The sequence below is a fragment of the Budorcas taxicolor genome, chromosome 18 (assembly GCF_023091745.1).
Source record: "Budorcas taxicolor isolate Tak-1 chromosome 18, Takin1.1, whole genome shotgun sequence".
NCBI lineage: Eukaryota > Metazoa > Chordata > Mammalia > Artiodactyla > Bovidae > Budorcas > Budorcas taxicolor.
This window is the reverse complement of record NC_068927.1, coordinates 35,882,135-35,989,679: the sequence shown is the minus strand read 5'-3', so window position 1 is coordinate 35,989,679 and position 107,545 is coordinate 35,882,135. Positions and strand designations below refer to the sequence as shown.

The window sequence follows — 107,545 nt, the reverse complement described above, 5'->3', positions numbered from 1 at the left end:
GCCACCTTTTACTCATCATTTGTAGCATCCACTGATGATCGTTTCCTAAATCAGTTACCACACTAGAAGTTCTTAAATGGTGATTTTCTTATCCCATCACTCCCTGCCTATATCAGCTGGCATTCATCTATAAAAAAGTTTTCTTCCCTCTACCCTTCTTGTTTTCACTATGAATTTACAGGTTTTTTTTTTTTAAATTCAAATTGTTGTAATCTAATAGCTCGTTCTTTTTGATGCTCAGATTGCTCCAGATTTGATGAGTGGGAGCTTCTTCAACCAGCTGTGTCCTTTTTTCCCTTTTATTGAGATACAATTCATCATTTTAGAATATTCAGGGGTTTTTAGTATGTGTATTCATTATATTGTGCACCTATTGCTATCATCAAACTCCAGAACATATACAATACCCCAAAATGGGACTCCATACCTGTTAGTCCCATTTCCTTCTCCCCATTCCTAGCAACCACAGATCTGACTACAGATTTGCCTATCCTGGATATTTTGCATAGGTGGGCTTATTCAACATGTGGCCTTTTTATATCTGGTTTCTTTCATTCTAGCATGTTTTCTAAATTCATCCATGTTGTAACATTGTATCATTCCTTTTTATAACTGAATGGTGTCCCATTGCATGGAAGACCATATTTTATCCATTCATAAGCTCATGCATATTCGGGTTATTTCAAGTTGTCAGTTATTATGAATAAGGCTACTTGAAGATTCATATATGAGTTTTTATGTAAGCATATGTTCTTTAGGCAGATACTTACAAGTGGAAGGGCTAAATTGGTAATTCTGTTTTAGCAGAGAATCACCAAACTTTTCCATAGCAACTGAACCACTTTATATTCCTGCTATCAATGTATAACATTCTTTCTCCATATCTTGGCCAAGACTTGTTTTCTGGGAGTTTTTTTGTTTGCTTTGACTGTAGCTCTCCTAGTGAGTGAAATGGTATCTCAGTGACTAATGATCTTGAGCATCTTTTCATGGCTTGTTGGCCATTTACATAGCCTCTTAGAAGAGGTGTCTGTTCAAATCCTTTGCCCACTTTAAAACTATTTGTCTTACTGTTGAATGGTAAGAGTTCTTTATATATTCTAGATAGTAGACTCTCAAACATAGAGCTGTGTCCTTTTGACCCCATCATTGTTCTTTGAGCATTTCTCTACTTTCTGCCACAAAAAGGTATTCCAAGCTCACCTTGTATTTCCCCTGACCTGGAATCAGCCATTTTCCCAAGGAGTCCTGGTTCCTTTAGGGAGGGTTGGTATTTAGAAACCAAGATCTAGACTGTAGGCCATGCTTCACGTTATGGCTGCTGTTGCCTCTAGGCCCTTTCAGTGGAGTACTTTTTCACCTAAAAGTTGCCTAAAAGTTGTTTATATATATATATATATCAGTTCAGTTTATGATTGTTGTTTATGGCTACACAGTACTTGCCTATGCAGATGTACCGTAGTTTATTGAACCAGTCTCTTGTAGATAGGCCTTTGGGACATTGCCAGTCTTTTTGTTTTTAGATAATGCTACAGTTAGTAACCTTGTGCATGTGTTGCTTTTATTTGTGGAGATGCATCTTCAGGTTAAGAGGTAAATGTAGTTTGTTTTGTTTTTAAATTTCATGTGACTTCCTTTACTGCATTACTTGTTTTTCTTTTTTTTTTTTCTTGTTTCTTTTTGTTTTGGCCAATCGCGCTGTGCAGCTTGTGGGATCCTAGTTCCCCGGCCAGGGATCGAACCCAGGCCCTTGCCGGTGAGAGCTCAGAGTCTTAACCGCTGGGCTGCCAGGAAATCCCCAAGTAAATGTAGTTTTTGTTAAATGTTTCAGCGTCCCTTTCATAAAGATCACATCATTCTGTACACCTGTCAGCGGTTGTGGAAATTATTAACTTGTTATATTTTGGCCTAAAATTTAGTTTAGGAAATTTTGTGAGTAAATAGAGTTTACTTTATTTGATGATACCAGTGATTCCTCTAGGTGTTTTATATAAATTGATTTAATCTTCACAAAAATCCTCTAGAGGCAAACTAAACATGGATAGGTGAGGCAGCTACCAGGGTCAGAGCCAGAATTTGAACCCAGTCAGCAAAGCTATGCTTGAATTCAGTGTGCTCATTTTGAAAGCAAATGGGGAAAATAAAAATGATTGAAAGTGTTTTCATCCGTCATCGTAAGCATGCATGGCGCTCCTCTACACCCCTTCCCCTTTTCTGTTGGGGATGAAGGAGTCCTTGTTAGGCGGGGAAAAACATGGCAGAGAATGCACCCAAAGGAAGATCACAGTGCGCCCATGCAAAAGGGGGCGGGACTTCAGTCAGTCACTTTGCTGAGAAAGGCAAGTTGGAATGCCTGCCGTTCCCCTTGGAAGGATCTCTGCCTCTTAGGTAAGAGTGATTTGGTGGGTCATGGGTGGTAAGGGCTCCTGGCAGGCCCTGAGATGTAGACCTTCATTGGTACAGATACTCTGGAGCATATGTGAGAGGCCAGCCTGCCCGTCTGCCTGCCTGGTGGCCTTCACATACACTGCGCGCCACCACCACCCCCCTTCCCTCTCCGGCCACCTGTGGACTGGGGACAGCACGTGCAGTGAGGCAGCTAGAATGTTGGGGAGTAGGTTCCAATCCTGGTGTTTGCTCTGACTTTATGGAAGTCTCATTACTTTTGAATCAGGTAAGTAACAGTTTAGGCAGATCAAGAAGTAGAACAAGAAAACAGTGAGGCTTGGGCAACTTCATCCCTCTTAGGCCTCCTTTTGTAGTAAAGTGGGGATAAAATTTCTTCCCAGTTGTTGTGAACATTAGAGGAGGCACACAAGTGCCCGGTATGTGGTAGGTCCTCAGTGTGATGGTTGGCCCTGAAAATACCTCTAGGAAACTCTCCAGTGAATGTTGTTCCAGCAACCCCTTTGTATGCCTGTAGAATCTACCCTATCCATTTGTGGGATTTCACGGTTAGTCTAAAGATCGTCTCATCTCTGAAGACAGTAGATGTCGGAGGGATGGATATCCTGTGACCGCTTGTCTGGTTCTGTTCCCAAGGGATCCCACAGCAGAGCCTTGGGTTCTGAAGGCAAGGACACTACTTGGTACTTGGTGCTGTGTGCCTTCCCCTGTGAAGGCCTGCAGTTAAGCACCAGGATGCGGAGTGCTGTCCCGATGCTCTTTCTGACTTGCTGGGGGAGGCACAGATGGTGAGTTCTGACTAGGAGGAGACGGAGATGACAGGCCTGTGGCAGGGTTGTTGGGAGCAGGAGGAAGAAGCCAAAAGTCCCACTGTGGGTGGACATTGCTTCCTGCTGGTACAGAGAGCCAGACTCCGGTTGAGGCACAGCCCAGAAGTCTCTCCCTGGGCTCTGACTGAGGGACTCACAGCTTGATGGGAGAGGAGACACCGCTGAGGCAGCAGGGGTTGAGAGGCCAGGAATTGGGGCAGGGGCGGCCACCAGATAACTGGGAACCAGGGTGCTGTGTGGGAGGGTTGAGAAGTCACGAGGTCGTTTCCCCAACCTTGGCCAGCATTTCAGACAAGAAGAACCTAACCTTTAAAGTGTTTCTAATCTTGTGAAGAAATATCTATGTGGGTAAAGTTAAAATTAACTTTTGTGTTCCATCTTGATTGTTCTCATCAAGCAACTCAAGATAAATCACAGGACCAATACGAGATGTTTTCATTTATGTTTTTCATTTATGATTTATTCATTTATGTCAAAGATGTTTTCCTGGAACATTTAATTGAACTTACTTTTTGGGTGTAGGACTGAGTTAACATTCCTAATTGATTGTCAGCCTTCACCATCTTCCTCAGCCTGCCTCCCCACAAACCCACCTCACCCAATCAGCTTCTCTGTGGAACTGTTTTAAAGTCCTTGAAAGGCAAACATGATGTGAACCTCAGATTTTAAGCATCTTAAGTTTCATGTGGGGAAGAATTTAACAATTTAAACTATGTCCCTGTTGAAGGCAGTAATTTATTTTAAAGCGGGGGGGGGGGGGGGGTGGTGCTTTGGCACATCTGTCAGCAGCCTGTGGCATGTTACATCTGTCCTTGATACTTAAAATATTTGGCAGCATTTTACTGTGAATCCATTTCTGACCTACTCAGAATCATCTAACAAATGCTGGCCTGGAATGAATCCTTGGAGTCCATGGGAAACGAAACAGTGTCACTGTTTAAACTATGTATACAGACGATAGGTGCGTGGTGAGGAGGTATTTCCAAGGTTCCAATTAGCACCAGGTGGCTTTGCGCCCTGCAGGCCCATCTGAGCAGATCAATTCTCTGTTCCAGCAGAGCTGCAGGAGGCCAGCAGGCGGCAAGGCTTTGCTCTATAGTAAAGCGACTGCTGGTACGGCCCCGAGTTGTGGTACAGGCCCTGCCCCTCTCGGGCAGCCTTGCTGTTGACATTGCTCTTTGCATCTGTGAAGGCCTAAAACTAGGTTTCCCAGAGTGTCCTCTGGCCATGTCATAGTATAGGTGGTCAAGAAGGATGGGAAGACTCAAAGTTTAACTCAGTGGAAACAGGTTTTCAGTCTTGATTTGTTTTATAGGGGACTGGGTAGGTGTGACTCTTCAGAAAGGCTCAAGTGTGGGCGTTCCCAGCTGACCATGACTGTGGACAACCTCCAGGTTCCACAGAACGCCCTTTGACAACATCCACACGCGGGGTTTGTAAGGCTGGGTCAAGGTTCATGTTTTCATGACTTGTGGAATTTGGATGCTGGTGATCTTTGCATGTGGCTCCTTGGTATCCTCTTTGCTGCCCCACCTTCTCTTCCCTCTCACTGCCCCCGGGAGGATCAGCTTCTGTGGACTGGTGAGTTTGTCATAACTAGGACAACTCCTGGGAGGTTTTCCCCCTGGGAGCAGGTTTCTCCAGGGGCTCTCACAGCCATCATGGTCCTAGGCACAAAAGGAGTACAGCAGACACAGCTGGCTGTGGGTCCTTAAGGGGGAGCATCACCAGCACAGCCTCAGACCAGCCACTTGGCCCACACTTGGAGCCAGTGGCGTTGAGCTGAACTGGAGCTGCTCTGACATAAAAGGAAAACCATGGCCCACAGTTCCAGTCTGGACGCCTGGGCGGTGAACCCTGAGATAGGAGGACTTGGGTGACAAGTCACTTAACCCCTCTGCGTCTTAGCGTCTTCATCTGGAAAGCGGTGAGCAGATTCTCACCTGCCTCACAGGGAGGCTGGATGCATTGAAATGGACATGCAGCACAGCGCCTGGTGTGCAGACCGTCTTGAAACAGCCAACCTTGTACCAGCTGTGTGAGAGACACACCTTAGTTTTTGAAAGGGTCTTAGAAATCACCACTTTCAAGGTGGGGAAATAAGGCCAGGGAGGGAAATGACTTGTCCAGGTCACACAGAAGAGAGCTGAGTTGTGACTGAGAATCCAAGAGGCATTGCTGCCCCATCCCTGCCTTCCTCTACACAATTGTGGGCCTCTTCCCAACCCAGCCGAGCTAAACACCAGGTCTTAAATCCAAAGAAAGAAATTGCTAGTTTAGACTGTGAGCAAGAGAGCTATTTTAGGGCAGGCACACTTTCAGCACACCATAAATTCCATCACCTGGGCAACTGCCTGATTTCTTGGGCAAGGCAGCGCTCCACCATCTGCATGCGTGGGCACCTGAATACGTGGTGAGGTATGGGACTCCTGGGGCCTCCTCCCTGCTGCTCCTCAGCTACCACTGCCTTCTCCCAGGGAACCGTGGGCAAGAGAGGGTGACTCAAGATGCTGGTGATGGAGGGGAACAAGGTGAGCCTTCCCCACAGGGCTTATAGTCTACCACCACAGTCAGCTCTCTGCTCCAAGTAAACAGGTCTTTGTGGTCTTCCTGTTCCCCACCGACTTGCCCCTACAGCCTTTAGGTGGGCAGAACTTGGTAGGTCAGGGTCGGGTGGGGTGGTGACCCCAGGCTGGGTTTGGAACATGAGAGTGTCCCTGTGGGTGAGGATGAGAGAATGGCCTGGCATGGAGCATTAACCTGAGCAGGCTGAGGAGGGCAGCTACCTGCCCAGGGCAGGCCTTGGGTGAGACACCGGGGTCACAGCCCAAGTCAGGTGAGGAGAGCAAGCCCGCCAGAGGGAGGGTGGCGCGGAGTTGACTTGGCTCAGGCTGTCCACACACGTGGGGTGAGGAAAGCATCCACAGGAGGCGTCAGAAACTGAGGCAGGGGAAGGGAGCCTCCACAGGAGGAGGGGCCCTGGCGTGGGGCTGTGTGGCAGGAGTGCATCTGGGTAGGGAGGGAGTGATGTGGGGATGGATGAACACAGAGGCATGGATCAAGCAAATTACCAGATGAAAGAGTAGCCAGGGTACTCACCACCGGAGAAGGGAATTACAAAGAACGAAAAGAGAAAACTAGAATGTTGAGTTGGAGTTAGACATAGCGCTATGAACTCATTTTCATGCCTAGAGAGAACGAATATATAGATCTAAGTATGTGCATGTATGTGTGTGTGTGTGTACATACACATTCCCTAGCTGGTTGCACTGATAGCTCAGGCCTGGGAGCAGCAACAGCCCACTGAACATACCTCAGGTCCAGACTCATTTTCGAGGTACCCTTTACCAAAAAAGTCGGGGCTGGGATAGGGAAAGTATAAGTGAGCTTGGACATCTATGCCAGACAGAAAGGGCTCAGAGCAATGGAGACGTGTCCCAAAACAAAAAAAAAAACAGCAGTCCAGTGGCCAGGATTGAGGGACAATTTGAGCATTAAAAAACAAAATTTGTAATGGATTACAACCCATTAAAAAAAAAGGAAGTTGTGAGCCTATATTTATATAAATTAATTCAAAGTTTAATAAGAAACAGCATTCCCTGCCTTCTCAAAATTTCAATGGATATGATTTCTTTGGTGGGTTATAATTCATTACAGTCAGTACTTAATTTGATTGCTCACAGATTTATTTGTTCGTTACAAGAGAGGGGTGGGGAAGAGTAACGGTGGAGGACAAGCCTGGGAGACCCAAGCCTAATCCCTAGAAGTAAACGCCATCAGTAATATAAGTGTCAGTACCAGTTCAGTCACTCAGTCATGTCCGACTCTGCGACCCCATGGACTGCAGCATGCCAGGCTTCTCTGTCCATCACCATCTCCTGGAACCTGCTCAAACTCATGTCCATTGAGTCAGTGATGCCATTGAGCCATCTCATCCTCTGTCATCCCCCTCTCCTCCTGCCTTCAGTCTTTCCCAGCATCAGGGTTTTTTCTAATGAGTCAGTTTTTCACATCAGGTGGCCAAAATATTGGAGCTTCAGCTTCAACATCCGTCCTTCCAGTGAATATTCAGGACTGATATCCTTTGGGATTGACTGGTTTGATCTTCCAGTCCAAGGGACTCGCAAGAGTCTTCTCCAGCGCCACAGTTCAAAGTCATCAATTCTTTGGCCTCAGCCTATTTTATTGTCTGGCTCTCATGTCCCTACATGACTACTGGGAAAACCATAGCCTTGATTATACAGACCTTTGTAGGCAAAGGAATGTCATTGACAGTTGGATGGTAGTAATATATCTTGAGTAACTTTCAGGTTTTGATGGTTGTATTCTGGTAAAGCAGGAAAATATCTGTTTGTAGTATTTGAGGTGATGTGGTTTTAGGTTGACAACTTACTCTCAAATAGTTTTGGGTGGGGGGAAGTTCTTTGTTCTGTACTTACAACTTTTCTGGAGACTGTTTTCAAATACATTTAATTCAAACAAACCACCTTTGAGTCTGCCCACATATGTGGACTGAAGAGTCAGGTGGTGTGACATTCAGGCCATTCATGCTGCTGCTGCTGCTAAGTCGCTTCAGTCATGTCCGACCCTGTGCGACCCCATAGACGGCAGCCCACCAGGCTCCCCCGTCCCTGGGATTCTCCAGGCAAGAACACTGGAGTGGGTTGCCATTTCCTTCTCCAATGCATGAAAGTGAAAAGTGAAAGTGAAGTCACTCAGTCATCTCCGACCTTCAGCGACCCCATGGACTGCAGCCTACCAGGCTACTCTGTTCCATGGGATTTTCCAGGCAAGAGTACTGGAGTGGGGTGCCATTGCCTTCTTTTCAGGCCATTCATAGTAACTCCTAAAACTGTTCCACTTCTTTGTGTTTTTCTCAGCTCACATTTCATTCTCCACCCCCCTCCAAGTCTCCTGGCTTGCCACACTTTGCCCTTGGCATGTCCTACGATCATGCTTTCTGTCCACTCTGATCGTTTACCTAAGTCCCGTCTGCTTTCCATGCCCATTCTAAGAACCAGGTCAAAGAATTCCTGGAGCATTTCTGGCTGCCCCCTGGCTTTCCCTGAGTAGATCTGGGGACCCCCTAGGCATCCAGAGAAGTATTCATAGGGGCCTCTGAGAACTTTCTTCTTTCAAAGAGCTCTGTACATTTTTCAGGATAACAGCTCTAGTACCCATTTGATACAGCAGAGATAGGACTTTGAATTATTCATTGGTACTTCATTTTCACCCACATCCAGTCATGTCAGCTCCCTGCTTAGAGAGCACAGCGCGCCTCCGATGGCTCCCCTGACTGCAGGGGCCTGCAGTATCTGCCCTTGCCCCTGCCCTTCACATACCTTTTGACCCCTCTCTGTCTGAACAAGAACCCAGACTGCTCCCCTCTTTCTGAACCTCTACAGCCTTTCCATCAGGGCCTTTTTTCAGGCTGGGTCCTCTTTCCAGAAAGCCTTGCTTGTTCAGAATGGTGACAGCAACAATCATGAGTAAACATTTGCTGAGTGCCTCCTTTGTCTCAGACATGATGCTAGAGCCTTTACAAGGTACAGATGAGGAGACTGAGGCTCACAGATGTTCACGACTTGTCTGAGGTCATGCAGCCAGTGAATACAATCCTGTGTTCCACAAATGCTTCTTTGCACGTCCACCCCACGTCTGGCCCTGAGCCAGGCCAGAGGATACAACAGAGAGGCCTTTGCCCTCTCAGAGCTCATGGTCAGAGACCGATGGGTAAACAGTGAGTCATAACACAGTATTATAAACACTTTGATGCAAGGAGCCGTGGAAGCCAGGGCCGGAGCACCTGACCCAGCCTGGGAATGCAGGAAGGTGTTCCTGATATGGGGAACATAGCCCTCTGCTGTTTTGAGGTTTAACTGCTTTAATATGTGAGAACACGTAAAGCAGTGTCTGGCATGTAGAAAGCATGGTAAGAGTGCCACTTCCTTCTTCCCCTCCTCTTCTTCCTCTTCCTCTTGGCCTTATAAAGGAATGGATGTTTTTAGTGTGGAAGGGGGCACAGAAGGTGAGATTATGAGGTACATTCTGGCCTAATGGAATTCAGGACACCCAAGGGTGACTTCTAGTGAGAGAAAGGTCATAGGAAAGAGGATGAAGCTAGTACCCTGAGGGACACCGAACGCTAGGAGCTAAGCCCATAAGATGACTGACGAGAGCCACCAGAGAGATGGGAGGAAAATCAGGAGAGCCCGGGGCCATCTGTGCCACGCAGGGAGATTGTCCCAAGAAGGCAGAAGCATTTGGCAGGATCACATGCTGCTTGGTGAACTCCTCCTCAGCTTTTGAGACGCAGTGTAACTCCACGAAGCTTTCTCTTCCTCTCTCACCCTGGGCGACTGTACTGGCCTTGTAGTCCTGTATATATGGTAGCAGCAGATTCCTGTTCCCCACCTTGGGGCCTAAGCATCAGACTCTTGGGGGAGGCCCTGAAAATCTTCCCCTTGAGTGAATCCTGTGCACATTAAAGTCTGCAGCCGCCTGCTTTCTGGAGACAAAAATCCCAGGGTAGGAGTCTCATTGGCTCAACCTAGGTCCCAGGTCCACCCTGAGCCCGTCTAGGGTGGAAGGGAACCCTGATTGGTCATTCTTGGGTCAGGTGCCGACTCTTCCCAGGTGGGGATCACCTGGAAGGTGGGAGGTGGATGCTGGGGTAGAAGAGGAACGGCCTCGGAATACAAAAGCTGCTGTTACTAGGAGCAGGGATCGTGCTGGACAGACAGAAGTCCTCTACGCTTCCACAGTTCTTTTCAGAGAGCCTCCAAGCTCCAGCATGTGGTTTGGGCACCCGGTGTGGGTGGGTGGGGGGTGGGCCATCAGCAAAGATTTACTTTATGTGTCTCGACTCCTGGCTAACCTGGGCAGCTCCTGGAGGCTCACAGGCTAGTTTAGCAAACCCAGGCTGGTGGGGGCCACAGTATCGGAGGTAAGTATAGGCAGTGTCCCCGTTCCCTTGTAGCCACACTTTCCTCTTTCTTCCCCAGAAAACCTTTCCCCTGCGCCTGCCCTGGGAAGAGAAGAGGAGGGGGGAAGGCAGCCAGGGAGAAGCCAGGCAGCTGCTGAGTGGGCCAATCTTCCCCTGAATCAGGTGCTAGCAGGGTGTGGAGGTGGCAGGAACCACAAACTGGGGTCCCACGGAGGGTGGGATTCCACTGGAGGCCCCCATGAGGGGTGCAGATGGTTTGGCCCGGATTGTCCTTGGTCATAGGAACTGAAGGAATGTCAAACTGGAAAATCCCAGCGAGCACTATTTTTAGAGGAGACTTGGAGAGCATTTTTCCGGCTGAAGGGACAAGTTCTTTCAGAAGCAGCAGTTAACTCTAACCCCTGAACCGCTCCCGCCTGGAATCGGCCCAGGCCCTCCAGGCTCATGGGAACACTCGAGGTCGGGGTGGGGGTGGGGTGTTTAATGGGGGAGGGGGTTATCGACTCCTTTCAGACATGGAAAGAGGTGGTTTATTTTGACATCTTTGAGTCGAATCCTTCAGACATTAGGAGTTTATACCGGAACCTTTCTTTAAGAGTAGAGAATCATTTCAGGCCAAGCTCATAGTCTAGAAACATTAAACATGATTTTCTTGGGTGTTCGCATCATGCTTAATATTAATATTGTTCACGATCAACTTAGTCTTCCCACTACCTGCTTTATGCTTGCAGTGTTCTACTTAACTACCACTGTCAATGTTTTTCTGTTTGAGGTAGAAGTCTCTAGGGATGCTGCTAATTACTGAGCTTATTAAAAGTGGTAGATTAGATCTACTGCTTAATTGAAGTCACAGGAAAAGCTACCCCAGCCCCCAAAACTCAGGGGGTTGCCCTGGGGAGGGGCCTCAGTAAGAAACAAAGTGAAATTGGAAGCCCTTCTCTCCTCACCTCATCAGGCAATGCCTTCAGGGACAGGGACCCCAGTTGGGGAAGGTGTTTTGCTCCCAGCCTTTCATGGAATTTAGAATCTAAAGCCCTTGTAGTACCAAGGCTTATGAGGTTAGTACTCTCCAAGGAATCCATATGCCTGGGCAGGAGAGCTAGAGTAAGGAGTCCCCCAGACTTGGAGGTGGTTGCCTTTGGGCTGAATGAGAAGCTAAGAGATTTGGCAAGAGGTCAGGCCTGATGCAGGTAAAGCAATGGATACTGGGGCATAGCGTGCACCTTCAGTTAAAGAGTTTATTCCAGTACCTTTTCTTTGGAAAAGCCCCTGATGCTGGGAAAGATTGAGGGCAGGGGGAGAAGGGGACATCAGAGGACGAGAGGGTTAGATGGCATCAACGACTCAATGGGTATGAGTTCAGTCAAACTCTTAAGAGATAGTGAAGGACAGGGAAGCCTGACGTGCTGCAGTCCATGGGGTCGGAAAGAGTCAGACACAACCGAGCAACTGAACAACAAAGGATGCTGTGCTTTGAGCAGCTCTTTCACAATGAGTTTATGGACTGAGCTAAGAATCAGCATTATATTTGCTGGCAAGGCTATCCACTGGCAGCAATGAGTGAAGTTGCGTCTGGTTCCTTCATCAATCTCTTCTGAGTCTGGTTTCCTTGAGTAAGCCCTGGATAGGTGGACCAGATGCTGGAACCCAGGGACCTGAGGGCTGCCCACCTCTCTGTCATTTCTTCTCTTCATTTTGTCTTCAGCATTTGCAGACACCTGGAGGCACAGCTCTAGCCACAAGCTCATGCTCGATTACAGTTGACCACTTGAGGAAGGCAACGGTGCCAAGTTTTAGCTACTACGTGGGATTCCCAATAACGCCCATTGAAAGTCTGTGAACTTTTGCTAAAAACCAGAAGGAAAAATTTCGAATCTGTCCCTGGAACTAAAAATAAATGTAGGCTAGTGTCCAGGAACAGGGAACAGTTAATGAGGACTGGAGAGGAGCCTCCAGTCTTGCTTCCGCTCAATCTATCTCCTTTGATGAAGGCCAAGAGAACATTCTAGAGGGAGGTGCCACTCTTCTGTTTAACACTGCTTAATCTATCCTCTCACATGGCCCCTGAGGCCCTGCAGGGAATGCCCAAAGCCACCTTTCACCCTCTTCATTGTGCTTTGCTTTCTCACTTATCTCTGGGTCTTTGTGCATGTTGTTCCCTCTTGCTGAAACACTTTTCCACCAATCCTTATCTCTTTGCCTTGCTAGCTGCTCTTTGTATTTCAGACTTCAGCTGAAATTCTGACCCACAGACTCAGTGAAATCCTTCCGGGAAATTCCCTTACCCCCATGAACAATACACAGCACATTTTACTGGTTTCAGTGCTTGCTCCCCACGTCTGTGCTGGCAGGCATGATATCAAACACTCAACATTTCTTTTTAAAAAATCATTTAAAATCTGCTGCTGCTGCTAAGTTGCTTCAGTCGTGTCTGACTCTGTGCGACCCCATAGACGGCAGCCCACCAGGTTCCCCCGTCCCTGGGATTCTCCAGGCAAGAACACTGGAGTGGGTTGCCGTTTCCTTCTCCAATGCGTGAATGTGAAGTCACTCAGTCATGTCCGACCCTCAGAGACCGCATGGACTGCAGCCTACTAGGCTTCTCCATCCATGGGATTTTCCAGGCAAGAGTACTGGAGTGGGTTGCCATTAAAATTATATGAACACATAAAAATTACATGAACATATCACTGAGAGAATCAAATAGTTCTACAAGGCCTATAACCCCCATTACATTTCCAGCTTCCCAGAACTGACATTTTAAAACTTTTAACCAATCGTATTCATCATTATATGGGAAGTCCCTTTACCATTATCTTTTTAATTGACATGCATATACTGCTACCTCTTGAGTTTTAAGCATGTCTGATAAGTATTTAGGTCTCTTGCCCACCTTCCCCTTCTCCCTATCACACACAGACACATTGTATCTCTCCTAATATCTCCTTTCTTCCTAATATGACCAGGTACTGTGGTGAGATCAGCACTAATTGTTTACATTGTTATAATTATGCAGGTATTATTCACCTGTGATTTACCATACTTCTTTTCTATGTATCATTTTATTTCCCCACAGTTCATCTATGAATATTTCCTTAATTTTCTGTGCAGTTATCCCTATATGTGCGTGCTTGCTCAGTTACTCAGTCGTGCCTGACTCTTTGTGACCCCATGGACTAGAGCACATCAAGCTCCTCTGTCCATAGGATTTTCCCAACAAGGATACTGGAATGGGTTGCTATTTTCTCCTCCAGGGGGTCTTCCCAACCCAGGGATCAAACCCACGTCTCCTGTGTCTCCTGCATTGGCAGGCAGGTTCTTTACCATTGAACCACCTGGAAAGCCCACATTTATCATTAATTTATCTGAAAACTTCACTGAAACTATGAATCTTTCTTTTCTGTATATTCAGACACATTCTTACTGCATTAGCCAAAAAGTTCTTTGGGTAAGACAGTGAAAAACCTGAATGAACTTTTTGGTGAATCGAATAATTTCATCTTGACGATGTCTCCTGAACCCTCTAGCTGCTCTAATCTGGTCTGGTCAACCCCCAGCCCTGCTGCACAGAGGCCTATGTCTCCCTCACCATAAGGACCCTTATCACCTCTCTCTACGCTGCATCCACCCTTTCCTGGATCCCATGTCCTCTGCTTCTTTGGTTTAAATCCTTGTACTGATGGTATTCTTCTCCAGCAGCCTCCTGAGAAGAGACAGGAGTCTTTCATGTCCAAAAGAGTCTTTCATAAGTCATCACACCCAGCTGATACTCCAGCTGGAATCAGACTTCTAAGTGGGCATCATTTTTCCTCAGGATATGGAATGATTTACTCCATTCCCTTGAACCTCCCCCTAAGTTGCTTTTGAAAGGTCTGATGCCTTTCTTTCTTTCTTTCTTGATGCCTTTCTGATTCCTGATCTTTATAATGAAACCTGCTCAGTTCTCTGGAATCTTGAGGCTCTTCTCTTTGCCCCAGTGATCTGATGTATCTGATGCTGGTCCATGTTGATTCATTGTGCTGGGCACTGATGGGTCCTTTAAATCCAAAACTCATATCCTTTGGTTCTGTAAACATGTTCCTGAATTATTATTTTTTGTTTTCTTCCCTCCATATTCTCTGTTCTAACTTTATGAGAGTCTTATTATTCTATTAGTCTCTTGGACTATTCCTCTAATTTTCTTTTCTCTCATTTTCCACCTCTTTGTCTTTTGATTCTTTTTCCTGTGAGATTTTAACTCATAATGAATTAAAATTTGTTTTGCTTTCATATTATTTAATATCCAAGGACACAAATACATATAATTTTTAATATGGTACCCCCTACCCTCAACTGTGCCTAGTGTTCCCTAGCTAAGGGACTCTGTCTTAACGTCTCTAGAGAAAAAAGTTCTAGTTGTGGGTGATGGGCAAGGGAGGGGATCCAGGAATCCATTTGCTTCTTAAAAGACTTTCACTTGGGTTTTTTTTAGTTTGTTTTTTAGATTTCTGCTTTCACTCCCACTTCTAGATGTGTTTGGTAATGTCATGATTCCCAAGCCTTTTTTCCTGTGATATGACCTAGGATGCATTTCAGCCTTCCCCTGTACCAGCTTAGGGTTTAGCTTTTTTGGATCTGCTAAGTCAGTTAGCATTTGCCCCTTTGCTCTTCTGCTTCCAACATTTTGTTGCCATTGTCTCCTCTTTCATTCTTTGTCCCTGTGGTTTTATGCCTTTAAAACATAAATCCGTGTAACTGTCATTTCACTGGGATTTGGGAAGAAAGCAGAGGCCAGAGCCTGCATCCAGTCATTCAACTTGTCTTTCACTGACAATCTCCAGGTCTTAACATATCCTTTAGCATAGAAGTGCCCAGTAAATATCTGTTGGTTGAATAGAGTGTTCTTGTCTTTCCCATCTTTGGTAACCAAAAGGTGAGTGCTGTTTAAATTGAGATCACCTTAGTTATGGCATTTAATGCTTCTCACTTCACAACCTCATCTGAAATATATACTAGGCAATGGACATGAATTTGGGTAGGCTCTGGGGGTTGGTGATGGACAGGGAGGCCTGGTGGGCTGCGGTTCATGGGGTCGCAAAGAGTCAGACACGACTGAGCAACTGAACTGAACTGAACAACGTGTAGTGAAAAAAAAATTGGATGTGAGCTGGCTCTGTCCACCAACCGTGTTGCCTGGGACTACCAGTCTGAAACCTTAGTCGAGTCTTCTGTAAAATGGGAATAACACTTTCAAGGGTCTTCCTCAGTGCCCCGAGCATGATAAGCTCTAGCTATTTGAGGTGTGGAAGGGTTCAATACCAAAGTGACAATTCTTAGAAAGTCAGTGTTTTACTTAAGCTTAAAATTAGCCTTCACACTTGAATTGCAAATTGGCCCCTAATTAATGCCCTTCAGTGTAAAAAATCTGTGTTTTACTTGCCTTGATGATTAGACAGAGATGGCAAAAACCTTTGCATCTAAGAGAGGAAACTAATGTTCATCACCAAGGGTCTCCTATGGGCAAGCGGCCACTCCTCCGTCAGGCAGGTGGACCCAGAACGTACACTGGGAGTTATTCACAAATCCTAACTGTGTGTCTGTCTTGCAGACCCGGTACTAAACGACCCCACTCACTCACTCACCCTGATTTCTCCTCACTTGTGTCCCTGACCTCAGAACCGGTTTGTTGCCCGGTGAGGGAGCCCAGACACTTCGCCCCCTCTTGTCAGTCAAACAGCCCAAGTCAGGTCCACCCCGGGCTTACTGTTCTCAGCACCGAGGTCGCGCATCTTGGCCTTCACCAGAAAGTCCTCCGGCCTACTTCCTCCAGGGGAGAAACTGAGGCAGCGCCCTGGGAAGGCAACACCGTGCCCGCCCAGGTCCACCTCAACCCTCCGTCAGCCCCCACTCTCGGGTCCCCACAATCCTCGGTCTCCTGGACCCCTGCCCTCCCACGCCGTGACGGCCTGACGCGCAGCCGCGGCCGGGCCCCCCGCACGGGCAGGTGAGGGCGGGGCCGGAGTTCCCGGCGCCCCGCCCCCAGCCCCGCCTGGCTAGAGGCCCCGCCTCTCCGAGGCCCCGCGGCGCGGGCCGCCGCCTCCCCTCGCGGGAGCAGCCGAGCAGAGCGCCGCCGAGCGGCCAGCGGGCGGGCGTTCGCTCCGCCCCCTCCCGGCCCGCCGCGCCGGCTCCCGCCTCCTTCTCTCTCCACTCGCTCCCGCCTCCCTCCCTTTCCGCTGCTGAGGAGGCGGGAGCCGAGCCCGAGCGGACCGAACCGCGGCCGCAGCGGGGCGGCGGGTGCAGAGGCGGCGGCGCTGGTGCGGGAAGTCAGTCTGTCGTCGTCTCCGTCGGCGGCGGCGGCGGCGGCAATGCGGCGGCCCTGCTGAGCCCGCCAGCTCCGGGCGCCGGGAGCCAGCCGCGCGAGGCGGCTCGGGCCGGGCGGCAGCATGCGGAGCGGCGAGGAGCTGGACGGCTTCGAGGGCGAGGCCTCGAGCACCTCCATGATCTCGGGCGCCAGCAGCCCGTACCAGCCCACCACCGAGCCGGTGAGCCAGCGCCGCGGGCTGGCCGGCCTGCGCTGCGACCCCGACTACCTGCGCGGCGCGCTCGGCTGCCTCAAGGTCGCCCAAGTGGTAGGTGCCGGGCGGGGCCCCAGGTGCGGGCGGGCGGCCTAGCCGCGCGCCTTCCCTCGCTGCTCCCGCTTCAGGGGGCGCAGGCCCTGCCGGCCTCCACCGCGCCCCGGGCTTCCCATCGCCCAGCTCCTTGCGCCCCCTCTTCTAGCCGGATCCCCGGGCTTCCCTCCCGCCTCCCTTGGGGACCCCGCCTTCCCCAGCCTTGCTGCCTCAGTTGTGCGCCTTCTACCTGAACACCTGCCCCCGGGCCTACCTGTCCACGCCAGCCTTCGCTATCGCGAGCCGCTTTCACTGTTGGACCTGGTGGTCCGCGGAACCCGGCGGGGGTCACGCCTTCCCCTGGGTGCTGCTGGTCATAGCAACAACTTGTGTTAGGTTTTCGGGGGCCGCACATCCTCCACTGCTCAGGACCGTCCTCGTTTGTCTCTGGTTCCACTACTGGGAAAGGTTTCTTCCCCCGGTGCCCAGCAGAGTGCTGAGCATATGGTAGACGCTCAAATAAACGTTGGTTGAATGGAGGCATGTAGTCTAGATGCATTGAGGGAGCCCAACTCTGCCCGCAGAGTCTCCAGTTTACACTGCAGAGGTTTTGATTCCTTCTAATTAGCCCAGAAGATAGAACCGGCATCTCTGAATCTTCCGCCCCAGCACGGTGGCTGGCATTGCCCAGTTGGTACCCAGAGTTAAATCACTGCAGGAGGGCAGCCAGTTTTGGAGGTAATAGAAACAGAGAACTTTCTGTTGGGCTTGTCTATGGTAGAGCTCGTTCCTCAGGATACTTATTTTTAGCTTCCAGGGTGTTCAGGACAGTGTCCCCTCTGCCCCTCTTTTGTGGGTTTCTAACGAGCCTATTTGGTTAGTTGCTTAGCTCTGTTTGTGGATAGAGCATGCTCTTGTTGGGACAAAACTGTGTCTCGGTATTCCCTGACACAGGTAGGCCTTCCGCTGAGGCCCCTTACAAAATTTCATTGACTTCTCAGCCAGAGAAGCCATTTGCACGGACCTGCACGGTATATGCATTTTGTTTCTTCCAAGCATTGGTCTCCTTGTGCTTACTTGAGTACGTTGGTAAAGGTTCCTTGGGAATCATTTAACGTGAATATCCTTTCAATAAAGGTCTCAGTGTTTGTAAATTGCAGAATCATAGCCTGTTTTATCTTTCTTTTGGGTGAAAGGCTTGTTCTGCTGATTGTGGGGTGGTAGTTTTTGAAGGGCTCTCAGGAAAGACAAACGGAGCAGGTTATTCCTCTCTAGAATTTTAAACTGACCTTATCTGTTAAACTGGAATGTTCTCAGAGATATATTGGTTCTGGACTTAGGCATTGCTGTTAGTAAAGAGAATGGAGAAGGTGTGGGAGGTGCCATTTACAAGAAGCAGCTAGCTGATGTTTGAGTACAGCACAGATAATCACAAGTGAATAAAAGAGCTGGGAGAAAGGGAATTTGGACCCAGGTGGAATTTAGGGATCTTGTTAAGTACCTTGCTTTGTTCACTCGGACTTTTAAAGGTAAACAGACCTGCCACTTAAGGGATTTGGTAAAAGAATGAAATCCAGTAGTTTGTATAACATGTTAGCTATCACCTCATTGCTGGAATTTTGTCACCTAAGGCCATAAATGGAAACCAATGATAAATGGTATTTATCATTGCCTTTTTGTAAGTTGCTATTTTTGGTAGAACTTTACTTTTCATCTGGAAGAACTTTGGTGTCCAGCTCCTAAAATCTCCCCTAACTCTTGCCTCTAGAATTTAAACAGTGAGAGGTTGTCTTATATGTGGGTGAATGAAGGACAGGGATCTGCTTGAAGGGTATGGCAACATGAAATAGTCTCCCATGCATTTAGCTTTTCAGCCTTGATTAAAAACTCAGGGTTTTTAGGGGGAAAACCCCTCCACAAAACTCCAAGAAATTGGACTCTTGACTTAAACTGGAAAAGAAAACAAGAGTCGTTATGAAGATTTTTTTTTTTTTTTTTGGCTGCCCCACATAGCATGTGGGATCTTAGTTCCCTGACCAGGAATCGAACCCATCTCTTCTGCCTTGGAAGCACTGGCAGCTTGGAGTCCTATTCACTGGACCACCAGAGAAATCCCTGAAGATATTTCTAAGATGTTGCAACATCCCATCAAGAAATATGTTTCATATAAGTTTTAATTCTGTGGCTTTTGTGAAAAGTTTGGTTTTTTAAAATTTTGTTTTAGTCTTTAGAGACATTTTTTTGTAGTCTGTGGCCTATTGCCACCTGTAGGTCCTTGCTCCAAGTGTGGTCGGCAGTAGTCCTAGCATCTACGAGCTTGTTAGAATTGCAGAATCATAGGCTTCACCTCAGACCTTATGAATCATAATCTACAGTTTAGCAAGATTTGCCAGAAGTTCTCCTGCACATTAGACTTTGAGACTTACCTTTCTGTAATCATTTTTAGTGTTAAAACTTTATACCTGTGTATGCATGCTCAGTTGTGTCCGACTCTTCATGACCCCGTGGACTGTAGCCCGCCAGGCTCCTCTGTCTGTGGAATTTTCCAGGCAAAAGTACTGGAGCGAGTTGCCATTTCCTTCTCTAGGGTATCTTCCTGACCCGGGGATCAGACGTTTCTTGTATCTCCTACATTGGCAGGTGGGTTCTTTATCAGCTGAGCCACCAGGGAAGCTCTGTATCATTTTAATGTTAAAACTTTATATACAGGTACTGGCTATCAGTTCTCTGTCAGAACCGTAAATAGTCAGCATCAAGGCTGGGGTTCTTCTGTAAAATGAGCCTATACCTCCCTCAGGATTAAGAGGATGAGGTAATAGGTGGAAATTAGCACCTAGCTTATTAGGTGCTTAGTTAGTGTGTAATAAAATGTTAGCTGTCACTGTTGCTAATTAATTAAAGAAACGTGATGAAAATGCCACCCCAAAATTATAACTAAATTTTTAAAAATAAACTTTCACCACCTCTCTGGTCCCTCTTTTTAAAAAAGTTTTAGTTATTTGTTTTTGGTTGCGCTGGGTCTTCGTTGCTATGCAAGATCTTTCTCTGGTTGCCAGAGAGAGGGCTACTCTTCACTGGTTGGGGAACATGGGCTCTAGAGCACACAGGCTTAGTTGCTCCGTAGCACGTGAAACTTCACAGACCAGAGATCCAGCTTGTGATCCCCAAATTGGCAGGCAGATTCTCATCCACTGCGCTGCCGGGGAAGTCCTAAAATTACATATTTGAACTAAAGATAGCTTACTTCCTAGTGATTTAAAAGTTAAATTGATCTTTTAAGTGGAACCTTATTTGATCATAAAACTAATCTGAAATAGCATGGAGATTAATCAGTGCATTTTCATAGTTTATATCATTGGGGAGAATATCTCAAACAATGTGAATGTACTTTTTGTAGGAAAACAGTTGGTTTAAGCTGTAGATTTAAATACCTTCTTCTTCCTTTTGAATGTGGATTCTGTGAGTGCTTATTGGTTTTTAGCTCCCAGACATCATTTAATGAAATAGTTAATGTTTATTTATTGTTCATTGTTCTGTTTTGATTTTGTTTTTTTCTCAAGCACACTTGGTTGAAAGCAGAATTTTGCTCTTATGATGGGGAGGGGCACACTATCAATTATACCTTGATGTTAGGACAGTGTCAGAAAAGCACAGGCCCTCGGTGGGACAACTTTCTGAGTAATAATAACAGCGGACATCATTAATGAATGCTTACTCTCGTCACTTTTATGGATGAGAAAATTAGAGGCACAGAGGTTGTGACTCCTTTAAGGCCTCGTGGTTGGTGGAACTGGGATTTGAACCCAGGCAGTATGCTCTTTAGGCTTTCCAGGTGGTGCTAGAGGTAAAGAACCTGCCTGCCAATGCAGGAGATATAAGAGATGTGGGTTCAATCCCTGGGTTGGGACGATCCCCTGGAGGAGGGCATGGCAACCCAGTCCAGTATTCTTGCCTGGAGAATCCCGTGGACAGAGGAGTCTGGCAGGCTATAGTCCATAGTGTTGCACAGAGTCAAACACGACTGAAGTGACTTAGCACGCACGCACACGTACCCTTTACTGCCTCCTGAACACATCACTTTGAGTTGTTCCACTGAGCAGGACAGACCTTGAGTCCAGGAACATTTCTCTGGTCTTTGGTCCACCCTTTTGGGTGATCTTTTGGCTGACTCTTACATGCTGAAATGATACGCTCTACAAGCATTTTGATTTCTCTGTGGCCATTGTGCTGTCCCTAGGAGAGCAGTTCCTGTGTAGTGTCCTGTTCCTCAGCCATTAGTCTTGCTCACTTTCTGCAGTGAGGGGATGGGCCTTGTCAAAAGAGCCAAGACCAGAATCAGCATTTAAGTTCCTAAAACACCCCTCAGTGAGCTCTTTTGCATCAGATTCCTTTCTTTCTTTCCTTTCCTTTCCTTCTTTCCTTCTCTCTCTCTTTTCTCTCTTCCTTCCTTCCTTTCATCACTTGTATTAATGTTTTTGGGCTGTGCTGCCCAGCTTGAGGGATATTACTTCCCCAACCAGGGTTGGAACCCATGCCATCTGCAGTGGAAGTCTTAACCACTGGACCATCTGGGAAGTCCCTGAATCCCTTTCTGAAGTTCCTCCCATGCCTGGTTGACCTTCTGACCTTGCATTGCATTTGTCTAGGACTATTTTTTAAAACAAAGTTGGGTAGTAGGTGATGTTTAAATTCAGACTTTAGCTCTGCTGATCGCCTTGAAATCTCTTAATCCCATTGTGATTTGGCTTCTCCCATAGTAAAATGTCGGAGAAGGCAATGGCACCCCACTCTAGTACTCTTGCCTGGGAAATCCCATGGGTGGAGGAGCCTGGTAGGCTGCAATCCATGGGGTCGTGAGGAGTCGGACATGACTTCACTTTCACTTTTCACTTTCATGCATTGGAGAAGGAAATGGCAACCCACTCCAGTGTTCTTGCCTGGAGAATCCCAGGGACGGGGGAGCCTGGTGGGCTGCCGTCTATGGGGTTATACAGAGTCGGACACTACTGAAGTGACTTAGCAGCAGCTTAGCAGCATAGTAAAATGTGAGTGGTAATGACTGAACGTTTGTGAACGTTTGGGGAATTATAAGAACTAAAGGGGTTAATGTTTGGCAGGTGCTTTCTTAGGTAACTCAGTGACCACTGTGAGTATTTGCATTTCAGGGTTGGGTAATAATGTATCTTTTATTTGATAGAAACTGTGTCAGTTTTTCATCCCAGGCTGGGGAGCACAGTTCCTGCTTCGCTGACTATACTGAAGCAGGGTGAGGACCTGCAGAGAATGACAGGTGAAATAGTTCCATTGCATGAGATTCTCACATGTACCTTAAGGTGAGAATAGTTAGAATAGTTTTATTTTCCCTTGGGAATTTTGTTATCTTTGAAAGTTGTGTTCCTGCTCAAAAACTTGGAGTCAAGGAAATTCTAGCAGAAAATCGAAGATTAAAACCATTCATAAGTTTTTATGATGCTTAAAATAGTAAAATTATCATTCAAGGCCTCAGAAAAATGTCTAGTACACGTCTGTTTAAAACCAGACAAAGACAGTTCAAGAAAAGAACACTCCAGACCATGTTCATCCTCATGAACACAGGCACAAAAATCCTCAACAAATATGAGGAAATCGAATCCAGCAATGTTATGTAGAAAGAATAGTACATCACGATCATTGTGGTTTGTCCCAGGAACAAAAGGCTGGTTCAGTTTTCCAAAATCAGGAGATAGAATCCACCATGCTAACAGTTTAAAGGGCAAAAAACACTTGATTATGTCAGTGCAGAAAAAAAAAACTTTTGAGAAAATTCAGCATTCATTCATGATAAATGTTGCCAGGCAAACCTGGAAAAGGGCATCTGCCAGAAATCTACAGCTAACATACTTGGTGGTGAGAGAATACTTTCCCCTTAAGATGGGGAGCAAGGCAGTGAAGTCTGTTCTCACCACTGCTATTCTGCATCCTACTGGAAGTGCTAGCCAGTGCAGGAAAAGTAAATAGAAGGCATTCAGATTGGAAAGAAAGAACAGCTGTCCTATTTGCAGATGGCATGATTGTCTATGTAGACAGTCCCATGGGAATCAATGAAAAGCTCCAAGGACTAATGTGTGAGTTAGCAAAGTCAACACACAAAAATCAATCATATTTTTATATCCTAATAATAAATCACTGGAAGCTGAAATTGGGGGCGGGGGAGCAACCCTTGTCAGTTACGATAGCTCTGAAACGAATGAAATAGGTCTAAATCTAATAAAACGTGTACGGGATCTGAAAGCTATGAAACACTAAAGGAGGAAATCAAAGACTACTGATATAAGTGGGCAGACATATTCATGAATTGGAGGACTCAATATAGTTATTAAAATATCTTTTCTCCGCAAATTGACCTCTAGGTTTAACATAATCCCAAAATCCCAGCAAGGTTTTTTTTTTTTTTTTTAAGAGACAAGATGATTCTAAAATTGATACGCAAAGTCAAGTTAATCAGATAGAGGAGTGGTGAAGGATTGGTTTCCAGGGCAGAGGAAACAGCAACGTGAAGAGAGAATGCAGAGTTCAGGGGTGTGTGTAGGGGGAAGGAGGTTGAGGAGGGGTTCTGAGAGTACTGGCTTTATGTCTCTTATCACTGCAAGACTTTGAGCCATTGCTTGTTCACTTCAGGCCACAAGCAGGTCTCCTTGTTTGTAAATCGAAGCTGATCACAGCACTACTGGCACGGCACCTGTGAGCCTTCTGTACAAAGTCCTTAGCAGAGTGTCTCTCACACAGAAGTCACGTGAACCTGTTGGCACTGTCACATATCTCTGAAATGTCCTAGTTGGGAAACTGGGTGACCAAGGGTCAGGGTGGAAGGGAGACTTATTTTTCACTGTATGACTCTTCATCCTTTTGTATATCACATGCAAATATCTTCTATTCAAATATTCCCAGGGTGTCAGCTGTCACTAGCTCTACCTCAGGATAGATTAGCCTTAAAGCTGTTATACCAATCATAATGTTTAGTTAACCTCTTATTACTTTCCTTACTTTGTAATTTGGAGGCCCTTGGGGAGAATGATTTCAATAATACAGACATCTTGAAGAAACTTGAAGCTTAGGAAGTTTTTCAGTCTATCTTCCTTTAAAAAAAAAAAGCCTTCTGTGTAGTAGCAGGTGCTTAATACATTTGTTGATGCTAATGGGAAAACTTCTTGTATCTGAAAGGAATTTACCCTATAGCATGGTGACTATAGTTAATAATACTGTATTGCAATTGTATTGCAATTGAAAGTTGCTAAGATAATAGATCTGATAGGCTCTCACAGGAAAAAATTTTTAACTATGTATAATGATGCATGTTAAATAAGACCTACTGTGCTGATCATGTGGTGATAATGTCTACATCATTATTGATACAGTTATTTGTATATAGAGATATTGGATCATTCTGTTGTACACCCTGTTATAATGTTATATGCCAGGTAAATCTCAATGGAAAAAGAAAACATTGTAACTTAGAAGGAAATTAGGGAAAAAAGTCTTAGGCAATGAAAAGAATTTTGGAATTTTTCCCTTCCAAAGACTGCATTAGATCCCCTGATAATGATTTCCAATTTTTTGCTGAAAGGAAGGATCCTTCAGTAAATGTCCTGCATTCTTCTTTTGAATTGTTACTATTTTGGTGGTGGTGTTGTTAAATTTCAAGTAGTACTTCTACTAGATCAAAGGGCAATATCATTACATTTCTGAACATTTTTTAAAAAAATTATGAACTTGGTCCTACAACATACCTAAAGTTCTCAGTTTATTCCAAGTTACCAATGTCCATACCCACAAGAACCTCCAGTGGGAAATGGTGAGCTCGGTAAGACCTTCAGGACTCCTCTTGGGTCCCAGGACCAAATTAATTCTCAGTTGACAGCTCTGGAAGACCTTTGTTCTTTCTTTCTTTCTTTTTTTTAAAATTTCCTTTCCATTTTATTGCCATATGTGTGTGAGTGCTCTGTCACTCAGTCGTGTCCCGACTCTTTGTGACCCTATGGACTGTAGTCTGCCAGTCTCCTCTGTCCATATGACCTTTCAGGCGAGAAAATACCAGAGTGGCTTGGTTTATTGAGATATACTTAACATAAGCACTGTAAGTTTAAGGTATACAGCATGATGATTTAATTCACATACATCATGAAATGGTTGCCACAGTTAACTTTAATGAACAGCCCTCTCCTATAGATAAAAATTAAAGAAATAGAGGACTTGCCTGGCCGTCCAGTAGTTAAGACTCGGTGCTTTCACTGCAGTGGGCGTAGGTTCAATCCCTGATCTGAGAACGAAGACCCCACATGCCATGTGGCACAGCCAAAAAAAAAAGAAATAGAAAAAATCTTTTGCCTTGTGACTAGAAAAACTCTCAGAATTTACTCTCTTGACAACTTTCATATATAACAATAGCAATGTTAATTATACTTACTCTGTTGTACATAACATGCCTAGTACTTATTTATCTTGTAACTAGAAGTTTGTACCTTTTGATTGCCTTCATTCCTTCCCTTCTTCCATCTCTGGTAGCCACAATTCTGATCTCTTTTTCTATGAGTTTAATTTTGAAGTATAATTGACCTACAACACTGTGCTGGGGCGTCCCAGGTGGCGCTGCTGGTAAAGAATCAGCCTGCCAGTGCGGGAGACATAAGAGACGCGGGTTTAATCCCTGGGTTGGGAAGACCCCCCTGGAGGAGGGCATGGCAACCCACTCTAGTATTCTTGTCTGAAGAACCCCATGGACAGAGGAGTCTGGCGGGCTACTGTCCGTGGGATCGCAAAAAGCTGGACACGACTGAAGTGACTTAGCATGTACACACTGTTAGTTCCTGTTATGTACAAGGTAGAGGTTGATATTTTTATACATTTCTAAATTATCACGATGATGAATTTTTTTCTTAATTAGAAAGTTCTAAGAGCCTTTCCCAGGTCATGGCACCTCAGAGGATGCTTAGAGGGGTCAAGGGGTCAGGCGTACACGCCCTGTCAGATCCGTGAGGCTTCTCCTGGTAGAATGAATGGGTGCTTTCCTGCATGCTGGGGAGAGGCATATTCCAGCCTCTGGAATTAGTGCTGCGTTTACCTGAGCTCCAGCACAGGTAATGGGGTGTGTGATTCACCCCATTAAGGGCTGAGGTCTGTGTGGCGGCCAGAGCGGTTTATTTTCCATGATTTAGCTTCCTGAGCTGTTGAAATGACTGAAAATACCAGCATTCTGGCCTTCAACCCACAGCTATCACTCGCTGACTCTTTATCCTTACTCCTAGAAGTAGCTCCAAATCTTTTTGTAGAATGATGTCATGTGTCTTTAGAAAATAAAGTTGTTTATTAGAGAATAGAGCAACAGTCAAAGGCCTGATCACAGATTCTACATTTTCCCAGACAGCCCTGATTTCCTGTGCTGTCTCAGACTCTATGTAAGTACATCCTAAGTTAAAAAAAAAATTATTGTACTTTAAATTATGAAATAGTCCAGTCATTGAAATCAGAGCCGCAAGGGCTCATATATTGACAGTGTGTTCTGAGGTTTTTCTTTGGAAAGTAAGAATATTCCTGGGGGACAGGCTGTATTTGCAGAAGAGATAAAAGCAGGTGAGACAAGTTGGGATTTGGATTCGTTAGCAGAGTCTAAGGAGGAGAATAGACCGGGAAAGGCAGAGAATGAGAGAGCAAGACACCTCTGGCTGAGGGCATGGCCTCAGCATCTCATGTGGTGGCCAGGAGCCAGTTTACACTTTCAGAGGCTCAGTTTAAAGTGGTCCAGAGCTGGGAGCAGGCCTGTAGCTGACTGAAGAGGGGGCAGATGAGTAGTACAGAAGTCAGAAAGTGACACCTCTTTTGGGAGAAGAGCTTGCCTTTTTAGCATTTGGAAACCATCTTATTGTGAAACAGTTTAATTTCTTTTTTTTTTAATGCTATTTTTAAAGCTATAATGGAGGTAACAAAATATCCTTTACTATTGAAAATATTTTTAGCATAGTCTTGTTTAGTTGCTAACTCATGTACAACTCTTTTGTGACCCCAAGGACAGTAGCCCACCAGGCTCCTCTGTCCATGGGATTTCCCAGGCAAGAATACTGAAGTGGGTTGCCATTTCCTTCTCCGTGAATGGCTCTTTCTTAAGAGCACCTCGAGGCTGGGAGAGAGATGTAAACAGACAGTTGCAGTATAGCGCGGGGTGATGTATGTACAGATTGCTGTGGGCACGTTAGACCAGGAACATTACAGCGTGGAGGTTACAAGCGATCACACTAAAGTGGGATAGCCAAGATTCAACTTCAGGCCCTGCCAGTCACACACTGGGTTCACCTCAGAACTAGAACTTGAGCCCATACACGGGGACCGGAACCTGGGCAAACCCCACAGTCTTCCAACTGAGATCACACACCTGGTTTCAGAACTTAATGAAGCTCATCGCAGGAAGAATTCAGTGAGAGAGAAAGTGATAGGTAAGAAGTGGATTATTTAGAGAGAGAAACACACGTCACAGACAGAGTGTCGTCTATCTCAAAATGTAAGAACGGCGCAGTTTAACTTCTTGGGGGGCAGGATTTTTGTGTGAAAAATTCTCACGTAAAAGGAGGCCCAGCCCTCATCTCAGCTCCTCCCGTGTGTGGCCTTGTTTGCTCACATTAGATGGTCGAGTCTGTCACTCGTTTTCAGAGTGGGGGTGTCCCCTGGGAGCCCTAAGGTTGTTAATATAGAAGTGCGAGATCGAGAGTCAGACTGAGGGACTGTGTACCAATTGTATTTCAGAAAACCTCATATAAAGCCCAGCATCAATTTCTTTTTTTTTTTATTTCTTCTTATTTTAAATTGGAGGATAATTCTGCTGTTCAACAGTGTGAATCAGCCATAAGTATGTATGTGTGTATATATATATATATTCTCCCTCATGAGCCTCCTTCCCTCTCCCCCCACAATTTCTTTTTTGACTAGGGTTTTAAGGTCCTGATTATTTCACTTGACCAGAAACTCTGATTAACATATTCCTGTCTCAGAGTCTTTGCATTTGAAGTTCAGTCTTCCATAGACCGCCCCCCCCACCCCGCCCCCGTCCCCTCTCCGCCATCCATCCCTTCCCCAAAATGCCCACTTGGCTCTGTTCTTCAGAACTGCTGTTCTCCTGTTCTGTCCAGGAGACCTTCCCTGACCACCCTGTCAAAAGTAGGACGTTCCCCCAGTCCCGCTTTTTATCCCCTTCACCCTGCTTTACTTTGCTTTGCAGCGTTTACTACCCAACTAGAATTTCAACTCCACCAGAGCTGAAGCTTTGTGTTTTGAGTTCCCTGCTATATCCCCAGTGTCTAAAACAGTGCCTGCCCATAGAGAGACCCTGAATAAACAGGTGAATATACATATTTGTTTCATAGAAGAAAGAAAAAAAAGTCACAGTTTATGTAGTATTTAACATAGTTCCTAAAAGGTCCAATTGTTTGAAAACATGGAATCTATCAGAGAACAATAACATGTATTTCTAAGCAGACAAACTGGACTCTGTTGTAAACGGAAAATATTGGGGAGAAAGTATAGAAACAAAATGCCTTTGTAATTCTTTTTTCTTTTTTAAACTGTGAGTTTTAAAAGTGTGTAGAGTGCTACTAGGAAACAGAAGCTTTTGCTTAGGAGACAGATTTTTGTAAAAGAAGAGGAAACCATAAGAGGCTTTGCCAAACTTTCTGCTTAGGAAAGTATAAAATGAAAACCAGGGGTTCTGTAATTATTATTAAAGTTGTCTGCTTTCTGATTGACTTGCTGGGTGAGAGGGTCACTCAGGATCTGCCAAGTCAGTGTTTTGAAAATCCTTGGAGCAGACACTTAACACGTGCAAAGAAGAAGTCACAACTGAGAGTCCTTGTGCTTGTTTTTATGGCATTCTCTGGTGAAACCAGAAGAATAGCAGTTCTGTGAGGCCGGAGAAGGGGAGGCCTTGATCTTCACTGAAGACTGCAGAGGCCCGTAGGAAATGCTGGCATCCAGAATGATGTCTCTGAGCATTTCAAACAGTTGGTTCAATTTGGGAATTCAGTGGGTTAATAAACACTTAAAATGTTGGGTTTAATCAAACGTGGATCATTTTGGATGCTTTCTTTCTTGCCACTACGATTTGATGACTGGTGCAGGGGAAGCCTTCATTTTTGTGGTTTCCCGTTTATTCCAGCACAGCTATGAAAAACAGTTTAAGGCTAAAAGTTTTTTGTGCCAGTGGAAAAAAAACAAACCTCAGGAACAATGGCTCTTCCAGCAGTAGTTGCTTCTTTATAGCTGGTCTACTTTCAACCATTTTTGGTCCAAGCTCTACACAATGTGTATAATTTCATATTAAGAGCTGGCTAAATAACTTTAGAGTTAGATCAAGGTCAGTAACTAGATTTTGGTAAAAATTCTAACATATTCTTTCCATTTGAAAAAAGAACTCTGTGCTTTATATATGTGTTGAACACCTAGGCTGGGCCAGGTGCTTATGTACCTCCATCAATAGGACACAAAGCCCTGCCTCTGAGGGGCTTGGAGGGTTTGATGTGAGGCAGAAATGGTACACCATCCGTCCTGACCACTGGAGCCAAGTGCTCTACTAGTGGCCCAGGACAGTGGGCTTCCTAGGAAGCCCTTGTGGGAAATGGACATATTTGCACGTTGAATGGCTAGAGCCTGGAATCAGGTATGGTGTGTCCTGTGGAGAAGGAGTATACCAGCTCCTGGGAGTCACGCGTGAGGGTGAAATGGGTGAGAAGGAGGTGCAGGTATGGTTCACCGGGCAAAGGTATGGAAGGGCAGGGATGGGGGAGGGTGGGGGGCACCGAAATGGGGCCCAGCTTGTTAGGCTAATGAACTTGAATCTTCTGAAAGAGATGAGCGGGCAGAGCGGTGGCTGTTGAGCACTTGCAGTGTGGCCAGTATGAACTTGAGGTGCTGTTGCTCCCTCAAGTCTCCCAGTGGGGTCTACTCTTTGCGACCCCATGGACTGCAGCAGGCGGCCTCTCTGTCCCTCATAGTTTTCCAAAGTTTGCCTAAGCTCATGTCCATTGAATCGGTGATGCCATCCAGCTGTCTCCTCTGATGCCCTTTTCTCCTTCTGCCCTCAATCTTTCCCAGCATCACGGACTTTTCCAATGAGTTGGCTGTTCGCGTCAGATGACCAAAATACTGGAGTTTCAGCTTCAGCATCAGGCCTTCCTACAAGTATTCAGGGTTGATTTCGCTCAAGATTTGACTGGTTTGATCTCCTTGCTGTCCGAGGGACTCTCAGGAGTCTTCTCCAGCACTGCAGTTTGAAGGCATCAGTTCTTCAGCACTTGGCCTTCTGTAATTACGGTTCGACTCTCACAACCATACGTGACCCCTGGGAGAACCATAGCCTTGACTATATGGACCTTTGTCAGCAAAGTAATGTCTCTGCTTTTCAACACACTGTCTAGGTTTGTCATAGCTTTCCTGCCAAGAAGCAATAGTCTTCTGATTTCATGGCTGCAGTCACTGTCTGCAGTGGGTTTGGAATCCAAGAAGAGGATTTCTGTCACTACTTCCACATTTTCCCCTTCTATTTGCCATGCAGCAATGGGGCCAGATGCCATGATCTTAGTTTTTTAATATTTCGTTTTAAGCCAGTTCTTTCACTCTACTCCTTCACCCTCATCATGAGGCTCTTTAGTTCCTCTTCGACTTCTGCCATTAGAGTGGTATCATCCACATATCTGAGATTGTTGGTGTTTCTCCTGCCTGTCTTGATTCCAGCTTGTAACTCATCCAGCCTGGCATTTCTCATGATGTGCTCAGCATATAGGTTAAACTAACAGGGTTGCAGCAGATGGTCCTGTCGTATTCCTTTTTCAATCCTGAACCAATCAGTTGTTCCATACAGGGTTCTAACTGTTGCTTCTTGACCTGCATACAGGTTTCTTGGGAGACAGGTAAGATGGTCTGGTATTCCCATCTCTTTAAGAGCTTTCCACAGTTCATTATGATCCACAGAGTCAAATATTCATTGAAAGGACTGATGCTGAAGCTCCAATACTTTGGCCACCTGATGCGAAGAACTGGCTCATTGGAAAAGACCCTGGTGCTCGGAAAGATTGAAGGCAGGAGGAGAAGGGGATGACAGAATGAGATGGTTGGATGGCATCACCGACTCCATGGACATGAGTTTGAGCAAGCTCCGGGAGTTGGTGATGGACAAGGAAGTCTAGCATGCTGCAGTGCATGGGGTTGCAAAGAGTTGGACACGACTGAGCACCTGAACTGAACTGAACACAGTCAAAGGCTTTGGTGTAATTGATGAAACGGAGGTAGATATTTTTCTGAAATTCCCTTGGTTTCTCTATGATCCAGCAAATGTTGGCAATTTGATCTCTAGTTTCTCTTCCTTTTCTAAAACCAGCTTGGACATCTGGAAGTTCTTGGTTTGCATAATGCTGAAGCCTGGCATGCAAGATTTTAAGCATGACGTTAGTAGCATAGGAGACGAGTGCAATTGTCTGATGGCTAGCACATTCTTTAGTACTACCCTTCGTGGGAATTGGGATGAGGATTGACCTTTTCCAGTCCTGTGGCCGCTGCTGAGTCTTCCAGATTTGCTGACATATTGAATTTGAGGTGTGCATAAGTGTAAAATGCATGCTAGAGTTTAAAGATGTAATAGGAAAAAACCAGAATGTAAAATTATGTGTCAAAATGGTGATATTTTGGCTACATTGGGATAAATTAAATTTACTATTAAAATTTGCTCCATCTGTTTCTTTTTTTAAAATGTGAAACCATGAATCAAGGAAAGGTCTCCATTTTGGAGTCTTATTTTTAAAATTATTTATTTTTTTGTGGTGGTGGGTCTTCACTGCTCTGCGAGGGCTTTCTCTAGTTGTGGATAAGGGGCTGCTCTGTTGCGGCATGCTGGCTTCTCAGTGCTGTGGCTTCTCTTGCTGCAGAGTGCAGGCTTTAGGCGCAGGGCTCAGCAGTTGCAGCTTGTGGGCTGTAAAGCACAGGCTCAGTGGCTGTGGCACTCGGGATTGGTTGCTCTGCAGCGTGTGAAATCTTCCCAGACAAGGGATCGAACCCATGTCCCCTGCATTGGCAGGTGGATTCCTATCCACTGTACCACTGTGGAAGTCCACTCCACCTATTTCTTTTTACTTTCTAAAGTATGACTGTTGGAAGACTTGAAATTACTCACGTGGCTCGTGTGTTTCTGTTGGCCCTCGCTGGGTTAGAGAGTGTGAGGAATGGCTTTGAGAAGGATGAGATGATCCAAGGCCTGCTAAGAGACTTTGAGCAACTCAGGTGAGGATCAGAGGCGGAAAGCATGTGACAAGTGGGAGAGAAGAGGCGGTAATCATGTTTTATTATATCCCGTGTTGTTACTTTTCATTGTTTGTTTCTCAAACAAAGAAATATTGAAGCTAACATTTATTGCACTTCTACCACGTCCAGACTGCTAGTGTTCTGCATGTGTTAGCTCATTTAATGCTCATAGCAGTCCTACGAGGCAGATACTTTACTGCTGAGGAAACAGGCTTACTGAGTTCAATCACTCACTCAGAGTCCCCGCAGCTAGGGAGTGGGGAGCTCACTAGTCTGCCTTTGGAGACCACACCTGGACCCCCTACATGTGTGTGATTCGGTAATACAACCATTAGACAGATTATGAGATTTGTTCCAACATCACTCGTCTTTCCTGTTGTACAGGGACTTAGCCCATTTCTGTTTTCCCTCTTCTGCCGGTATTGCTCCTGGTGGGCCAGGCAGCTTTAAGAGACCTTCTGGCTCTCAGTTCTTGCACAATCCATGAATCACATCTGTCATAGTTGGGAGGGGTGGGTGGTATTACAGAGTGAGGCCCCTTAGTCCTTCTCTTCTAACTCCTTGGATTATCAGTGAAATTTAAGAATTGCTGGTAGAGGAAGGGTAGAGGGATAAAGATTGAAGCTTAATTGTCCTGTTTGCTTGTGCCAGTGGCCTTCAAAGTATGTGGGGTTGGAAGGATTATTGATTTCTGGAACCTTTCTTTCCCCTTCTTAGAGCAGCTAATACACCCTTGGGCACCTTTTTGGACTTGGTTTGTTTATGGGTGCATGCATGCTAAGTCGCTTCAGTTATGTCCAATTCTGCCGCCCACTGGACTGTAGCCTGCCAGGCTCCTCTCTCCATGGGATTCTTCAGGCAAGAAAACTGGAGTGGGTTGCCATGCCCTCCTCCAGGGATCTTCCTGACCCAGGGATTGAACCCACGTCTCTTTATATTTCCTGAATTGGCAGGCCAGTTCTTTACCACTAGCGCCACCTGGGAAACCATGTTTATGGGTATTAGAGGATAATTTTTAAAAGATAAAATCATGACTCACATACAAAAATGAAAGAGTAAATAGTGAAGGAGCCAGTAAGATGTCATAGCCTGTTCAAAGGAAAATTCAGAGTAGGCACACATACATATACCATGAAATGAATTTCAGTAGATGCAACTTTGACTTTGAAGCGGGGAGTGTGTTGTCTCTCTGCCAAACAATCCATGTACCTGTCTTCAGGCAAGAATTATTTGCACTGCTATCACTTATGTATAACTTCAGAGTTGCAAAATAACTCAAAAGACTGTGAAAAGTATAAAAACCATAGGATAAGATAACTTGCAAAGTTATGTCCTAATAAGGCCTATTCATCCATTGAATATGTCTTTTTGGTCTATTTTCAAAATCGTCCACAGTTTATCCTGAGAAGGGAAATAAATGGGGAGGGGTCTGGGTGGGCAGGCTTTTTATTTTTTATTTTTTTCCTTTTGAAAAATATTTATTGAGTATAAATAAATGTCCTATACATTAAATATCAAGAAATATTCATTATTGATTACTAGTCAGCTGTAATACTGAATGAACCACAGAATCAAAATATCCACCCATGGTACAGTAGTGATAATTCCATTCCAATACTGGACACAGTAATGATATACTCACAAGACAGAACAAAACTCACCCAAAAAGGCCATCACTATAACCAACCTATAACACCACAAGAGAAAATGGTTTTGAATCATAATATGGACAGTCCCACCATTCTTATCTTGGCCATCAATATATCAGGTCAGTTTGAGATTGTGGAGATAGGCTGTCATAGAACTTAAAAGATTTCCATTTCCTTGGTTTTATTTCAGAATTATTATTATTAAGGAATTAAGATGGACATATCCAATGATAATTTTAAGTTAGTCTTTCATAAGAGAAAAGGAATAAAAATTTAGTATCAAGAAAGCCTCCTCCAAGCAATGAGTCTCTTACAGGGAAAAAAAAAAGCAAAATAATTAACTTTTCCTCCAAGGAAAGGAAAGAAACCTAAATCTGTTATGGCAAACTTGGAAAGATAAATATTCCCCAGTCCCAGAATACGCATTTATTTTACACGATATACTTGAATGATGAAAGTCTACGAAGCAGGGATCTGTGGCAATCCAAATTCATCCACCAGGACTCCATCCTTGTTCTTTGTGTCAGTGGGAACACCTTCTGGAATTGCGGGCGCAGCTGCTGCTTCATCCAAATAAGAACTGTCTTCATCAGCCAGAAGCTCATTGCCCAGTGCATCCAACTCTGCTTTGAGGTCATCTTCATCTAATTCTGGGGTGCCGTAACTACGACACAGTGCTTCTTGGGTTTCATTTGCATCTTCCATCATATCCTCTAGCTGGTCTTGTAGATCCTCAGTCTGGTCAATTTTCACTTGTTTGTATGCTTTCTTCATTTCCTTTACTCCCAATTTCATAGCATCAACCGTGGTCTTGGTGTCCTTCAATGACTGGATGGTGTAGTTGGCTTGCTCCATATTAAATGACTGTTGGGCGAGATTGTCCCGCTGTTGCTCGTACATCTGCTTTTGCTTTAAAACCCGCAAGGCTTTCTGCTTGACCATATTCTTTGCAGGTCCCTCCCTCATCTTCTTGATCTGATCATTATACTTCACTAGTTCAGCATCCAGCTGAGAAATCTTCTTGTCAGTGGATTCTGCTCTGCTGTCCACCATGCCAATGCAGTCAGTCAAGCTGGGCAGCGGAGCCTTGGGTTTCGCTTTCCCAAGGAATTGGTTCATCTTGGGCGGCCCTGGGCAGGCTTTTTAATCCAGCCTGTATATGTTAGAACCTCCTGATTTTATTCATTCCTTACTCTCTTTCCTGTGTTCCTCCATCCTGACGGTTGATTTCCACATTGTCAGGTGGCTGGAGGAACATTCTCTATGGCCTCCTGCACCTTACTGTAGAGTTCTTTTTTGTTTTTCTTATTTCTCCCTGGTTACTGTTCTTCACAAAAATAGATCTTGATCACCCATCCGTAGAACTATACATTTTAGGCCTCATCCTGGCCCTTCCGGGATTTCCCAGATGACACTAGTGATAGAGGACCTGCCCGTCAATGCAGGAGACATAAGAGATGCAGGTTCGATCCCTGGGTCAGGAAGATCCCCTGGAGGAGGGCACGGGAACTCACTCCAGTATTATTGCCTAGAGAATCCCATGGACAGAGGAGCCTGGCAAGCTACAGTCCATGGGATCGCAAAGAGTCAGACACTACTGAAGTGACTTAGCACACACGCACAGCTAAGATTACCTGCCACTGTAGAGTTGATGTGAAGTTGAACTGAAAGTGCCAAGCATAGAGCCTGGCTGTGAGAAGTGTGAATTTAGGGGCTAGGGGGATACAGTTCAGTCCATAGCAAGGTGAGAGCATGGTGTAAATCAGTAATAGAGGTTTCAGATGGCTCAAAACATCTTTAAACTTCAACTTAGAATATAATTTTGTACACATGCTCAGGTGTGTCTGATTCTTTGCGACCCTGTGGACTGTAGCCTGCCAGGTTCCTCTGTTCATGTGATTCTCCAGGTGAGAATACTGGAGTGGGTTGCTGTTTCCTACTCCAACTTATAATTTTAGACCAGAAGGAATCTAGAAGCCATCCACGTGTGCCCCTCCTTTGTTTCCTAGGTGAGGAATCTGACCCTAGAGAAGCTGTAACTTAACCTGTGGCTACCCAGTTTGTTGATGGTGCTGGAACCTGGGTCTCAGACGGGTGTGCTTGCCCCTGTAACTAGCTGCTGCTTTTGGTGACAGTTTGATTCCTTTCTGTGAAGCCAGATGTGGGATAGCTCTGAATTCTAATCATCTTTCTTATCCTTTATGGGATTATGGGGAAGACAGATGAATGGTTAATAGCCTCAGGCACATTCTAGGATATTAGTTTTAGGAACAGCTGTATATGACAAATCAAGTCTTTGCCTGTGATATTCAGTTTAAAGTGCAGGCATTTACCCAGCCCAGGCACATGGCTCAAGTGAATGTACTAGGGTGGGCAGTGGACTTGGGAACCCCCAAGCTTGGATTGTAGTAAAGCCCTGATGTTGGTAGATAGAATTTGCCTTTTAGTTCCTTAATTTGTTAATAAATTGACATCAAGGGGAATTTGCTGGCTGTCCAGTGGTTAAGACTTGGTGCTTTCATTCCAGGGACCTGGGTTTGATCCCTGGTCAGGGAATTAAGATCCTGCAAGCTGCACAGAGAGGTCAAAAAATAATGTGTTAAAAATTGAGATCAGGGGGCTTCTCTGGTGGCTCAGTGGTAAGGACTTCTCCTGCCAATGCAGGAGACATGGATTCAACCCCTGGTCCAAGAAGATCCCATATGCCGTGGAGGATCTAAGCCCGTGAGCCACAACTGCTGAGCCCAAGTGCCCCGGAGTCTGTGCTCTGAAACAAGAGAAGCCACCACAATGAGAAACCTGCGCACCAAGGCATAGAGTAGAGCCCGCTGAGACTGGAGAAAACCCCATGCAGCAACGGAGACCCACCACAGCCAAAAGTAATAAATAGTTATTCCACAGCCAAAAATGATAAATGCAGTTATTTAAAAAGTTGAGATCCAGATAATTTTTTCTGCTGAAAAATTGATGGATGTTCCTTAAGAGTTTGGTTTTAGAGCTGAAACTAGGGAGACAGACCCCCACTTGTCACAGGTGGGCTCATCCACACGGCTCTGTGCATGGTCCCAAAATGTGCGATGGTGTGGAGCTGGTGATGAGGGTGTTACTGGTGCTGTGGGTGCTCAGAGGTGGTTTTGGTGAGGTAGCTGGGGAAATGCTGCATGTGTCTCACTTTCACTATATGCTTTGGAAAAATTTTAGCTCTTAGTTTGGGATTTTTTGGACCTGGGACTGCCAAGCTTATTAGATAAGGGAAGCCCACAGAGAATGATAAATTACTAGGTTGAGGGAAACCTGGGGGAACTCACTGGGGGCAATAGTTTATGAGGTCTCTCCTCTGTGTTTAGCTCCATGGAGTTCTGTAGGAGACCTGCCATTCTTATTTTTATTTAATCATTTAATTAATTTATTTGTTTTTGGCTATGCTGAGTTTTTGTTGCTGCTTGGGCATTTTTCTAGCAATGAATAGGGGTGTCCTGGTGCACGAGCTCGTCATCGCAATGGCTTCTCTTGTTGCAGAGCCCTGGCTCTAGGGCACGTGGGCTTCAGCAGTTTCAGCTCCCAGGCTCTAGAGCACAGCCTCAGTAGTTGTGGCACATGGGGTCAGTTGCATGCACGGGCTCTGAAGAGTGGGGGATCTTCCCAGATCTGGACTCGAACCTGTGTCTCCTGCATTGACAGGCAGTTTCTTTACCATTGAGCCACCAGGAAAGCCCCTTTGTTTTGTCTATTTTTTTTAATGGACAGTGACCTCTATCGTTGAGTCTCAGACCAGATCCATATAAATGAAAACAAAACAATATTTTAAAATTCTACCTATTAGTAAGCTTCTTAATACTTAACAAACAGATCATCAAGACCTGCAAATACAGGATTTAGCAAGATTAGTGAAGTGAAGTCGCTCAGTCGTGTCCGACTCTTCGCGACCCCATGGACTGTAGCCTACCAGGCTCCTCCTTCCATGGGATTTTCCAGGCAAGAGTACTGGAGTGGGGTGCTGGTTCAGTATTATTATTATTGTCATAGAGGAACAAAGAAAGTCCCTGCGATCCTGCTCTGAATCTGTATTGTCCGTGGCTACTTTGTACAGTTGGGCAGGTTGTGTACTGCACGGTGGGTCTAGCCAAGAGGGTGAAGGAGGCTGAGATCCAGCCTGCATGCTCTGTTGCCAAGGCACATGCCCTGGTACTGGGCAGCATCCCAATTCATCAGCCCAGAGCAGGTGCCGTTTTTAATTTGCTATCCTTTGGCCAAGCCAAGTTGCCACCCAGACTGGAATATATCTGACTGGCACAGAGGTGCTATGTGAAGCAGCTTATGTCTTGATTGTTTAACTGGGAAACTTATTTAGAGGTATGGCTTAGCTGTGATATTAAGTTAGATACGAGAGTGCATTTTTATTTAAAAATTTTTAAATTTATTTTTGTTTTTGGCCGCGCTGGTCTGTGTTGCTGTGCAGGGGCCACTCTCTAGTTGCAGTGCCTGGGCTCCTCGCTGTGGTTTCTCTTGTTGTGGAGTGCAGGCTTTAAGGTGCATGGGTTTCAGTAGTTGGTGGTGCATGGGCTTAGGTGCCCCGCGGCATGTGGAGTCTCCCTGGACCTTGTCCCCTGCACTGGCAGGTGGATTCTTAACTGGACCACCAGGGAAGTCGTGCGAGTGCATTTTTAAATAAGACGGACTGGATAAAACCAAAGTGTGAACTTGAAGTTTAATTTTCCAGATTCAGTAAATAAATTTATTTAGATTAGGAAGCATATGCAGGGCCTTCTAGCCTTTTGTGTGGTCCTCTGTGAGGTATGTAGATGATGATGTATTCAGTGCTGAATAGGTGAATACAGATAAAAAGGTAACCTTCTGACTCATTTCAACGAGAGCTCCCATGTTGTTGTAATTAAACTTTCAATCCCGTTCTGAACCTAAATTATTGTTGGAACATCTGTCCAACAATTGATGGGTCATCAAGGCTGTACCAATCCCCTGACACGCCTTCTGCCCCAGGAGCTCTGGGTGTGGGCACTGAGGGGCCTCCAGGACTGACCGGGTGGGCTGCCCTCATGGCTGAGCCCATCCATGCAGTGTGGGTCCGCTCTGAGTTGCCCGGAACAGAGGGACACACGGGCTCCTTTGGGTGGACTGCAAGACCAGATAAACCTTGGAGGGAGCCCTGGCAGGGCCAAACAATGGGCCCTCATGAATCTTGGGGGTTTTACTCGAGTCACTGCCTCATTCAGCAGGACTGTTTCTCTTTCTAGCTGCCGGGTTGAGGGCAGCCTGTGGCTCCTGGGCCACAAAGGACCCATGTCCTCTTCCCGTGTCCACAGGGCCCATGTCCTAGCCCGTGACCTCATCACATCTGAAACGGACTGGGCTCTGCCCAGCTCCGAGCTGGCCTCATTCTAGCCTGAGGCCAGCCAAGCGCCTCCTGCTCTGACAGCTGGGCTTGCTTAGGGGTGGGCATCTGTCCGCTGGGCTGGTCTGGCAGCAGGGGCTTCTGAGCACTGACTGCCTCGGTCTGAGAAGTTGGGGGCACGAACTGGCTGGTGGGGCTCCAGGGTCCTGCCCCACTGTGGAGTGCAGCCTGTGGTCGGGGGTCTGTCTCAGGTCACCAAGGGCTGGATGCTGTCAACCCGAAAGAATCCTAGCAGTGAGTCTGTTCAGGGATCCAAGTGGAGGCTGAAAACTATGCACAGGGAGTTTTCTTAATAAAACGTGAACCCTCCGCTTGCTTGCTTCCGAGAAGAGAAAACTGGCTGAGGGAAAGACTGCAAGGAGGAGCAGGTTAAAAACATGGCTGCCTGACTTGTTACCTGCGGGGAACACCATCTCCTGCCGTTAGGAATCGCCTAATGGAACAAACATGTCTCACTGTTGAGTAGCAGCACCAACGTGCAGGATAGCCTTCAGGCTCTGCAGTGCGTGCCCTTGGGTATTTTCTGTAAATGATGGCATAACACAAAAAGCAATTCAGAGGAATTGTAAAAGAACAGTTAGGTAAAGTTGCGGGTGTTATGGTTTCTGATGTACATATTATAAACAGATTCTGATAGATTATTTAAAATGCCCCTCCCGGGTCTGTCTGCCCTTTCCGATGCTCACTTGCTCACTGCAGTTGAATTCCAGAAAGCGTCGGATAGGCCTGCTTACCGCTGCCTCTGTTTGTGTGGAGCCTTCCCAGCCAGGCCAGATGAGACAGCCTTGCCGGCCTGTGGGTTGGCTGTCCTAGGGTCAAGGGCCTGTGCCTCTTGTGCACTGGGGTCCTGAGCATGACACCCCTGTGCAAGGAACAGCCTGAGGTCCCTTCTCTTAAGGGTGGGGAGGCAGGGGAGGAAAGAGGGGTGGACTAGTTAGCTCTCTGATCTTTAGTGGGTCTCTTCCTTCTCACCTGTTCTAGATTTCCTGGTCCCCTACCTTGGTCTGCTCCCCTGCCTTTCTTCCATGTCAGGATCTATTCTGCCTCTTTGCTATCACTTTCGGGCCTTCCCCCATCTGAATACTTTTGCCACTTGCCTGATTTCTTCCCCTCTGTTTATTCAGAGGCGCTAGAGAAGTTACCACTTCTTATGACAAACTTTCCATATTTCTGTTCTCCCTGCATGCATCTGGTTAAGTGTCTTTTGGGAATCTGGTATTGTATGAGGCTTACAAGGCTCCATTATGTCAAGGAGTCCACAGCCTAAGTCATACATAGATGGAACCATAGTATAAATATCACATTTTCAACTTGAATGCTGTTTTCCAAAATGGGGGAAAAAAAAGCGCCCACATTTTTTCTGATTATAAAAGTATTTGTGTCTGTGGTTATTTAAAAAAAAAAACACTATAGAACAATGAAGAAAAGAGTAAAAATCAGTAGTATTCTCATTAGCTGGAGAGAACTTCCATTGTTGTTTAGTTCCTCAGTTGTGTCCAACTCTGCAACAGTACCAACTGTGGCCCGCCAGGCTCCTCTGTCCATGAGATTTTTCAGGGAAAAGTGCTGGAGTGGGTTGTCATTTACTTCTCCAGGGGATCTTTCCAACCCAGGGATTGAACCCATTTCTCCTGCATTGGAAGGCAGATTCTTTACCACTGAGCCACCTGGGAAGCCCACTTCCATGATCGGGTACCTATTGTTATTCCTTTGTGTGCATATTTGTAAAAATGGGATATCATCCAGTAACTTGCTTTCAGGTATGGCAGAGAGTGGTGTTTTCTTTCTTTCTTTCTTTCTTTTTCTTTGAGCTACAACTATAGATTTATGTTATTGCTTTTAAGGACTTTTTATGGAATTGTATATATTCAGAAAACCGCACAAATCTTTTTGTTTTTTAGATTATTCTTGACTGTGCTGGGTCTTCCTTGCTGTGTAGGCTCTTCTCTGGTTGCGCGAGCAGGGCCTCCTCTTTGCTACGGTGCTTGGGCTTCTCAGGGCGGTGGCTTCTTGTTACGGAGCAGACTCTGGGGCGTGTGGGCTCCATAATTGTGGCACATGGGCTCCGTAGTTGTAGCTCCCAGACTCTAGAGCAACGGCTCAGTAATTTTGGCAGACAGGCTTAGTTGCGCCATGGCATGTGGGGTCTTCCCAGACCAGGAATCAAACCTGTGTCTCCTGCACTGACAGGCGCATTCTTTACCACTGAACCACAGGGGAAGCCCCAAAAGTGCACAGATCTTACTAATGTCTGAACGTTATGCTTCATTATACTTTAGACTTTAGCTGGTCAGCCCCATCCAGTCGACTCAGTCTTGCTTTGTTTTGGTTACCATTTTGGAAATGGATCTGTTTCTTTAGATTATTTTTGTTTCATGACTGAGTGGCAAAATTGAAGGCTTTTATTCTGTGTCTTGAATTCTGGAAAAACAGCATTTAAAAGCTAATTTGAAATTTGTCACATCATGGTTTTGAGAAATAAACCAACAAGAAAAAAATTTAATAAGGGAATTCACACTATTTTCTTGCTGAGAGTGTAAGAAAACTGATGGAAGTTTGAGCTCTAGAGGTTTGGAAACATGCTAAGGATGTTGGTGGTCTCCACATGTTCCTTTTTTAAAATTCAAACACAATAAAATTGACTTATTTTTGATGTTCAGGTCTGTGAGTTATAACAAAGATATATATACATTCATGTAACCACTACCACAATCAAGATACAGAACAGTTACATCAACCCACAAACTTCCTCATTCTTTTCCTTTGTGGTCACACCCTCCCACTTGACAACCACTCATCTCTTCCCCATCATTATAGCTGTGTCTTTTCCAGAGCATCATAGAGTATACAGCCTTTCGATTTTGTATTTCAGTGTGCTGCATTTGCGATTCATTTATGTTGTGTTTTATCAGTAGTTTATTCCTTTTTATTGCTAAGTAGTTTCACACTGTAGGTATGTACTGTAGTTTGTTTATAATCATTTACTGTTGGAGGACATTTGAGTTCCAGTTTTTAGTGATTATGAATAGAGCTGCTATAAATATTCATATACAGTTTTTGTGTGAACATAGGTTTTATTTCACTGGGGTTAATATCTAGAAGTGAAATCACTGGATCATGTGGTATGTGTATGTTTACACGTGTAGTAAAAGTGTTAGTCGCTCAGTTGTGTCTGACTCTGTGACCCCATAGACTGTAGCCCACCAGGCTCCTCTTGTCCCTGGAATTCTTCAGGCAAGAAATACTGGAGTGAGTAGCCGTTCCTTTCTCCAGGGGAATCTTCCTAACCCAAGGATTGAACCCAGGTCTCCTACACTGCAGACAGAATCTTTACCATCTGAGCCACAAGGGAAGCCTTACATGTGTAAGAAACTGCTGAATAGTTTTCCAGAGTGTCTGTGCCACGCTGCATTTTATCATCAGTATCTGAGAGTTCCAGTTGTCCTGCATCCTGGCTAACGGTTGGTGTTACCATCTTTTTTCAATGTAATAGGTAGTATCTCACAGCAGTTTTAATTTGCATTTCCCTAAATAGCTAAAAAACTAAGATCATGTATTGTATTTCCCTTAACAGCTAAAAAACTAAGATCATGGCATCTGGTCCCATCACTTCATGGGAAATAGATGGGGAAACAGTGGAAACGGTGTCAGACTTTATTTTTTGGGGCTCCAAAATCACTGCAGATGGTGACTGCAGCCATGAAATTAAAAGATGCTTACTCCTTGAAAGGAAAGTTATGACCAACCTAGATAGCATATTCAAAAGCAGAGACATTACTTTGCCAACAAAGGTCCGTCTAGTCAAGGCTATGGTTTTTCCAGTGGTCATGTATGGATGTGAGAGTTGGACTGTGAAGAAAGCTGAGTGCCAAAGAATTGATGCTTTTAAACTGTGGTGTTGGAGAAGAGTCTTGAGAGTTCCTTGGACTGCAAGGAGATCCAACCAGTCCATTCTAAAGGAGATCAGTCCTGGGTGTTCTTTGGAAGGACTGATGCTAAATCTGAAACTCCAATACTTTGGCCACTTCACGTGAAGAGTTGACTCATTGGCAAAGACTCTGATGCTGGGAGGGATTGAGGGCAGGAGAAGAAGGGGACAACAGAGGATGAAATGGCTGGATGGCATCACCGACTCGATGGACATCAGTTTGAGTGAACTCTGGGAGTTGGTGATGGACAGGGAGGCCTGGCGTGCTGCGATTCATGGGGTCGCAAAGAGTCGGACACGACTGAGCGACTGAACTGAACTGAACTGAACTAGCTAATGATTTAAGCATCTTGCAATTATTTGCTATCTGTATATTCCCTTTGGAGAAGAATTTGAGTCTTTGACTGTTTTTATTAATTTGCTTTTAAATTTTTTTATTTTGGCTGCGCTGGGTCTTCCTTGTGGCACATGGGCTTGTCACTGCAGTGCCTGGGCTTTATCCAGTTACAGTGCTTGGGCTTAGTTGCCCCATGGCATGTGGGATCTTAGTTCCCCCATCAGGGATTGAATCTGTGTCCCCTGCATTGCAAGGTGGATTTTTAACCACTGGACCACCAGGAAAAGCCCAGCAATTTTAAGAATTCTTTGTAGGGCTTCCCTGGTGGTCCAGTGGTTGGAAAAGCCACCTGTCAATGCAGGAGACGTGGATTCGACCCCTGGTCCGGGAAGATTCCACATGCTGGGGAACAACTAAGCTTGTGGACCGCAACTATGGAGCTTGTGCACTCGGCAATGAAGAGTAGCCCCTGCTTGCTACAAGTAGAGAAAGCCCACGCACAGCATGAAGACCCAGTAAATTAATTAATTTAATTAAATGTTAAAAAAAGAATTCTTTATACACTTTGGATATAAGAACTTTGTCAAATACATGACTTGAAAATATTTTAAACTCATTCTGTATCTTTTCTTTGCATTCTCTTAACCCTGTCTTGCAGAATGAGTTTTTAGTTTTGATGAAAATCAGTTTATCAGATTTTTTTTTCTCATGGATTCTGCTGTTTATGTCATATCTAAGAACTAATCTCAGGTCACAAAAAGTTTTCCCATGTTTTCTTCTAAGAATTATAGTTTCATGTTTTACATTTATGTAGATCTAGATTTGGTAAGTTTTTATACAAGGTGAAAAATTTAGCTTGAGGTTCATATACTTGCTGTTGTCTAGTTCCAACACTGTCGAAAAAGTGATCCTTTCTTTATTGTTGCCTTTCCGCCTTTGTCAAAAATCGACTGGCCACACTGTGTATGTCTGTTTCTGGACTCTCTGTTCCATTGATCTATGTGTACATCCCTTTATTACTATTATACTGTCTTGATTACTGTAGCTTTATAGTAATTCTTAAATCAGGTAGTGTGAATCCTTCAACTGAGTTCTTTTTCAAAATTATTTTGACCATTCCTTTGATTTTCCATATAAATTTTATAATCACCTTGTTTCTGTCTACAAACAAATCTTGCTAGGATTTTGGGATTGTGTTAAACCTGTAGATCAGTTTGTGGAGAACTGATACTACAGCCATATTGAGCTTTCCAATTCAGGAACACTGCATGTCTATCTACCTATTTAGGTTGTTTTAATTTCTTCTTTCAATGTTTCATAGTTTTCATTGTGCAGATCCTGTACATGTTTTGTTAGATTTATATGAAAGTGTTTTATTCTTTTCAGATCTGTTGTAATTAATATATATTTGTAAGATTTCAGTTTTTGATGATTTACTGCTAGGATATAGAAATACAATAGATTTATGTGTGTAAACCTGATATCTTGTAACCTTGCTAACTCACACATTAGTCGTGGAGTTTTTTAACATAGATCCCCATGGAATTGTCTGTGTAGACAATCATGCTGTCAGTGAGTAGGGGCAGTTCTTTCTTTCCAGCCTGTATGCCTTCTACGTGTTTGCCTTGCACTGGATAGCACTTCCAGTAGGATGTCGAATAGCAGTGGTGAGAACAGACTGCATTGCCTTACTCCCCATCTTCAGGGAAAAACATTCATTTTCTTGACAAAGTATGATGTTGGCTGTAGATTTTTGGTAGATGCCTCTTGGGTTGAGGAAGTTCGCTTATCTTCCTAGTTTGCTGGCAACATTTATTGTGAATGAATGTTGAATTTTGTCAAATGTGAGTTTTTGGGGTTTTTTTGGCTCCATCCATTGAAATAATCAACAAGTGTTCTATGCTGGATTACCTCTGTTGATTTGGAAAACTGAACCAATTTTTTAAGTTCCTGGAATAAATCACAATGATTGGGGGTACTACTCTTTTTACCTAATATTGTTGGATTTGATTTCCTCGTATTTTGCTGAAGATTTTTGTGTCTGTGTTCATGAGGAGTATAGTCATCTTTTACTTCTTGGGTGGGTTTTAGTGGTTCATGGCTTTCAAGAAATTGGTCCCAGTCCTTATTTATTTATGTGTGTAGAGTTGTTTGTAGTATTTCTGTATTATCCTTTTAATGTTTGGGGATTTGTTGGTATGTGTTTTCTTAACTTCTGATAACCAGTAAACTTTTTTTTTCTATGAACATTTTTTGTTGCACTGACATTTGTCTCTTTTGTTCCACTTTATTGATTTTAGCTCTTTATTATTTCCTTTCTCCTACTTATTTTAAGATTACTTTCTAGTTTCTTAAGGTAGAAAGTTAGATTGTTGATTTGAGATCTTTGCTCTTTTCTAATGTGAGCATTCAGTGTGATAAATTTCCCTCAGCACTAGTTTAACTATATCACAAGCTTTTCATAAGTTGTATAATGTTTTCAGTTTCATTCAGTTCAAAATATTTTCTAATTTCTCTTGAAACTTCCTGTTTCATACATCAATTATTTAAGAATATGTTGTTTAATTGCCACGTGATTGGTGATTTTTCCAATTTTCTATTATTCTAGCTTAGTTTCATTATGGTCAGATATGTGATTTTGAGTCTTTAAAATTTATTCAAGTATGTTTTCTAATAAAAGAAACTGTCTATTTTGGTGATGTTCCATATGTATTTATGAAGATTGTGTTCTCTTCTCTAGATAGGTGTTTTATAAACATGAGATTCACGTGGTAGATGATATTGTTCAATATGTTTATATTTTTGAAATTGTGATAAACTGTGCAAAATATGAAAAACATTTTCTCTCTGCATATTTTATTTATTTTTATCCATTTGAAGTTGATTTACAATATTAGTTTTGGGTGTACAACAAAGTGATTCACTTATATTAATACATATATTCTTTTTCAGATTATTTTCCATTACAGTTTATTATAAGATATTGAATATCTTGTAATGAATATAGTTCCCCATACTATACAGTAAATCCTTGTTGTTTATCTATTTGATGTCCTCAACCATCATATATATTTTAAAAAACTCAAAAGGAGAAATAGTGTCTATTTATTTACCCAGATTTTTACCATTTCTGTTGTTCCTTTCAGATGTCCCAAGTTTCTTTCTGGTATCATTTTCATTCTGTCTGAATATATGAAATTTCATTCAGAGCCTCTCTGCTGGCTATGAATTCTTTCAATTTTGTCTAAGACTATCTTTATTTCACCTTTATTATTTAAAAATTTTTTTAATTTTTAAAAAATTTTTTGGCCACAAGGCATGTGGGATCTTAGCTCCCCAACCAGGGGTCGAACCCATGGCCCCTGCATTGGAAATGCACAGTCTTAACCACTGGACCATCAAGGAAGTCTCTTCACCATTATTTCTGTAGGACAGTTTTGCTGGCTGTAGAATTCTGGGTTGTCAGTTTGTTTCTTAGCACTTAAAAAATGTTATTCCACTTATTTCTGGCCTCTGTGGTTTCTGATGATAAATCTGCATCATTTGAGTCATTGTTTTGCTGTGTATAGTACACCATTTTTCTCTGGCTATTTTTAGGACTTTGTCTTTCTCAGTTTTAGACAGTTTAATTATGATGCATCTGGGCATACATTTCTTTGAGGTTTTGCTTTTTTTTTTTTTTTTTCCTATTTAGAGTTTGCTGAACTTCTTGAATCTTTAAATTTATGTGTGCTTTTTTTTTTGCCAAATATGGGAAGTTGTCTGCCATTATTTCCTCAAATACTTTTTTTCCGTTCCACATTCTCTTCTACTTTGGGGACTTCAGTGACACCAATCGTAGATATTTTGATATTATCTCAAGGCTCTGTTGAGCTTTGTTCATTTTTTTCTCTCTTTGTTGTTTAGATCTGGTGATTTATATAGATTTATCTTCAGGTTCACTGATTATTTTCCTTTATCACCTCTGTTTTTTTTGCCTCTACATTGAGTTTATTTTGGATATTGTGATTTTATAGTTTTGAAATTTTCACTTTGTTCTCCATATCTCAGTTTGTTTGCTGAGACTTTCTATCTTTCCATTCTTTTGAAGAGTGTCCATCCTTTTCTCTTGGATTATTCTTATTGTAGCTGCTTTATAATCTGATAATTCCAACAACTCTGTCATCTGACCATTGGCATCTGTCGGTTGTTTTTTTTCTGTGAGGTGGGATTTTCCTAGTTTCTGTATTTCAAGTAATTTTGGATTATATCATGAACATTTGATTATTGCGTTTTGAAATTCTGGTCTTATTTAAATCCTATGAAGAATGCTGAGTTTTGTTTTATTTTATTAGGCAGTCAATCTGATTGGGTTCAGGTGGCAAGTTGTGGCCAGTCTTCTGTGGATTAAGGATTCCGTGGCAATTGTTTCAAAGCCTTTGCAGTGCTCTTTGGATCTCTCCTTTGTGTGTACCACCCAGTGGCCAGTCTTTTACCTGTGTGGTGACCTGTCCCATAGATTTTAGTCTTTCCTGGGCTGTTTCAAGTAGGATATGCACGTACAGCTTGGAGTGAGCTCTGCATGTATAAGCAGCAGCAGTTTTATGGATTTGTTTCCCTTTCTGCGGTCTCTGTCTGTTTCTCTGTAACTCCCCTTTCAGGTCTGTGCCCAGAAAGCTGGCCCTTTAGTTACTAGTGTAACTGCCTTCACAGCTGTTTGCCTGGGGCCAAACTGTTTGTCTGGGAGGACAGGGATAGGAAAAAGCAGTGGGGTTCACCCACTCTCTTGGAATTCTCATTCTTCTGATCATGCAGGAAGAGTGCCCTCCCTCAGAGGTTCGGGCATCTGCAGGCTCCTGCTGCTGCAGCTGCTTCTGCCACTTCAGGGCTGCCTAGAATCTGGAATAGGAGAGAATGAAGGGGAAAAAAATTAAAGCAAACCCCAAATATTTTATATTAACACATGCATATGGAATCTAGAAAGATGGTACTGATGAACCTATTTGCAGGGCGGCAGTGGAGACGCAGACGTAGAGAACAGACCGTGGACACAGTGGGGGAAGGAGAGGCTGGGACGCATTGAGAGAGTGGCATGGAGACATGTACATTACCATGTGGAAATAGATACCAGGCGGGGATTTGCTGTGTGACACAGGGAGCTCAGCTCAGTGTTTTGTGAAACCCGAGAGGGCTGAGATGGGGAGGGAGATAATGAGGGGGTCAGGAAGGAGAGGACATATGTATACCTGTGGCTGACTCATGGTGACATACAGCAGAAACCAACGCAATATTGTAAAGCAATTATCCTTCAATAAAAAAACAAAATAAAACAAAACCAGGATTTCTCCCAGTGTTTATAGTATTAAGAATCCCCTTGGCCATGTCCCCAACCAGAATAGGAGGGAATGTCCTGGAGCTCTCTTCGTCCACACCTGGTTCCCCTTCCTGAATTTGAGGCTACTTAGAGTCTTAGCTGGGGAATCTTGGAGGAAAAATAGGAAACTGCCTGCTCGCTCAGTGGAACTTTTGCGTTCTGGTCTTCCTCCTCCCATTTACCTGCTACTGTTTATTTTTCAGAGTCCTGAAATAGCTGCTCCATGCATTGTGTGCAGACATGATAGCAGCATTTAGGGGAGAGTGTACTTGCTCCATTAACTGGAACTGAAATTCTGAAGTTGTGACATTTGGAAGCTTTCTGTTATGTTTTTATTCCGCAGAGAGATTATTGGCTTGCAGGCTGCTGGGACCTTGGTCTGCTTAGGCTAGGGAGAAGTTAGAATGCTGTCATATTCTGGTTTATTTCTATTGTTATTTGTTTTTGAAGTAAAGAAATATTTAAAATGTCACTCTGAATATTCCTGATGTGAATGGAATCATTAACACGACCATTTTAATAAGATTTGGACTTAATTCCTTTTCAAACTAATACACAGACTTCAGGCTGTGGATGTGAAAGTGGAGGGTCCTAGATGAGAAAGATTTATGATCACTCAGCTCAACCCTGCCACCAAAATTTTGTCTTGTAACTTCATCCTTTACCGACAGACATTTGGCTTCAGCATGACTCACGTCACCTCAGATCACCAGGTCTGTTTTTACCTGGCTGCTTCTATCAAGTTTGCTCTCTGCTGTTCTGTTTTATCAAGACTTGTTTTATCAGGTCTCTCTCAGCTGGCTCTTTGAACTTCCAGTGTATTCCAGGTAGCATTCACTAGCACCTGTTGCAATGATTTTGAAACTTAAATTAAGTATTAACAAGCCCAAGTCTTATCCACAAATATGGTAAGTGATAAGCCAGCTTTGTATGTTCTCGCCCAAATAATTTCTAGAAACTGAAGTGGGCATGGGTCATTTCAGAGGCCCTTCACCTGAGCCCATATTGTGAGTTGGCATGAAACATTAATTATAACCCTTTGGATAGTATCCAGTTACCAGTAGATGTTCTTTACTGGTCATTTATTAGATGCCTATGCACTCCCAGTTGCTTGGTGAGTCACTTTAGCAAGTGCCTGTTGGGGGCCTCTTGTGGAATAAAGCAGGGAAACTAGATACACATGAGTCCTGAGGCAGGTGCCCTCTGGGGTAAACTGGGGTGAACACAGGAGTAAGGCGGGTGAGGAGGCACTTCCTCACTTAGCTCAGCAGAGGAGACTAAGGCTCCTCATTCTCAGAGAGATGGAGGCTGCAGGGCAGCCTGCGGTCAAGTGCTTGGAGGAGGTGCAGGGGAAGCCTGAAAGGTGAAAGGTTAATTTGTGGAGGGATCTGGGGATAGCTTCCCAGAGGAGCTTGCATTTTTCTTTTTATCTGCTGATTTTAAAATTACTTTTAAAAGAAAGCATACAAATAGTACTAATTTATTTTAGGGGAAAAAATCAGGAAATAGCAGTAAGTTAAAAGAAAAAAGCAAGTTTCTTGGAATTTTGCTAATCAGAGATGAGCACTATTTATGTTGCACGTGTGATACTTTTGCTTGTATATTTACTAACATGTAAATATGGGTGTGTACATACGCATGCATAAACACACCCACACTAACTATAAATGGCTTTATAACACTACTGTTTTATATATGCCTCTGTTTACCAACAGCCTTAACAGCATTTTCTTTTTTGTTTTTCTTTTAGTTTACATACAATGAACTCACTTTTCATAGTGTACAGTTCTGAGTTAGACAAACATATGGTCATGTGTCCATCACCGCATAGTGCAGAATGTTTTTATCACCCCTCAAATTGTTACATGCTGCAATTTTGTTGTCAGCCCCTCCCTTCTTTGATCCAGCCCTTGGCAACCAGTGATCATGTTTCCATCCATGAGAGTTTTGCCTTTTCCAGGGTGTAGCTTTTTGAGCCTGGCTTTTTTCACTTAGCACCATGTATTTGAGATATTCTTCCATGTTGCTACGTGTATCTATGGTTTGATGCTTTTTATTGCTGAGTAGTATTCCATTTTATGGACATACCACTGTTTGCTTATCCATTTGCCCATTGGAGGACATTTTGGATTGTATCCAGTTTGTGGGTAATTATAAATGGAGGTGCTGTCCCTGGTGGCTCAGACAGTAAAGAATCTGCCTGCAATGCAGGAGCCCTGGGTTTGAGCCCTGGGTTGGGAAGATGCCCTAGAGGGTAGCATGGCAACCTACTCCAGTATTCTTGCCTGGAGAATTCCCATGGACGGAGGAGCCTGGCAGGCCACAGTCCATGGGGTGACAACGAATTGGGCCCAACTGAGCAACTAAGCACATAAACATTTACATTGAGGTATAGGATTATAATTTCCATTTCTCTAGGGCAAATACCTAGGAGTGGGATTACCGGGCCATATGACAAGTGTATGTTTAACTTTATAAAAAACTGCCAAGCTGTTTTCAGAGTGGCCGTACCATTTTGCATTCTCACCAGTACTGTATGAGAGTTCCAGTTGCTTTGCATCCTTGCCATCGCTCTTTTTAGTGTCTTAAAACTTTTAAAAATTATAGCTATGGTAGTGAGTGTGAAGTGGCATATCATTGTGATTTTAATTTGTATTTCCTTAATGGCTGATGAAGTTAAGGATCTTTTCTTGTGCTTATTTGCCATAATGTTACCTTCTTTCATGAAGTGTCTGTTCACATCTTCTTCCTACTTTTTAATTGGGTTTATTTTTTTTCTTCCTTTCTTCCTTCCATTTTAATTTTATTTATTTTTTGGCCATGCTGTGAGATCTCAGTTCCTCAACCAGGAATTGAACCCAGGCCATGAAATGGAAGCACCAAATGCTAACCACTAGACCATGAGGGAACTCTCATGGATTGTTTTATTATAAAGATTTGAGAGTCATCTGTATATTCTGGATATAGTCCTTCAATATTCTTTTTAAATTTAGCTTTTTATTATGGAAACCTTCAAATGTTTACTAATTGTGTTAATCAGAGTTCTCCAGAGAACCAGAACAATAGGATATGAAAGATTTATTATTGAGGAGTTGGTTCATGAGATTATGGAGGCTGAGAAAGTCTCTTAATCATCTGAAGCTTAAGACCCAGGAAAGTCAGTGGTGTAATTTACTCTGGAGCTGAAGGCCTGAGAACCTGGGGAGCTGATAACTAATTCAAGGACAGGAAAAGGTGTGATGAGACATGCCAGCTCAACAGAGAGCCTGGAAAGAGAGACAGATCTCCCCTTTGCCTTTTATTCTATATAGACCCTCAGGAGATTGGGCAAAGCTCAGCCACTCGAGGGGAAGCAGTCTGCTTTACTGAGTTTACAGTTCAAATGCTAATCTCACCTGGAATCATCCTCACAGACATGCCTAGGAACAGTGTTTAATCTGGGCACCTGTGACTTACTCAAGTTGAACATAAAATTAACCATTAGCTAGTATACCTTTCAGGGCTTCCCTGGTGGCTCAGTGGTAAAGAATTCGCCTGCCAGTGCAGGAGACTTGGGTTTTATCCTTGGGTTGTGAAGATTCCCTAGAGGAGGAAATAGCAACACATTCCAGTATTCTTGCAGGGAGAAAATCTCATGGACAGAGGAGCTGGTGGGCTACAGTCTGTGGGGTGACAGAGAGTCAGACACGACTGAGCACAGCACATTAGCATTATTTCAAAACAAGTCTCAGGTGCCATAGCATTTCTACTGTAAATGCTTAGTAGTATTCAACCCTAACAGTTAGAGACCAAACCAGTCAATCCTAAAGGAAGTCAACCCTGAATACTCATTGGAAGGACTGATGCTGAAGCTTGAATACTTTGGCCACCTGATGTAAAGAGCCAACTCATTGGAAAACACCCTGATGCTGGAAAAAATCAAAGGCAAAAGAAGAGGGCAAATAGAGGATGAGATGGTTGGATGGCATAACCAATTCAATGAACAGGAGTTTGAGCAAACTCCAGGAGATGATGAAGGACAGGGAAGCCTGGTGTGCTGCAGTCCTTGGAGTCACAAAGAGTCAGACATTGCTTAGCGACTGAACAACAGCAATTAAAGACATTTTCCCCCAAATGATATATTCACAGTGATCACATCTAAATAATTAATAATTCCTCAATTACAATGTAATATCCAGTATGTGTTCATTTTTCTCCAGTGATCTCAAAAATGCCTTTTTGGTTTGAATGAATTAGGATCTAAACAAGATCCACACATTGCTTCGGTTTGCTGTGGTTTTTAAGTCTCTGTTCTTCTGTACCAGCTCCCCTATCCTTTTATGCCATGTATTTGTTGATGTGATATGCTAATTTGTTGTGTAGAATTTCCCACATTTTAGAGTTGGCTGATGGCCGCCTTGTAGTGTAATTTTAACAGGTTCCTCTAACTCTTCTGTTTCCTGGAAGCTGGTTTAATTTACAGATTTTGGGGAGAGGGGTCCTGAAAGAAGCTTTATAGATGCTGCTGTTGCATCTGATTGCATCCACATCAGAAGGCAGTAGTAGTCTCATTGCCTTACTTTGTAGAGACAAGACATGGATTGGTGAGTGTGTTACGGAACTGCTGCCAAAATCTTGGCTCTCCGTGCACCAATGCTGAACAGAAATATGGAGACAGAGCTATGGAGAAGGAAGGAGTGGCTTTATTTCTTTGCCAGGCAAGGAGGAAACACAGTAGGCTAGTGCCTCAGGAACTATGTCCCCTCCCTGGAGAACAGCCAGAGGTTATATAGTCAGGCAGGTATGTGCCAAGGGTCAAGGCAGTTAATACTCTTGCATTCTTCTTTCTGCTGCAGAGCTTCACAAGGGTGGGGGTGCTGGCAAGATTAGCGTGTGTGCAGGGTCTCAGGTGGTCAAGTCCCCTAATCTTGATGAGCTTCTCTGGTCTCTTTAATCTTGCTTCAGGTGGTTTCTTGGCTGTTCCTCCCTTGATTAGCAGCTGCCCTTTGGGGAAAGGTCATGGAGGCTGGAGTAGAAATGGGGGACAGTAAGGCCTCCATGCCCAGGAGCCTCACAGGATCCTGCTTGGCATCTGAACCAACACCAAGGGACTTCCCTGGCGGTCCAGTGGCTAAGACTCCACCCTTCCAATTTAGGGGGCTCAATCCCTGGTCAGGGAGCTAAGATCCCACATGGTTCACAGCCAAAACCAACACCAAGCAAAGCCAGTCTACTGACACTAGGTTGTGGTGAAGGAACACACAGAGTTTGTTGTAGGATGCCAAGCAAGGAGAACAGGCAGCTTGTGCTCAAAAGATATGAACTCCCCAGTGGCTTTCAGGGAAGCGTTTTAAAAGGCAACATTAGTGTTACCTGGAAACTTGGGTTCACCTCTTGCTGGGTGTCAAGCCAAAAGACACAACCAAGCCAAAGATTGGAGGAAGGAAGGGTTTATTGTTATATGCAGCAAATAAGGAGAACACTGGGCATCCTCTCCAAAACAGTGTTTCTCTTGAATAGCATAACTGGGGAAGTTTTAGGCTAACAGTTCATGCAGATTCATGAAGGGGCTTGGATGGTGGGCAGAGTCCAAGCATTAGTTGATTGAAATCTCAAGTGTCAGAAATGGTCAACACCATCTTCCCCTTCAGTTCAGTCCAGTTGCTCAGTCATGTCCAACTCTGCGACACCATGGACTGCAGCACGCCAGGCTTCCCTGTCTATCACCAACTCCTGGAGCTTACTCAAACTCATGTCCATCAGTCAGTGATGCCATCCAACCACCTCATCCTCTGTCATCCCCTTCTTCTCCTGCCTTCAATCTTTCCCAGCATTAGGGTCTTTTCCAGTGAGTCAGTTCTTTGCTTCAGGTGGTCAATTGGAGCTTCGGTTTCAGCATCAGTCCTTCCAATGAATATTCAGGACTGATTTCCTTAATAATTGACTGGTTTGATTTCCTCATCTTCCCTTTAGTTCAGTTCAGTTCAGTCGTTCAGTCATGTCTGACTCTTTGCAACCCCATGAATTACAGCACGCCAGGCCTTCCAAACTCTTGTCCATCGAGTCAGTGATACCATCCAGTCATCTCATCCTCTGTCGTCCCCTTCTCCTCCTGCCCTCAATCCCTCCCAGCATCAGAGTCTTTTCCAATGAGTCAGCTCTTCGCGTGAGGTGGCCCAAGTACTGGAGTTTCAGCTTTAGCATCAGTCCTTCCAAAGAACACCCAGGACTGATCTCCTTTAGAATGGACTGGTTGGATCTCCTTGCAGTCCAAGGGACTCTCAAGAGTCTTCTCCAACACCACAGTTCAAAAGCATCAATTCTTCGGCGCTCAGCCTTCTTCACAGTCCAACGCTCACATCCATACCTGACCACTGGAAAAACCATAGCCTTGACTAGACGGACCTTTGTTGGCAAAGTAATGTCTCTGCTTTTGAATATGCTATCTAGGTTGGTCATAACTTTCCTTCCAAGGAGTAAGTGTCTTTTAATTTCATGGCTGCAGTCACCATCTGCAGTGATTTTGGAGCCCCCAGAAATTAAGTCTGACACTGTTTCCACTGTTTCCCCATCTATTTCCCATGAAATGATGGGACCAGATGCCATGATCTTCGTTTTCTGAATGTTGAGCTTTAAGCCAACTTTTTCACTCTCCTCTTTCACTTTCATCAAGAGGCTTTTTAGTTCCTCTTCACTTTCTGCCATAAGGGTGGTGTCATCTGCATATCTGAGGTTATTGATATTTCTCCCAGCAATCTTGATTCCAGCTTGTGCTTCATCCAGCCCAGCATTTCTCATGATGTACTCTGCATAGAAGTTAAATAAGCAGGGTGACAGTATACAGCCTTGACGTACTCATTTTCCTATTTGGAACCAGTCTGTTGTTCCGTGTCCAGGTCTAGCTGTTGCTTCCTGACCTGCATACAGATTTCTCAAGAGGCAGGTCAGGTAGTCTCGTATTCCCAACTCTTTCAGAATTTTCCACAGTTTATTGTGATCCACACAGTCAAAGGCTTTGGCATAGTCAATAAAGCAGAAATAGATGTTTTTCTGGAACTCTCTTGCTTTTTCGATGATCCAGCAGATGTTGGCAATTTAATCTCTGGTTCCCCTGCCTGTTCTAAAATCAGCTTAAACATCTGAAAGTTCACGGTTCACGTATTGCTGAAGCCTGGCTTGGAGAATTTTGAGCATTACTTTACCAGCGTGTGAGATGAGTGCAATTGTGTGGTAGTTTGAGCATTCTTTGGTATTGCCTTTCTTTGGGATTGGAATGAAAACTGACCTTTTCCAGTCCTGTGGCCACTGCTGAGTTTTCCAAATTTGCTGGCATATTGAGTGCAGCACTTTCACAGCATCATCTTCCTGGATTTGAAATAGCTCAACTGGAATTCATTTCATCACCTCCACTAGCTTTGTTAGTAGTGATGCTTCCTAAGGCCCACTTGACCACATTCCAGGATGTTTGGCTCTAGGTGAGTGATCACACCATTGTGATTATCTTGGTCGTGAAGATCTTTTTTGTACAGTTCTTCTGTGTATTCTTGCCACCTCTTCTTAATATCCTCTGCTTCTGTTAGGCCCCTACCATTTCTGTTCTTTATCAAGCCCATCTTTGCATGAATTGTTCCCTTGGTATCTCTAATTTTCTTGAAGAGATCTCTAGTCTTTCCCATTCTGTTGTTTTCCTCTATTTCTTTGCATTGATCGCTGAGGAAGGCTTTCTTATCTCTCCTTGCTATTCTTTGGAACTCTGCATTCAGATGCTTCTATCTTTCCTTTTCTCCTTTGCTTTTTGCTTCTGTTCTTTTCACAGCTATTTGTAAGGCCTCCCCAGACAGCCATTTTGCTTTTTTGCATTTCTTTTCCATGGGGATGGTCTTGATCCCTGTCTCCTGTACAATGTCACGAACCTCCATCCATAGTTCATCAGGCACTCTATCTATCAGATCTAGGCCCTTAAATCTATTTCTCACTTCCACTGTATAATCATAAGGGATTTGATTTAGGTTATACCTGAATGGTCTAGTGGTTTTCCCTACTTTCTTCAATTTAAGTCTGAATTTGGCAATAAGGAGTTCATGATTTGAGCCACAGTCAGGTCCCGGTCTTGTTTTTGCTGACTGTATAGAGCTTCTCCATCTTTGGCTGCAAAGAATATTACCAGTCTGATTTCAGTGTTGACCATCTGGTGATGTCCATGTGTAGAGTCTTCTCTTGTGTTGTTGGAAGAGGGTGTTTGCTATGACCAGTGCGTTCTCTTGGCAAAACTCTGTTAGCCTTTGCCCTGCTTCATTCTGTATTCCAAGGTCAAATTTGCCTGTTACTCCAGGTGTTTGTTGACTTCCAACTTTTGCATTCCAGTCCCCTATAATGAAAAGGATATCTTTTTTGAGTGTTAGTTCTAAAAGGTCTTGTAGGTCTTCATAGAACCGTTCAACTTCAGTTTCTTCAGTGTTACTGGTTGGGGCATAGACTTGGATTACTGTGATATTGAATGGTTTGCCTTGGAAATGAACAGAGATCATTCTGTCGTTTTTGAGATTGCATCCAAGTACTGCATTTCGGACTCTTTTGTCGACCATGATGGCTACTCCATTTTTTCTAAGGGATTCCTGCCTGCAGTAGTAGATATAATGGTCATCTGAGTTAAATTCACCCATTCCAGTCCATTTTAGTTCTCTGATTCCTAGAATGTCAACGTTCATTCTTGCCATATCCTATTTGACCACTTCCAATTTGCCTTGATTCATGAACCTAACATTCCAGGTTCCTATGCAATATTGTTCTTTACAGCATCAGACCTTGCTTCTATCACCAGTCACATCCACAGCTGGGTATTGTTTTTGCTTTGGCTTCATCCCTTCATTCTTTCTGGAGTTATTTCTCCACTGATCTCCAGTAGCATATTGGGCACCTACTGACCTGGAGCGTTCCTCTTTCAGTATCCTATCATTTTGCCTTTTCATACTGTTCATGGGTTCTCAAGGCAAGAATACTGAAGTGGTTTGCCATTCCCTTCTCCAGTGGACCACATTCTGTCAGACCTCTCCACCATGACCCGCCCATTTTGGGTGGCCCCACAGGGCATGGTTTAGTTTCATTGAGTTAGACCAGGCTGTGGTCCGTGTGATTAGATTGACTAGTTTTCTGTGATTATGGTTTTAGTGTGTCTGCCCTCTGATGCCCCCTCGCAACACTTACCGTCTTACTTGGGTTTCTCTTACCTTGGACATGGGGTATCTCTTCACGGCTGCTCCAGCAAAGCACAGCCGCTGCTCCTTACCTTGGACGAGGCGTATTTCCTCACCGCCGCCCCTCCTGAGCTTGAATGTGGAGTGGCTCCTCTCGGCCCTCCTGCGTCTGCGCAGCCACCGCTCCTCGGACGTGGGGTTGCTCCTCTGGGCCGCCGTCCCTGACCTCGGGCATGGGGTAGCTCCTCCCGGCTGTCGCCCCCGGCCTCGGACGTGGGGTAGCTCCTCTTGGCCACGCTTCTGCGAGGTCCGTCGCAGCCGACCCGCTTCTGCTTCTGTATTCCCTTAAGATCACTAATTACCAAGCTCCATTCAAGGACAAGCATTGTGCCCAGGCTTAGATCAAAAATAGAATAGCTTAGGTAAAAAATGACTTCTCATGTCAAAAAAGATGCTCTTTCTCCTGCTTACATACTGGTGAGAGTAGCAGGGTGCGGGATCAGCTCGTGGACTTTCTTCTGATTGGTTGATGGTGAGGTAACAAGATGATGATTTCCTAATCTTATTCATCAGCCTTCTGGTTTTAACAGGCCTAGGGGCTTCATGCTTGTGGGCAGCAGATAGTCACCATCCTCCACCTGGGTATGGGTCACAGTTTCTGCAGTTTGACTCAAAAATGTGGGTCAGATCGTTTTGTATGTCCTTTGTGGAGGACCAGGGCTCTGCCTTATCGCTGAATTATTGTTTAAGCCATCATTACTCCTCTTGCTTACCTGCTTTCCCTTTGTTTCTGTGTTCCTTCTCTTCTCTAATTAGTAACTACTGAGTCTGCTGCTTAGAAGCCTTGCAAGACTAAAGCTTTTCTACAAACGAGGACCAGGGGCAGAGAGGGGTTTTTGTACCCAGCAGGGTCCTTCATGATTCTTCTTGGTTTCAGTCCCCCTCTTTTTTTGATACTCCTCAGTGCTTGGGGGGGACAGGAGGGAGACAAGAAAGGGAATAAAATTTTGGATACAGAAGTTAATCATAAACTCTGCAGGGAAACTCAGTTTTAGGAGGACTCAGTTTCAGATACAACTGTTCTAAATTTGATCTACCTGTTTAAAATTCCTCATCAACCTTTTACCTAGTGGCTTAACAGCCTTTAATGATCACGAACTACATCCCTGGTTCCCACTGGAGGTGGGAAGAGGTTTTGCCCCCATCCCCCAGCGAACATTTGACAATTTGTTGTTGTAGTTCGCTCAGTCGTGTCCAACTCTTTGCAGCCCCATGGACTGCAGCCAGGATTCCCTGTCCTTCACTGTTTCCTGGAGTGTGCTCAGACTCATGCCCATTGAATCTTTGATGCCATCCAACCATTTCATCCTCTGTTGTTCCCTTCTCCTCCTGCCTTCAATCTTTCCCAGCATCAGGGTCTTTTCCAGTGAGTTGGCTCTTCCATCAGGTGGCTGAAGTATTGGAGCTTCAGCTTCAGCATCTGTCCATCTAATGAATATTCAGGGTTGATTCCCCTTAAGATTGACTGGTTTGATCTCCTTGCTGTCCAAGGGACTTTCAAGAGTTTTCTCCAGCACCACATTTCAAAGCATCAATTCTTTGGCTCTCAGCTTTCTTTATGGTCCACCTCTCATATCCATACATGAGTACTGGAGAAACCATAGCTTTGACTATACGGACCTGTGTCGGCAAAGTGATGTCTATGCTTTTTAATACACTATCTAGGTTGGTCATAGCTTTTCTTTCAAGGAGCAAGCATCTTTTAATTCATGGCTGCAGTCACTGCCCACAATGATTTTGGAGCCCAGGAAAATAAAGTCTGTCACTGTTTCCATTGTTTCCACATCTATTTGCCATGAAGTGGTGGGACCAGATGCCATGATCTTAGATTTTTGAATGTTGAGTTTTAAGCCAGCTTTTTCACTCTCCTCTTTCACCATCATCAAGAGGCTATTTAGTTCCTCTTCCTTTTCTGCCATTAGGGCAGTGTCACCTGCATATCTGAGGTTATTGCTATTTCTCCCTGCAATCTTGATTCCAGTTTGTGCTTCATCCAGCCCGGCATTTCACATGATGTACTCTGCATATTAGTTAAATAAGCAGGGCGACAGTATACAGCCTTTACATACTCCTTTCCCAATTTTGAACCAGTCCATTGTTCCATGAGAACCATTTGAACATTTGACAGTATCTGGAGACAGTTTTTGGTTGTCATCACTGGAGTCCCCCTTCCTGCAACAACTGGAGTAAGTATTGGCATCTAGAGGGTAGAGGCCAGCAATGCTGCTAGACATCTGCAGTGCACAGGACCATCCCTGCAGCAAGCGATCTGGCCCACAGTGTCAGTATTGCTGAGTTCATGAAAACCTTGAGTGCAGGGGTGGTATAGTGTGGGCATCAGAATTTTGAAACAATCAACCAAGGATGTGAACCACTAGCAGAGACCAAATGCTACAGGAAATCAGAGAGAGAGAGAAGACTGGTTTGGCAGAAGAAAGAGCCAGAGAAAGCTTTAGTGGATACTGACTCAAATTGGAGTTAGAAGAATGACTTTGATAAGTGAACATTCAGAAAAAGAAGGTTTTTGGTTGAGTCCAGCAAAGTTAAAACCATCTAGTTTTTAGGTGGATTGAGAAACTCTGGCCTTGGTCCATTACACAATGGTGATTCTCTAAATCTATCAGTCCTTCTGCCTTTGTTAGCTGGGATTCTGTAAGGAACTTGCCCTCATCATCCCTTTGATTACCCTGAAATACAGTTTATATAGGAAAGGCAGGGTACATGCTTGATTTTTTTCCTTTACTTATTGGTGTTCCTAATAACAAGCTGATGCTTTAGCAACTTCCACAGTTGAACAATGGGTTCTTCCTCCTTGTAATGTCCATACAAACTTGTGATATGGTGTTAGTTTTTTAGTCATGTCTGACTCTTTGCAGCCCAGTGGACTGTAGCCTGCCAGGCTCTTCTGTCCTTGGTATTCTTCAGGCAAGAATACTGGAGTGAGTTGCTGTTCCCTCTTCCAGGGGATCTTCCTGGGTCTCCCGCATTGCAGGCAGATTCTCTACTGTCTGAGCCACCAGGGAACTTGTGAATTTTTATGTATTTAATATATTTCAATATTTTGTGGTCATCTAAAAAGACATTATTTTGAAATAATTTCAGTATTACATAAGGATTGCAAGAGTATAAAATCATACATACTCTCACCTAGATTCTCCAAATGTTTAATTTTTACCACATTTTTGCTTTATCCTTTCTGTTTCCCTCTGTTTACATGTATTTATGTACACATGTGGATCTGTGTATTTTTATAATATTTTAAATCTTTTGAGGATATGTTGCAGACTTGATGCCTCTTTGTCCTGAAATACTTCAGAATCCTCAAAGACAAGATCACTTTTTATGTAACCTCAGTGCAACGATGGAAGTCAGAGAGTTAACCCTGATACAACTGCTAACCTGTACACCGGAGCTGTGTTCCCTGATTGTCTCAAAACTGATCTTCATGGTACAAGAATGTCCTGGATTGATGTCGCATTCACTCGTCACGTCCCTTCAATCTCCTTGAGTGTGGAGTATCAGCCTTTGTGTTTCATGACATTGACATTTTGCAAGAACACAGGCTAGTTATTTTGTAGAAAGTCCTTCAGTTTGGGTTTGTCTGAGGCTGTCTGCTGTCTCGATTCTGGTTGTTGTGTGGTATCGTCAGAAATGCCACAGAAATGATGATGCATTCTTCTCAGCGCATCACCTCAGAGGCAAGGGACACTGATTGGTACGTTCCCGATGACCTTTGTTAAAGTGATGTGTGCCACACTTCTCTGCTGTGAAGTTGTTTTTTTTCTATGTCATTAGTAACGGTTTTTGTGGGGGAGATACTTTTAGACTGTAAATATCCTATAACTTCTCCAGCTTTTACTCAGTGTTTTTAATATCCACTGATGATTCTTGCTTGAACGAAGTATTATTTATGACAGTTGCCAGTAATGGAAATTTTATGAATCCATCATTCCTTGTGTGTTTATTAGGAGGATTTTCAATCTTAAGGAAGAGTTTTCCCTTCTTCCCTGTTTGTTTACATCAGTGTAGACTCATGACTTCATATGTTATCAGTGGGTTTTAATACTTAGCTGTCATTATTTATTTTGATCAGATTGTCCTGGGTTTGGCCAATGAAAGCCCCTTTGAACTGGCTCTAGTGCCCTTTAGACACATTCACTTCACTCTCTAACACAAGGTTTAAAGACTCATCTCAAACTCTTCTACCTCAGCTCCAAGGAACCCTGGTTCCTTTCAGTGAAAAAGAATGGTATCTAGAAACCAAGATTTGGGTGTTGTTTTAATGAAATACATAAACTAATGAATCAATATGTTGATGCTTATATCGTCCTCTTGGCCATTGGGAGCCCCTTCAAGTTGACTTGTATCCTTAGTCCCAGTAGTCTTTAGAGCATCCTTGCTTTCTAACATGCTCATCTTGTGTATGTCCTGCTGCACGCCTGGAATCAGTCATTTCTCCAAGAAGTTTCCATTCCTGTTAGTGGGAGATAATATTCAGAACCTTGTTCTGGACACTGGAGGTGCTTATCATTATTGAGTTATTGTTTCTAGCCCTTTTCAATGGATACAGCTATTTTTAAAAAGAAATAATTTCATATTAATATTTTCTCTTGCAATTTAAGGGGTTTTACTTAACTACTTTGATTTTTATACTTTCATTTCTTTTTCTCTTATGCTTAAGTTTTTAACTCCTAAAAATTACAAGTAGAATTACCATATGATCCAGCATTTCCCCTGGAGAAGAGAATGGCAAACCACTTCAGTATTCTTGCCTTGAGGGCAGGAGGAGAAGGAGGCAACCGAGGATGAGATGGTTGGATGGCATCACTGACTCAGTGGACATGAGTTTGAGCAAACTCCTGGAGGTAGCAAAGGACAGGGAAGCCTGGTGTGCTGCAGTCCATGGGGTTGCAGAGTCGGACACGACTGAGCAACTGAACAACAGCTGGCAGTTCTACTCCTGAGTAGAACGCAAAAGAATTGAAAGCAGGGATTCAAACGGGATGTTTCTACAGCCTCTTTCATAGCAGTGTTATTCACAATAGCCAAAAGATAAAAGCAACTCAAGTGTCCATCAACAGAGGAATGGATAAACAGAGTGTGGTATACACGTATGATGGAATATCATTTGTCCTTCACGAGGAAATTCTGACAAATGTTGCAACCTGGACACATTTCCCCACCGGAGTCAGCCTGATGAAGACTGGATTGTGTGTGAGTTCTGCTGGACCTTGCGCATAGTCAGGACAAGGGCTACTGTTTATTGTACTTTACACTCACTGCGTGCTGGGTGTGCAGCTAAGTGTCTCACAGTGTTTAATCCTCACAGCAGCCACAGAGGCCCAGAGAAGAGATGCAGTGTGCCCAGGGCACCGAGCTATTTTTAGTAAGTGGCAGAGCTGAAGTTAGAACTCAGGATCATGAGACCCTAGAGCCCCAACTCTGTAATTACTATGCTGAGTGACTATTGCTTACGGCTGGCGATGCCATTAGTTGCGTCAGGGAGGGAGTTTTGTGTTCACATTTGTGGGTGACTGGGGACATTTAGGTGCAGTCTGCATCCGGGGCTTAGATGGGAGCTCGGACTAGAGAAGCAGATTTGGGAGTGGGAGTCGGGGTCAGGGAACTCTGTTGGGTACACACGTCTGGTGAGAAAGCAGCAGAGGGAACTGCCCCGGGGAGCACCCACTGTTTGCAGGGCCGTAGGATGGGAAGGAAGGACCGGAAGCCAAGGGTGGATGGGAGGGTGATCAGCGGCGGCAAGTGCTGTGAGGTGTTCAGGGACTGGGTTTCGCCACAGCTCTGCCAGAGACTTGCTGATCCTGGTTGGGTTGTTTACCATTGCTCCCTCATTTTCCTTATCAATAGGGTGGGGCTTGGAAATGATGTTCTTCTTGGTGTGATGAAGACATTCTGCAATTACATAATGATGATGGGTACATGACACTGAATGTGCTGAAAACCACTGAATTCTGCGTACACTTGAAGTGGATGATTTTTATGATGTGAGTGAATTACATCTCAATTAAAAACAAGCAAACCAACCATGTTCCTCCCAGAAACAGGTGCAGGTTAAGTGAAAGGAGAGAATCTTGTGACACTGCCCAGCAGAGCATGTGACCTGTGGTAGAAGGACTCAGCAAATCTTGAATTTTTAAAAAATGTTATGTATCTATTATCTATTTATTTTTGTCTGCACTGGTCTCTGTTGCTTCACGCAGGCTTGGTCTAGTTGCAGCGAGCAGGGGCTACTCTCTCAGCTGCAGTGCTTGGTCTTCTCACTGCGGTTACTTCTTCGTCTCTTTTTCTTTTTTTTTTTTGCAGTGGTTTCTCTTATTGCAGAGCGCAGGCTACAGGCACATGGGCTCAGCAGTTGGAGACTGAGGGCTCTGGAGTTCGTGGGCTTCAGCAGTTGTGGCGCACAGGCTCAGTTGCCTCCCGGACAATGATCTAACTGATGGTGTCTCCTGCACTGGCAGGCGGATTCTTCTTCTTCTTCATTTTTTAAATCTTTTACTTATTTTAGAAATTTTATTTATGTTTTAATTGGTGGAAAATTGCTTTACACTTTTATGTGGGTTTCTGACAGGCAGATTCTTCTTAACCACTGGACCATCAGGGAAGACCCAGCAAATGTTGGATTTTTGAGGAGGGCCACAGGGTCACACATTCTGGAGGGCACTGTCCTTATTGCCTTCAGTGCTGCGGACACCAGTATACCAAGAACTGTGCTGAATTTGTAATCCAGTGCCTGGATCTGTGTGCTAGGGTGCAGGGGGAGGTACCTGAATGTCTAAGTCCCTGAAAATATGTGCAAGGCCCTGGGGTGTGGCCACTGAAGGAGGCTTCTCTCCTTTGGGACCCTTCCTCAGCTGGATGCTGCTGCTGCAGTGCTGGGGGCTGTTAGGGCTGTGCTGGGCTTTTCCAGGTGGACTTCTTCCTGGCCTCTTAGAATATGCAATTCTCTATTGTCATTCAGTTGCTCAGTCATGTCTGACTCTTTGTGATCCCCATGAACTGCAGCCTGCCAGGTTCCTCTGTCTATGGGGATTCTTCATACAAGAATACTGGAGTGGGTTGCCATGTCTTCCTCCAGGGGATCTTCCCAACCCAGGGATCGAACCCAGGTCTCCCACATTGGAAGCAGATTCTTTATTGTCTGAGCCACCAGGGAAGCCCATGCTGAGGCCTAGCATGCAAGATTTTAAGCATGACCTTACTAGCATGGGAAATGAGTGAAATTGTCCAATGGCTAGCACATTCTTTAGTACTACCCTTCTTAGGAACTGGGATGAGGGTTGACCTTTTCCAGTCCTGTGGCCACTGCTGGGTCTTCCAGATTTGATGACATATTGAGTGCAACACTTTGATAGCATCATCTTTTAGGGGTTTGAATAGCTCTACTGGAGTTTCATTGCATCCCCTGGCTTTATTGACAGCAGTGCTTCCTAAGGCCCATTGACTTCATCCTCCAGAATGTCTGGTTCTGGGTGACTGACCACACCATCATGGTTATCTGGTTCATTAAGATCTTTTTTTGTACAGTTCTTCCATATATTCTTTCCATCTTTTCTTGATCTCTTCAATCTACTAGGTCTCTTTTGTTTCTGTCTTTTATTGTGCTCATCTTTGGGTGAAGTGTTTCCTTGACATTTCCAGTTTTCCTGAAGAGATCTCTAGTCTTTCCCCTTTTGTGGTTTTCCTCTGTTTTTATGCATTGTTCATTGAAGGCCTTCTTGTCTCTCGTTGCTGTTCTTTGGAACTATGCGCTTAGTTGGGTGGACCTTTCCCTTTTTCTCTCGCCTTTTGCTTCTCTTCTTTCTTCAGCTATTTGTAAAACCGCCTCAGATAGCCACTTCGCCTTCTTGCTTTTCTGTTTTTGGGGGATGCTTTTGTTCAAAATCTCATGTACAATATTATGGACCTCTGTCCATAGTTCTTCAGGCACACCATTTACATCTCTATTTTGGCCTCAATTAATCTTTAGCAAAAAATTGCTCATGGCCTCCTGCTTTCTCATTCACTGAGAAAAGCTGTCCTGTTCTTCACATCTGTTGAAATAGTTTGTCAGAGATGTTGGGGTAGGAGGTGCTCAGGAATTAAAGCAGGGAGAGGAAGGAAAAGTGGGGGGGGGGGAGGTTTTGCTTTTTTGAATCACGTTGGTGATACGACGCTGCTTTCTGGGATTTCAGCTCCGCCCATGAAGCTAGGACACTAGAAGGGAAGGGGGCAGAGAAAGCCCGGACGCCAGCAGCGTCCAAACATCTTCAGATGCGTATGGTTTGAAGGGCTTGTTTCCTGTGTCCTCTACACGCGCATCGTTTTCGCTCCATTACTGATTCACATGGTCTGAAAACGCAGCTTTGGGGGCAGGGTGGCTTTTGCAGTAAAATGTTGTGGGCATTCTTTTGGCAGGAAAGATGCTGACCGTCCTGTGGTTTTCTGAAATCATGTGCAATTATATCATCAACCACATAAGGTTTTCTAGACTTTAAAAAAAAAAAAAAAGACAAGGAAATGTTTTTGCACTTCATTGGATAATATTGTTTGTGTGCTCTCAGTCACTGAATGTCCCCAAAGAAGCCTGTTTTAATTGGTCTGAGACTGACAGACTGTGGCCAGCCATTGCCAACAAATAATGTATGGGTTTAGTATGTGTGCCCTAGAGCTCATGCTGTTTTAAGTATAATAATTTATGGTAAAGGTAAGAGTCTTGCCAGAAAAAGAAATGGAAATGCAGTCTGCTGAGTTTGGCTCTTAACTTACATATGGATTTAGGATTCCAAAATAGCAAACTTATTTACACAGTAGAACCCAGTTTGAACAACAGGTCAGAGTACTGGCTAGAGTCGGCCTTGTGACATGGGCCAGCCTCAGGTCAACCAACAGACAGCTTTCTGGAGCAGCAGCAGCCTGAACCCTTCTGTCCTCTGAAAACAAAGCCCTCGGAGGTTCGAAGCAAGCACAGCCTGGAGCGCGCCTGGTAGAGCTGGCCTCCCAATCCCTGCTTTTCTTCTGACTGCCTTGAGCCCTCAGCAGCCTCCCTGCTTTGTCTTCATCTCTCCCTTTCTGCTCAACAGTCAGAAACTTACGTGCCTTGGTCCCCTTGGCTCCCTTGCTTAACTACTGCCCAATTCGTGTTCCCTGCCAGGCTGGGTGCCTTTAGCTCCTGGGGGTGTCCCTGCCTTTCCCAAGCAGGTAGTTTCCTTGTAATTTCTGCATCTCTCAGGTCTGTAGCTTGGACATTGTTTAGCTGGAGAAAAATAATGGAACCAGAGATCGTGGGGGAAAAGCATTGATTGCAGGTTAAATGATTGACACCTGTAATTAGCTCCTTTCTTTCGGAACCAAAATGTGTTTGCTTGTGGCTCTATTGTCTCAGGGGAAGGAGGGTTGCATTTTAACTCATGGGATGGATGACCTCCCTTGAGTGGAGCAACTCAGGGATTATTTTTCTTAGGAAAACTGAGATGCTGCTGTCGTTGGATCCCTTTGAGTAATCAAGCTGTGTGTTCTGTCAGAGACTCTCTTGACTGGCTCGTAGTGTCTCCTACTGTGTTCCTTAAAGAAAAACTATGCATGGATGCCTTTTCCCATGGCCTAGGGTGTAGGGAGGTTCTGGGCCCTGGATGAGTCCACCACTAGGCATCTGGGGTAGAAGAGAGGTATGTGGAGAGACCAGCTCTGGGCCCTGGGACAGAGCTTCTGGGTACCCGCTGGCTTCATGGGGAGGCATGAGTATCAGAGATGACAAACGGGGCTTCCCTAGTGGCCCAGTGGCTAAGACTTTGAACTCCCATGCAGGGGGCCCAGGTTCAATCCCTGGGCAGGGAACAACTACCGCCTGTGCCAAAACTAAAGACTGGCACAGCTAAATAAATATTTTTAAAAAAAGAGAGAGAGAGAGAGATGACAAATGGACTGTGCCCAGCATGAGGCCTGAGAACATGCTCATTACATTGTTGATGCTGCCTAAATGCAAGCCGTTGTCTTTCTGAAGCACTGCTACTGCACAACTAGCTTGTTGAGACCCTTTGCGTACTATGCCGCATGGCTGCTGACCTGAGAGCTTGCTTATGTTTTAGGGTGATCTCTCGTTCGGCCCGCTTTAGAGCAGCTTAAATTCCCTGGTCTCCAGACTCAGAAAGATGGAAGGGAAAGACCTGCTATGCCTTTTCTGCAGTTCTAGTCTCAGGGACCCCAACTGAGCATCCGCTGAGAGTGGTTAGAATGGAACTACTTCTTGAAGTGCGGTGGCATTTTAACAACTCACCTGTTGGATCTCTGTGACTAAATGCCAAACGTGCTCATCTTTCAGATATTGTTTTCAGTACTGGTGGGAAGTTGTTGTTGTTATTTAGTCATTAAGTCATGTCTGACACTTTGGCCACCCCATGGACTGTAACCCATCAGGCTCCTCTGTCCATGGGATTTCCCAGGCAGGAACACTGGAGTGCGTTGCCATTCCCTTCTCCAGGGGATCTTCCCAATTCAGGGAATGAACCCACATCTGCACTGCAGCTGATTCTTTACCACTGAACCACCTGGGTAGCCCCACGGCTGGGAAGAGAGATATTTTAATTTTGAATGTGCCAGAGTTGATTAGAGCTTGGTCTGATTCTGAAGGTACTTTGAACCCTGCTCGTGTGTGTGTGTGTGTGTGCGCGCGCGTGTATCAGTTAACAGGTCCTTGGTTGTTGCTACCCTGATGAGTAAATGAGCTTCTGTGTTTTACTCTGTGCATTTATTTAATTGGAGGATAATTACTTTACAAAATTGTGATGATTTTTGCCATACATCAACATGATTCAGTGACAGGCATGCATGTATCTCCTTCATTCTGAACCCCCCTCCCACCACCCTCACCACCCTGTCCCTCTAGGTAGATTCAGTTCAGTTCAGTTCAGTTCAGTCACTCAGTCGTGTCCGGCTCTTTGCGACCCTAGGGAGGCACGCCAGGCCTCCTTGTCCATCACCAACTCCCAGAGTTCACTCAGACTCATGTGCATCGAGTCGGTGATGCCATCCAGCCATCTCATCCTCTGTCGTCCCCTTCTCCTCCTGCCCTCAATCCCTCCCAGCATCAGAGTATTTTCCAATGAGTCAACTCCTCGCATGAGGTGGCCAAAGTACTGGAGTTTCAGCTTTAGCATCATTCCTTCCAAAGAAATTCCCGGCTGATCTCCTTTAGAATGGACTGGTTGGACCTCCTTGCAGTCCAAGGGACTCTCAAGAGTCTTCTCCAACACCACAGTTCAAAAGCATCAATTCTTCGGCGCTCAGCTTTCTTCACAGTCCAACTCTCACATCCATACATGACCACTGGAAAAATCATAGCCTTGACTAGACGGACCTTTGTTGGCAAAGTAATGTCTCTGCTTTTCAATATGCTGCCTAGGTTGGTCGTAACTTTTCTTCCAAGGAGTAAGCATCTTTTAATTTCATGGCTGGAGTCACCATCTGCAGTGATTTTGGAGCCCCCCAAAATAAAGTCTGACACTGTTTTACTCTGTGCATTTAAATTGTGAGTGACCTAACAAAGCTGCATACTGACCAGCACGCCCTTTTTGTGTCTCCCAAACTCATTTCCCTCCACATACTGCTATGTAGTGTTAATAGGCATCCTGAGAAATAAAACCATTTTTTGTTCAGGTCATGTAGTCCATGTGTCAGATGAAGGTAAACAGGTTTTTGACTGTGGGGCTTTTCAGAAAGGTTAACATGCTCATGTGTTCCGAGGACCCCAAGACCAGGAGGGATGTCATTATGATGGAAACAGCATGGAGCTTAGTGTGAGAAAACCCAAGGCTGGGTGGCCGTGGGGGCCGCAGCCAAGCACTCTGTGTGAATTCAGGACTGCTGCTCTGTAACTGGAAGAGTCAGCCTGCAGTAGTTGTTTTCAAACTTAAAATAATTTTTTTTTTAAGCACAACAGAAATATTTTCCCAATGCATAAACCAGACTGATGATTTGCAAACTGTGCTTCCTGGAGTGTTAGACCAGGAGACTATTAACAGATGTTCTGGGGAATTCCCTGGTGGTCTGGTTAGGACTCCGCATTTTCACTGTTGAGGGCACAGGTTCCATTCCTGGTTGAAGAACTAAGATACCCGGGAACTAAGATCCCACAAGCTACACAGTGTGGCCAAAAAATAAAAATAAAAACAGGTGTTCTGTTCCTTGAACAGAAGAGTTTAGGAACCACTAAAACAAAAGTACTTGGGTGAGGGGCTAGGTTCTGTGCCTACACTCCACCTCACCCCCAGCTAAGGAATTCAGTGTGGAAGCGAGGCACCACCAGACACAAGCATTCACTGACTCTGCTGCTCTCCAGAAAACCTTCTAGAGCCTCCTGCTGGTCCCCAAACTCTCAGTGATCCTCAACCCACACCCCTAACCCTGCCCCAAGCCCCTGGTACCTGGTTAGTTACCTGTCTGTGTATTTTGGGGTGTGGTGGCTGGGTTGGAACAGAGATTCTGAGCACAGCAAGCCCTCAGGTGCCACTGAGCTGTCAGGGTCGGGGAAGAAGCCGTGTGACTACATAGGAGCCATGCAGATTAATGTTATTCCAGACATCTTCGAATCTGGAGAGTCATTTTTACACCTGGTGGTTTTTAAGACTCCTGAAAATTGTTTTTAAAAGCTGTGACTTTTGCTTGTAGGTGTATTTTTAAATAAGCTTTATGAAATCCTTTGATAAACTGGTGATCATGGAAGGTTAGGATTTTGTCTAATCTTGCAAGATACTTTCATAGATGCATGCATTGGAGAAGGAAATAGCAACCCACTCCAGTGTTCTTGCCTGGAGAGTCCCAGGGACAGCGGAGCCTGGTGGGCTGCCGTCTATGGGGTTGCACAGAGTTGGACACGACTGAAGTGACTTAGCAGCCGTTAAGATAGATGGTATTTGAATGTTAGTATGATCAGTTAATTTTGAAAAAGTGCACAAAAGTTGATCTGAAGTTTAGGAGGACATCAGAGCCATCTGGGGCTTCCCAGGTGGCACTAGTGGTAAAGAATTCACCTGCCAAGGCAGGAGATGCAAGAGATGTGGGTTCGATCCCTGGGTTGGGAAGATCCCCTGGAGAACCCACTCCAGTATTCTTGCCTGGAGGATCCCATGAACAGAGAGCCTGGCGTGTTATAGTCCATGGGGTGTTAGCACATACCGGCCAATTCAAGCTTTAGTTTGCCCACTCCCTTGTGTCGGGTGATGTCATTACACAATCAATATGCTCTTATACTGCATACGTCAACTTATTGATGGGTGTGTGTAGGAGGCTGTCATTGGAACATTTGTCTCTTCAGGCTGTTGCTATGCGTTGGAGGCAACTTTGTGTGCCATTTTATTTGGGACTGTCAGACTTTGTCAGTCCAAGATTTGTCAGATACTTTATAATGTGATCTGATACACTGGCTACATAAATTATATTAATCTCCCACACATAGGTATTTTCCCTTTATAGTACTGCTGCAGGTTTCTGCCCTATGAATCCCAGAATTCTCTCATCAGTTCTATTTCATGTGATTCCCACCAAAATGGGAGGAAAGGTACAGTGTGTTTATAATTGGATACTGTGCCTTATGGGGGTATATCCCTGTTGGGAAATAACTTCCGTTTAGGCACCGATGAAAAGAGAATTGTCCACTGATGACTGTTTCACGCATTTGATGATCTGAAGAATTCTCCTGCTAAAAAATTCTAGCTTCTGGCCCCTTGTGATTTCAAACCCCTTCTTCCTTTGCCACTCAGATACTTCTAGCTTGGCATGGAAGGGCACGTTGATCTTGTGAATTTTAAGGCCTGTTTCTTCATCATGATGTCAGATCAGCACATATCTCGAGGCCATTGCTGCAGAGGGAAGACTAAGTGGCTGTCCGTGGAAGCGACCGCTAGACCCAAATTCAGTCTCTTTCACTCAGCTTCCAATTAACCGACTCCCCAAAATGCCCACTGTTACTCCATCACCACTGGCAAAAGGCATTGTAATGGATGGGAAGTTGAGGCACAAGCTTCATCATCCTGAAAATAATTCACCCTGGGAAACTCAGCCCCAATCTCCAACCCTATCGTAAGCCCGGAAGTCAGAGAACAGGCTGTACTGTGAACCATACTGTTGTTAGCACAGTGCTCCAGAAGGGTCCTGATGGTTTTCACTCCCACCAGTAGTAACAGGGGGTTATTTTTAAAGTTTTATGTCATCTTAATCAGCCAGCTGTTTGCTCCCCATCCACACTTTTTGACGTTGCCAGTCATAATCAGCCATAGTTGTGGAAATTTGACAACCTTTTTTGTTTTTTAATTTATTTTAATTGGAGGCCAATTACTTTACAGTATTGTGATGGTTTTTTGCCATACATCAACATGAATTGGCCATTGCCATATATGTGCCCCTCCCTCCTGAACCCCCTCCCCATCCCAACCCTTCAGGTTGTTACAGAGCACTGACAGCCTGTTAATATCAACACCTGTCAAGCAAATATTTACTCCTGAGCAGTTGGTAGGTGCTACGCAGAACGGACTCTCTTCCAGGGTGCACCTGTGATCTCCTGGTGAGCAAATGCAACGGCTCTTCCTTATTTACATCTTTTTTAACATCCCTGTACAGTCTTACATGCATCTTTGTTTACTGCGGAATTGTTATAAGTTGAATTGCTTGATTCTGTAGGTGCTTCGAAGTTGTTGGCTTCCAGTGTAACTTTGAGTCCCTGTTTTCTTTCTTTTTGGCCATGCCGCACAGCATACGGGATCTTAGTTCCCCAACCAGGAATGAAACCCATGTCTCTTGCAGTGGAAGTGCAGGGTCCTAACCACTGGATTACTTGAGTCTCTGTTTTCTTATTGGCTATTAGATAGGTTTTACTTCAACAATGATTGTTAGATTTGTGCTGGAGGAAATTTGACATTTGCTGTACCAAAAGGCAGGCAAAAAAAAAAGTATTCTCCTTACTAGAATTTATGGTTAGTTCATTTATGAGAAAGGGGGCAAGAATATACAATAGAGAAAAGACAGTCTTTTCAGTAAGTGGTGCTGGGAAAACTGGACAGCTCTGTGTAAAAGAATGAAAATAGAACATTCTCTAACACCATATACAAAAATTTAAAAATTGGCTTGAAGACCTGAATGTAAGACCATAAAACTCCTAGAAGAAAACATAGGCAGAACACTCTTTGACACATGTGGCATCTAAAATATAGCACAAATGAACTTATCAATGTATAAAACCGAAACAGACTCACAGACATAGAGAATAGGCTTGTGGTTGACAAGGGGGAGAGGGGATGGGAGAGGTACGGATTGGGAGTGTGGGATTAGCAGATACAAACTATTGTATATAGAATGGATAAACGATAAGGTCCCTGCTCGGGGAACTGAGACCCCACGTGCCTGCTGCTGCTGCTGCTGCTTAGTCCCCTCAGTCTGGCTCTGTCGACCCTGTGGACTGTAGCCCGCCAGGCTCCTTCGTCCGTGGGGACTCTCCAGGCAAGAGTACTGGAATGGGTTGCCATGCCCTCCTCCAGGGCATCTTCCCAACTCGGATCAAACCCCAGTCTTCTGCATTGCAGGTGGATTCTTTACCATCTGAGCCACCAGGGAAGCCCCAGCACCACAAGAGAAGGTCGACAAGTCACAACTGAGACCCAACACACCCAAATTTTTTAAAACAGTGTATAGTTTATGTTAGAGTATTACAAACCACCTAAACACCTATCAGTGGGTATTACTGTATGTCTGTAGTTGTGTATGTGTGTGTATTTATGTCTAACTCTTGTGATCCTGTGATTTGGAATAATGAAATATGTATTTGGTCTTCATTCCATTTCTGGCACAGAGCTCTTAAAACTTGTGGAATTTCCTAAGTGATAAGAGGTGTTTGATATCTATATTTTTTATATTTACAACAAATCTCTTTCAGCCACACCTGAGTTTGTGTTAAATGAGATGATTTTTGGAAAGCTCCTAAGGATGGGGGCTGATTGCCAAGGGAAGCAACCAGGTGATAAGAGAGTTGGAACTTTTAACCTTACCTGCCGACTTCTGGAAAGGGAAGGGGACTCCAGATTAAACTCTATAAAAACTCTTGAACAGGATTGATCTTCCACGTTGGTGAGCCAAAGCACATCCAAGTGCTGGGGGTGGGTGCACTTCAAATTCCAGACAGACAGAGGTTCCTGTAATTGAGACCCTTCTGGACTTTGCCTTGTGTATCTCTTTATCTGACTCTTCAATTGTATCCTTTAATAACTTTATAATAAACTAAAGTGAACTTTGTAGTAAATCTAGAACCTTCTCATAGAGGCCTTCCATAGTCACTCTGCCTAAAATTTCCAACACCCTTGTCCTAGTTACATTTCATCTTCCTTCCCTGCTTTGATTTTTCTCCTTTGTACTTATCACTGTCTAATATGATACATTTTAAAATTTAATTAAAAAAACTCTTCATTAGCATATGAGCTAAAGAACAGGGAATTTTGTCTATTCTGTGCACTCCTGTGTTGTGTGGCCTATCTGATTTGCATATTCTTGAAACCATTTTTATTTTAATATGTAAGAATGTAGGTGTTACCTTCCCACACAAATATGGTTGAAGTTAGCATACCAGAAACATTTGTAACTCATCAGTAGAGTGTATTCTTTCTTGCCTAAGATTACTAGATCCAATTACAGGGGTTAAAAAAAATTTTTTTTTCTGGAGTTTCCCTTATATAAACTATTTCTTTATGATTTGATTATAAGTCAGGCATATAATTCAGATGGAGAATTAAAGTGTCTGGTTCTGTAGAGAGTTAGGAGAGCCATTGGGAGCAGAAAGTGTGTGCTTAAAAGCCCTGTAATTGTAACGTGTTGACTGTGAAGAAAGCTGAGCGCCGAAGAATTGATGCTTTTGAACTGTGGTGTTGGAGAAGACTCTTGAGAGTCCCTTGGACTGCAAGGAGATCCAGCCAGTCCATCCTAAAGGAGATCAGCCCTGGGTGTTCTTTGGAAGGAATGATGCTAAAGCTGAAACTTCAATACTTTGGCCACCTGATGCGAAGAGTTGACTCATTGGAAAAGACTGATGCTGGGAGGGATTGGGGGCAAGAGGAGAAGGGGACGACCCAGGATGAGATGGCTGGATGGCATCACCGACTCAATGGACATGAGTCTGAGTGAACTCTGGGAGTTGGTGATGGACAGAGAGGCTGGTGTGCTGCGATTCATGGGGTCGCAAAGAGTCGGACGCGACTGAACTGAACTGAACTGAACTGACGTGGAAATATGGAAAGACTACATATTGTTAAACAGGCATGGAAAAAGGAGAGTCTCCCTTCCTTTCATGTGGAGACTGAGGAGTCTGTCAGGAATTGTTGAGGTGGGTTTGTAGAGGCTCCCTGAGCCCCCATTTACCTCCTTTGTGCAGGTTCGTGTGCTTGGTGCCTTGGGAGTGAAGGGAGGTGGACTGGCCCCTGCCATCCGAGAGCTCAGGAGGCAGAGATGCGTAGTGGCAGGTATAAAAGATGGGATGCAACCGCAGACCAAGCTTTCCTGGGGGAGGTGGGGATCAGTCATGTGTGGCGGGGAGAAGCGACATCAGGGAGCGCAGTGGGAGGAGGTGAGCTGATCAAGGCACGAGTCGGACCCCTGGAGGAAAAGAAGGGCCCCAGAGTAGCCTGGGCCTTCTGTTTTCCCCATGTTTCAGTCATCTGGGGATCTTGTCAAAAAGCAGATTCTGACTCTGGGGGTCAAGGAGAGGAGGCAGAGAGTCTGCGTTTTCATCTATAACAAGCTCCCTGGTGATGCTGATGTTGCTGGTCTTGAGGACAGACCTGGGACCACAGAGCTGCCTGCCCATTCTTCCTCCACCTTAGAGGTGGAGGTCAGCCTGGAAGCTCTGGCATAGGCTTGACAGGTGGTAGGTGGTGAGGAGCTGGGTTACAGAAGTAGGGTACAGGCCAGGAGCCCAAGACTGGTCTGGTTTTAGGTGTAAGACCACCTGACTTTTCCTTGATCACAGGGCCATTAAACTCAGTCCCTGGGCCTCCTCCTGTCCCTGAAATGTCGCTTTAAAAGTTGACTTGTGATTTTCATTGACACCTATTTGCCTTCATGATCTCTGATCTCCTAGGACATATTGCTAGAGAGTGTTACTTTGGTCTTTCAGAAAGAAAGTGTTTCTAACGTTGGTAGATTTTAAATATTTTTATAAACTTCCCAGGCTGTCTCTTCATGATCAAATCCAATGATAAACTTGAAAATATTTATTTGGTCGCATCAGGTCTTAGCTAGGGCCTGCAGGATCTCTGTGGCAACATACAGGATCTTTCGTTGCATCATTTGGGCTCTCAAGTTGTGGCACTCGGGCTTAGTTGCCCCCAGGCACGTGAGATCTTAGTTCCCCGACCAGGGGATGAGCTTGCATCCCCCACATTGCAAGGCAGGATCATTCATCATTTAGTGGTGCTGAGTCTTAGTTGTGGCACACATGGTCTTAGGCACATCACATGGATTCTCATTCGGGCACCTCGACTCTCTAGTTGTGCTGCTCAGGCTTAACTGCTCTGCAGCAAATGGGTTCTTAGTTCCCCAACCAAGGATTAAACCCTCGTCCCCAGCATTGCAAGGTGGATTCTTTTTTTTTTTTTTTTCCCACAAGGTGGATTCTTAACCGCTGGACCGCCAGGGAAGTCCCTCCAATGATAAACATTTTAAAAAGCACGGCTCATAAATTAATTGTAGTTGTTGTTCAGGCACCAGGTCATGTCCAACTCTTGCCTCCCTGTCCCTCACTGTCTCCCAGAGTTTGCTGAAACTCATGTCCATTGAGTTGGTGACACTATACAACCATCTCATCCTCTGCTGCTGCTTTCTCCTTTCACACCTAATGATTTAATTAGGTGGGCCTTATTTTTGGGTAGGACTTCTAAATGGAGGGGTTATACAAGTCCTTCTGTATATTGTCTGTATATTGTCACCCTGCTTATTTAACTTATATGCAGAGTACATCATGAGAAATGCTGGACTGGAAGAAACACAAGCTGGAATCAAGATTGCTGGGAGAAATATCAATAACCTCAGACATGCAGATGACACCACCCTTATGGCAGAAAGTGAAGAGGAGCTAAAAAAGCCTCTTGATGAAAGTGAAAGAGGAGAGTGAAAAAGTTGGCTTAAAGCTCAACCTTCAGAAAACGAAGATCATGGCATCTGGTCCCATCACTTCATGGGAAATGGATGGGGAAACAGTGGAAACAGTGCCAGACTTTATTTTTTGGGGCTCCAAAATCACTGCAGATGGTGACTGCAGCCATGAAATTAAAAGACGCTTACTCCTTGGAAGAAAAGTTATGAGCAACCTAGATAGTATATTCAAAAGCAGAGACATTACTGTGCCGACTAAGGTCCGTCTAGTCAAGGCTATGGTTTTTCCAGTGGTCATGTATGGATGTGAGAGTTGGACTGTGAAGAAGGCTGAGCGCCGAAGAATTGATGCTTTTGAACTGTGGTGTTGGAGAAGACTCTTGAGAGTCCCTTGGACTGCAAGCAGATCCAACCAGTCCATTCTGAAGGAGATCAGCCCTGGGATTTCTTTGAAAAGAATGATGCTAAAGCTGAAACTCCAGTACTTTGGCCACCTGATGCGAAGAGTTGACTCATTGGAAAAGACTGATGCTGGGAGAGATTGGGGCCAGGAGGAGAAGGGGACGACCCAGGATGAGATGGCTGGATGGCATCACGGACTCAATGGACGTGAGTCTGAGTGAACTCCGGGAGTTGGTGATGGACAGGGAGGCCTGGCGTGCTGCGATTCATGGGGTCGCAAAGAGTCGGACACAACTGAGCGACTGAACTGAACTGATAAAAGTCCTTCTAAAGCTGTCTCAGTCAGCCTCATAGACCTCACACAAGTCTCAGTCAGCCTGTGTGATATCAGCTGAACCAGAAGGGTAGTTGCAAATAAACACGGACACCACCAGGACCCGGCCCTGTTAATGTTTGACATCACCCCGATAGAGACTGTGAGTGAGAAACGCGCGGAGGCGGCATCCACTTACTGGGGCAGAGGCAGAATTGAAAGCGCTGTGAGCCTGCTCCTCTCTGCTTCCTCACGGGGGCTGCACGCGCCAGCCTGGTGCCGGCGTCCTGTGGTGGCATGGTTGTTCACATGTGGAATTTGATCCTTTCATTAACGCCCCTGAACCTATTCTTACGTAAGAATTGGATCAGGTCACCTTCCTGTCTGTGATACTGCCGTCCCCAGGGGAAAACTCCGTGGTTGTTGTGTTGTGGTGGCATTTGAGTTTTATTTAAAGGCGACAGGCACGTGTGTCCACAGATGTGTGCTAACCATACATGTTCATGTGTGTTTGCAATTTTCTTCCCAGGTCTTGGCCCTGATCGCATTCATCTGCATAGAGACCATCATGGAATGCTCCCCGTGTGAAGGCCTCTACTTTTTTGAGTTTGTGAGCTGCAGTGCGTTTGTGGTGACCGGAGTCTTGCTGATTCTGTTCAGTCTCAACCTTCACATGAGAATTCCCCAGATCAACTGGAACCTGACAGTGAGTAAAAGTCATGTTCTCTGACTAGGAAAGGATCGAGTCGAGTGCTCCACGGCTCCCAGGAAAATGAGGAACCATTCCATGGCATGTTTGGGACTGGTTCATTTTGATACATAAGTATTCCCTTGTAATACAACTGTGAAATTTTAAATTTCCATCCTGGGTTGAATAACATGACTGCAGAATTAATGGGACCTTCACTAATGACAGAAACATAACGATTATTCTGACTTCTTTAAAGATGTCATTTCAATTTGGAGATCCTTTGAGACAATTGGTAATGTTGATATTTATAGAATATGGGAGAGAGAGAATGGAATGAATACATTTGCATATTTTCACACTGGACCTGAAAGCCGTTTGCAAAAGTGCTGATTCGGGAAGAGCTGAAAATATGAATGAAATTGCCATTAACTTGTGAAACCTAGGAAATATTATTACTATTAAATTCAGAGCAGCTGGGAGGTCCCAGAGGGTTTGCTGGGTTGATCAGCGAGTCTTGAGGAAATGTGTTCTTTGCTCTCCATGGTTTGGGGCTCTTAACTCTGACGGCCCTTAGTCTCTGATCGGCACGGGAAGCTCAGGGCCGGTCACTCCCAGGCCCCCTTTCCTGGACTTGTGTGACTTGTCCCTGCTGTGCCAAGCAGGAGAGTGAACTTAACAGCACTTTGTTGTCTTGATATTTCTTTGCAAATAAGCACATGCAGGATCTCAAAGAGAGCCAGTCAGGGAGACACAGGAAGGCCCTATCAGCCGCCTCGGGTTGCGGGGGAGGGGCTCTGAGCCCGCTTTCGCTCACGTGGGCTCCTCTCCTCCTGGCCTGGCACGCGCCTACAGCACTGAAAAGCATGGCCTGGAGCACCGGAGCCCGGGAGGAAGCAGCCTGGCTGGTCGCCTTGCCTGGCGGGGCCACTCCCATGGTGTTCCAGTGGGGGAACCAAGAGGTGACCATCTTCCTGACAGAGTGCAGTCTGCGTCATTCAGACCCTTTTAGGAAGAAAAATAAAAGGAGAACTGGGCTAGAAAAGTTGTCCATTGAAAAGTTGGTTTCATCCTGACATTGAAAAGGAAGAAATAAGCTCTAAAACCTCAAGATTTACTGGAGGCATTTCATCACAGTTTTTGGTGACAGGTTTTAGTGTCTCAGCTCTTTTTAAGATAAAGTCTATGTTAAAGAAAAGGCTTCCAGTGTTGTGATCTAAATTGACTGTAACGAACAGGCAGTGCAGGAGTACCTCGCAAACCTCCCCCAACCAGCATGCAGGCTCCGTGGGGGCAAGGTCATCGTCATGGGGTAGGGTACATTGGAAACCCAGACCCCTAGTGTCTGCCTCTGCAGCTGCTGCTAAGTCGCTTCAGTCGTGTCCGACTCTGCGCAACCCCATAGATGGCAGCCCACGAGGCTCCCCCATCCCTGGGATTCTCCAGGCAGGAACACTGGAGTGGGTTGCCATTTCCTTCTCCAACGCATGAAAGTGAAAAATGAAAGTGAAGTCGCTCAGTCGTGCGCAACTCTTATCAACCTCATGGACTACAGCCTACCAGGCTTCTCCACCCATGGGATTTTCCAGGCAAGAGTATTGGAGTGGGGTGCCATTGTCTTCTTGCCAAAATAAATACCTTTGAGGGAGGCGCTGGGCTGGGCTGTGAATAAAACCACACCAGAGATCCTGTTTGACAAAGAAGCAGCTACTAAGATGGTTAAGACCCATGGGCTTTGAGTTAAGCTACCCTGTCTGTATTCAAGTCCAGGGTGGCTCTTAAGAGCTGTATATGACCCTGGGCAAGTCACTTAGAGCCCCCAAGTGGAGATAGTGGCATTTTTCTTGCAGGGTTGTTTTAAGCATGAAATGAGACAAATGTGTACAAAGGCTCCAAACCAGTGGGCACTGCTGCCAGTATGAGAAATAGTAACTTTACTGTGAGTCAGAGGCCATTGGTGTCTGTCAGCCACGTCATTCTCCTATAGACTTCACCAGCTTTGACTTCACACCCTGAATTCTGTCTTATCTACTTATTTGACAGCCATAAATTTATTAGAAGACTTCATACCTCACTCAATTGTATAACATAGGCAATTATAGCCATTTTCTTACAATAACTTCTAAGGAAGTAGAATCTGCAAAAATACTGAGTCAGTCTGCTATACACCTTCCTTTTTTTTTTTAAAGAAAGAATTGCCAGGAATTCCTGGCAGTCCACTGGTTAGGACTCTGCACTTTCACTGCCGTGGGCCCGGGTTCAATCCCTGGTTGAGGAACTAAGATCCCACAAGCGGTGTGGTGTGGCCAAAAAAATAAACAAATAAATAAACAGTTAATTTTAAAAGGACCCCTGATCCCAGATCACCATAACAACAAAAAAGACTTCAGGTTCTAATTAATTTGTTCAGGACTTTATCTCCAGAAATACCTATTTGGTGAGCTTTCTTAAATACCTAGTTTTTCTGTTTTAACCTTGAAAGTCTTTCCATGGGTTGGCAACCACATGTTGGGGGTTGTATGAAAATGCATCTTTTTCACTGGAAAGTTAACATCCCTCCTTTTCTTTAGGATGGTGTTGGCTGGGGCAGATGACTGGGTGGTGCCCCTGGCCTCCTCTCCCACCCTGTCCCTCCGTCCTTCCGTCCTTTTCCTGCCACTGACTACCAGGGTCTCCCACTCCCCGTAGCTGGCAGTCAGAGCCCTCCAGCCCTGGAAGCTCAGTCAGACTTTGTAGAGGAGGGAGGTCCGCACATGTCTGCTCTACTTCCCTACTTCCTGATCTCTCTCCTCAGCTTTTGTTGTCAAATACAGCATATTCAGAGAAATCTGTAGAAGTCAAAGTACAGTTTAGTGAAGAATGATAAAGACTATGTAGCCAGACCCCTGGGTCAAGAGTTAGGACAGTGTCAACACCCTACAAGCCTCCCATGTGTCTCTTCCAAACATGGGGACTACCTTTTCCCCTCTACCATCCACTCCCCCGACACTCCGTCCTTGAAAATCCTCTGGTCAGGATCACTGGGGGATCGCTGTGCTCCTGGATCCTCTGCCCTCTTCCCAGTCCCGCCGCCCCCCACCAATTGTTTCAGCCCTGGAGTGCGCCCTCAGTCTCTCTCCTGCCCTGCTCTCTCCTCTTGCCTCTGATGACACCACAGTCTGTTTTTCTTCTTCCTCTCTGTGTTCCTTCTTCGATGGCCTTTGTGGTGTCTGCTGTCCTCAGGTCAGGACAGGTGTTTCCTGCCCTGAGAACCCAGGCTGGGTGCTCTGGTGAGCTGAGAGCAGTCTGGAGCCACCCAGAGGGGCCACCTGCAGAGTCCTGAGGCTTTGCTCTGACTCATTGTGTGGTGGTTTCTGACACCACTTTTGACACCAAATATATAGAGTTTTTTTTTCCCCTACACCAAATCTGTGTAGTTTTTCCACACTGAGTAATTCTCTAAGACCAACTGTGCTGTGCTTAGTCGCTCAGTCGTGTCTGACTTTCAACCCCATGGATAGTAGCCCACCAGGCTCCTCTGTCCATGGGGATTCTCTTGGGTATTCAGCAATTCAATTTAGTTCTGACACAAATTCCTGGAGTTAATGCAGGCTCCACAGGTTAAAGGGCAACTAAGGGCACTCAGGAAATGTTAAGGAATCTGGGACAAAGACCAAATATATATTTTTCATTATGCCAAACTCATCTTTTCTAGAACTCAACTTCCTTGAGGCCCTTTATTAGAGGTGTCTTGGATCCTAATTAGGTTAGGACTCAGTGAGACACTGGGAGTTGTATGATTGGCGCAGTAGGCTCTCTATAGATGGTAGCTGCCCCATAATTCAGGGGGGTCCAAAGGGGCTTCACTGGTAGCTCAGAAGGTAAAGAATCTGCCTGTAGTGCAGGAGACCTGGGTTCGATCCCTGGGTCGAGAAGATCCCCTGGAGAAGGAAATGGCAACCCGCTCCAGTATTCTTGGCTGGAGAATCCCATGGACAGAGGAGCCTGGTGGGCTACAGTCCATGGGATTGCAGGAGTTGGACACGACTTAGTGACTAAACCATTCCACAGAAGAGTTCCCGTCCTTTATGTCTCAGTGCAAAAAGAATTTAGCGAGAGGCAAAGTGATAGATAAGAAGTGATTTATTAGAACCGGATGCTTGTGAGGGTTATGCTTGTGAGGGTTACAAGCAGCTGGGTGAGAGGGCTACAGTTTTAAAATCAAAGGAAAAGTGGGGAGGGGAAAAAGACCACTTTTTTTTCCTCTTTTTTTTTTTTTTAGTAGATGTCATGCCTCCATCATCAGCTCCTCCTTCAGGTTGAGTGGGGGAGTTTTTTTGTCCCTACCTAATTAAGCCAAGATGGTCATGGGACTGTGGAAATGTTATTTCAGGTCTCAGCACAGTGAGGATCTTTACTTTGAAATGTCACCTTTCCATAAATTACTGCCTTTTTAGATGTGCAGAGAGCATGTCCTAGGGGTCATAACCTGCTGAGCTCCCAGGCAGCATGTGGGTCTCCTGCGCCATTGTTTGACTGTCTTGGGGCGCATCTCATGCTTGTGCTGCACGGTTTTGGTGCTCAGGAAGCCTGCTTGGTTTTGTAGTTAAGCAAACCTGTTTTCTTAAGTGACTGTTAACTTACAGGAGTCTCCCGAATTTTTTTTACTTACAATCCCTTAGTGGGATCAGCTGTTCAGTGACCTACCCTGTCCCTCTCCTCTGTCTCCGCCACTCTGTCATCAGTACTATGGCCAGTCTCATGGTACCGGGGCTGTCAGGGCACAGTGTGGGCTGAATGGTTGTAAACCTCCTCTCTTACTCGTGTGTAGAACTGACTTCAGCCAGGCGCAGAGCCTGGTTATTAAGCAGTGGGGGTGGGCACCTGTCTGGGGCCAGGCTTTGGGAGCTGAAAGCAAGCACGGGGTAGACGCTAGCTGCTCTTCTGTGTGCTGTGTGTGATGTGGTCTTGTGTGAGGTCTGGGAGAACACAGTGGATTCCTCAGGGGAGGAGGCCTGGAGCAGGTCAGTTGGGGAAGTTCAGAGGAAATGCCAGATTCCAGTTGAGCCTCAAGGAATGAATAGGCACTTGCTGGGCACAGAGTATGGGGGGGTGGGGCGCACTGTAGGGTGGTCCACTCTCTGGGACTGGAGCAGGATCGTGGGCTTAGGGCCCCGTGGGGCTGGGTATGTGATGGAAATGGGCAAGTGATGAGATGGGCCGGCGGTCCGTGAGACCCAGAGGTTGCTCTCCTAAGTCCCAGCCAGTTGTGTTACTTCACGGGACTTTTAAGAACGATTTTTCAGGAACAGCTGAAAGTTGGATTTTTTTTTTTTTTTTAATTTTTGGTTCCACTGGGTCTTCGTGGCAGTGTGAGGACGTTCTCTAGTTGTGGCACAGGCTCAGCAGTCGTGGTGCATGGGCTTAGTTGCCCCACAGCATATGGATGTGAGTTCCTACACCAAGGATTGAACCCGAATCCCCTGCATTGGGAGGTGGGTTGTTAACCACTGGACCACCAGGGAAGTCCCTGGACTTTTTTTTTTTCTTTTAAAGAAGTTTCTTATTTATATGAAATGTCCAGGATAGGCAAATCCTTAAAGACAGAAAAGTAATTGGTAGTTGCCTAGGATTAAGGGAAAGGATGAAGAATTAACTGCTAATGAGTATGAGGTTTGTTTTGGAAGTGCTAAAAATGTTCTAAAATTAAATTGTGGTGAATTATATCTCAATAAAGCTGTTATTAAAATCATATGTGATAGCAGCCGTGCAGGGGTAACTACTTAATACAGGGGTGTAATACTCTAGAATTCCCTAGACTGCCTTTCACAAGTAGATGTATGTTGTGATATGTGAATGCCAAAAAATGGAACCATTAAAGTCAAGCTTTCCCATTTGAACTATCTTGGGTATCTTCCATGTTAAATATAAGTATATCATTAGTTTTAATGACTGCATATTGTTCCAATTGGAAATACCATTTTACTTAACAAGTCTTTGATTCTTAAGTATTTTATCTTCAGTTTTTTGCTCTTTTAAATAACATGATGAACATCCTTATGCTTAGGCCTTTTTGCAACTAGTATGCTATTTAAGATGATTTAAGAAGTATGCTGTTTAAGAAGATTTCCAAATGTGGAATTTATAGACAAATAACATGCACGTCTTCAGAGGAGATTGGGCATGTTCAGGGTGGTGTAGCTGTAGACACAGGAACCTCTTCAAAATCTCAGCGTTTTATCATAAAACATTTCCTCCTGTTTCTGAGTAGCCTTTGGTTTAGAAACTATAATTGTCTTTATCCCTGCAGCTCCTTACCCAGAGTTGTGTGTAATTAAACACATCCAAGTTTAACTTTGTGAAACATTTGTCCTGGCTTCACGCTGGTCACCACTGAAAACTGCCCTGCTGGTAGACCTCTCTGGGTAGAGTTCGTAGTTGTACTTCGCTGCTGTCCATGAGCAGGGGCAGAAGCAGAGGTGCTGGCCAGGAGTGTGGCAGGAGATGCTGCAGGGCTCAGGACTGTTAGGAGGTGAATGTTGCCATCTTTAAAGAAGAGATGGCCCCCAAAGCCAGGCCAGCCGGCAGGACCCACCGGGTGGTGATGATACAGTCAAGCTGGCACCTAAGCATTGTAGGGTTTTGCCTGGTTTCTCTTTCCCTGTAGAGAGCATAGAGGCGCTTTGGTATGACCCAGGCTGTGAGGGTCTAATGCACAACTGGAAATATCAGAAGTAACAATAAACGTGCAGGGAACCCTAAGTGTGGGCTAGGCACATGCTTGGTTTTTCATGTACACTGTTCCACCCAGTCCTTGAAACAACTCTGGAGGGGTGGGGGACTGTGCCCACATATGACACGAGAGGGAAAGTGACCTGTCCACAGTTGTGGGTGGTTAGGCCCCTCGTCTGGGTGTTTATCTGAATCACTGTGCTGTATTCCCCTAGACAAGTAAGACAGGAGCTAAATCTTTGAAGCGTTGGATTTGTAACCTGATTTGCTTTGCAAGGAGCTTAGGGGAAAATCCTCTAGGCTTTAGCATCATGGAGACTTGGAAGACCATGCACGAGGAAGAGAAGTGTGCGGCCTGGCTAACTGTGTGCTCCAGGTCTGGAAGTAGCACTCTTTATATATCACAAACGCATGAAGGGGCTTCACCAGTTTAAGTCTATTCTTGTCCGTAAGAGGATTTGAACATGTTTTGAAAAGAAGACAATAGAATTCTACCTGGTAATTAGTGAGTGTGTCCTTGTGGGTTAGCAGTTTGGTTTCTATAATAGGTCATTAAGAAATGGTCATTTAACATGGTGACTTCCTTGGTGGTCCAGTGGTTAAGGCTCTGAGCTTCCTCTGCAGGGGGCGTGGGTTCAATACCTGGTCAGGGAAAATGATCCCACATGCCTTGAGGCAAGGTCAAAAAAGAAGAAAGAAAGAAAGAAATGGTAACAGGATGTGTTTGGTTAAAGTGTGGATTTTTCTGTGGTGGTTTATCAAGCAGCATCATTAACTATTTAATTAAATAGGATTAATAGCATCCACTTTGCCTTCCTCTGTGCAGTCAATACCCCTGGGCCACCAAAATAAAAATAAGGAGCCATCAGAGAGGCTGGGCATTGTGCTTTTTATGTCAAAAGTTCTTCAGTGATTTTTTCAGACAAAACCTGCAATGATCCTTTTCAAGTGACTCTATCTTATTCTTTAGGATTTGGTCAACACTGGACTCAGCACTTTCTTTTTCTTTATTGCTTCGATTGTACTGGCTGCTTTAAACCATAAAACCGGAGCAGAAATCGCTGCTGTGGTAAGTGAACGCAAAAGGTCAAAACAAGGCTGGTTCATACACTTTCTGTGCCTTGCTGCTCTGTCCCCTGGGCCTGTGTCCTACTGCTTCTCCTTTAGCCTCTCCTTTGCTAATGATGTCACTGGGCCAGTGGAGGCACCAGTCCCTTCAGTGCTGTGGTTCTTAAAGTGTGGTCCCTGGAACGCCAGCATCACCTGGGAGTTTGTTGGGAGATGGCGTTCTCAGCCTTCCCCAGAGCTGCCGAATTGGCAGTGTGTTTTAACAAGCTCTCAGGTGCACGCTCTGGCTTGGGCACCTCTGCTTCAGTCTCTGTCCAGCGGAGGCCTGGATGTCTGAAAGGGCTGTTGCTTTTAAGGGCCTTCCCTGCCAGTGTGGGGTGTTCATGAAGATGCAGTCTGGACACCACATGGCAGTCAGCACAGTGAGGGGTGGGGCGGAGGATGGGACCAGGTAAGGTAAGACTCTCTCTCTCTCTGCTCTGCCTTTCTTTATTGTTCGGTATTTACAAAGAATATGCAGCACTTTTATAACTGAGAGGATGGTTAAAAGGTTTGAGAGTACTAAACTATGAGCTCTCCAAGGTATCACTCAGTAGGTTCATCAGTCATTATCTAATCATTAAAACACCACCACTTCTGACTCTCAAGCTGCCCACCCAGAGCTGCCCATGAAAGGCAGTGGGGCTGGGGAACTAAGATGTGGAATGCTGGGCCTTGTGGCTTGATTTGGGGTCACACTTGAGACCCTGATCTTTCATCTACATGGTATTTTGTCTACGTGGTATTTCTCCCAGGGACCAGTGTCATTAAGGTCTGTGAAAGAGGCCCTTCTGTGATCTTTTTTCCCTTGTAGATCCAGAATACTTCGAAGGGTCCTGAGGCTGCCTTTTTGTGGGTCACATGACTATGAACTTGGCCAGGGTCTGACAGCTGGACACGTAGTGGGGTCTGGGTGTCGGGGTTATAGCCAGGAGAGGCTAATGCACCTCGCTCACTGTAAGCTGCCCAGGGGCCCTGCGGACTAACCCGGCTTGTGTCTTGTAGATATTCGGCTTCTTGGCGACAGCGGCCTACGCGGTGAACACATTCCTGGCCGTGCAGAAGTGGAGGGTCAGCCTCCGGCAGCAGAGCGCCAACGACTACATCCGCGCCCGTACTGAGTCCAGAGACGTGGACAGCCGGCCCGAGATCCAGCGCCTGGACACGTGAGGGCGCATTGAGTCTTCTTCCCTCTGGTGTTCATGCCCGTACTTTCAATCAAGTTTTTCTTTCCCTCATCACATCAGATTATCATGTGACTAAGTTGAATTTTGTCCTCCTTGGTAACAGTTCATTCTGGGCAAGGGTTTTCACGGCAGCCCTGATGGGTGCAGGAGGCAGGGGACCCCGTGCCCAGCCTTTCACAGAGGCGGTGGGAGGGTCCTGCCCACCCCCCTCACCCCCCGCCCCTGGTTTGGTGACCGTGGCAGCCACTGTCCTTGTGGGCCACCGTGTCCCCTTCACTGTCCCTGAGCACAGGCTTCGCAGCTGACTCTGAGCCACCCCCTCATATGTATTCATGATGAGTCAGGACTTTGGATTAAATGGGGGCTGTTAGAGGGGAAAAAACAAATGCAGGGAGTGAAACTTTATGGTTGGAGTGGTGGGTCAGCAGTGCTTTCTGGGCAACCCGCATAGAGGCCCTGGATGCGCTTTAGTCTCGCTGCCAGGATGCCCCCTCCCCATTGTTTCCATGTCTGAGGGCACCGGGACCCCAGCAGGAGCGTGGACAGCCAGCTGTGACACCAAGGGTCTCGGCGGTGGGTGTGCCTGCTGGGTGCTTTGCTGGCTCTGGGGGAGGCTGGCACCCTCTTGGCTGGACTCCAGGGCACTGCTGCCCATCAGGAGGTCACCATCTATCTCCTACCCTGCTGAGACATCCCTGGAATCATCTTCCTGAATCCAGAGGCTCCTCCAAGAATACGAGGACCATCTTGTTTTCCAGTTTCCTAGCTTCCCTGAATACGCCAAGGCCAGACTGCAGATTTCTGTCATCTTACCTTCCCAGATAAAAGCCACAGGAGAAATACAGTTTGTCCCACCAGCCCGGACCCTTGCCCATTTGCTGGCCTCACGGACCAGAGGTGGGGACACGCCTCTGTTTCAAGGGTATGCACTGGTTTTCAAGCACCTGAGAAGAGTTCCAGAGTGAGTTCCGAGTGGCTCCGTCTAGGACTTGAAAACTTCTTGAATCTGCACCATGACACCCCTTTCACTGATGTTTAGGAGGGCGGCGACCCCGTACCTCAGGGTCATAACTACGAACGTCGAACTTAGAGGCTGTCGGGGAACAGTTTAGTTACGTAAGGTTTTGTATGAATTCTCGATAAAGTGAAGATTATTGTGGTGACTAAGTTACACAAGCCCCTGCGATGCTGTAGTTTTTTGTTTTTTTCTGTTGGAGACTAATTGTTTCTCTTACGGAAAGTTTGTTTTTACATGTCGAGTTTTCACTCTGAACTGTCCTTAATGTTTACAAACCTCACTCTAGCTCTAATATTTTGTGTTTCACCCTCACCAAGGAAAAGAACGCTCACTGCTGGTGGGAAGATTTTGCGTTAGTGAGGAGAGTCCCCAGGATCTTGTGCTAGTGAGCGCTTGCAGCTTCAGCAGCGGGCAGTGTCATGAGAGGGGGGGCCTCAGGGAGCAGAGCCTGTGTGAGAAATGTCCAGCCCTGCACAGGCTGGCATTGCCTTCTGCAGAGCGGAGCAGCGTATGATTTCCTGCATGGGTGTCTTCGTCAGGTAGCACTGCTTGGCTGGGGACCCTGTAGGAAATGGTACTGTGCCGTCTCTGAAGGGTTGGGGTTAGGGCTCCCTGAACTGAACATCCTATACAACTCAAGTTCTGCTGAAGTTCCTTTCTGGGACTGTGACCCAGGCCACCTGTTCAAGCCCCTGGTCTGGTCAGAGACCCAGCTTGTCTGGGAGTAACTGACCTCCCACTGTCCCCACCTAGGGCAGCCAGGCCTGGTCACGGCGGGTCTGACTGAGCCCTCTTCCCATGGATGTTGTGAGGCAGTACAAACCAGGCTTCACAAACCTCATACCTATTATGTGTAGTGACTTTTGAGGAGATTATGACATCTGGATTTTATCTGTTCATTTTATATATTTATTTTGCATTTATAGAGTGTATATGCTTCGTCAAAATGGGGCTTATTGCCCTCTGAGAGTTCCATTTAAAAACAGGGTTACAAAGACTCAGCCTTGCATCAGATGGGGCCCACTTAGAAGGACCACCCTGAACTTTATCAGAAATCTCCTTCTGGGATTCATGTTACTTAGCCTCAATAAAAAGCTGCCTTTGAAGTGAGATTGGAAAAAAGAAGACTCTTCAGGCGTGGGTTGTTGCCCAAGTTTTTCCAAGTCACTTCAATAAAACCGGTTTATCATCTGGCTGAAAGGAGTCTGTTGGTATCCTAAGGATGTATTGTCAGCTGCAAGGAACAGTTCTGAAGCCCGCTGAAGTTGTACATGCTGACAGATGATAAAAAGTGATGACACCTTGTGCCATAGGCCACTTAAGAATTAATTTACATGTTAGTGTTAGAATCTTGGAATTATTTATGTCCCTGTAACTATTTAAAGTCCTTTGTGCCATGAGGCTCTCCCATGGTTTTTGTAAATATATTTCTTTATATTTAATTAGCTCCCAGTATAGCCAAAAGTGACCAGATGTACTTATTGGTGTACTGTAGAGTCATAAGTCTTGTCACGTGGTGAGAAGGAAGGAAGGAATATGGTTGTCTAGTGTGAATGGAAAGATACTCGCATTTTCTTTGTGTTGTTTCTGTGTATGAACAAGACAATCTAGATTTGGGGAGGCTTAAAAGGGCTTTTTTTTCTCTTTTTTGTAAATTGAAATAAGCTTATTTTTGCATTTAACAGTTGTAATATGGACCAGTGTCAGTTTGGTTTGGGGAATTTTTAAGAATGAGGCAATCTTAGTATTTTTTAATTTTCTGGTGGGAGGATATTGGCATTCACAGTTGATGCCCAACTTGTATACATTTGAATTTGTTCCTGGAGACTGGATGGTTGAAACCCTCAAGCATTTGGTGGAACCTCTGGTGGTTTTAGATGGATGCAAACACTGACGTCTTCAGAGAAAGTTTATCCTGGCATCGATCTGGTTGATGTGGTATTTTTTCTTTTCTCTGATTCTCCTCTACCCTCCCTTCACATTGCCGAAGGCATGGCAGGGGGGTGGGGTGCCTCATCCCTTTCATACAGAGAGATTCCAGTCACGAGAGCCTAAAGATACTTGTCAGCTCTATAAAGATACTTGTCAGCTCTATAAAGATACTTGTCAGCTCTATATAAAGCCAGGGAAGGCACAAGCAGTTACAGATTAAAACCTCATAGCAGAAGTTCTATTTGAAGTAAAAGAAACAGATTTTCACTCTGCAGCAAGTCATTCAAGAGAGACTACCTTTGCCCACAGAAAGGCAAGAATGTTGACGCCTGCCCAGTCCCAATATCCATGTCTTCCTTGGCAGCTTGAACCAAAGTGCCAACGTGGACGGAGCCCAGGCTGGCTGCAGGGAAGCTGGAGACCCAGTCTGGTTCTGGGGGCTTGGCTCTGGGAAGTGGATGTCACCCCCTACCCTTTGGGCACCATCACTGTCCCTTAGCTAAAGGCTCCTTCCTGTGGGCAGGCATGGAGTGCCTCTGACCCCACCCCATGTCAGAGGCTTCTTGAGAGAGCTTTGTGACTCAGTTGAAAACATTCCTAGTCTTTTAAAGTTTGCAGTTTCATTCGCCTTTCTTTGAGGCTTTCTGAGTGACTCAGTCTTGGGTTGAGCCACAGGCAGCCTCTGAGGAGATAAAGCACTAACTCTGGTCTGCACATATATGTGAATTCCTGCCTGCAGCAAATGACCCTTGAATACCTCCTCCAGGTGTCATGTGTGTGTGGCCCAAGCTCACCTTTTCTCATAGACTCACCTGTGCTGTTTGGGAAGGAACCCCTCGCCGCTCCATGTGTTTAAGAGGTGGACCAAGTCCCTAATCTTGGGCTCTGCAGGATTTTCTGTGGGCTGTTCTTAGAATATGCCCTAACAGAGTGTGGAGACAACACGTGGCCACTTTAGGGATTCTGGGAGGCAATGGCGATATAAGTGGGTCCCGGTGTGCCACCCATGTTCCAGACAAAGCAACCACGAAGTCTTTGTGCCAAGGCCCGATAGTCATTTTCTCCACATGTGGTTTACCGGAAAACATGACACTAAGCAGATAGCAAAAGGAGAAACCAACTCAGCTGAGGGCTGCTTCTAAATTGACTGTCCCAACCACATAAAAAATGGCTTCCTGCTCTAGTGACTGCCGTTAGTGAGTGAGGTCTCCAGACACATTTCCAGCCCCTGGTGAAGTGTGCAGAACCCAGGGGCTCTCTTATTTCATCAGCACCCACTCCCAGGACTAGCTCGGTGACAGCTGATGAGGGAGCGAGCAGGGGCGGGTCTAGGAGATGAGAAGAGTGGGGAGGAGGCCCAGATCATCTGCTGAGGGCCTGTCGAGAGCACTGGACATGGTTACCCACCCCGGCTGTGCTTGGTTAACTACATCCTGCCCTCGTTGGAAAAGTGAGGTCTTGTATTCTGGAACCCACGTGAGAGCGGGAGCCGAATGTGGGGACCAGCGTGCCTGGGCGCTGCTGGGCTCTTTGTGTGAGTTTGGGAACTCACAGGTGTGGACAGGTGACTCAGATTCTGATCTGGGGCCCCCTCAGAGAGGACGCAGACCCGACACCGCCTGCCTTGAGCCGTGTAAACCTTCCTGGCTCTTTGTAAAATCTTCATTTCTTCTCCCCTCAGCAGATATAGCTGAAATCATAACTGTCTGGTTGAGAAGGTAATTGGAAATCTTTGTGGCTCTTTACATTTCTTTTATTTAGAAACCTTTTCTGCTCTCAATATCTGTTAGATCTAAAGAATTTTTTTTCTCAAAGTTTAATGTTTGTTTAGCTTTTCTTCATACCAGTAAATGGCATTTATATACTTACAGGCTTGAAACTCCCTTCTTTGGTTTAGATTATATTCTCATTTCATTTGGATGTAATTTCTCAGCCTTGGGGATTTATTTTTTCCTTTCTTGTTTTTATTATTCTATAAACATTAAAAAAAATTACCCACCAGCCCACTGAGTCTAAATCAATGGCAATTTGCCTAAAGTTTAGTTTATGGATCCTTGAATTATGTGTCCTTTTCACAGGATTAGTTTGATGTCTAGCTTTCATTCCAAGACTTCAGTCTGGGTGACTTGCTATCTGGACACCCTGGCGTGTCATGTCTCTTTTGGGATGCATTCTACACAGGGCTGAGAGCCTTCAAGAAGGGGTTAATAGCCTGGACTCTACTGAGCTACATCAGAACTTTCATTTAGAGTAGGACCTTGTCTCAAATGACCTTAATCAGCTTTGCTGGCAGGATTAGGGTGAGGCCCGAGTTTTTCACCATTGCACCTCAGAAGAGAGAACGCGTGACACAATTGATTTGACGAGGGTTTGTACGGGATTCAGTAATAATCTGAAACTATCCAATTTGAGTCATCTTGGGAGGATGCTGCTGAAACCCGGTAGGAAGCGCCCCTTTTATTAGGACAGCCATCTGAAGGAGCGGTCAGAAAGCGAGGACAGCATGGGGTCCTGGTGCCCAGGCAGGCAGGGCCGCATCTGGCTGCTTCCCTCTGTGGCCCATTTTGCTTTCCTGCCTTTTCCAGAATCGACTTCCCAAGATTCAGGACTTTGCTCTCCTCTCTGCAGATGTGAGGAAGGCAGATACTCGGGGCTTGGAGGGAAAACTGACTGGTCCAAGGCCTCCTGGGGGAGCTCAAGGGTGGGACGCCTGTGCACCGCCCAAATCCCCCTAGGACTGGCCCAGGCCCAAGGCCTCACCCACTCCCAGCTCTGTCACTCTGTAACCTGTTTAAAAACGAGTTTTCAAACCCTGCCTCATGATGAAACTGACGTATGTGGATAAAACCAATGCTTTTCCTAAGCAATAAGAGAACGCTAGGGGGCGAAACTATTTGTATATGTTGAAATTTGTAAGCGTTCAGGAACCCATGGCAAAAACACTTAGCTATTTATTACAAGTATGACTGTACTTTTTCCTTTTCCCAAAGTAGGTAGTTTTGTCTTTGGATATTCTAAGACAAATAATAATCACTTCACCTTGGTGCCTTCCGTGTCAGTCACATAAACACTCCCGTCAATCATGGAATTGAAAAAGATGCACATTTGGCTCAACAGATAACACTATTTTTGTAGCATGATTTTAGATTGTGTCCTTTTAATATTGCTTTCAGCAATGCTAGTTTTGAGGTTCGGTCGTTTTCCCTGTAAAACGAAAGAAATCCAACCCCTCAGCTTTCCCTTGTCTCTTCTCTGCTGCTTTCTCCCCAGCATCTCGTTTCCGCTTACTTAAACAGTCTGAGAGTAAGAGTATATTTCTGTGAAATAGTTATTAATCAGTATAACTGCATTTGGCATTTTTTTACCCACTTGCTACTTCTGAACAGCCACTGCTCACCTCAAATAGTAAGAGGAAAGTGGTTCCATAAGAACAGAACAGAACATTCTCGGTGCTCTGACTTCCCCTTCTTTGGGTCTGAAATGGTGACAAGCCCTTTCCCGGTTGCTGCCCGTCTTGCAGATCCGCTCAGGCCACCAGCTTGCCTCTGCCTGTGTGAGGCGTCCTGGGGCGGGAGTGGGAGTGGGGACTCTGCTGGCCTCGGGCTCATCTTCCACTCGGACCTCTGGTTCGTGGATGCCCTGGATAGGTTCGATGGCCCTTTCTGGTTTTCCAGCCCAAACATACTAGATTCCGTGCTGTGGTGAGCTTGATGAAGACACAGATGACCTTTTGCTTTCCCGCCCCTGCAGGACTGAGTTATGTCTGGTCAAGAGAAATCTTGAGGAAACTAGCTGAGTCCATTTAAAATGAAGGAATGGATTTATTGAAACATAAAAGAATTTTTTTTTTTCTGCTTTGAAGGGTCAGACAGAATGTGTCATTATTTTCTAACGAAGGAAGACGAGTCAGATGGCTGATAATTCCCATGTGACTACTCTGGTACTTGGCCCAGTGGTACTTGGGGGAGGGGCGATGTTAATTTAATAACTACTACACTTTGCTTCTTAAAAGTCTATTTCCTTTAACAGTATAGATGCAGCTGTGGGGTGAGCTGAGGTGATGTGTGTTCAGCAAACTTCAGTTTCTGCTATTGGTCAGTCCGAGCTCCCATCCTGGCTTCTGAGGCTGGTGTGGGCACCACTCAGCTCCCACCAGCCCCAGATTTGACTATCCATTCAGAGTGGTTTGGGGGCCCCAGAGCCTTCGCTCCTGTTGGTTTATTCCTGACAGCCTACAAAGCCTCACACTGCCCTCAGTTTTCCCCCTTTATTTCTTTTGAAGGACCAATTTTTTCACGGTACTTGTCCTGATTGTTTTCATAGTGTTCAAATCTGTATTTTTGTATGTAGAGGGAAATAATTTTCTCAACACTAATCGCTAATAAATATTGAATTGTCATGAAGGAGTTCTTGTTTAATAAACGGACGTGTAAAAACAGTATTGTCTCTTTCTTCACTCTGCCTTGCTCCCACCCCTTCAAAGCCTGTGGCCTGGATCCTGAAACAGACTTGTGAGGTGGGGGCCAAACAGCCACCGTGGAGGGTGAGGACACTTCGGTATTGCTGTTGACCAGTGGCTTGGCCAGGGCTGGCAAGGTGGAGCCACTCCCAGCAGCCCATCGGCTTTTCCAGGTTCTACTTTTATACGTGTTTTCAGAACACGTTACATATTGTGTGAAAAGCTGGGGCAGAGTGCCCTGATCTTTCCCATCGCCTGGGCCAAGACACTGACTCACTGTGGGATTGTTACCTACCTTGATGTGAGAAGCTGAGACCCCAGGCCTCTTGTGGAGACCTGAGCAAGTCACAGAACCTTCCGTCAGATTCCTGGACTACGAGAGGACCATGTGAGGAGTAAAGAGCCCCCACGAAGATGCCTGGCGGGGAGCAAGTGCGCGGGCATCGCCGCTGTAACCTGCAGATGCAGGATCCACGTGGTGCTTGGGACCACGCTGTGCTGATGCATCTCACCTGACAGCGTTGCTCTGGTGTGTAAGGTTTTTATCAAACACACACACTCCAAGCAGGAAGTGAGTCTGGTTTAATCCATGATGGCTTTTTTCAGGATAGGAGATTCACATGCAAGAGAAGAAGAAAAGACTACAAATGCCCAAAACATGGGTCCAGAACTCTGGCTCATTCACAAGGTCTCTTGGGTCACAGGAAATGCCACTGAAGAAGCTGCTTTTGTGTTTAAAAAAAAAAAAAATCATACATAAAGTAACAAAATCCTATTGAAGATATATGCACAGCATAAGGTCCTTAGGTGAACACAGAAGGCACGTCTCACCCCTCATGTGGGTCAGGTGTCCAGAAATACATTGTCCTGAGGGCCTGGGAGCCGCTCACCTGCTGACGGCCCCAGGAAAGAGAGGGTTGGGCTGGGCCTGCCCAGCTGCCCTGGGCGCTGTCGCTGCCACTTGTTATTTGGAGCCCTCAATCTTTTGGACCTGGTAAGCTTGTCTACAAGCTTTGCTTTGAAACAGTCGTACACCCAGAATAGGCAGGTCACCCGAAGTCATGGTCCTGGTCTCCAGAAGTGTGAGGTGGGCAATGGAACCTACTCTCTCCTAGGTCACAGGGTAGAGGCTAGTTTTCTCCCTACTTCAAGAATGAAGAGGGAACTGGTGCTCCTTGAACAAAAGAATTTTTGGAAGGATCATTATTGACAAAGTGCCTGGCATGAGCAGGGGCCCTAGCCACAGACAGAAACCACCGGGGCCCAGGGCTTGGCCTTGTGGCAGTCTTTATCTTGTTTCTCTCCCCCACACCCACCACAGCATGAAGGGCCCCCTGTGATGGGGTAACAAGGCTCCATCTGCTCTGTCCCCTGTGCTTATTTTTGGCAGAGAGGTTAAAGGGCTCAAGGTCCTGGGGTAGAAATGAGAAGGGGCAGAATATTCACAATGCCATCACGGCAGAGAGGCTGGACAGTGCTAAGCCAAGGGTTGCCATTGTGTATAGGGGGCTCAGGAATGTTGCTTGGGGCTGTAAGGAGGCCTGCTCCGTCAGCAGCTCCCACTGCTGCTTGAGAAATCACAGCCTCCCTCCCATTAGGCTTCCTGGCCACACTCTGGCCGACCTGGTCAAAAAGTGCGGGAGTGGAGGCCTGCGTGACTCAGGTACCAGGGTAGGGCAGGTCTTAGTCGGAGTCAGAGTCGGAATTCTCTTCTGAAAGGAAAGCAGAGAGGACACTTGGCAGGAGTTCTGGGGCCAGTGGTACCTGAGAGCCGACTCCGGGGAGGTGCTGTCAGCTAGAACCCTGGGCTCAGGCCACAACAGCTGATGGTGGTGTCCGCTTGGTGTGGGGACTATGAGTGCCTGGGACTCTCTAGGCTGCAGCAGAAGGGAGGCGGGGAACCCAGATGCCCCTTCCTCTGGGGCCCCAGGCCCTCCCAATCTGCCTGGCTGTTCTCACTGCAGGCGGCAGGCTTGTGTATCTGCACCCCACCACACCCCCACACCCCCCCTCCCGCCGCCCCCCAGCCCGCAGTGGGGCTGGCTGTTGTCCCAGAAACTAAAACATACTGGAAAAGCAGGAAGCTTGTTTTTAGCCATTTCAGTCTCCCCTGCTCCAGGAGTTCCAATGTCACCTGCCTGGGGACAGCAGGCCCTCAGTGGAAAGAAGCCCCGCAAAAGCCCACCTTGTCTCTGTCCCGCCCTGGGTCACTGCTGATCCTCACAGGGCACGGCCACCTGTTCCAGAAACACCTCACCCGGACGGGGGCACCTGCCCTTTACAGTCTGTTGTCCTCACTCCCCCTGCCCCATTTACTTTGCCTGCACACTCCTACAAATCTATCAAAACCCAGCTCGGGTCGCCTCCACAGCCTCCGAGCTGGCCCATAGGATGGGTGCTCCCTTGGCTGCTTCATCTCCACCTCTGTGAGCCCTCGTTTTGCTGTTATAGTTGTAGTCAACTTGGGTTCCTCCTGCTCCCTGTTCATGCCCTGCGTGTACACCACCACTCTCTCTCTGGGTCTGATTCCTGCCCTCTCAACTCCCTGAGGGCAGGTAGTTAGCCTGCCCATCTGCACATCCCTAGGGCCCAGCACACGGCAGCCTCAGCAGGTGTTTAGGTCAACAGATGCTGACAGAAGGGCTGGGAGGGATCGGGGACACCAGGCTTGTGGGGAGGAGTTGTGCTGAGCCAAACATCCGATTTACTCACTTGCAGGGAGCTGACATCTGTCTATCCATTTAAAGCCTGCCTGGGGGTCTGGAGAGGAACAGGCAGGTAAACAGCTTGGGCCTTCTATCCCAGGTCAGCTCCTGGGCTTCCCTGCATTTCTGTGTGGGAGCCTCCACTGCCCCTCCAGGTCCTGCCCCTCTGGGCAGGGACCTCTATCTCCTCTGATGGCCTCCCCGGGCAGGAAAGCCCCAGGCTGCAGCTGAGGAAGCCCTGAGAGATCACAAGCTCCAAACTGGCTTGGTCCCTCTGGGCATGTCCCTCAAGGCCCCCCCTGTGCTGCACACATGCATGCCAAGGATGTGACGTGTTGTATGGGTGCTGTCACGGATGGAAAAACCAGCCATCCAGCTTGCAGGTTTTTCCTTTCTTTTTAGGTCAGGTAATGGCACAACAGCCATTCTGAGCCGAAGGATGGCTGGAGGCCAGAAAGTCTGTGGCACTTTTCCCTGGATATAAAAAATACCCATCCTTGGATAAAACAAGCCCGAGCTGCCCTGTATCTGCCTGGGTGCTGTGAATAAGAGCTTGGCTTGCTGGTCTTTAAGCTGGGTGGCAGGCATGACTGGAGACGGGGGTGCTACTCTGGGACTGGTGACTGCTCTGCAGCCCAGTGGACAGCATCTAGGAGTGGTCTCGTGAGGCGAGGAGGTGCCAGGCATGCCCTCAGCGTGCCCTTCCTGGAGAGGCTGAAGCCCCAGAGAACCGTGTGTTCCCCGGAGGGGAGCAGTTTTATCACCAGTGCCACAAGAAAAGATACTAGAATCATGCTGTGAACACACTTCCTGCCCGCGGGGAGAGAGGAAATGCTCTTACTCCAGCCTTAAACTAGCCAAGAGCCCCCAAGGGAGGGTCCCCGCAGCAACCATCCCAGGTGACGAGCCCGGTTCTCTGTTGGAACCCACAGGGTGGCCACCCACCTTCTGCCTTGTCAGCTGTGGTCTCGTGTGCGGAGTCCTCTTGCTTGAGGAATTTGGCCACGTCGTTAAAGATCAGGTAGAAGTCAATGGCAAACACGATGGTGGCAAAGAAGCCAAATACCTGTGGGAGACAGGGGCAGGGTGGATGGCACGTGTCAGCAGGAGCAGGGACCTGGGAAGGGGAAGGCCGCCCCGGGCAGCTGCCGCCCTGTCCCCATAGCTTGTCTTCATCTGCTTGGATAAGCAGCTCAGAACGGCGGGCACAGACCCCCTCCCATTAATAACAGATAGGCAATCGAGCTGTTCATTTGGTTTGGCCAACAGCTTTTGCAAATTCCGGGCAGAGTCCGTCTTCAACCAGAGGACTGTGGTGTTGCTGAGAACCACAATCAAAGGCCAAGGTACCTCAGCAGAAGCAGACTGTGCCCAAGGAGCTAGGAGGGGTACCCACTTAGGAGTGGGGTGAACGTGAGTGGAGCACCCCCCCTTCCCAGAGGTTGGGGAGCAACTCACCCCGGCTGCTTTGGAAGCCCCATCTGGGTATTTGGCCACGGCTGTGATGGAGATGGCGAAGTAGATGAGGGCTGCTGTGACACAGCGGAGGAAGTCCTGGGGAGACAGGGGTGCAGCCACACGGCTGTGAGCTCCCTGCTGTGGGGCACAGAGCATGGGAAGGCGGCCACGGGGAGCTGAGGCAGGGGAGAGGGGCTCAGAAGGGTAGTGTGTGCCAAGGACAGGGCTGGAATCCCGCTGTCAGATCCGGGACACAGGCAGAGCCCCCAGACCAGCCTCCATGCACTCCCCCTTCCAGGCCCCACCTGCACACCCTGGTCCTCCTCCAGTCTCGACTCCTGCCCTGTCCAGGTGCCTCCTGCCTGCCATTCTCTGACAGGTGGACAACAGGGTACGGACCAGGCTGCAGCCCACCCTGTGGCCTGGCCCATCTGGTGGGGAGGGAGAAGTTGGAACCCTTGTCACCCACTCCCTCTGGCTCTCCAATACTGAGATCTGGTCACCGGTCTTGCTCTGCCACATGCTTGTGGCAGATCCATTTAGGTACCACGGTTTGCACCTGCTGATCCCTAAAATGGGGATGGGAGAAAGCTGGAGACCAGGGTTCAAGTGTTTCAAGTGTACCCTTGCTGTTCCTTCTGACTCATTTCATACAGCAAAGTCCAGGGTGGGTTTCTGGGCCCTCCCAGGTGATAAAATGAGTTGCCAGATGGCTGAGATCTGGGGGAGCCCTGCAAGTCTTCAGTTAACCCGCCCTGCCCCATATGGAAATGGCTAGAATTCCTGCGGCTTGAGGCTCATTCCGAAAGGCCCAGCTGGGAGCACCAGCGCCACCTGATGGCCAAGGGTGAGAATGCCATCTGGGTTCACAGCCTCATAGAGGGACCCTGGAGGCCCAGGAGGCGGGCAACCTGCTCTGGGTCCCCTGGTTGCTGCATTGTGAGGCCTGGATCATCTGAGGCCAGGCCTACCCAACAGGTTCCAACTAACTGCAAACAGCCTCCAGTGACTTGAAGGGAGGGTGAGGGCCGGCCAACCCCTTCCTCCTGGGGCCCCAGCCCTCACCATCATGGGCCAGCACAAGCCCTGCCACTTGTCATTCAGCTGCATGGCATCAGCAAAGAGGAAGCAGAGGGCCAGCAGGAACTCCAGCAGGGGCGCCGTGAGGAAGGCAGATGCTGAGGACGCCACATAGCAGACGAAGATGATGAACGAGAGACCCTGGGAGGCGAGGGAGGGAGAGGTCAGGGCCTGTGCACAGCCCCACCCTGCAGGCAGGAAGAGAGGTGGCTCCAGCAGGGAGTGACCTGCCCAGTTCTGCAGCCGCAGGATTAGAACTCACAGGGTGCTGCCCCCAGTGCCTCTGGGCATGGCCCTGCACCCAGACTCAGGCTAGCTCCCTGCCAGGACCCAATGAGGAAGCCCCAGCCTCTCACAGCGTCCAGTACCCCAGAAGGCTACCTCCCCGCCACCCACCCCTGAGGCTCTGTAGCAGAATCCACCCAACCCAGATGATGCTCCACAGGGGAGAATCAAACCTACACTCTCTCAAAGGCAGTCAACTAAGCAAGAGCCAGTTTGAGAAAATTACACCCCAAACCCAAGAGCTGTGCTTTTCAATGAATGAAGAATTTACATGAAAATCAGGATACAAATCTGGCACTTTAGTTAATAATATGCCTGCTGAAGTATTCAAGAGTTGAAATGTACTGATGTCTGCAATTTACTTTGGATGCACCAAAAATAAAATGGATTGGACTCCCCTGGTGGTACAGTGGATAAGAATCTGCCTGCCAATGCAGGGGACACTGGTTTGATCCCTGGTCCAGGAAGACTCCACATGTCAAGGAGCAACTGAGCCTGTGTGTGCTGCAACTACTGAAGCCCATTCACCAAGAGCCTGTGCTCCAGCAACAAGCAAAACCACAGTAAGAAGCCCATGCACCGCAATGAAGAGTAGCCTCTGCTCGCCATAACTAGAGAAAGCCGGCCCAGTGCAACCAAAAATAAAGTATAAAAAAGTTAAGAAAATGGATTGATGGACAGAGAGATATGTGAGAGGGGCTTCCCTGAAAGCTCAGTTGGTCAAGAATCCACCTGAAATGCAGGAGACCCCAGTTCGATTCCTGGGTCAGGAAGATCTGCTGCAGAAGGGATGGATAGGCTACCCACTAGAGTATTCTTGGGCTTCCCTTGTGGTTCAGCTGGTAAAGAATTTGCCTGCAATGTGGGAGATCTGGGTTCGATACCTATTTTGGGAAGATCCCCTGGAGAAGGTAACGGCTACCCACTCCAGTATTCTGGCCTGGAGAATACCATGGACTATGGGTCGCAAAGAGTCAGCCAGGTCGCAAAGAGATTTGAGAGCAAGTAAGTAGCAAATAAGGCAATGTGTTACCAACTGCATAATTGGTGGGCATATGTTTTTGCTGTATATTTTCAAATTTTCATAATAAGGAAAAAACATCCAGAGGGAGAGGGAGTGGTGACATTGCCACTGCATGCCCTGCTGTGTCACAGGTCCCGCCTTTGTGGAAGGAGGGGCAAGGTGTCATGAGGAACTGATTGAGAATGAGATATTTTCTGCAGCATTGGCAACTGATGCGGGAGGATGCCAAGGCCCAGTTAGTTCCGCAGACCGTGCACTGGGAAGGGCAGACAGGCTTGATGGGGCTGTTCACAGGGCCCAGGGTCTGACGAGGCTTGTGAGAGCTCCTCACCACCTCCCGTGCACCCAGTGCCATTCACAGCCCACTTTGCAGATGAGAAAAGTGAGGTTGACAGATGAAGTGGCTTGCTCAGTGTCATACAGCTAATAAAAGGGCATCAGAATTTGAACTCTGGTCTGGCTGACTCCACATGTGGAATTCTTAAGCAATCCTGCTCCGTGGTTGCTGGCCCTTTTCTGTCCTGGTTTCGGTCACTCTGGCTGGGTTTGAGCACGTCCATAGCTGAGTAGCTCAGAGCAGGGTAGGGGGGCTCGGGAGGGATGACACCCAGATGCCCCACAGGGGGCACCATGGTGACTTCAGACAAATGAGCTGCAGAGCACGGGCGTCTGCTCTGAACATGACAACGGAGGTAGCTGAGCCCAGCTTGAACAGATGGGAAACTGAGGCACAGAGATGTGCTGAGAGGCTGCTGGAGCCTCCCAAGAAGACAAGACCACGGGACCCTGGCCCAACCCTATCCTCTACTTCCTGTGCCAAAGGCTGTTATCGGTGGCCCTCATTTTCCTTTCCCCTACCCCCAGAGCCTGATTCTGGGGATCCCCCTTTTGATTCTGTTCCTCATTCCCCAGATCCCTGGTGGCAACTTCCTCCCCGTTCCTGCCCATGTCAGCCTCCCACTTGCTTGGGCCTGGGGGCAGCCAGAGGTGACCTGAGGAGGCAGAGTGATCTCAACTGGCTCCCCTTGCCTCTTCAGTGCCCATCCCTCATCCGTCCTACCCCACCTTTCATCCACCTGGACCTAGGATTTTGGTGCCCAGTTTTGCCAAGGGCCTCCTCTACGCTCTGGCCACTCCTCTTCCACCCATGAGAAGGGCCTGAGTCGAGTGTGTTTGGGGTCCCCTCAGTGGGCCTTGGACTCAAGGCTTCTCTCCACAAATGTGGCTCCTATCAGTCTGCAAAGTGGCCAACCAGGAGGCAACTCCCAGCAGTGTGAGCTGAGTCCGGGATCCGGGTGCCTCATGTGGGGAGTTGGACAGGTGCTGGCTTTGTGACCTCTGAGCTGACCCCAGAGGCAGGAGGAGGCGGTAGGACCGACGCCTGCCATCTGCCCCCTGAGAGCCCAAAAGAGAGGTGGGGACAGAGTCCTTCCTTTGATCCCTGCTGTTCTCAACCATGCTGTCACCTGACCTGCAACTCATCCGGGTCAAATCCCCTAGATGCTGGGGCCTCAGCTTTCCCGTCTGCAAAGTGGGAATAATGACAGGGGTTATCAAATTGCTGGAGATCCAAGTAACAAGTGCTTCTGCCTCATCCCGCCTCCCCGCTAGGCGTCTTCCTTCCCTTCCCTCCCCTCCCCGGAGGCCAGCTCCAACCCCCAACCCCACAGGCCGACAGTGCGAGGGATTTTCAGAGTGTCCCGAAGACAAAGGGCTGACGGGCGTGGGTGGGGGGTGCGGGAAGAAGGAAGGAGCTCAGCGAGGGTGGGACGGCTGGCGCTGGATCCCAGCGAGGGCGGGGAAGAGGGGGATGAAGTCATCCCCCCCGGCCGCCCCTCCGCAGTCTGGGTGGGGGTAGGCTCCTGCGCGCCCCCCAACCTTGTGGCCCGGGCCTCACCCAATCCCGGGGGGTCGCCCTCCCGGCTGTCGGGACTCCACTCTGGCTTCCGCCCAGCAGCTCGAGGCCGGGTCGGTCCTCCCCGCGCCCGAGGAAGCGAGCCAAGGAGCCGTGGGCCCACCCTGGGTCGCCAAGGGCCGATGCCTCCCGGGCCAGAGCGGGGCGTGGCGGGAGGTTTCGCGGAGCGGGGTGCCCGTGAGGGAGGCCTGAAGATGCGGGGACGCAGCCCGTCCCAGGGGCCCAGAGAGGGCGGAGGCGCCGGAGGTCACACAGCGCCGGGCTGGGCTCCCCGGGGTCCGGCCGCCGCGTCGGTGAGCCCCCTCCCCGGGATCCCCTGAGGCCCCCGCATCGCCTGCGACCAGCGCGCGGCTCAGCTTCAACGAGCCCATCCCAAACGGGGGAAGTTTGCCCAACTCAGCCCAACTCGGGGGCTGCGAGCGAGGCCGGCGGGCGGGACGCCGGGCGTGCAGACGGCGGCGCCCCCAGCCCCACGCCCGGGGGCAGCAGGCGGGGGCGGCCGCGGGCGCCGCACTCACCGTCTCCGCCAGCAGGAGGCGGCCTTTGAGCGAGCAGAGGAAGGCGCGCGCCGGCAGGAGGGCACGGAGCCCGGGAAGGGCCGCGCTGGGCTGGGGCCGGCCGGCGGGCTCGGGGTCCGGGTCGGGCTCCGGGTCTGGGGGCCACATGGCGGCGGCGGCGGCCGATGCTGAGGCTCGGCCTCGCTCCCTCTCACCCTGCGCCCGGGAGGGAAGCGGAAACCCCGACTGTGCGGAAGGAGAGCGGGGCTAGACTCGCAGGGCGCGAGGGCGCATCCCTGCCGCTCCGCCCCCACTCCCGCCCCGCCCCTCCCCTCCTCCCTTGCTGGGCTCTTCTCGCCTCCTCGCCTGCAGCCTTCCTCCCTGACTCCTGCCCCTCCTCTCCTCTCTCCCCTCTTCCGCCCGCCTTCCTCCTGCTCCGCCCCTCCTACCCCTCGAACCTCGGCTGCCCGCGCTCCTGCAGCCCGCGCTGGCCCGGGGCTTCCTCAGACCCCCGCCTTCTCCCCTCACCCCTGTCCCGGCGGCCGGAGACCTTCTTATTGCCGCCACCCAACACTCCGTCGGAGCTCTCAAACCACCGCTCCTTGCCCAGAAGATTGTCGGCTTTCGCTGTCTCCCGTCTAACTTCCTGCCCATGCGTGCTGGGGACCCAGGGACTTAGGCCTTCAAAGAGCGAGAAAACTCTGTCTTCCTGCGGCTTTGACCCCCACGGTCAGCTCCCTGCCCCACTCCCTCTCTCTCTCCACTGGCCACCGCACCCCTCTTTGGCCTGCCCAGCCTCCTGGAGTTTCTTCTTTGGCTGCCCCAGCCCTGGATTCGGCAGCGCCCCCCGCCCCCCACGCCACACACGCATCTTCATCCTGGGAGGACTCCCAAACTTAGACCTCGGAGCCCCAGCCCCTACACAGCACACGCACATGTCTCCATGGAGTTCAGTGTGACCAAGATCCCACCCAAGACATTTTTAATACCCCTGAACCTCTGCAATGGGCAGTGCCAGTTGCCCTTCTACCCCTAAGAGCCAGACCCCCCCTCCCACCCCCGTCTTCACCTCCTTAAGCTTTCTTCTATCTATGTCCACGTGTTAACCACCACAGCCTCCACTAGACTTCAGACAACTCCTCTCTCCTTCCTGGACTGTTGTGAGGGTGTCTTTTTCTTTTCTTTTTTACTTTTTTGGCATGTGGGATCTTAGTTCCACACCCAGGGATTAAACCCGCACCCCCTGCCCTGGAAAGCAGTCTTAACCGCTGGACCACCAGGGAAGTCCTGTGAGGGTGCCTTAGGGGACCTCTCTGCTTCCTCTCTTGGCCCACAGAGGGATGCTTAAGTCATCCGTCACAGTTGCTTCCATTCTTCTCACCTGCAAAGACCTTGATAGCTACCCATCTTGCTTAGGGTCTTGGTATAGAGTAAAAAGAGCCCCTTGCTACCCTTTCCTCTGTCTCTCCCACCTGTAGAGCTGATTGTCTCTTCCATGCTGCTTCTTGCAAAGGGATCTTTGCAAATGTTGACTTTGTAAATGATCAGATAACGAGGAAGAGAAATGTTATCTGATTAACTCCTCTTTATTCTGCTGTGATCATAACCACGTTGTCACTGTCTCAAAGGAGACTTCCGGACCTTCCCAGCTAGGTACGAGTCATTGGGTCATTTATTTATTCATTCCACACCAGTGCTAGAAGCCCAAGAGGCAGGGAAACCCCAGATTTGTTTGAGGGGGCAGGGTGGGTGGGTAAACACTAAAGGTGTCCAGAGAATCCTGAGTAAGATGATTCCTGGTAATAAATGAGTGGCTGGTTCGAAGAGCAGCCAAGCCGCCTGTGTGGAAGAAAGGACTGAGCTAAGAGCTAATCACACAAGAGGAGGAGCCAGACTGTAGAAGACCAGGCCTTGGGGTTTAGATTTTACTCCAAATTCTCTGGGAGGTGATCAGGTGAAGATTAGAATAGACGATGACCTGGTTCTGATCTGTGTTAATTAAACACTATTCAATACTAACTCAGTAAGAAGAAGACAATCCAGTTTAAAGAATGGGCCAAAGATTTGAACAGACAATTCAACAAAGGTATATGAACATCCAAGAAGCACATGAAAAGATGTTCGATATCATTAGACATCTTAGAATGTGAATTAAAGCCACAATGAGATCACATTGTATTATACTCCTATCAAAATGGTTTTGTAAAAGGGGATGCTGCTATTTAAGTGCTGGTGAGGATGTGGACCAACTGGAACTCTCAGACACAGATAAGGGTGGAAATTGTTATCCCCACTTTGGAAGACAGCTTGACAGTTTCTTAAACAGTTAAACAGAGGAATGGATATAGAAGATGTACATATATACAGTGGGATGCTACTCAGCCATAAGAAGAATGAAATAATGCCATTTGTAGCAACATGGATGGACCCACAAATTTTCATACTGAACAAAGTAAGAAAGAGAAAGACAAATATCTTATGATATCACTTATATGTGGAGTCTAAACTGTGGCAGAAATGAACTTATTTATGAAACACAACAGACTCAGACATAGAGAACAAGCTGGTAGTTGCCAAGAGGGTGGAGGAGAGATGGGTTGGGAGGTTGGGATTAGCAGGTGCAAACTATTATCTATAGAATAAACAAACAAAGTCCAACTGTGCAGCACAGAGAACTATATTCAATATCCTTTAATAAAGTATATTGGAAACCAACATGGAAAATATATACATGTGTGTATAACTGAATCACTTTCCTGTACAGCAGAAAAACATTGTAAATTAACTTTTTTCAATTAAATAAAAAACTTAAAAAAAAAAGTGAAACAGAGATCTACCATATGACCCAGCCATTTTACTCCTAGGTATTTACCCAAGAGAAATGAAAGCACACGTCTCTACAAAAGCTTGTAGACGGATGTTTATAGTAGGCCTATTTTTAATAGCTCCCACTGGAAATCACCCATGGTCCATCAGCAGGTAAAGGAATAAACTAACCATGGGATGTTTATGCAATGGCATACTTCTCAGGGATAAAAAGAAATAAATGATGGACACATGCAGCAACATGGATGCATTTTGCAAATATTGTGTTGAATTAAGAAAGTCAGACTCGAAGGGATGATACTTTTGAATCCATTTTGGTGGAATTTTAGTACAGGTGAAATGAGCCTATGGTGACAAAAGTCAGATCTGTAGTTAACCTGGGGGCATGAGGAAGCTTTCTGGGGTGCTGGAAATGTTCTTTATTTTGATGGGGGTGATGGTTTTACAGGAACTTACATTTGTCAAAACACACCAAACTGTACACTTGAAATGGGCGCATAGGATTTCATGTAATCTATATCTCTCATACTGAAGGGGTTCTGAGGAAAAAGAAAATATAGGGGCTGAGTAGAGTGCCTGAGATGGCCCAGGAGAGGGCAAGCAGAGACAGGTGGGTGCCCTTGCGTGAGGTGACCTGTGACCACTGTGCACCCCCCGCAGGCTCTGAGCTCCCCGGGGGGCCTGTCCTCATGGCCCGCCCCATCCCAGAACCCGTCACACAGGATGCACTAAGAAATGTCAGCTGTGGAATGAAGTGGGGTGGCCCTTTTCCCTTTATATTCTTTGTGTAAGGAATATTTCCTCATTCCCTTATTTATCTTCACTTAT

At 46.2% G+C, this 107,545-nt stretch overlaps 3 protein-coding genes across 3 annotated transcripts; 1 reads left to right on the top strand and 2 right to left on the bottom strand.

Moving 5' to 3' along the window:
• The first annotated feature begins 16,604 nt into the window (after nt 1–16,604).
• On the top strand, nt 16,605–87,501 carry CMTM4 (CKLF like MARVEL transmembrane domain containing 4). Its single transcript, XM_052656396.1, has 4 exons — nt 16,605–16,790; nt 78,355–78,531; nt 86,195–86,293; nt 87,337–87,501. The coding sequence occupies exons 1-4, from the start codon at nt 16,605–16,607 to the stop codon at nt 87,499–87,501; spliced, it is 627 nt and encodes a 208-aa protein (XP_052512356.1).
• On the bottom strand, nt 34,021–34,846 carry LOC128063602 (charged multivesicular body protein 5-like). The gene has a single exon (XM_052656395.1). It carries the CDS (start codon nt 34,844–34,846, stop codon nt 34,187–34,189), a length of 660 nt encoding a protein of 219 aa, XP_052512355.1. The 3' UTR covers nt 34,021–34,186.
• An 8,012-nt stretch (nt 87,502–95,513) lies between the features above and the next one.
• Nucleotides 95,514–104,090, bottom strand: CMTM3 (CKLF like MARVEL transmembrane domain containing 3). Its single transcript, XM_052656401.1, has 5 exons — nt 103,913–104,090; nt 100,156–100,311; nt 99,091–99,186; nt 98,578–98,698; nt 95,514–96,639 (listed from the first exon to the last, which is right to left on the bottom strand). The coding sequence occupies exons 1-5, from the start codon at nt 104,057–104,059 to the stop codon at nt 96,611–96,613; spliced, it is 549 nt and encodes a 182-aa protein (XP_052512361.1). The 5' UTR covers nt 104,060–104,090; the 3' UTR covers nt 95,514–96,610.
• Between the last annotated feature and the right edge of the window lie 3,455 nt (nt 104,091–107,545).

Bases quoted from the DNA above. Each gene is read 5' to 3' on its own strand.
- LOC128063602 (XM_052656395.1), bottom strand. From the start codon at position 34,846: ATGAACCAATTCCTTGGGAAAGCGAAACCCAAGGCTCCGCTGCCCAGC.
- CMTM3 (XM_052656401.1), bottom strand. From the start codon at position 104,059: ATGTGGCCCCCAGACCCGGAGCCCGACCCGGACCCCGAGCCCGCCGGC. The intron at 100,312-103,912 runs GTGAGTGCGGCG...CTCGCCTCCCAG, and splicing joins GCCTCCTGCTGGCGGAGACG to GGTCTCTCGTTCATCATCTT. The intron at 98,699-99,090 runs GTGAGTTGCTCC...TGTCTCCCACAG, and splicing joins GGGCTTCCAAAGCAGCCGGG to GTATTTGGCTTCTTTGCCAC.
- CMTM4 (XM_052656396.1), top strand. From the start codon at position 16,605: ATGCGGAGCGGCGAGGAGCTGGACGGCTTCGAGGGCGAGGCCTCGAGC. The intron at 78,532-86,194 runs GTGAGTAAAAGT...CTTATTCTTTAG, and splicing joins AGATCAACTGGAACCTGACA to GATTTGGTCAACACTGGACT. The intron at 86,294-87,336 runs GTAAGTGAACGC...TGTGTCTTGTAG, and splicing joins GAGCAGAAATCGCTGCTGTG to ATATTCGGCTTCTTGGCGAC.